This window comes from Taudactylus pleione, unplaced genomic scaffold (genome assembly GCF_031769625.1).
Source record: "Taudactylus pleione unplaced genomic scaffold, aTauple2 ptg000473l, whole genome shotgun sequence".
Lineage (NCBI taxonomy): Eukaryota > Metazoa > Chordata > Amphibia > Anura > Myobatrachidae > Taudactylus > Taudactylus pleione.
In genome coordinates this window covers 5,468,592-5,578,648 of record NW_028284875.1, presented here as the reverse complement: position 1 = coordinate 5,578,648, position 110,057 = coordinate 5,468,592, and the positions used below count along the sequence as shown (strand labels likewise).

Sequence of the window (110,057 nt, the reverse complement as noted above, 5' to 3'; positions counted from 1 at the left end):
TCTTATAAGTACCGCGCACTTACTGATTGTGCCACAGGAGTGCATGGTCAAAGTGCATTATTTTTAGTTGAGTGACTTTAGCATCGAGTTGACTAAGGAAATTAACTTGGTTTATTAATTTTAAATTAGTTACTTTTTAAATCCACTAAACTACTGCACCCAATACTAAAGTACCTAATAAAAGTAATATTCTAATCATAAGATAATCAATTATATGTGCATTTGTGTTATTGCCCAGTTTTATGTATCCACAGGTGTATATTGCAATGAATTCATGCCATTGTTGTACAGTTCAATATTATCAAAATTGTAAAATAATTCCTGTTTATTTATCTTAAATAATATTTGCTATAGATATATGTAACTTTAATGTTGCATAGGGAAAATATACACTATAATAACAAAAAATGCAGTATCTTTAAAAAAAAATAAGTTAAATCTCACATGTGCCCTATATTTAAAGGTAAACATTGTTTTTTTGGTCTGTAGCACCTAAATTGTCAGTAAAGTCAGTGTCCAAAGAAATATAAAAAGCAGAAAATTACCCTTTTGATGACATGGATGAAAGGACTTCAAGAAACCCATCAGCAATTGCAATAGAAATTGTTATTTTGTAGCCACTCTGATATTAAATTGCAATTAAAACTTAATAGGTATGTTTTGGTATATATGGATTTTCTGCAATACCATTAAGACAGTCACCTGAATTGAAAAAAAGCATAACTTCTAGAATGAGAATGAGCAACAAAGGAACATACATCCTAGATGGGACTTGAAGCCACTGTCCCAGGTGATAGTAAACTTTTCTGGAAACTATTCCACAATGTCATTAGAATAAATGTCTGCTTTTAGATACTGGGCCATAATTTTGCAAGCTGAACGGTACCAGATTGTTAAGCAGATTAAAGTTTCTGGTGGAGCCATTTCTGCAGTATGAAGCAAGAATAAAAGGAACATCTAAAACATTATTTTAATGAAATAAAGCCTATCACCCCAGATGGGACTTGAAACCACAAACCCTGGCTTAAGAGGCCAGTGCCGTATCCATTAGGCCACTGGGGCTTTGTAACATCTTTGAGTGAAACTGATTTTTTCATTAGTATAATCATTAATTGTTGCGATATAGGAAAGTCGTTTATTTGTGTTCTTTGCTTTACAAATCCCAGCATGAAATGTGATTGTACTATCCAGACCTAATAGTGTGGACCCTCATGTTACATTGCAGCAAAACAGATTGATGCAACTCTTTTACCAATAAAGAGGTAGTCTTTTGCATTCCATTTTGATGACTAACTAAAGTAATGTTTACAGTGCATATGAACCAAAGCAGCTGTGTGTACTGGTACTTAAAAACAGTCATGTTTGTGTTTTTTTTCTGCCTTCTTATCAGGATGTTCAGGAAGCAGATGATAATCATTAACTGATGACATTAGAAAAAAAACTACATTTGCTCCAGGTGAGGCTTGAATTCACAATCTCAGAATTGTTCAACAGATACTGTCTTATAAGTACCGCGCACAGACCGATTGCGCCACAGGAGCACATGGACAAAGTACTTTATTTTTAGTTGAGTGATTTTAGCATCGAGTTGACTAAGTAAATTAACTTGGTTTATTAATTTTAAATTAGTTACTTTTTAAGTCCACTAAACTACTGCACCCAATACTAAAGTACCTAATAAAAGTAATATTCTAATCATAAGGTAATCAATTATATTGTGCATTTGTGTTATTGCCCAATTTTATGTATCCATAGGTGTATATTGCAATGAATTCATGCCATTGTTGTACAGTTCAATATTATCCAAATTGTAAAATAATTCCTGTTTATTTATCTTAAATAATATTTGCTATAGATATATGTAACTTTAATGTTGCATATGGAAAATATACACTATAATATCAAAAAATGCAGTATCTTTAAATAAAAATAAGTTAAATCTCACTTGTGCTCTATATTTAAAGGTAAACATTGTTTTTTTGGTCTGAAGCACCTAAATTGTCAGTAAAGTCAGTGTCCAAAGAAATATAAAAGGCAGAAAATTACCCTTTTGATGACATGGATGAAAGGACTTCAAGAAACCCATCAGCAATTGCAATAGACATTGTTATTTTGTAGCCACTCTGATATTAAATTGCAATTAAAACTTAATAGGTATGTTTTGGTATATATGGATTTTCTGCAATACCATTAAGACAGTCACCTGCACTGAAAAAAAGCATAACTTCTAGAATGAGAATGAGCAACAAAGGAACATGCATCCTAGATGGGACTTGAAGCCACTGTCCCAGGTGATAGTAAACTTTTCAGAAAACTAATCCACAATGTCATTAGGATAAATGTCTGCTTTTAGATACTGGGCCATAATTTTGCAAGCTGAACAGTTCCGGATTGATAAGCAGATAAAAGTTTCTGGTGGAGCCATTTGTGCAGTATGAAGCAAGAATGAAAGGACATCTCCAAAATTATTTTAATGAAATAAAGCCTATCACCCCAGATGGGACTTGAACCCACAATCCCTGGCTTAGGAGGCCAGTGCCTTATCCATTAGGCCAGTGGGGCTTAGTAACATCTTTGAGTGAAACTGATTTTTTCATTAGTATAATCATTAATTGTTGCGATATAGGAAAGCCGTTTATTTGTGTTCTTTGCTTTACAAATCCCAGCATGAAATGTGATTGTACTATCCAGACCTAATAGTGTGGACCCTCATGTTACATTGCAGCAAAACAGATTGATGCAACTCTTTTACCAATAAAGAGGTAGTCTTTTGCATTCCATTTTGTTGACTAACTAAAGTAATGTTTACAGTGCATATGAACCAAAGCAGCTGTGTGTACTGGTACTTAAAAACAGTCATTTTTGTGTTTTTTTTCTGCCTTCATATCAGGATGTTCAGGAAGCAGATTATAATCATTAACTGATGACATTAGAAAAAAAATTACATTTGCTCCAGGTGAGGCTTGTACTCACAACCTCAGCATTGCTCAACAGATACTGCCTTATAAGTCCTGCGCACAGACTGATTGCGCCACAGGAGCACATGGTCAAAGTGCATTATTTTTAGTTGAGTGATTTTAGCATCGAGTTGACTAAGTAAATTAACTTGGTTTATTAATTTTAAATTAGTTACTTTTTAAGTCGACTAAACTACTGCACCCAATACTAAAGTACCTAATAAAAGTAATATTCTAATCATAAGGTAATCAATTATATTGTGCATTTGTGTTATTGCCCAGTTTTATGTATCCATAGGTGTATATTGCAATGAATTCATGCCATTGTTGTACAGTTCAATATTATCAAAATTGTAAAATAATTCCTGTTTATTTATCTTAAATAATATTTGCTATAGATATATGTAACTTTAATGTTGCATAGGGAAAATATACACTATAATACCAAAAAATGCAGTATCTTTAAATAAAAATAAGTTAAATCTCACTTGTGCTCTATATTTAAAGGTAAACATTGTTTTTTTGGTCTGAAGCACCTAAATTGTCAGTAAAGTCAGTGTCCAAAGAAATATAAAAGGCAGAAAATTACCCTTTTGATGACATGGATGAAAGGACTTCAAGAAACCCATCAGCAATTGCAATAGAAATTGTTATTTTGTAGCCACTCTGATATTAAATTGCAATTAAAACTTAATAGGTATGTTTTGGTATATATGGATTTTCTGCAATACCATTAAGACAGTCACCTGAATTGAAAAAAAGCATAACTTCTAGAATGAGAATGAGCAACAAAGGAACATACATCCTAGATGGGACTTGAAGCCACTGTCCCAGGTGATAGTAAACTTTTCTGGAAACTATTCCACAATGTCATTAGAATAAATGTCTGCTTTTAGATACTGGGCCATAATTTTGCAAGCTGAACGGTACCAGATTGTTAAGCAGATTAAAGTTTCTGGTGGAGCCATTTCTGCAGTATGAAGCAAGAATAAAAGGAACATCTAAAACATTATTTTAATGAAATAAAGCCTATCACCCCAGATGGGACTTGAAACCACAAACCCTGGCTTAAGAGGCCAGTGCCGTATCCATTAGGCCACTGGGGCTTTGTAACATCTTTGAGTGAAACTGATTTTTTCATTAGTATAATCATTAATTGTTGCGATATAGGAAAGTCGTTTATTTGTGTTCTTTGCTTTACAAATCCCAGCATGAAATGTGATTGTACTATCCAGACCTAATAGTGTGGACCCTCATGTTACATTGCAGCAAAACAGATTGATGCAACTCTTTTACCAATAAAGAGGTAGTCTTTTGCATTCCATTTTGATGACTAACTAAAGTAATGTTTACAGTGCATATGAACCAAAGCAGCTGTGTGTACTGGTACTTAAAAACAGTCATGTTTGTGTTTTTTTTCTGCCTTCTTATCAGGATGTTCAGGAAGCAGATGATAATCATTAACTGATGACATTAGAAAAAAAACTACATTTGCTCCAGGTGAGGCTTGAATTCACAATCTCAGAATTGTTCAACAGATACTGTCTTATAAGTACCGCGCACAGACCGATTGCGCCACAGGAGCACATGGACAAAGTACTTTATTTTTAGTTGAGTGATTTTAGCATCGAGTTGACTAAGTAAATTAACTTGGTTTATTAATTTTAAATTAGTTACTTTTTAAGTCCACTAAACTACTGCACCCAATACTAAAGTACCTAATAAAAGTAATATTCTAATCATAAGGTAATCAATTATATTGTGCATTTGTGTTATTGCCCAATTTTATGTATCCATAGGTGTATATTGCAATGAATTCATGCCATTGTTGTACAGTTCAATATTATCCAAATTGTAAAATAATTCCTGTTTATTTATCTTAAATAATATTTGCTATAGATATATGTAACTTTAATGTTGCATATGGAAAATATACACTATAATATCAAAAAATGCAGTATCTTTAAATAAAAATAAGTTAAATCTCACTTGTGCTCTATATTTAAAGGTAAACATTGTTTTTTTGGTCTGAAGCACCTAAATTGTCAGTAAAGTCAGTGTCCAAAGAAATATAAAAGGCAGAAAATTACCCTTTTGATGACATGGATGAAAGGACTTCAAGAAACCCATCAGCAATTGCAATAGACATTGTTATTTTGTAGCCACTCTGATATTAAATTGCAATTAAAACTTAATAGGTATGTTTTGGTATATATGGATTTTCTGCAATACCATTAAGACAGTCACCTGCACTGAAAAAAAGCATAACTTCTAGAATGAGAATGAGCAACAAAGGAACATGCATCCTAGATGGGACTTGAAGCCACTGTCCCAGGTGATAGTAAACTTTTCAGAAAACTAATCCACAATGTCATTAGGATAAATGTCTGCTTTTAGATACTGGGCCATAATTTTGCAAGCTGAACAGTTCCGGATTGATAAGCAGATAAAAGTTTCTGGTGGAGCCATTTGTGCAGTATGAAGCAAGAATGAAAGGACATCTCCAAAATTATTTTAATGAAATAAAGCCTATCACCCCAGATGGGACTTGAACCCACAATCCCTGGCTTAGGAGGCCAGTGCCTTATCCATTAGGCCAGTGGGGCTTAGTAACATCTTTGAGTGAAACTGATTTTTTCATTAGTATAATCATTAATTGTTGCGATATAGGAAAGCCGTTTATTTGTGTTCTTTGCTTTACAAATCCCAGCATGAAATGTGATTGTACTATCCAGACCTAATAGTGTGGACCCTCATGTTACATTGCAGCAAAACAGATTGATGCAACTCTTTTACCAATAAAGAGGTAGTCTTTTGCATTCCATTTTGTTGACTAACTAAAGTAATGTTTACAGTGCATATGAACCAAAGCAGCTGTGTGTACTGGTACTTAAAAACAGTCATTTTTGTGTTTTTTTTCTGCCTTCTTATCAGGATGTTCAGGAAGCAGATTATAATCATTAACTGATGACATTAGAAAAAAAACTACATTTGCTCCAGGTGAGGCTTGAATTCACAATCTCAGAATTGTTCAACAGATACTGTCTTATAAGTACCGCGCACAGACCGATTGCGCCACAGGAGCACATGGACAAAGTACTTTATTTTTAGTTGAGTGATTTTAGCATCGAGTTGACTAAGTAAATTAACTTGGTTTATTAATTTTAAATTAGTTACTTTTTAAGTCCACTAAACTACTGCACCCAATACTAAAGTACCTAATAAAAGTAATATTCTAATCATAAGGTAATCAATTATATTGTGCATTTGTGTTATTGCCCAATTTTATGTATCCATAGGTGTATATTGCAATGAATTCATGCCATTGTTGTACAGTTCAATATTATCCAAATTGTAAAATAATTCCTGTTTATTTATCTTAAATAATATTTGCTATAGATATATGTAACTTTAATGTTGCATATGGAAAATATACACTATAATATCAAAAAATGCAGCATCTTTAAATAAAAATAAGTTAAATCTCACTTGTGCTCTATATTTAAAGGTAAACATTGTTTTTTTGGTCTGAAGCACCTAAATTGTCAGTAAAGTCAGTGTCCAAAGAAATATAAAAGGCAGAAAATTACCCTTTTGATGACATGGATGAAAGGACTTCAAGAAACCCATCAGCAATTGCAATAGACATTGTTATTTTGTAGCCACTCTGATATTAAATTGCAATTAAAACTTAATAGGTATGTTTTGGTATATATGGATTTTCTGCAATACCATTAAGACAGTCACCTGCACTGAAAAAAAGCATAACTTCTAGAATGAGAATGAGCAACAAAGGAACATGCATCCTAGATGGGACTTGAAGCCACTGTCCCAGGTGATAGTAAACTTTTCAGAAAACTAATCCACAATGTCATTAGGATAAATGTCTGCTTTTAGATACTGGGCCATAATTTTGCAAGCTGAACAGTTCCGGATTGATAAGCTGATAAAAGTTTCTGGTGGAGCCATTTGTGCAGTATGAAGCAAGAATGAATGGAACATCTCCAAAATTATTTTAATGAAATAAAGCCTATCACCCCAGATGGGACTTGAACCCACAATCCATGGGGCTTAGGAGGCCAGTGCCTTATCCATTAGGCCAGTGGGGCTTAGTAACATCTTTGAGTGAAACTGATTTTTTCATTAGTATAATCATTAATTGTTGCGATATAGGAAAGCCGTTTATTTGTGTTCTTTGCTTTACAAATCCCAGCATGAAATGTGATTGTACTATCCAGACCTAATAGTGTGGACCCTCATGTTACATTGCAGCAAAACAGATTGATGCAACTCTTTTACCAATAAAGAGGTAGTCTTTTGCATTCCATTTTGTTGACTAACTAAAGTAATGTTTACAGTGCATATGAACCAAAGCAGCTGTGTGTACTGGTACTTAAAAACAGTCATTTTTGTGTTTTTTTTCTGCCTTCATATCAGGATGTTCAGGAAGCAGATTATAATCATTAACTGATGACATTAGAAAAAAAATTACATTTGCTCCAGGTGAGGCTTGTACTCACAACCTCAGCATTGCTCAACAGATACTGCCTTATAAGTCCTGCGCACAGACTGATTGCGCCACAGGAGCACATGGTCAAAGTGCATTATTTTTAGTTGAGTGATTTTAGCATCGAGTTGACTAAGTAAATTAACTTGGTTTATTAATTTTAAATTAGTTACTTTTTAAGTCGACTAAACTACTGCACCCAATACTAAAGTACCTAATAAAAGTAATATTCTAATCATAAGGTAATCAATTATATTGTGCATTTGTGTTATTGCCCAGTTTTATGTATCCATAGGTGTATATTGCAATGAATTCATGCCATTGTTGTACAGTTCAATATTATCAAAATTGTAAAATAATTCCTGTTTATTTATCTTAAATAATATTTGCTATAGATATATGTAACTTTAATGTTGCATAGGGAAAATATACACTATAATACCAAAAAATGCAGTATCTTTAAATAAAAATAAGTTAAATCTCACTTGTGCTCTATATTTAAAGGTAAACATTGTTTTTTTGGTCTGAAGCACCTAAATTGTCAGTAAAGTCAGTGTCCAAAGAAATATAAAAGGCAGAAAATTACCCTTTTGATGACATGGATGAAAGGACTTCAAGAAACCCATCAGCAATTGCAATAGAAATTGTTATTTTGTAGCCACTCTGATATTAAATTGCAATTAAAACTTAATAGGTATGTTTTGGTATATATGGATTTTCTGCAATACCATTAAGACAGGCACCTGAATTGAAAAAAAGCATAACTTCTAGAATGAGAATGAGCAACAAAGGAACATACATCCTAGATGGGACTTGAAGCCACTGTCCCAGGTGATAGTAAACTTTTCTGGAAACTATTCCACAATGTCATTAGAATAAATGTCTGCTTTTAGATACTGGGCCATAATTTTGCAAGCTGAACGGTACCAGATTGTTAAGCAGATTAAAGTTTCTGGTGGAGCCATTTCTGCAGTATGAAGCAAGAATAAAAGGAACATCTAAAACATTATTTTAATGAAATAAAGCCTATCACCCCAGATGGGACTTGAAACCACAAACCCTGGCTTAAGAGGCCAGTGCCGTATCCATTAGGCCACTGGGGCTTTGTAACATCTTTGAGTGAAACTGATTTTTTCATTAGTATAATCATTAATTGTTGCGATATAGGAAAGTCGTTTATTTGTGTTCTTTGCTTTACAAATCCCAGCATGAAATGTGATTGTACTATCCAGACCTAATAGTGTGGACCCTCATGTTACATTGCAGCAAAACAGATTGATGCAACTCTTTTACCAATAAAGAGGTAGTCTTTTGCATTCCATTTTGATGACTAACTAAAGTAATGTTTACAGTGCATATGAACCAAAGCAGCTGTGTGTACTGGTACTTAAAAACAGTCATGTTTGTGTTTTTTTTCTGCCTTCTTATCAGGATGTTCAGGAAGCAGATGATAATCATTAACTGATGACATTAGAAAAAAAACTACATTTGCTCCAGGTGAGGCTTGAATTCACAATCTCAGAATTGTTCAACAGATACTGTCTTATAAGTACCGCGCACAGACCGATTGCGCCACAGGAGCACATGGACAAAGTACTTTATTTTTAGTTGAGTGATTTTAGCATCGAGTTGACTAAGTAAATTAACTTGGTTTATTAATTTTAAATTAGTTACTTTTTAAGTCCACTAAACTACTGCACCCAATACTAAAGTACCTAATAAAAGTAATATTCTAATCATAAGGTAATCAATTATATTGTGCATTTGTGTTATTGCCCAATTTTATGTATCCATAGGTGTATATTGCAATGAATTCATGCCATTGTTGTACAGTTCAATATTATCCAAATTGTAAAATAATTCCTGTTTATTTATCTTAAATAATATTTGCTATAGATATATGTAACTTTAATGTTGCATATGGAAAATATACACTATAATATCAAAAAATGCAGTATCTTTAAATAAAAATAAGTTAAATCTCACTTGTGCTCTATATTTAAAGGTAAACATTGTTTTTTTGGTCTGAAGCACCTAAATTGTCAGTAAAGTCAGTGTCCAAAGAAATATAAAAGGCAGAAAATTACCCTTTTGATGACATGGATGAAAGGACTTCAAGAAACCCATCAGCAATTGCAATAGAAATTGTTATTTTGTAGCCACTCTGATATTAAATTGCAATTAAAACTTAATAGGTATGTTTTGGTATATATGGATTTTCTGCAATACCATTAAGACAGTCACCTGAATTGAAAAAAAGCATAACTTCTAGAATGAGAATGAGCAACAAAGGAACATACATCCTAGATGGGACTTGAAGCCACTGTCCCAGGTGATAGTAAACTTTTCTGGAAACTATTCCACAATGTCATTAGAATAAATGTCTGCTTTTAGATACTGGGCCATAATTTTGCAAGCTGAACGGTACCAGATTGTTAAGCAGATTAAAGTTTCTGGTGGAGCCATTTCTGCAGTATGAAGCAAGAAAAAAAGGAACATCTAAAACATTATTTTAATGAAATAAAGCCTATCACCCCAGATGGGACTTGAAAGCACAAACCCTGGCTTAGGAGGCCAGTGCCGTATCCATTAGGCCACTGGGGCTTTGTAACATCTTTGAGTGAAACTGATTTTTTCATTAGTATAATCATTAATTGTTGCGATATAGGAAAGTCATTTATTTGTGTTCTTTGCTTTACAAATCCCAGCATGAAATGTGATTTTACTATCCAGACCTAATAGTGTGGACCCTCATGTTACATTGCAGCAAAACAGATTGATGCAACTCTTTTACCAATAAAGAGGTAGTCTTTTGCATTCCATTTTGATGACTAACTAAAGTAATGTTTACAGTGCATATGAACCAAAGCAGCTGTGTGTACTGGTACTTAAAAACAGTCATGTTTGTGTTTTTTTTCTGCCTTCATATCAGGATGTTCAGGAAGCAGATGATAATCATTAACTGAAGACATTAGAAAAAAAATTACATTTGCTCCAGGTGAGGCTTGAATTCACAACCTCAGAATTGTTCAACAGATACTGTCTTATAAGTACCGCGCACAGACCGATTGCGCCACAGGAGCACATGGACAAAGTACTTTATTTTTAGTTGAGTGATTTTAGCATCGAGTTGACTAAGTAAATTAACTTGGTTTATTAATTTTAAATTAGTTACTTTTTAAGTCCACTAAACTACTGCACCCAATACTAAAGTACCTAATAAAAGTAATATTCTAATCATAAGGTAATCAATTATATTGTGCATTTGTGTTATTGCCCAGTTTTATGTATCCATAGGTGTATATTGCAATGAATTCATGCCATTGTTGTACAGTACAATATTATCAAAATTGTAAAATAATTCCTGTTTATTTATCTTAAATAATATTTGGTATAGATATATGTAACTTTAATGTTGCATAGGGAAAATATACACTATAATACCAAAAAATGCAGTATCTTTAAATAAAAATAAGTTAAATCTCACTTGTGCTCTATATTTAAAGGTAAACATTGTTTTTTTGGTCTGAAGCACCTAAATTGTCAGTAAAGTCAGTGTCCAAAGAAATATAAAAGGCAGAAAATTACCCTTTTGATGACATGGATGAAAGGACTTCAAGAAACCCATCAGCAATTGCAATAGAAATTGTTATTTTGTAGCCACTCTGATATTAAATTGCAATTAAAACTTAATAGGTATGTTTTGGTATATATGGATTTTCTGCAATACCATTAAGACAGTCACCTGAATTGAAAAAAAGCATAACTTCTAGAATGAGAATGAGCAACAAAGGAACATGCATCCTAGATGGGACTTGAAGCCACTGTCCCAGGTGATAGTAAACTTTTCAGAAAACTAATCCACAATGTCATTAGGATAAATGTCTGCTTTTAGATACTGGGCCATAATTTTGCAAGCTGAACAGTTCCAGATTGATAAGCAGATAAAAGTTTCTGGTGGAGCCATTTGTGCAGTATGAAGCAAGAATGAAAGGAACATCTCCAAAATTATTTTAATGAAATAAAGCCTATCACCCCAGATGGGACTTGAACCCACAATCCCTGGCTTAGGAAGCCAGGCCTTTATCCATTAGGCCACTGGGGCTTAGTAACATCTTTGAGTGAAACTGATTTTTTCATTAGTATAATCATTAATTGTTGCGATATAGGAAAGCCGTTTATTTGTGTTCTTTGCTTTACAAATCCCAGCATGAAATGTGATTGTACTTTCCAGCCCTAATAGTGTGGACCCTCATGTTACATTGCAGCAAAACAGATTGATGCAACTCTTTTACCAATAAAGAGGTAGTCTTTTGCATTCCATTTTGTTGACTAACTAAAGTAATTTTTACAGTGCATATGAACCAAAGCAGCTGTGTGTACTGGTACCTTAAAAACAGTCATGTTTGTGTTTTTTTTCTGCCTTCATATCAGGATGTTCAGGAAGCAAATGATAATCATTAACTGAAGACATTAGAAAAAAAATTACATTTGCTCCAGATGAGGCTTGAATTCACAACCTCAGGATTGCTCAACAGATACTGTCTTATAAGTCCTGCGCACAGACCGATTGCGCCACAGGAGCACATGTACAACGCGCTTTATTTTTAGTTGAGTGATTTTAGCATCGAGTTGACTAAGTAAATTAACTTGGTTTATTAATTTTAAATTAGTTACTTTTTAAATCCACTAAACTACTGCACCCAATACTAAAGTACCTAATAAAAGTAATATTCTAATCATAAGGTAATCAATTATATTGTGCATTTGTGTTATTGCCCAATTTTATGTATCCATAGGTGTATATTGCAATGAATTCATGCCATTGTTGTACAGTTCAATATTATCCAAATTGTAAAATAATTCCTGTTTATTTATCTTAAATAATATTTGCTATAGATATATGTAACTTTAATGTTGCATATGGAAAATATACACTATAATATCAAAAAATGCAGTATCTTTAAATAAAAATAAGTTAAATCTCACTTGTGCTCTATATTTAAAGGTAAACATTGTTTTTTTGGTCTGAAGCACCTAAATTGTCAGTAAAGTCAGTGTCCAAAGAAATATAAAAGGCAGAAAATTACCCTTTTGATGACATGGATGAAAGGACTTCAAGAAACCCATCAGCAATTGCAATAGACATTGTTATTTTGTAGCCACTCTGATATTAAATTGCAATTAAAACTTAATAGGTATGTTTTGGTATATATGGATTTTCTGCAATACCATTAAGACAGTCACCTGCACTGAAAAAAAGCATAACTTCTAGAATGAGAATGAGCAACAAAGGAACATGCATCCTAGATGGGACTTGAAACCACTGTCCCAGGTGATAGTAAACTTTTCAGAAAACTAATCCACAATGTCATTAGGATAAATGTCTGCTTTTAGATACTGGGCCATAATTTTGCAAGCTGAACAGTTCCGGATTGATAAGCAGATAAAAGTTTCTGGTGGAGCCATTTGTGCAGTATGAAGCAAGAATGAAAGGACATCTCCAAAATTATTTTAATGAAATAAAGCCTATCACCCCAGATGGGACTTGAACCCACAATCCCTGGCTTAGGAGGCCAGTGCCTTATCCATTAGGCCAGTGGGGCTTAGTAACATCTTTGAGTGAAACTGATTTTTTCATTAGTATAATCATTAATTGTTGCGATATAGGAAAGCCGTTTATTTGTGTTCTTTGCTTTACAAATCCCAGCATGAAATGTGATTGTACTATCCAGACCTAATAGTGTGGACCCTCATGTTACATTGCAGCAAAACAGATTGATGCAACTCTTTTACCAATAAAGAGGTAGTCTTTTGCATTCCATTTTGTTGACTAACTAAAGTAATGTTTACAGTGCATATGAACCAAAGCAGCTGTGTGTACTGGTACTTAAAAACAGTCATTTTTGTGTTTTTTTTCTGCCTTCATATCAGGATGTTCAGGAAGCAGATTATAATCATTAACTGATGACATTAGAAAAAAAATTACATTTGCTCCAGGTGAGGCTTGTACTCACAACCTCAGCATTGCTCAACAGATACTGCCTTATAAGTCCTGCGCACAGACTGATTGCGCCACAGGAGCACATGGTCAAAGTGCATTATTTTTAGTTGAGTGATTTTAGCATCGAGTTGACTAAGTAAATTAACTTGGTTTATTAATTTTAAATTAGTTACTTTTTAAGTCGACTAAACTACTGCACCCAATACTAAAGTACCTAATAAAAGTAATATTCTAATCATAAGGTAATCAATTATATTGTGCATTTGTGTTATTGCCCAGTTTTATGTATCCATAGGTGTATATTGCAATGAATTCATGCCATTGTTGTACAGTTCAATATTATCAAAATTGTAAAATAATTCCTGTTTATTTATCTTAAATAATATTTGCTATAGATATATGTAACTTTAATGTTGCATAGGGAAAATATACACTATAATACCAAAAAATGCAGTATCTTTAAATAAAAATAAGTTAAATCTCACTTGTGCTCTATATTTAAAGGTAAACATTGTTTTTTTGGTCTGAAGCACCTAAATTGTCAGTAAAGTCAGTGTCCAAAGAAATATAAAAGGCAGAAAATTACCCTTTTGATGACATGGATGAAAGGACTTCAAGAAACCCATCAGCAATTGCAATAGAAATTGTTATTTTGTAGCCACTCTGATATTAAATTGCAATTAAAACTTAATAGGTATGTTTTGGTATATATGGATTTTCTGCAATACCATTAAGACAGTCACCTGAATTGAAAAAAAGCATAACTTCTAGAATGAGAATGAGCAACAAAGGAACATACATCCTAGATGGGACTTGAAGCCACTGTCCCAGGTGATAGTAAACTTTTCTGGAAACTATTCCACAATGTCATTAGAATAAATGTCTGCATTTAGATACTGGGCCATAATTTTGCAAGCTGAACGGTACCAGATTGTTAAGCAGATTAAAGTTTCTGGTGGAGCCATTTCTGCAGTATGAAGCAAGAAAAAAAGGAACATCTAAAACATTATTTTAATGAAATAAAGCCTATCACCCCAGATGGGACTTGAAAGCACAAACCCTGGCTTAGGAGGCCAGTGCCGTATCCATTAGGCCACTGGGGCTTTGTAACATCTTTGAGTGAAACTGATTTTTTCATTAGTATAATCATTAATTGTTGCGATATAGGAAAGTCATTTATTTGTGTTCTTTGCTTTACAAATCCCAGCATGAAATGTGATTTTACTATCCAGACCTAATAGTGTGGACCCTCATGTTACATTGCAGCAAAACAGATTGATGCAACTCTTTTACCAATAAAGAGGTAGTCTTTTGCATTCCATTTTGATGACTAACTAAAGTAATGTTTACAGTGCATATGAACCAAAGCAGCTGTGTGTACTGGTACTTAAAAACAGTCATGTTTGTGTTTTTTTTCTGCCTTCATATCAGGATGTTCAGGAAGCAGATGATAATCATTAACTGAAGACATTAGAAAAAAAATTACATTTGCTCCAGGTGAGGCTTGAATTCACAACCTCAGAATTGTTCAACAGATACTGTCTTATAAGTACCGCGCACAGACCGATTGCGCCACAGGAGCACATGGACAAAGTACTTTATTTTTAGTTGAGTGATTTTAGCATCGAGTTGACTAAGTAAATTAACTTGGTTTATTAATTTTAAATTAGTTACTTTTTAAGTCCACTAAACTACTGCACCCAATACTAAAGTACCTAATAAAAGTAATATTCTAATCATAAGGTAATCAATTATATTGTGCATTTGTGTTATTGCCCAGTTTTATGTATCCATAGGTGTATATTGCAATGAATTCATGCCATTGTTGTACAGTACAATATTATCAAAATTGTAAAATAATTCCTGTTTATTTATCTTAAATAATATTTGGTATAGATATATGTAACTTTAATGTTGCATAGGGAAAATATACACTATAATACCAAAAAATGCAGTATCTTTAAATAAAAATAAGTTAAATCTCACTTGTGCTCTATATTTAAAGGTAAACATTGTTTTTTTGGTCTGAAGCACCTAAATTGTCAGTAAAGTCAGTGTCCAAAGAAATATAAAAGGCAGAAAATTACCCTTTTGATGACATGGATGAAAGGACTTCAAGAAACCCATCAGCAATTGCAATAGAAATTGTTATTTTGTAGCCACTCTGATATTAAATTGCAATTAAAACTTAATAGGTATGTTTTGGTATATATGGATTTTCTGCAATACCATTAAGACAGTCACCTGAATTGAAAAAAAGCATAACTTCTAGAATGAGAATGAGCAACAAAGGAACATGCATCCTAGATGGGACTTGAAGCCACTGTCCCAGGTGATAGTAAACTTTTCAGAAAACTAATCCACAATGTCATTAGGATAAATGTCTGCTTTTAGATACTGGGCCATAATTTTGCAAGCTGAACAGTTCCAGATTGATAAGCAGATAAAAGTTTCTGGTGGAGCCATTTGTGCAGTATGAAGCAAGAATGAAAGGAACATCTCCAAAATTATTTTAATGAAATAAAGCCTATCACCCCAGATGGGACTTGAACCCACAATCCCTGGCTTAGGAAGCCAGGCCTTTATCCATTAGGCCACTGGGGCTTAGTAACATCTTTGAGTGAAACTGATTTTTTCATTAGTATAATCATTAATTGTTGCGATATAGGAAAGCCGTTTATTTGTGTTCTTTGCTTTACAAATCCCAGCATGAAATGTGATTGTACTTTCCAGCCCTAATAGTGTGGACCCTCATGTTACATTGCAGCAAAACAGATTGATGCAACTCTTTTACCAATAAAGAGGTAGTCTTTTGCATTCCATTTTGTTGACTAACTAAAGTAATTTTTACAGTGCATATGAACCAAAGCAGCTGTGTGTACTGGTACCTTAAAAACAGTCATGTTTGTGTTTTTTTTCTGCCTTCATATCAGGATGTTCAGGAAGCAAATGATAATCATTAACTGAAGACATTAGAAAAAAAATTACATTTGCTCCAGATGAGGCTTGAATTCACAACCTCAGGATTGCTCAACAGATACTGTCTTATAAGTCCTGCGCACAGACCGATTGCGCCACAGGAGCACATGTACAACGCGCTTTATTTTTAGTTGAGTGATTTTAGCATCGAGTTGACTAAGTAAATTAACTTGGTTTATTAATTTTAAATTAGTTACTTTTTAAATCCACTAAACTACTGCACCCAATACTAAAGTACCTAATAAAAGTAATATTCTAATCATAAGGTAATCAATTATATTGTGCATTTGTGTTATTGCCCAGTTTTATGTATCCATAGGTGTATATTGCAATGAATTCATGCCATTGTTGTACAGTTCAATATTATCAAAATTGTAAAATAATTCCTGTTTATTTTTCTTAAATAATATTTGGTATAGATATATGTAACTTTAATGTTGCATAGGGAAAATATACACTATATTACCAAAAATGCAGTATCTTTAAATAAAAATAAGTTAAATCTCACTTGTGCTCTATATTTAAAGGTAAACATTGTTTTTTTGGTCTGTAGCACCTAAATTGTCAGTAAAGTCAGTGTCCAAAGAAATATAAAAAGCAGAAAATTACCCTTTTGATGACAAGGATGAAAGGACTTCAAGAAACCCATCAGCAATTGCAATAGACATTGTTATTTTGTAGCCACTCTGATATTAAATTGCAATTAAAACTTAATAGGTATGTTTTGGTATATATGGATTTTCTGCAATACCATTAAGACAGTCACCTGCACTGAAAAAAAGCATAACTTCTAGAATGAGAATGAGCAACAAAGGAACATGCATCCTAGATGGGACTTGAAGCCACTGTCCCAGGTGATAGTAAACTTTTAAGAAAACTAATCCACAATGTCATTAGGATAAATGTCTGCTTTTAGATACTGGGCCATAATTTTGCAAGCTGAACAGTTCCGGATTGATAAGCAGATAAAAGTTTCTGGTGGAGCCATTTGTGCAGTATGAAGCAAGAATGAAAGGACATCTCCAAAATTATTTTAATGAAATAAAGCCTATCACCCCAGATGGGACTTGAACCCACAATCCCTGGCTTAGGAGGCCAGTGCCTTATCCATTAGGCCAGTGGGGCTTAGTAACATCTTTGAGTGAAACTGATTTTTTCATTAGTATAATCATTAATTGTTGCGATATAGGAAAGCCGTTTATTTGTGTTCTTTGCTTTACAAATCCCAGCATGAAATGTGATTGTACTATCCAGACCTAATAGTGTGGACCCTCATGTTACATTGCAGCAAAACAGATTGATGCAACTCTTTTACCAATAAAGAGGTAGTCTTTTGCATTCCATTTTGTTGACTAACTAAAGTAATGTTTACAGTGCATATGAACCAAAGCAGCTGTGTGTACTGGTACTTAAAAACAGTCATTTTTGTGTTTTTTTTCTGCCTTCATATCAGGATGTTCAGGAAGCAGATTATAATCATTAACTGATGACATTAGAAAAAAAATTACATTTGCTCCAGGTGAGGCTTGTACTCACAACCTCAGCATTGCTCAACAGATACTGCCTTATAAGTCCTGCGCACAGACTGATTGCGCCACAGGAGCACATGGTCAAAGTGCATTATTTTTAGTTGAGTGATTTTAGCATCGAGTTGACTAAGTAAATTAACTTGGTTTATTAATTTTAAATTAGTTACTTTTTAAGTCCACTAAACTACTGCACCCAATACTAAAGTACCTAATAAAAGTAATATTCTAATCATAAGGTAATCAATTATATTGTGCATTTGTGTTATTGCCCAGTTTTATGTATCCATAGGTGTATATTGCAATGAATTCATGCCATTGTTGTACAGTTCAATATTATCAAAATTGTAAAATAATTCCTGTTTATTTATCTTAAATAATATTTGCTATAGATATATGTAACTTTAATGTTGCATAGGGAAAATATACACTATAATACCAAAAAATGCAGTATCTTTAAATAAAAATAAGTTAAATCTCACTTGTGCTCTATATTTAAAGGTAAACATTGTTTTTTTGGTCTGAAGCACCTAAATTGTCAGTAAAGTCAGTGTCCAAAGAAATATAAAAGGCAGAAAATTACCCTTTTGATGACATGGATGAAAGGACTTCAAGAAACCCATCAGCAATTGCAATAGAAATTGTTATTTTGTAGCCACTCTGATATTAAATTGCAATTAAAACTTAATAGGTATGTTTTGGTATATATGGATTTTCTGCAATACCATTAAGACAGTCACCTGAATTGAAAAAAAGCATAACTTCTAGAATGAGAATGAGCAACAAAGGAACATACATCCTAGATGGGACTTGAAGCCACTGTCCCAGGTGATAGTAAACTTTTCTGGAAACTATTCCACAATGTCATTAGAATAAATGTCTGCTTTTAGATACTGGGCCATAATTTTGCAAGCTGAACGGTACCAGATTGTTAAGCAGATTAAAGTTTCTGGTGGAGCCATTTCTGCAGTATGAAGCAAGAAAAAAAGGAACATCTAAAACATTATTTTAATGAAATAAAGCCTATCACCCCAGATGGGACTTGAAAGCACAAACCCTGGCTTAGGAGGCCAGTGCCGTATCCATTAGGCCACTGGGGCTTTGTAACATCTTTGAGTGAAACTGATTTTTTCATTAGTATAATCATTAATTGTTGCGATATAGGAAAGTCATTTATTTGTGTTCTTTGCTTTACAAATCCCAGCATGAAATGTGATTTTACTATCCAGACCTAATAGTGTGGACCCTCATGTTACATTGCAGCAAAACAGATTGATGCAACTCTTTTACCAATAAAGAGGTAGTCTTTTGCATTCCATTTTGATGACTAACTAAAGTAATGTTTACAGTGCATATGAACCAAAGCAGCTGTGTGTACTGGTACTTAAAAACAGTCATGTTTGTGTTTTTTTTCTGCCTTCATATCAGGATGTTCAGGAAGCAGATGATAATCATTAACTGAAGACATTAGAAAAAAAATTACATTTGCTCCAGGTGAGGCTTGAATTCACAACCTCAGAATTGTTCAACAGATACTGTCTTATAAGTACCGCGCACAGACCGATTGCGCCACAGGAGCACATGGACAAAGTACTTTATTTTTAGTTGAGTGATTTTAGCATCGAGTTGACTAAGTAAATTAACTTGGTTTATTAATTTTAAATTAGTTACTTTTTAAGTCCACTAAACTACTGCACCCAATACTAAAGTACCTAATAAAAGTAATATTCTAATCATAAGGTAATCAATTATATTGTGCATTTGTGTTATTGCCCAGTTTTATGTATCCATAGGTGTATATTGCAATGAATTCATGCCATTGTTGTACAGTACAATATTATCAAAATTGTAAAATAATTCCTGTTTATTTATCTTAAATAATATTTGGTATAGATATATGTAACTTTAATGTTGCATAGGGAAAATATACACTATAATACCAAAAAATGCAGTATTTTTAAATAAAAATAAGTTAAATCTCACTTGTGCTCTATATTTAAAGGTAAACATTGTTTTTTTGGTCTGAAGCACCTAAATTGTCAGTAAAGTCAGTGTCCAAAGAAATATAAAAGGCAGAAAATTACCCTTTTGATGACATGGATGAAAGGACTTCAAGAAACCCATCAGCAATTGCAATAGAAATTGTTATTTTGTAGCCACTCTGATATTAAATTGCAATTAAAACTTAATAGGTATGTTTTGGTATATATGGATTTTCTGCAATACCATTAAGACAGTCACCTGAATTGAAAAAAAGCATAACTTCTAGAATGAGAATGAGCAACAAAGGAACATGCATCCTAGATGGGACTTGAAGCCACTGTCCCAGGTGATAGTAAACTTTTCAGAAAACTAATCCACAATGTCATTAGGATAAATGTCTGCTTTTAGATACTGGGCCATAATTTTGCAAGCTGAACAGTTCCAGATTGATAAGCAGATAAAAGTTTCTGGTGGAGCCATTTGTGCAGTATGAAGCAAGAATGAAAGGAACATCTCCAAAATTATTTTAATGAAATAAAGCCTATCACCCCAGATGGGACTTGAACCCACAATCCCTGGCTTAGGAAGCCAGGCCTTTATCCATTAGGCCACTGGGGCTTAGTAACATCTTTGAGTGAAACTGATTTTTTCATTAGTATAATCATTAATTGTTGCGATATAGGAAAGCCGTTTATTTGTGTTCTTTGCTTTACAAATCCCAGCATGAAATGTGATTGTACTTTCCAGCCCTAATAGTGTGGACCCTCATGTTACATTGCAGCAAAACAGATTGATGCAACTCTTTTACCAATAAAGAGGTAGTCTTTTGCATTCCATTTTGTTGACTAACTAAAGTAATTTTTACAGTGCATATGAACCAAAGCAGCTGTGTGTACTGGTACCTTAAAAACAGTCATGTTTGTGTTTTTTTTCTGCCTTCATATCAGGATGTTCAGGAAGCAAATGATAATCATTAACTGAAGACATTAGAAAAAAAATTACATTTGCTCCAGATGAGGCTTGAATTCACAACCTCAGGATTGCTCAACAGATACTGTCTTATAAGTCCTGCGCACAGACCGATTGCGCCACAGGAGCACATGTACAACGCGCTTTATTTTTAGTTGAGTGATTTTAGCATCGAGTTGACTAAGTAAATTAACTTGGTTTATTAATTTTAAATTAGTTACTTTTTAAATCCACTAAACTACTGCACCCAATACTAAAGTACCTAATAAAAGTAATATTCTAATCATAAGGTAATCAATTATATTGTGCATTTGTGTTATTGCCCAGTTTTATGTATCCATAGGTGTATATTGCAATGAATTCATGCCATTGTTGTACAGTTCAATATTATCAAAATTGTAAAATAATTCCTGTTTATTTATCTTAAATAATATTTGGTATAGATATATGTAACTTTAATGTTGCATAGGGAAAATATACACTATATTACCAAAAATGCAGTATCTTTAAATAAAACTAAGTTAAATCTCACTTGTGCTCTATATTTAAAGGTAAACATTGTTTTTTTGGTCTGTAGCACCTAAATTGTCAGTAAAGTCAGTGTCCAAAGAAATATAAAAAGCAGAAAATTACCCTTTTGATGACAAGGATGAAAGGACTTCAAGAAACCCATCAGCAATTGCAATAGACATTGTTATTTTGCAGCCACTCTGATATTAAATTGCAATTAAAACTTAATAGGTATGTTTTGGTACATATGGATTTTCTGCAATACCATTAAGACAGTCACCTGCATTGAAAAAAAGCATAACTTCTAGAATGAGTATGAGCAACAAAGGAACATCCATCCTAGATGGGACTTGAAGCCACTGTCCCAGGTGATAGTAAACTTTTCAGGAAACTAATCCACAATGTCATTAGGATAAATGTCTGCTTTTAGATACTGGGCCATAATTTTGCAAGCTGAACAGTTCCAGATAGTTAAGCAGATTAAAGTTTCTGGTGGAGCCATTTGTGCAGTATGAAGCAAGAATGAAAGGAAATCTCCAAAATTATTTTAATGAAATAAAGCCTATCACCCCAGATGGGACTTGAACCCACAATCCCTGGCTTAGGAGGCCAGTGCCTTATCCATTAGGCCACTGGGGCTTTGTAACATCTTTCAGTGAAACTGATTTTTTCATTAGTATAATCATTAATTGTTGCGATATAGGAAAGCCGTTTATTTGTGTTCTTTGCTTTACAAATCCCAGCATGAAATGTGATTGTACTATCCAGACCTAATAGTGTGGACCCTCATGTTACATTGCAGCAAAACAGATTGATGCAACTCTTTTACCAATAAAGAGGTAGTCTTTTGCATTCCATTTTGTTGACTAACTAAAGTAATGTTTACAGTGCATATGAACCAAAGCTGCTGTGTGTACTGGTACTTAAAAACAGTCATTTTTGTGTTTATTTTTCTGCCTTCATATCAGGATGTTCAGGAAGCAGATGATAATCATTAACTGATGACATTAGAAAAAAAATTACATTTGCTCCAGGTGAGGCTTGTACTCACAACCTCAGCATTGCTCAACAGATACTGCCTTATAAGTCCTGCGCACAGACTGATTGCGCCACAGGAGCACATGGTCAAAGTGCATTATTTTTAGTTGAGTGATTTTAGCATCGAGTTGACTAAGTAAATTAACTTGGTTTATTAATTTTAAATTAGTTACTTTTTAAATCCACTAAACTACTGCACCCAATACTAAAGTACCTAATAAAAGTAATATTCTAATCATAAGGTAATCAATTATATTGTGCATTTGTGTTATTGCCCAGTTTTATGTATCCATAGGTGTATATTGCAATGAATTCATGCCATTGTTGTACAGTTCAATATTATCAAAATTGTAAAATAATTCCTGTTTATTTATCTTAAATAATATTTGCTATAGATATATGTAACTTTAATGTTGCATAGGGAAAATATACACTATAATACCAAAAAATGCAGTATCTTTAAATAAAAATAAGTTAAATCTCACTTGTGCTCTATATTTAAAGGTAAACATTGTTTTTTTGGTCTGAAGCACCTAAATTGTCAGTAAAGTCAGTGTCCAAAGAAATATAAAAGGCAGAAAATTACCCTTTTGATGACATGGATGAAAGGACTTCAAGAAACCCATCAGCAATTGCAATAGAAATTGTTATTTTGTAGCCACTCTGATATTAAATTGCAATTAAAACTTAATAGGTATGTTTTGGTATATATGGATTTTCTGCAATACCATTAAGACAGTCACCTGAATTGAAAAAAAGCATAACTTCTAGAATGAGAATGAGCAACAAAGGAACATGCATCCTAGATGGGACTTGAAGCCACTGTCCCAGGTGATAGTAAACTTTTCAGAAAACTAATCCACAATGTCATTAGGATAAATGTCTGCTTTTAGATACTGGGCCATAATTTTGCAAGCTGAACAGTTCCGGATTGATAAGCTGATAAAAGTTTCTGGTGGAGCCATTTGGGCAGTATGAAGCAAGAATGAATGGAACATCTCCAAAATTCCCAGATGGGACTTGAACCCACAATCCCTGGGGCTTAGGAGGCCAGTGCCTTATCCATTAGGCCACTGGGGCTTAGTAACATCTTTGAGTGAAACTGATTTTTTCATTAGTATAATCATTAATTGTTGCGATATAGTAAAGCCGTTTATTTGTGTTCTTTGCTTTACAAATCCCAGCATGAAATGTGATTGTACTATCCAGACCTAATAGTGTGGACCCTCATGTTACATTGCAGCAAAACAGATTGATGCAACTCTTTTACCAATAAAGAGGTAGTCTTTTGCATTCCATTTTGTTGACTAACTAAAGTAATGTTTACAGTGCATATGAACCAAAGCAGCTGTGTGTACTGGTACTTAAAAACAATCATGTTTGTGTTTTTTTTCTGCCTTCATATCAGGATTTTCAGGAAGCAGATGATAATCATTAACTGATGACATTAGAAAAAAATTACATTTGCTCCAGGTGAGGCTTGAACTCACAACCTCAGCATTGCTCAACAGATACTGTCTTATAAGTCCTGCGCACAGACCGATTGTGCCACAGGAGCACATGGTCAAAGCGCATTATTTTTAGTTGAGTGATTTTAGCATCGAGTTGACTAAGTAAATTAACTTGGTTTATTAATTTTAAATTAGTTACTTTTTAAATCCACTAAACTACTGAACCCAATACTAAAGTACCTAATAAAAGTAATATTCTAATCATAAGGTGATCAATTATATTGTGCATTTGTGTTATTGCCCAGTTTTATGTATCCATAGGTGTATATTGCAATGAATTCATGCCATTGTTGTACAGTACAATATTATCAAAATTGTAAAATAATTCCTGTTTATTTATCTTAAATAATATTTGGTATAGATATATGTAACTTTAATGTTGCATAGGGAAAATATACACTATAATACCAAAAAATGCAGTATCTTTAAATAAAAATAAGTTAAATCTCACTTGTGCTCTATATTTAAAGGTAAACATTGTTTTTTTGGTCTGAAGCACCTAAATTGTCAGTAAAGTCAGTGTCCAAAGAAATATAAAAGGCAGAAAATTACCCTTTTGATGACATGGATGAAAGGACTTCAAGAAACCCATCAGCAATTGCAATAGAAATTGTTATTTTGTAGCCACTCTGATATTAAATTGCAATTAAAACTTAATAGGTATGTTTTGGTATATATGGATTTTCTGCAATACCATTAAGACAGTCACCTGAATTGAAAAAAAGCATAACTTCTAGAATGAGAATGAGCAACAAAGGAACATGCATCCTAGATGGGACTTGAAGCCACTGTCCCAGGTGATAGTAAACTTTTCAGAAAACTAATCCACAATGTCATTAGGATAAATGTCTGCTTTTAGATACTGGGCCATAATTTTGCAAGCTGAACAGTTCCAGATTGATAAGCAGATAAAAGTTTCTGGTGGAGCCATTTGTGCAGTATGAAGCAAGAATGAAAGGAACATCTCCAAAATTATTTTAATGAAATAAAGCCTATCACCCCAGATGGGACTTGAACCCACAATCCCTGGCTTAGGAAGCCAGGCCTTTATCCATTAGGCCACTGGGGCTTAGTAACATCTTTGAGTGAAACTGATTTTTTCATTAGTATAATCATTAATTGTTGCGATATAGGAAAGCCGTTTATTTGTGTTCTTTGCTTTACAAATCCCAGCATGAAATGTGATTGTACTTTCCAGCCCTAATAGTGTGGACCCTCATGTTACATTGCAGCAAAACAGATTGATGCAACTCTTTTACCAATAAAGAGGTAGTCTTTTGCATTCCATTTTGTTGACTAACTAAAGTAATTTTTACAGTGCATATGAACCAAAGCAGCTGTGTGTACTGGTACCTTAAAAACAGTCATGTTTGTGTTTTTTTTCTGCCTTCATATCAGGATGTTCAGGAAGCAAATGATAATCATTAACTGAAGACATTAGAAAAAAAATTACATTTGCTCCAGATGAGGCTTGAATTCACAACCTCAGGATTGCTCAACAGATACTGTCTTATAAGTCCTGCGCACAGACCGATTGCGCCACAGGAGCACATGTACAACTCACTTTATTTTTAGTTGAGTGATTTTAGCATCGAGTTGACTAAGTAAATTAACTTGGTTTATTAATTTTAAATTAGTTACTTTTTAAATCCACTAAACTACTGCACCCAATACTAAAGTACCTAATAAAAGTAATATTCTAATCATAAGGTAATCAATTATATTGTGCATTTGTGTTATTGCCCAGTTTTATGTATCCATAGGTGTATATTGCAATGAATTCATGCCATTGTTGTACAGTTCAATATTATCAAAATTGTAAAATAATTCCTGTTTATTTATCTTAAATAATATTTGGTATAGATATATGTAACTTTAATGTTGCATAGGGAAAATATACACTATATTACCAAAAATGCAGTATCTTTAAATAAAAATAAGTTAAATCTCACTTGTGCTCTATATTTAAAGGTAAACATTGTTTTTTTGGTCTGTAGCACCTAAATTGTCAGTAAAGTCAGTGTCCAAAGAAATATAAAAAGCAGAAAATTACCCTTTTGATGACAAGGATGAAAGGACTTCAAGAAACCCATCAGCAATTGCAATAGACATTGTTATTTTGTAGCCACTCTGATATTAAATTGCAATTAAAACTTAATAGGTATGTTTTGGTACATATGGATTTTCTGTAATACCATTAAGACAGTCACCTGCATTGAAAAAAAGCATAACTTCTAGAATGAGTATGAGCAACAAAGGAACATGCATCCTAGATGGGACTTGAAGCCACTGTCCCAGGTGATAGTAAACTTTTCAGGAAACTAATCCACAATGTCATTAGGATAAATGTCTGCTTTTAGATACTGGGCCATAATTTTGCAAGCTGAACAGTTCCAGATAGTTAAGCAGATTAAAGTTTCTGGTGGAGCCATTTGTGCAGTATGAAGCAAGAATGAAAGGAACATCTCCAATATTATTTTAATGAAATAAAGCCTATCACCCCAGATGGGACTTGAACCCACAATCCATTAGGCCACTGGGGCTTAGTAACATCTTTGAGTGAAACTGATTTTTTCATTAGTATAATCATTAATTGTTGCGATATAGGAAAGCCGAATATTTGTGTTCTTTGCTTTACAAATCCCAGCATGAAATGTGAATGTACTATCCAGACCTAATAGTGTGGACCCTCATGTTACATTGCAGCAAAACAGATTGATGCAACTCTTTTACCAATAAAGAGGTAGTCTTTTGCATTCCATTTTGTTGACTAACTAAAGTAATGTTTACAGTGCATATGAACCAAAGCAGCTGTGTGTACTGGTACTTAAAAACAATCATGTTTGTGTTTTTTTTCTGCCTTCATATCAGGATTTTCAGGAAGCAGATGATAATCATTAACTGATGACATTAGAAAAAAATGACATTTGCTCCAGGTGAGGCTTGAACTCACAACCTCAGCATTGCTCAACAGATACTGTCTTATAAGTACCGCGCACAGACCGATTGCGCCACAGGAGCACATGGACAAAGCTCTTTATTTTTAGTTGAGTGATTTTAGCATCGAGTTGACTAAGTAAATTAACTTGGTTTATTAATTTTAAACTAGTTACTTTTTAAATCCACTAAACTACTGCACCCAATACTAAAGTACCTAATAAAAGTAATATTCTAATCATAAGGTAATCAATTATATTGTGCATTTGTGTTATTGCCCAGTTTTTATGTATCCATAGGTGTATATTGCAATGAATTCATGCCATTTTTGTACAGTACAATATTCTCAAAATTGTAAAATAATTCCTGTTTATTTATCTTAAATAATATTTGCTATAGATATATGTAACTTTAATGTTGCATAGGGAAAATATACACTATAATACCAAAAAATGCAGTATCTTTAAATAAAAATAAGTTAAATCTCAATTGTGCTCTATATTTAAAGGTAAACATTGTTTTTTTGGTCTGAAGCACCCAAATTGTCAGTAAAGTCAGTGTCCAAAGAAATATAAAAGGCAGAAAATTACCCTTTTGATGAGATGGATGAAAGGACTTCAAGAAACCCATCAGCAATTGCAATAGAAATTGTTATTTTGTAGCCACTCTGATATTAAATTGCAATTAAAACTTAATAGGTATGTTTTGGTACATATGGATTTTCTGCAATACCATTAAGACAGTCACCTGAATTGAAAAAAAGCATAACTTCTAGAATGAGAATGAGCAACAAAGGAACATGCATCCTAGATGGGACTTGAAGCCACTGTCCCAGGTGATAGTAAACTTTTCAGAAAACTAATCCACAATGTCATTAGGATAAATGTCTGCTTTTAGATACTGGGCCATAATTTTGCAAGCTGAACAGTTCCGGATTGATAAGCAGATAAAAGTTTCTGGTGGAACCATTTGTGCAGTATGAAGCAAGAATGAAAGGAACATCTCCAAAATTATTTTAATGAAATAAAGCCTATCACCCCAGATGAGACTTGAACCCACAATCCCTGGCTTAGGAGGCCAGTGCCTTATCCATTAGGCCACTGGGGCTTAGTAACATCTTTGAGTGAAACTGATTTTTTCATTAGTATAATCATTAATTGTTGCGATATAGGAAAGCCGTTTATTTGTGTTCTTTGCATTACAAATCCCAGCATGAAATGTGATTGTACTATCCAGACCTAATAGTGTGGACCCTCATGTTACATTGCAGCAAAACAGATTGATGCAACTCTTTTACCAAGAAAGATGTAGTCTTTTGCATTCAATTTTGTTGACTAACTAAAGTAATTTTTACAGTGCATATGAACCAAAGCAGCTGTGTGTACTGGTACTTACAAACAGTCATGTTTGTGTTTTTTTTCTGCCTTCATATCAGGATGTTTAGGAAGCAGATGATAATCATTAACTGATGACATTAGAAAAAAAATTACATTTGCTCCAGGTGAGCCTTGAATTCACAACCTCAGGATTTCTCAACAGATACTGTCTTATAAGTACCGCGCACATAATGATTGCGCCACAGGAGCACAAGGACAAACCGCTTTATTTTTAGTTGAGTGATTTTAGCATCGAGTTGACTAAGAAAATTAACTTGGTTTATTAATTTAAAATTAGTTACTTTTTAAATCCACTAAACTACTGCACCCAATACTAAAGTACCTAATAAAAGTAATATTCTAATCATAAGGTAATCAATTATATTGTGCATTTGTGTTATTGCCCAGTTTTATGTATCCATAGGTGTATATTGCAATGAATTCATGCCACTGTTGTACAGTACAATATTATCAAAATTGTAAAATAATTCCTGTTTATTTATCTTAAATAATATTTGGTATAGATATATGTAACTTTAATGTTGCATAGGGAAAATATACACTATAATACCAAAAAATGCAGTATCTTTAAATAAAAATAAGTTAAATCTCACTTGTGCTCTATATTTAAAGGTAAACATTGTTTTTTTGGTCTGAAGCACCTAAATTGTCAGTAAAGTCAGTGTCCAAAGAAATATAAAAGGCAGAAAATTACCCTTTTGATGAGATGGATGAAAGGACTTCAAGAAACCCATCAGCAATTGCAATAGAAATTGTTATTTTGTAGCCACTCTGATATTAAATTGCAATTAAAACTTAATAGGTATGTTTTGGTACATATGGATTTTCTGCAATACCATTAAGACAGTCACCTGAATTGAAAAAAAGCATAACTTCTAGAATGAGAATGAGCAACAAAGGAACATGCATCCTAGATGGGACTTGAAGCCACTGCCCCAGGTGATAGTAAACTTTTCAGAAAACTAATCCACAATGTCATTAGGATAAATGTCTGCTTTTAGATACTGGGCCATAATTTTGCAAGCTGAACAGTTCCGGATTGATAAGCAGATAAAAGTTTCTGGTGGAACCATTTGTGCAGTATGAAGCAAGAATGAAAGGAATATCTCCAAAATTATTTTAATGAAATAAAGCCTATCACCCCAGATGGGACTTGAACCCACAATCCCTGGCTTAGGAGACAAGTGCCTTATCCATTAGGCCACTGGGGCTTAGTAACATCTTTGAGTGAAACTGATTTTTTCATTAGTATAATCATTAATTGTTGCGATATAGGAAAGCCGTTTATTTGTGTTCTTTGCTTTACAAATCCCAGCATGAAACGTGATTGTACTATCCAGACCTAATAGTGTGGACCCTCATGTTACATTGCAGCAAAACAGATTGATGCAACTCTTTTACCAATAAAGAGGTAGTCTTTTGCATTCCATTTTGATGACTAACTAAAGTAATGTTTACAGTGCATATGAACCAAAGCAGCTGTGTGTACTGGTACTTAAAAACAGTCATGTTTGTGTTTTTTTTCTGCCTTCATATCAGGATGTTCAGGAAGCAGATGATAATCATTAACTGATGACATTAGAAAAAAAATTACATTTGCTCCAGGTGAGGCTTGAACTCACAACCTCAGCATTGCTCAACAGATACTGCCTTATAAGTCCTGCGCACAGACCGATTGCGCCACGGGAGCACATGGTCAAAGCGCATTATTTTTAGTTGAGTGATTTTAGCATCGAGTTGACTAAGTAAATTAACTTGGTTTATTAATTTTAAATTAGTTACTTTTTAAATCCACTAAACTACTGCACCCAATACTAAAGTACCTAATAAAAGTAATATTCTAATCATAAGGTAATCAATTATATTGTGCATTTGTGTTATTGCCCAGTTTTATGTATCCATAGGTGTATATTGCAATGAATTCATGCCATTGTTGTACAGTTCAATATTATCAAAATTGTAAAATAATTCCTGTTTATTTATCTTAAATAATATTTGCTATAGATATATGTAACTTTAATGTTGCATAGGGAAAATATACACTATATTACCAAAAATGCAGTATCTTTAAATAAAAATAAGTTAAATCTCACTTGTGCTCTATATTTAAAGGTAAACATTGTTTTTTTGGTCTGTAGCACCTAAATTGTCAGTAAAGTCAGTGTCCAAAGAAATATAAAAAGCAGAAAATTACCCTTTTGATGACAAGGATGAAAGGACTTCAAGAAACCCATCAGCAATTGCAATAGACATTGTTATTTTGTAGCCACTCTGATATTAAATTGCAATTAAAACTTAATAGGTATGTTTTGGTACATATGGATTTTCTGCAATACCATTAAGACAGTCACCTGCATTGAAAAAAAGCATAACTTCTAGAATGAGTATGAGCAACAAAGGAACATGCATCCTAGATGGGACTTGAAGCCACTGTCCCAGGTGATAGTAAACTTTTCAGGAAACTAATCCACAATGTCATTAGGATAAATGTCTGCTTTTAGATACTGGGCCATAATTTTGCAAGCTGAACAGTTCCAGATAGTTAAGCAGATTAAAGTTTCTGGTGGAGCCATTTGTGCAGTATGAAGCAAGAATGAAAGGAACATCTCCAATATTATTTTAATGAAATAAAGCCTATCACCCCAGATGGGACTTGAACCCACAATCCATTAGGCCACTGGGGCTTAGTAACATCTTTGAGTGAAACTGATTTTTTCATTAGTATAATCATTAATTGTTGCGATATAGGAAAGCCGTTTATTTGTGTTCTTTGCTTTACAAATCCCAGCATGAAATGTGATTGTACTTTCCAGCCCTAATAGTGTGGACCCTCATGTTACATTGCAGCAAAACAGATTGATGCAACTCTTTTACCAATAAAGAGGTAGTCTTTTGCATTCCATTTTGTTGACTAACTAAAGTAATTTTTACAGTGCATATGAACCAAAGCAGCTGTGTGTACTGGTACCTTAAAAACAGTCATGTTTGTGTTTTTTTTCTGCCTTCATATCAGGATGTTCAGGAAGCAAATGATAATCATTAACTGAAGACATTAGAAAAAAAATTACATTTGCTCCAGATGAGGCTTGAATTCACAACCTCAGGATTGCTCAACAGATACTGTCTTATAAGTCCTGCGCACAGACCGATTGCGCCACAGGAGCACATGTACAAAGCGCTTTATTTTTAGCTGAGTGATTTTAACATCGAGTTGACTAAGTAAATTAACTTGGTTTATTAATTTTAAATTAGTTACTTTTTAAATCCACTAAACTACTGCACCCAATACTAAAGTACCTAATAAAAGTAATATTCTAATCATAAGGTAATCAATTATATTGTGCATTTGTGTTATTGCCCAGTTTTATGTATCCATAGGTGTATATTGCAATGAATTCATGCCATTGTTGTACAGTTCAATATTATCAAAATTGTAAAATAATTCCTGTTTATTTATCTTAAATAATATTTGCTATAGATATATGTAACTTTAATGTTGCATAGGGAAAATATACACTATATTACCAAAAATGCAGTATCTTTAAATAAAAATAAGTTAAATCTCACTTGTGCTCTATATTTAAAGGTAAACATTGTTTTTTTGGTCTGTAGCACCTAAATTGTCAGTAAAGTCAGTGTCCAAAGAAATATAAAAAGCAGAAAATTACCCTTTTGATGACAAGGATGAAAGGACTTCAAGAAACCCATCAGCAATTGCAATAGACATTGTTATTTTGTAGCCACTCTGATATTAAATTGCAATTAAAACTTAATAGGTATGTTTTGGTACATATGGATTTTCTGCAATACCATTAAGACAGTCACCTGCATTGAAAAAAAGCATAACTTCTAGAATGAGTATGAGCAACAAAGGAACATGCATCCTAGATGGGACTTGAAGCCACTGTCCCAGGTGATAGTAAACTTTTCAGGAAACTAATCCACAATGTCATTAGGATAAATGTCTGCTTTTAGATACTGGGCCATAATTTTGCAAGCTGAACAGTTCCAGATTGTTAAGCAGATTAAAGTTTCTGGTGGAGCCATTTGTGCAGTATGAAGCAAGAATGAAAGGAACATCTCCAATATTATTTTAATGAAATAAAGCCTATCACCCCAGATGGGACTTGAACCCACAATCCATTAGGCCACTGGGACTTAGTAACATCTTTGAGTGAAACTGATTTTTTCATTAGTATAATCATTAATTGTTGCGATATAGGAAAGCCGTTTATTTGTGTTCTTTGCTTTACAAATCCCAGCATGAAATGTGATTGTACTATCCAGACCTAATAGTGTGGACCCTCATGTTACATTGCAGCAAAACAGATTGATGCAACTCTTTTACCAATAAAGAGGTAGTCTTTTGCATTCCATTTTGTTGACTAACTAAAGTAATGTTTACAGTGCATATGAACCAAAGCAGCTGTGTGTACTGGTACTTAAAAACAATCATGTTTGTGTTTTTTTTCTGCCTTCATATCAGGATTTTCAGGAAGCAGATGATAATCATTAACTGATGACATTAGAAAAAAATTACATTTGCTCCAGGTGAGGCTTGAACTCACAACCTCAGCATTGCTCAACAGATACTGTCTTATAAGTCCTGCGCACAGACCGATTGTGCCACAGGAGCACATGGTCAAAGCGCATTATTTTTAGTTGAGTGATTTTAGCATCGAGTTGACTAAGTAAATTAACTTGGTTTATTAATTTTAAATTAGTTACTTTTTAAATCCACTAAACTACTGCACCCAATACTAAAGTACCTAATAAAAGTAATATTCTAATCATAAGGTGATCAATTATATTGTGCATTTGTGTTATTGCCCAGTTTTATGTATCCATAGGTGTATATTGCAATGAATTCATGCCATTGTTGTACAGTTCAATATTATCAAAATTGTAAAATAATTCCTGTTTATTTATCTTAACTAATATTTGGTATAGATATATGTAACTTTAATGTTGCATAGGGAAAATATACACTATATTACCAAAAATGCAGTATCTTTAAATAAAAATAAGTTAAATCTCACTTGTGCTCTATATTTAAAGGTAAACATTGTTTTTTTGGTCTGAAGCACCTAAATTGTCAGTAAAGTCAGTGTCCAAAGAAATATAAAAAGCAGAAAATTACCCTTTTGATGACAAGGATGAAAGGACTTCAAGAATCCCATCAGCAATTCCAATAGACATTGTTATTTTGTAGCCACTCTGATATTAAATTGCAATTAAAACTTAATAGGTATGTTTTGGTACATATGGATTTTCTGCAATACCATTAAGACAGTCACCTGCATTGAAAAAAAGCATAACTTCTAGAATGAGTATGAGCAACAAAGGAACATGCATCCTAGATGGGACTTGAAGCCACTGTCCCAGGTGATAGTAAACTTTTCAGGAAACTAATCCACAATGTCATTAGGATAAATGTCTGCTTTTAGATACTGGGCCATAATTTTGCAAGCTGAACAGTTCCAGATAGTTAAGCAGATTAAAGTTTCTGGTGGAGCCATTTGTGCAGTATGAAGCAAGAATGAAAGGAACATCTCCAATATTATTTTAATGAAATAAAGCCTATCACCCCAGATGGGACTTGAACCCACAATCCATTAGGCCACTGGGGCTTAGTAACATCTTTGAGTGAAACTGATTTTTTCATTAGTATAATCATTAATTGTTGCGATATAGGAAAGCCGTTTATTTGTGTTCTTTGCTTTACAAATCCCAGCATGAAATGTGATTGTACTTTCCAGCCCTAATAGTGTGGACCCTCATGTTACATTGCAGCAAAACAGATTGATGCAACTCTTTTACCAATAAAGAGGTAGTCTTTTGCATTCCATTTTGTTGACTAACTAAAGTAATTTTTACAGTGCATATGAACCAAAGCAGCTGTGTGTACTGGTACCTTAAAAACAGTCATGTTTGTGTTTTTTTTCTGCCTTCATATCAGGATGTTCAGGAAGCAAATGATAATCATTAACTGAAGACATTAGAAAAAAAATTACATTTGCTCCAGATGAGGCTTGAATTCACAACCTCAGGATTGCTCAACAGATACTGTCTTATAAGTCCTGCGCACAGACCGATTGCGCCACAGGAGCACATGTACAAAGCGCTTTATTTTTAGCTGAGTGATTTTAACATCGAGTTGACTAAGTAAATTAACTTGGTTTATTAATTTTAAATTAGTTACTTTTTAAATCCACTAAACTACTGCACCCAATACTAAAGTACCTAATAAAAGTAATATTCTAATCATAAGGTAATCAATTATATTGTGCATTTGTGTTATTGCCCAGTTTTATGTATCCATAGGTGTATATTGCAATGAATTCATGCCATTGTTGTACAGTTCAATATTATCAAAATTGTAAAATAATTCCTGTTTATTTATCTTAAATAATATTTGCTATAGATATATGTAACTTTAATGTTGCATAGGGAAAATATACACTATATTACCAAAAATGCAGTATCTTTAAATAAAAATAAGTTAAATCTCACTTGTGCTCTATATTTAAAGGTAAACATTGTTTTTTTGGTCTGTAGCACCTAAATTGTCAGTAAAGTCAGTGTCCAAAGAAATATAAAAAGCAGAAAATTACCCTTTTGATGACAAGGATGAAAGGACTTCAAGAAACCCATCAGCAATTGCAATAGACATTGTTATTTTGTAGCCACTCTGATATTAAATTGCAATTAAAACTTAATAGGTATGTTTTGGTACATATGGATTTTCTGCAATACCATTAAGACAGTCACCTGCATTGAAAAAAAGCATAACTTCTAGAATGAGTATGAGCAACAAAGGAACATGCATCCTAGATGGGACTTGAAGCCACTGTCCCAGGTGATAGTAAACTTTTCAGGAAACTAATCCACAATGTCATTAGGATAAATGTCTGCTTTTAGATACTGGGCCATAATTTTGCAAGCTGAACAGTTCCAGATTGTTAAGCAGATTAAAGTTTCTGGTGGAGCCATTTGTGCAGTATGAAGCAAGAATGAAAGGAACATCTCCAATATTATTTTAATGAAATAAAGCCTATCACCCCAGATGGGACTTGAACCCACAATCCATTAGGCCACTGGGACTTAGTAACATCTTTGAGTGAAACTGATTTTTTCATTAGTATAATCATTAATTGTTGCGATATAGGAAAGCCGTTTATTTGTGTTCTTTGCTTTACAAATCCCAGCATGAAATGTGATTGTACTATCCAGACCTAATAGTGTGGACCCTCATGTTACATTGCAGCAAAACAGATTGATGCAACTCTTTTACCAATAAAGAGGTAGTCTTTTGCATTCCATTTTGTTGACTAACTAAAGTAATGTTTACAGTGCATATGAACCAAAGCAGCTGTGTGTACTGGTACTTAAAAACAATCATGTTTGTGTTTTTTTTCTGCCTTCATATCAGGATTTTCAGGAAGCAGATGATAATCATTAACTGATGACATTAGAAAAAAATTACATTTGCTCCAGGTGAGGCTTGAACTCACAACCTCAGCATTGCTCAACAGATACTGTCTTATAAGTCCTGCGCACAGACCGATTGTGCCACAGGAGCACATGGTCAAAGCGCATTATTTTTAGTTGAGTGATTTTAGCATCGAGTTGACTAAGTAAATTAACTTGGTTTATTAATTTTAAATTAGTTACTTTTTAAATCCACTAAACTACTGCACCCAATACTAAAGTACCTAATAAAAGTAATATTCTAATCATAAGGTGATCAATTATATTGTGCATTTGTGTTATTGCCCAGTTTTATGTATCCATAGGTGTATATTGCAATGAATTCATGCCATTGTTGTACAGTTCAATATTATCAAAATTGTAAAATAATTCCTGTTTATTTATCTTAACTAATATTTGGTATAGATATATGTAACTTTAATGTTGCATAGGGAAAATATACACTATATTACCAAAAATGCAGTATCTTTAAATAAAAATAAGTTAAATCTCACTTGTGCTCTATATTTAAAGGTAAACATTGTTTTTTTGGTCTGAAGCACCTAAATTGTCAGTAAAGTCAGTGTCCAAAGAAATATAAAAAGCAGAAAATTACCCTTTTGATGACAAGGATGAAAGGACTTCAAGAATCCCATCAGCAATTCCAATAGACATTGTTATTTTGTAGCCACTCTGATATTAAATTGCAATTAAAACTTAATAGGTATGTTTTGGTACATATGGATTTCTGCAATACCATAAAGACAGACACCTGAATTGAAAAAAAGCATAACTTCTAGAATGAGAATGAGCAACAAAGGAACATGCATCCTAGATGGGACTTGAAGCCACTGTCCCAGGTGATAGTAAACTTTTCAGAAAACTAATCGACAATGTCATTAGGATAAATGTCTGCTTTTAGATACTGGGCCATAATTTTGCAAGCTGAACAGTTCCGGATTGATAAGCAGATAAAAGTTTCTGGTGGAACCATTTGTGCAGTATGAAGCAAGAATGAAAGGAACATCTCCAAAATTATTTTAATGAAATAAAGCCTATCACCCCAGATGGGACTTGAACCCACAATCCCTGGCTTAGGAGGCCAGTGCCTTATCCATTAGGCCACTGGGGCTTAGTAACATCTTTGAGTGAAACTGATTTTTTCATTAGTATAATCATTAATTGTTGCGATATAGGAAAGCCGTTTATTTGTGTTCTTTGCTTTACAAATCCCAGCATGAAATGTGATTGTACTATCCAGACCTAATAGTGTGGACCCTCATGTTACATTGCAGCAAAACAGATTGATGCAACTCTTTTACCAATAAAGAGGTAGTCTTTTGCATTCCATTTTGATGGCTAACTAAAGTAATGTTTACAGTGCATATGAACCAAAGCAGCTGTGTGTACTGGTACTTAAAAACAGTCATGTTTGTGTTTTTTTTCTGCCTTCATATCAGGATGTTCAGGAAGCAGATGATAATCATTTACTGATGACATTAGAAAAAAAATTACATTTGCTCCAGGTGAGGCTTGAATTCACAACCTCAGGATTGCTCAACAGATACTGTCTTATAAGTACCGCGCACAGACCGATTGCGCCACAGGAGCACATTGTCAAACCACATTATTTTTAGTTGAGTGATTTTAGCATCGAGTTGACTAAGTAAATTAACTTGGTTTATTAATTTTAAACTAGTTACTTTTTAAATCCACTAAACTACTGCACCCAATACTAAAGTACCTAATAAAAGTAATATTCTAATCATAAGGTAATCAATTATATTGTGCATTTGTGTTATTGCCCAGTTTTTATGTATCCATAGGTGTATATTGCAATGAATTCATGCCATTTTTGTACAGTACAATATTATCAAAATTGTAAAATAATTCCTGTTTATTTATCTTAAATAATATTTGCTATAGATATATGTAACTTTAATGTTGCATAGGGAAAATATACACTATATTACCAAAAATGCAGTATCTTTAAATAAAAATAAGTTAAATCTCACTTGTGCTCTATATTTAAAGGTAAACATTGTTTTTTTGGTCTGTAGCACCTAAATTGTCAGTAAAGTCAGTGTCCAAAGAAATATAAAAAGCAGAAAATTACCCTTTTGATGACAAGGATGAAAGGACTTCAAGAAACCCATCAGCAATTGCAATAGACATTGTTATTTTGTAGCCACTCTGATATTAAATTGCAATTAAAACTTAATAGGTATGTTTTGGTACATATGGATTTTCTGCAATACCATTAAGACAGTCACCTGCATTGAAAAAAAGCATAACTTCTAGAATGAGTATGAGCAACAAAGGAACATGCATCCTAGATGGGACTTGAAGCCACTGTCCCAGGTGATAGTAAACTTTTCAGGAAACTAATCCACAATGTCATTAGGATAAATGTCTGCTTTTAGATACTGGGCCATAATTTTGCAAGCTGAACAGTTCCAGATAGTTAAGCAGATTAAAGTTTCTGGTGGAGCCATTTGTGCAGTATGAAGCAAGAATGAAAGGAACATCTCCAATATTATTTTAATGAAATAAAGCCTATCACCGCAGATGGGACTTGAACCCACAATCCATTAGGCCACTGGGGCTTAGTAACATCTTTGAGTGAAACTGATTTTTTCATTAGTATAATCATTAATTGTTGCGATATAGGAAAGCCGTTTATTTGTGTTCTTTGCTTTACAAATCCCAGCATGAAATGTGATTGTACTATCCAGACCTAATAGTGTGGACCCTCATGTTACATTGCAGCAAAACAGATTGATGCAACTCTTTTACCAAGAAAGATGTAGTCTTTTGCATTCAATTTTGTTGACTAACTAAAGTAATTTTTACAGTGCATATGAACCAAAGCAGCTGTGTGTACTGGTACTTAAAAACAGTCATGTTTGTGTTTTTTTTCTGCCTTCATATCAGGATGTTTAGGAAGCAGATGATAATCATTAACTGATGACATTAGAAAAAAAATTACATTTGCTCCAGGTGAGCCTTGAATTCACAACCTCAGGATTTCTCAACAGATACTGTCTTATAAGTACCGCGCACATACCGATTGCGCCACAGGAGCACAAGGACAAACCGCTTTATTTTTAGTTGAGTGATTTTAGCATCGAGTTGACTAAGAAAATTAACTTGGTTTATTAATTTAAAATTAGTTACTTTTTAAATCCACTAAACTACTGCACCCAATACTAAAGTACCTAATAAAAGTAATATTCTAATCATAAGGTAATCAATTATATTGTGCATTTGTGTTATTGCCCAGTTTTATGTATCCATAGGTGTATATTGCAATGAATTCATGCCACTGTTGTACAGTACAATATTATCAAAATTGTAAAATAATTCCTGTTTATTTATCTTAAATAATATTTGGTATAGATATATGTAACTTTAATGTTGCATAGGGAAAATATACACTATAATACCAAAAAATGCAGTATCTTTAAATAAAAATAAGTTAAATCTCACTTGTGCTCTATATTTAAAGGTAAACATTGTTTTTTTGGTCTGAATCACCTAAATTGTCAGTAAAGTCAGTGTCCAAAGAAATATAAAAGGCAGAAAATTACCCTTTTGATGAGATGGATGAAAGGACTTCAAGAAACCCATCAGCAATTGCAATAGAAATTGTTATTTTGTAGCCACTCTGATATTAAATTGCAATTAAAACTTAATAGGTATGTTTTGGTACATATGGATTTTCTGCAATACCATTAAGACAGTCACCTGAATTGAAAAAAAGCATAACTTCTAGAATGAGAATGAGCAACAAAGGAACATGCATCCTAGATGGGACTTGAAGCCACTGCCCCAGGTGATAGTAAACTTTTCAGAAAACTAATCCACAATGTCATTAGGATAAATGTCTGCTTTTAGATACTGGGCCATAATTTTGCAAGCTGAACAGTTCCGGATTGATAAGCAGATAAAAGTTTCTGGTGGAACCATTTGTGCAGTATGAAGCAAGAATGAAAGGAATATCTCCAAAATTATTTTAATGAAATAAAGCCTATCACCCCAGATGGGACTTGAACCCACAATCCCTGGCTTAGGAGACAAGTGCCTTATCCATTAGGCCACTGGGGCTTAGTAACATCTTTGAGTGAAACTGATTTTTTCATTAGTATAATCATTAATTGTTGCGATATAGGAAAGCCGTTTATTTGTGTTCTTTGCTTTACAAATCCCAGCATGAAATGTGATTGTACTATCCAGACCTAATAGTGTGGACCCTCATGTTACATTGCAGCAAAACAGATTGATGCAACTCTTTTACCAATAAAGAGGTAGTCTTTTGCATTCCATTTTGATGACTAACTAAAGTAATGTTTACAGTGCATATGAACCAAAGCAGCTGTGTGTACTGGTACTTAAAAACAGTCATGTTTGTGTTTTTTTTCTGCCTTCATATCAGGATGTTCAGGAAGCAGATGATAATCATTAACTGATGACATTAGAAAAAAAATTACATTTGCTCCAGGTGAGGCTTGAACTCACAACCTCAGCATTGCTCAACAGATACTGCCTTATAAGTCCTGCGCACAGACCGATTGCGCCACGGGAGCACATGGTCAAAGTGCATTATTTTTAGTTGAGTGATTTTAGCATCGAGTTGACTAAGTAAATTAACTTGGTTTATTAATTTTAAATTAGTTACTTTTTAAATCCACTAAACTACTGCACCCAATACTAAAGTACCTAATAAAAGTAATATTCTAATCATAAGGTAATCAATTATATTGTGCATTTGTGTTATTGCCCAGTTTTATGTATCCATAGGTGTATATTGCAATGAATTCATGCCATTGTTGTACAGTTCAATATTATCAAAATTGTAAAATAATTCCTGTTTATTTATCTTAAATAATATTTGCTATAGATATATGTAACTTTAATGTTGCATAGGGAAAATATACACTATAATACCAAAAAATGCAGTATCTTTAAATAAAAATAAGTTAAATCTCACTTGTGCTCTATATTTAAAGGTAAACATTGTTTTTTTGGTCTGAAGCACCTAAATTGTCAGTAAAGTCAGTGTCCAAAGAAATATAAAAGGCAGAAAATTACCCTTTTGATGACATGGATGAAAGGACTTCAAGAAACCCATCAGCAATTGCAATAGAAATTGTTATTTTGTAGCCACTCTGATATTAAATTGCAATTAAAACTTAATAGGTATGTTTTGGTATATATGGATTTTCTGCAATACCATTAAGACAGTCACCTGAATTGAAAAAAAGCATAACTTCTAGAATGAGAATGAGCAACAAAGGAACATGCATCCTAGATGGGACTTGAAGCCACTGTCCCAGGTGATAGTAAACTTTTCAGAAAACTAATCCACAATGTCATTAGGATAAATGTCTGCTTTTAGATACTGGGCCATAATTTTGCAAGCTGAACAGTTCCAGATTGATAAGCAGATAAAAGTTTCTGGTGGAGCCATTTGTGCAGTATGAAGCAAGAATGAAAGGAACATCTCCAAAATTATTTTAATGAAATAAAGCCTATCACCCCAGATGGGACTTGAACCCACAATCCCTGGCTTAGGAAGCCAGGCCCTTATCCATTAGGCCACTGGGGCTTAGTAACATCTTTGAGTGAAACTGATTTTTTCATTAGTATAATCATTAATTGTTGCGATATAGGAAAGCCGTTTATTTGTGTTCGTTGCTTTACAAATCCCAGCATGAAATGTGATTGTACTTTCCAGCCCTAATAGTGTGGACCCTCATGTTACATTGCAGCAAAACAGATTGATGCAACTCTTTTACCAATAAAGAGGTAGTCTTTTGCATTCCATTTTGATGACTAACTAAAGTAATGTTTACAGTGCATATGAACCAAAGCAGCTGTGTGTACTGGTACTTAAAAACAGTCATGTTTGTGTTTTTTTTCTGCCTTCATATCAGGATGTTCAGGAAGCAGATGATAATCATTAACTGATGACATTAGAAAAAAAATTACATTTGCTCCAGGTGAGGCTTGAACTCACAACCTCAGCATTGCTCAACAGATACTGCCTTATAAGTCCTGCGCACAGACCGATTGCGCCACGGGAGCACATGGTCAAAGTGCATTATTTTTAGTTGAGTGATTTTAGCATCGAGTTGACTAAGTAAATTAACTTGGTTTATTAATTTTAAATTAGTTACTTTTTAAATCCACTAAACTACTGCACCCAATACTAAAGTACCTAATAAAAGTAATATTCTAATCATAAGGTAATCAATTATATTGTGCATTTGTGTTATTGCCCAGTTTTATGTATCCATAGGTGTATATTGCAATGAATTCATGCCATTGTTGTACAGTTCAATATTATCAAAATTGTAAAATAATTCCTGTTTATTTATCTTAAATAATATTTGCTATAGATATATGTAACTTTAATGTTGCATAGGGAAAATATACACTATAATACCAAAAAATGCAGTATCTTTAAATAAAAATAAGTTAAATCTCACTTGTGCTCTATATTTAAAGGTAAACATTGTTTTTTTGGTCTGAAGCACCTAAATTGTCAGTAAAGTCAGTGTCCAAAGAAATATAAAAGGCAGAAAATTACCCTTTTGATGACATGGATGAAAGGACTTCAAGAAACCCATCAGCAATTGCAATAGAAATTGTTATTTTGTAGCCACTCTGATATTAAATTGCAATTAAAACTTAATAGGTATGTTTTGGTATATATGGATTTTCTGCAATACCATTAAGACAGTCACCTGAATTGAAAAAAAGCATAACTTCTAGAATGAGAATGAGCAACAAAGGAACATGCATCCTAGATGGGACTTGAAGCCACTGTCCCAGGTGATAGTAAACTTTTCAGAAAACTAATCCACAATGTCATTAGGATAAATGTCTGCTTTTAGATACTGGGCCATAATTTTGCAAGCTGAACAGTTCCAGATTGATAAGCAGATAAAAGTTTCTGGTGGAGCCATTTGTGCAGTATGAAGCAAGAATGAAAGGAACATCTCCAAAATTATTTTAATGAAATAAAGCCTATCACCCCAGATGGGACTTGAACCCACAATCCCTGGCTTAGGAAGCCAGGCCCTTATCCATTAGGCCACTGGGGCTTAGTAACATCTTTGAGTGAAACTGATTTTTTCATTAGTATAATCATTAATTGTTGCGATATAGGAAAGCCGTTTATTTGTGTTCGTTGCTTTACAAATCCCAGCATGAAATGTGATTGTACTTTCCAGCCCTAATAGTGTGGACCCTCATGTTACATTGCAGCAAAACAGATTGATGCAACTCTTTTACCAATAAAGAGGTAGTCTTTTGCATTCCATTTTGTTGACTAACTAAAGTAATTTTTACAGTGCATATGAACCAAAGCAGCTGTGTGTACTGGTACCTTAAAAACAGTCATGTTTGTGTTTTTTTTCTGCCTTCATATCAGGATGTTCAGGAAGCAAATGATAATCATTAACTGAAGACATTAGAAAAAAAATTACATTTGCTCCAGATGAGGCTTGAATTCACAACCTCAGGATTGCTCAACAGATACTGTCTTATAAGTCCTGCGCACAGACCGATTGCGCCACAGGAGCACATGTACAAAGCGCTTTATTTTTAGTTGAGTGATTTTAGCATCGAGTTTACTAAGTAAATTAACTTGGTTTATTAATTTTAAATTAGTTACTTTTTAAATCCACTAAACTACTGCACCCAATACTAAAGTACCTAATAAAAGTAATATTCTAATCATAAGGTAATCAATTATATTGTGCATTTGTGTTATTGCCCAGTTTTATGTATCCATAGGTGTATATTGCAATGAATTCATGCCATTGTTGTACAGTTCAATATTATCAAAATTGTAAAATAATTCCTGTTTATTTATCTTAAATAATATTTGCTATAGATATATGTAACTTTAATGTTGCATAGGGAAAATATACACTATATTACCAAAAATGCAGTATCTTTAAATAAAAATAAGTTAAATCTCACTTGTGCTCTATATTTAAAGGTAAACATTGTTTTTTTGGTCTGTAGCACCTAAATTGTCAGTAAAGTCAGTGTCCAAAGAAATATAAAAAGCAGAAAATTACCCTTTTGATGACATGGATGAAAGGACTTCAAGAAACCCATCAGCAATTGCAATAGACATTGTTATTTTGTAGCCACTCTGATATTAAATTGCAATTAAAACTTAATAGGTATGTTTTGGTACATATGGATTTTCTGCAATACCATTAAGACAGTCACCTGCATTGAAAAAAAGCATAACTTCTAGAATGAGTATGAGCAACAAAGGAACATCCATCCTAGATGGGACTTGAAGCCACTGTCCCAGGTGATAGTAAACTTTTCAGGAAACTAATCCACAATGTCATTAGGATAAATGTCTGCTTTTAGATACTGGGCCATAATTTTGCAAGCTGAACAGTTCCAGATAGTTAAGCAGATTAAAGTTTCTGGTGGAGCCATTTGTGCAGTATGAAGCAAGAATGAAAGGAACATCTCCAATATTATTTTAATGAAATAAAGCCTATCACCCCAGATGGGACTTGAACCCACAATCCATTAGGCCACTGGGGCTTAGTAACATCTTTGAGTGAAACTGATTTTTTCATTAGTATAATCATTAATTGTTGCGATATAGGAAAGCCGTTTATTTGTGTTCTTTGCTTTACAAATCCCAGCATGAAATGTGATTGTACTATCCAGACCTAATAGTGTGGACCCTCATGTTACATTGCAGCAAAACAGATTGATGCAACTCTTTTACCAATAAAGAGGTAGTCTTTTGCATTCCATTTTGTTGACTAACTAAAGTAATGTTTACAGTGCATATGAACCAAAGCAGCTGTGTGTACTGGTACTTAAAAACAATCATGTTTGTGTTTTTTTTCTGCCTTCATATCAGGATTTTCAGGAAGCAGATGATAATCATTAACTGATGACATTAGAAAAAAATTACATTTGCTCCAGGTGAGGCTTGAACTCACAACCTCAGCATTGCTCAACAGATACTGTCTTATAAGTCCTGCGCACAGACCGATTGTGCCACAGGAGCACATGGTCAAAGCGCATTATTTTTAGTTGAGTGATTTTAGCATCGAGTTGACTAAGTAAATTAACTTGGTTTATTAATTTTAAATTAGTTACTTTTTAAATCCACTAAACTACTGCACCCAATACTAAAGTACCTAATAAAAGTAATATTCTAATCATAAGGTGATCAATTATATTGTGCATTTGTGTTATTGCCCAGTTTTATGTATCCATAGGTGTATATTGCAATGAATTCATGCCATTGTTGTACAGTTCAATATTATCAAAATTGTAAAATAATTCCTGTTTATTTATCTTAACTAATATTTGGTATAGATATATGTAACTTTAATGTTGCATAGGGAAAATATACACTATATTACCAAAAATGCAGTATCTTTAAATAAAAATAAGTTAAATCTCACTTGTGCTCTATATTTAAAGGTAAACATTGTTTTTTTGGTCTGAAGCACCTAAATTGTCAGTAAAGTCAGTGTCCAAAGAAATATAAAAAGCAGAAAATTACCCTTTTGATGACAAGGATGAAAGGACTTCAAGAATCCCATCAGCAATTCCAATAGACATTGTTATTTTGTAGCCACTCTGATATTAAATTGCAATTAAAACTTAATAGGTATGTTTTGGTACATATGGATTTTCTGCAATACCATTAAGACAGACACCTGAATTGAAAAAAAGCATAACTTCTAGAATGAGAATGAGCAACAAAGGAACATGCATCCTAGATGGGACTTGAAGCCACTGTCCCAGGTGATAGTAAACTTTTCAGAAAACTAATCGACAATGTCATTAGGATAAATGTCTGCTTTTAGATACTGGGCCATAACTTGCAAGCTGAACAGTTCCGGATTGATAAGCAGATAAAAGTTTCTGGTGGAACCATTTGTGCAGTATGAAGCAAGAATGAAAGGAACATCTCCAAAATTATTTTAATGAAATAAAGCCTATCACCCCAGATGGGACTTGAACCCACAATCCCTGGCTTAGGAGGCCAGTGCCTTATCCATTAGGCCACTGGGGCTTAGTAACATCTTTGAGTGAAACTGATTTTTTCATTAGTATAATCATTAATTGTTGCGATATAGGAAAGCCGTTTATTTGTGTTCTTTGCTTTACAAATCCCAGCATGAAATGTGATTGTACTATCCAGACCTAATAGTGTGGACCCTCATGTTACATTGCAGCAAAACAGATTGATGCAACTCTTTTACCAATAAAGAGGTAGTCTTTTGCATTCCATTTTGATGGCTAACTAAAGTAATGTTTACAGTGCATATGAACCAAAGCAGCTGTGTGTACTGGTACTTAAAAACAGTCATGTTTGTGTTTTTTTTCTGCCTTCATATCAGGATGTTCAGGAAGCAGATGATAATCATTTACTGATGACATTAGAAAAAAAATTACATTTGCTCCAGGTGAGGCTTGAATTCACAACCTCAGGATTGCTCAACAGATACTGTCTTATAAATACCGCGCACAGACCGATTGCGCCACAGGAGCACATTGTCAAACCACATTATTTTTAGTTGAGTGATTTTAGCATCGAGTTGACTAAGTAAATTAACTTGGTTTATTAATTTTAAACTAGTTACTTTTTAAATCCACTAAACTACTGCACCCAATACTAAAGTACCTAATAAAAGTAATATTCTAATCATAAGGTAATCAATTATATTGTGCATTTGTGTTATTGCCCAGTTTTTATGTATCCATAGGTGTATATTGCAATGAATTCATGCCATTTTTGTACAGTACAATATTATCAAAATTGTAAAATAATTCCTGTTTATTTATCTTAAATAATATTTGCTATAGATATATGTAACTTTAATGTTGCATAGGGAAAATATACACTATAATACCAAAAAATGCAGTATCTTTAAATAAAAATAAGTTAAATCTCAATTGTGCTCTATATTTAAAGGTAAACATTGTTTTTTTGGTCTGAAGCACCCAAATTGTCAGTAAAGTCAGTGTCCAAAGAAATATAAAAGGCAGAAAATTACCCTTTTGATGACATGGATGAAAGGACTTCAAGAAACCCATCAGCAATTGCAATAGAAATTGTTATTTTGTAGCCACTCTGATATTAAATTGCAATTAAAACTTAATAGGTATGTTTTGGTACATATGGATTTTCTGCAATACCATTAAGACAGTCACCTGAATTGAAAAAAAGCATAACTTCTAGAATGAGAATGAGCAACAAAGGAACATGCATCCTAGATGGGACTTGAAGCCACTGTCCCAGGTGATAGTAAACTTTTCAGAAAACTAATCCACAATGTCATTAGGATAAATGTCTGCTTTTAGATACTGGGCCATAATTTTGCAAGCTGAACAGTTCCGGATTGATAAGCAGATAAAAGTTTCTGGTGGAACCATTTGTGCAGTATGAAGCAAGAATGAAAGGAACATCTCCAAAATTATTTTAATGAAATAAAGCCTATCACCCCAGATGGGACTTGAACCCACAATCCCTGGCTTAGGAGGCCAGTGCCTTATCCATTAGGCTTAGTAACATCTTTGAGTGAAACTGATTTTTTCATTAGTATAATCATTAATTGTTGCGATATAGGAAAGCCGTTTATTTGTGTTCTTTGCTTTACAAATCCCAGCATGAAATGTGATTGTACTATCCAGACCTAATAGTGTGGACCCTCATGTTACATTGCAGCAAAACAGATTGATGCAACTCTTTTACCAATAAAGAGGTAGTCTTTTGCATTCCATTTTGATGACTAACTAAAGTAATGTTTACAGTGCATATGAACCAAAGCAGCTGTGTGTACTGGTACTTAAAAACAGTCATGTTTGTGTTTTTTTTCTGCCTTCATATCAGGATGTTCAGGAAGCAGATGATAATCATTAACTGATGACATTAGAAAAAAATTACATTTGCTCCAGGTGAGGCTTGAACTCACAACCTCAGCATTGCTCAACAGATACTGCCTTATAAGTCCTGCGCACAGACCGATTGCGCCATGGGAGCACATGGTCAAAGCGCATTATTTTTAGTTGAGTGATTTTAGCATCGAGTTGACTAAGTAAATTAACTTGGTTTATTAATTTTAAATTAGTTACTTTTTAAATCCACTAAACTACTGCACCCAATACTAAAGTACCTAATAAAAGTAATATTCTAATCATAAGGTAATCAATTATATTGTGCATTTGTGTTATTGCCCAGTTTTATGTATCCATAGGTGTATATTGCAATGAATTCATGCCATTGTTGTACAGTTCAATATTATCAAAATTGTAAAATAATTCCTGTTTATTTATCTTAAATAATATTTGGTATAGATATATGTAACTTTAATGTTGCATAGGGAAAATATACACTATATTACCAAAAATGCAGTATCTTTAAATAAAAATAAGTTAAATCTCACTTGTGCTCTATATTTAAAGGTAAACATTGTTTTTTTGGTCGGTAGCACCTAAATTGTCATTAAAGTCAGTGTCCAAAGAAATATAAAAAGCAGAAAATTACCCTTTTGATGACAAGGATGAAAGGACTTCAAGAAACCCATCAGCAATTGCAATAGACATTGTTATTTTGTAGCCACTCTGATATTAAATTGCAATTAAAACTTAATAGGTATGTTTTGGTACATATGGATTTTCTGCAATACCATTAAGACAGTCACCTGCATTGATAAAAAGCATAACTTCTAGAATGAGTATGAGCAACAAAGGAACATGCATCCTAGATGGGACTTGAAGCCACTGTCCCAGGTGATAGTAAACTTTTCAGGAAACTAATCCACAATGTCATTAGGATAAATGTCTGCTTTTAGATACTGGGCCATAATTTTGCAAGCTGAACAGTTCCAGATAGTTAAGCAGATTAAAGTTTCTGGTGGAGCCATTTGTGCAGTATGAAGCAAGAATGAAAGGAACATCTCCAATATTATTTTAATGAAATAAAGCCTATCACCCCAGATGGGACTTGAACCCACAATCCATTAGGCCACTGGGGCTTAGTAACATCTTTGAGTGAAACTGATTTTTTCATTAGTATAATCATTAATTGTTGCGATATAGGAAAGCCGTTTATTTGTGTTCTTTGCTTTACAAATCCCAGCATGAAATGTGATTGTACTATCCAGACCTAATAGTGTGGACCCTCATGTTACATTGCAGCAAAACAGATTGATGCAACTCTTTTACCAAGAAAGATGTAGTCTTTTGCATTCAATTTTGTTGACTAACTAAAGTAATTTTTACAGTGCATATGAACCAAAGCAGCTGTGTGTACTGGTACTTAAAAACAGTCATGTTTGTGTTTTTTTTCTGCCTTCATATCAGGATGTTTAGGAAGCAGATGATAATCATTAACTGATGACATTAGAAAAAAAATTACATTTGCTCCAGGTGAGCCTTGAATTCACAACCTCAGGATTTCTCAACAGATACTGTCTTATAAGTACCGCGCACATACCGATTGCGCCACAGGAGCACAAGGACAAACCGCTTTATTTTTAGTTGAGTGATTTTAGCATCGAGTTGACTAAGAAAATTAACTTGGTTTATTAATTTAAAATTAGTTACTTTTTAAATCCACTAAACTACTGCACCCAATACTAAAGTACCTAATAAAAGTAATATTCTAATCATAAGGTAATCAATTATATTGTGCATTTGTGTTATTGCCCAGTTTTATGTATCCATAGGTGTATATTGCAATGAATTCATGCCACTGTTGTACTGTACAATATTATCAAAATTGTAAAATAATTCCTGTTTATTTATCTTAAATAATATTTGGTATAGATATATGTAACTTTAATGTTGCATAGGGAAAATATACACTATAATACCAAAAAATGCAGTATCTTTAAATAAAAATAAGTTAAATCTCACTTGTGCTCTATATTTAAAGGTAAACATTGTTTTTTTGGTCTGAAGCACCTAAATTGTCAGTAAAGTCAGTGTCCAAAGAAATATAAAAGGCAGAAAATTACCCTTTTGATGACATGGATGAAAGGACTTCAAGAAACCCATCAGCAATTGCAATAGAAATTGTTATTTTGTAGCCACTCTGATATTAAATTGCAATTAAAACTTAATAGGTATGTTTTGGTATATATGGATTTTCTGCAATACCATTAAGACAGTCACCTGAATTGAAAAAAAGCATAACTTCTAGAATGAGAATGAGCAACAAAGGAACATGCATCCTAGATGGGACTTGAAGCCACTGTCCCAGGTGATAGTAAACTTTTCAGAAAACTAATCCACAATGTCATTAGGATAAATGTCTGCTTTTAGATACTGGGCCATAATTTTGCAAGCTGAACAGTTCCAGATTGATAAGCAGATAAAAGTTTCTGGTGGAGCCATTTGTGCAGTATGAAGCAAGAATAAAAGGAACATCTCCAAAATTATTTTAATGAAATAAAGCCTATCACCCCAGATGGGACTTGAACCCACAATCCCTGGCTTAGGAAGCCAGGCCCTTATCCATTAGGCCACTGGGGCTTAGTAACATCTTTGAGTGAAACTGATTTTTTCATTAGTATAATCATTAATTGTTGCAATATAGGAAAGCCGTTTATTTGTGTTCTTTGCTTTACAAATCCCAGCATGAAATGTGATTGTACTTTCCAGCCCTAATAGTGTGGACCCTCATGTTACATTGCAGCAAAACAGATTGATGCAACTCTTTTACCAATAAACAGGTAGTCTTTTGCATTCCATTTTGTTGACTAACTAAAGTAATTTTTACAGTGCATATGAACCAAAGCAGCTGTGTGTACTGGTACCTTAAAAACAGTCATGTTTGTGTTTTTTTTCTGCCTTCATATCAGGATGTTCAGGAAGCAAATGATAATCATTAACTGAAGACATTAGAAAAAAAATTACATTTGCTCCAGATGAGGCTTGAATTCACAACCTCAGGATTGCTCAACAGATACTGTCTTATAAGTCCTGCGCACAGACCGATTGCGCCACAGGAGCACATGTACAAAGCGCTTTATTTTTAGTTGAGTGATTTTAGCATCGAGTTGACTAAGTAAATTAATTTGGTTTATTAATTTTAAATTAGTTACTTTTTAAATCCACTAAACTACTGCACCCAATACTAAAGTACCTAATAAAAGTAATATTCTAATCATAAGGTAATCAATTATATTGTGCATTTGTGTTATTGCCCAGTTTTATGTATCCATAGGTGTATATTGCAATGAATTCATGCCATTGTTGTACAGTTCAATATTATCAAAATTGTAAAATAATTCCTGTTTATTTATCTTAAATAATATTTGCTATAGATATATGTAACTTTAATGTTGCATAGGGAAAATATACACTATATTACCAAAAATGCAGTATCTTTAAATAAAAATAAGTTAAATCTCACTTGTGCTCTATATTTAAAGGTAAACATTGTTTTTTTGGTCTGTAGCACCTAAATTGTCAGTAAAGTCAGTGTCCAAAGAAATATAAAAAGCAGAAAATTACCCATTTGATGACAAGGATGAAAGGACTTCAAGAAACCCATCAGCAATTGCAATAGACATTGTTATTTTGTAGCCACTCTGATATTAAATTGCAATTAAAACTTAATAGGTATGTTTTGGTACATATGGATTTTCTGCAATACCATTAAGACAGTCACCTGCATTGAAAAAAAGCATAACTTCTAGAATGAGTATGAGCAACAAAGGAACATCCATCCTAGATGGGACTTGAAGCCACTGTCCCAGGTGATAGTAAACTTTTCAGGAAACTAATCCACAATGTCATTAGGATAAATGTCTGCTTTTAGATACTGGGCCATAATTTTGCAAGCTGAACAGTTCCAGATAGTTAAGCAGATTAAAGTTTCTGGTGGAGCCATTTGTGCAGTATGAAGCAAGAATGAAAGGAACATCTCCAATATTATTTTAATGAAATAAAGCCTATCACCCCAGATGGGACTTGAACCCACAATCCATTAGGCCACTGGGGCTTAGTAACATCTTTGAGTGAAACTGATTTTTTCATTAGTATAATCATTAATTGTTGCGATATAGGAAAGCCGTTTATTTGTGTTCTTTGCTTTACAAATCCCAGCATGAAATGTGATTGTACTATCCAGACCTAATAGTGTGGACCCTCATGTTACATTGCAGCAAAACAGATTGATGCAACTCTTTTACCAAGAAAGATGTAGTCTTTTGCATTCAATTTTGTTGACTAACTAAAGTAATTTTTACAGTGCATATGAACCAAAGCAGCTGTGTGTACTGGTACTTAAAAACAGTCATGTTTGTGTTTTTTTTCTGCCTTCATATCAGGATGTTCAGGAAGCAGATGATAATCATTAACTGATGACATTAGAAAAAAAATTACATTTGCTCCAGGTGAGGCTTGAATTCACAACCTCAGGATTTCTCAACAGATACTGTCTTATAAGTACCGCGCACATACCGATTGCACCACAGGAGCACATGGACTAAGCGCTTTATTTTTAGTTGAGTGATTTTAGCATCGAGTTGACTAAGAAAATTAACTTGGTTTATTAATTTAAAATTAGTTACTTTTTAAATCCACTAAACTACTGCACCCAATACTAAAGTACCTAATAAAAGTAATATTCTAATCATAAGGTAATCAATTATATTGTGCATTTGTGTTATTGCCCAGTTTTATGTATCCATAGGTGTATATTGCAATGAATTCATGCCACTGTTGTACAGTACAATATTATCAAAATTGTAAAATAATTCCTGTTTATTTATCTTAAATAATATTTGCTATAGATATATGTAACTTTAATGTTGCATAGGGAAAATATACACTATAATACCAAAAAATGCAGTATCTTTAAATAAAAATAAGTTAAATCTCACTTGTGCTCTATATTTAAAGGTAAACATTGTTTTTTTGGTCTGAAGCACCTAAATTGTAAGTAAAGTCAGTGTCCAAAGAAATATAAAAGGCAGAAAATTACACTTTTGATGACATGGATGAAAGGACTTCAAGAAACCCATCAGCAATTGCAATAGAAATTGTTATTTTGTAGCCACTCTGATATTAAATTGCAATTAAAACTTAATAGGTATGTTTTGGTATATATGGATTTTCTGCAATACCATTAAGACAGTCACCTGAATTGAAAAAAAGCATAACTTCTAGAATGAGAATGAGCAACAAAGGAACATGCATCCTAGATGGGACTTGAAGCCACTGTCCCAGGTGATAGTAAACTTTTCAGGAAACTAATCCACGATGTCATTAGGATAAATGTCTGCTTTTAGATACTGGGCCATAATTTTGCAAGCTGAACAGTTCCGGATTGATAAGCAGATAAAAGTTTCTGGTGGAGCCATTTGTGCAGTATGAAGCAAGAATGAAAGGAACATCTCCAAAATTATTTTAATGAAATAAAGCCTATCACCCCAGATGGGACTTGAACCCACAATCTTTGGGGCTTAGGAGGCCAGTGCCTTATCCATTAGGCCACTGGGGCTTAGTAACATCTTTGAGTGAAACTGATTTTTTCATTAGTATAATCATTAATTGTTGCGATATAGGAAAGCCGTTTATTTGTGTTCTTTGCTTTACAAATCCCAGCATGAAATGTGATTGTACTATCCAGACCTAATAGTGTGGACCCTCATGTTACATTGCAGCAAAACAGATTGATGCAACTCTTTTACCAAGAAAGAGGTAGTCTTTTGCATTCCATTTTGTTGACTAACTAAAGTAATGTTTACAGTGCATATGAACCAAAGCAGCTGTGTGTACTGGTACTTAAAAACAATCATGTTTGTGTTTTTTTTCTGCCTTCATATCAGGATTTTCAGGAAGCAGATGATAATCATTAACTGATGACATTAGAAAAAAATTACATTTGCTCCAGGTGAGGCTTGAACTCACAACCTCAGCATTGCTCAACAGATACTGTCTTATAAGTCCTGCGCACAGACCGATTGTGCCACAGGAGCACATGGTCAAAGCGCATTATTTTTAGTTGAGTGATTTTAGCATCGAGTTGACTAAGTAAATTAACTTGGTTTATTAATTTTAAATTAGTTACTTTTTAAATCCACTAAACTACTGCACCCAATACTAAAGTACCTAATAAAAGTAATATTCTAATCATAAGGTAATCAATTATATTGTGCATTTGTGTTATTGCCCAGTTTTATGTATCCATAGGTGTATATTGCAATGAATTCATGCCACTGTTTTACAGTACAATATTATCAAAATTGTAAAATAATTCCTGTTTATTTATCTTAAATAATATTTGGTATAGATATATGTAACTTTAATGTTGCATAGGGAAAATATACACTATAATACCAAAAAATGCAGTATCTTTAAATAAAAATAAGTAAAATCTCACTTGTGCTCTATATTTAAAGGTAAACATTGTTTTTTTGGTCTGAAGCACCTAAATTGTCAGTAAAGTCAGTGTCCAAAGAAATATAAAAGGCAGAAAATTACCCTTTTGATGACATGGATGAAAGGACTTCAAGAAACCCATCAGCAATTGCAATAGAAATTGTTATTTTGTAGCCACTCTGATATTAAATTGCAATTAAAACTTAATAGGTATGTTTTGATATATATGGATTTTCTGCAATACCATTAAGACAGTCACCTGAATTGAAAAAAAGCATAACTTCTAGAATGAGAATGAGCAACAAAGGAACATGCATCCTAGATGGGACTTGAAGCCACTGTCCCAGGTGATAGTAAACTTTTCAGGAAACTAATCCACAATGTCATTAGGATAAATGTCTGCTTTTAGATACTGGGCCATAATTTTGCAAGCTGAACAGTTCCGGATTGATAAGCAGATAAAAGTTTCTGGTGGAGCCATTTGTGCAGTATGAAGCAAGAATGAAAGGAACATCTCCAAAATTATTTTAATGAAATAAAGCCTTTCACCCAAGATGGGACTTGAACCCACAATCCCTGGCTTAGGAGGCTAGTGCCTTATCCATTAGGCCACTGGGGCTTAGTAACATCTGTGAGTGAAACTGATTTTTTCATTAGTATAATCATTAATTGTTGCGATATAGGAAAGCCGTTTATTTGTGTTCTTTGCTTTACAAATCCCAGCATGAAATGTGATTGTACTATCCAGACCTAATAGTGTGGACCCTCATGTTACATTGCAGCAAAACAGATTGATGCAACTCTTTTACCAATAAAGAGGTAGTCTTTTGCATTCCATTTTGTTGACTAACTAAAGTAATGTTTATAGTGCATATGAACCAAAGCAGCTGTGTGTACTGGTACTTAAAAACAGTCATGTTTGTGTTTTTTTTCTGCCTTCATATCAGGATGTTCAGGAAGCAGTTGATAATCATTAACTGATGACATTAGAAAAAAAATTACATTTGCTCCAGGTGAGGCTTGAACTCACAACCTCAGCATTGCTCAACAGATACTGCCTTATAAGTCCTGTGCACAGACCGATTGCGCCACGGGAGCACATGGTCAAAGCGCATTATTTTTAGTTGAGTGATTTTAGCATCGAGTTGACTAAGTAAATTAACTTGGTTTATTAATTTTAATTTAGTTACTTTTTAAATCCACTAAACTACTGCACCCAATACTAAAGTACCTAATAAAAGTAATATTCTAATCATAAGGTAATCAATTATATTGTGCATTTGTGTTATTGCCCAGTTTTATGTATCCATAGGTGTATATTGCAATGAATTCATGCCATTGTTGTACAGTTCAATATTATCAAAATTGTTAAATAATTCCTGTTTATTTATCTTAAATAATATTTGGTATAGATATATGTAACTTTAATGTTGCATAGGGAAAATATACACTATATTACCAAAAATGCAGTATCTTTAAATAAAAATAAGTTAAATCTCACTTGTGCTCTATATTTAAAGGTAAACATTGTTTTTTTGGTCTGTAGCACCTAAATTGTCAGTAAAGTCAGTGTCCAAAGAAATATAAAAAGCAGAAAATTACCCTTTTGATGACAAGGATGAAAGGACTTCAAGAAACCCATCAGCAATTGCAATAGACATTGTTATTTTGTAGCCACTCTGATATTAAATTGCAATTAAAACTTAATAGGTATGTTTTGGTACATATGGATTTTCTGCAATACCATTAAGACAGTCACCTGCATTGAAAAAAAGCATAACTTCTAGAATGAGTATGAGCAACAAAGGAACATCTATCCTAGATGGGACTTGAAGCCACTGTCCCAGGTGATAGTAAACTTTTCAGAAAACTAATCCACAATGTCATTAGGATAAATGTCTGCTTTTAGATACTGGGCCATAATTTTGCAAGCTGAACAGTTCCAGATTGATAAGCAGATAAAAGTTTCTGGTGGAGCCATTTGTGCAGTATGAAGCAAGAATGAAAGGAACATCTCCAAAATTATTTTAATGAAATAAAGCCTATCACCCCAGATGGGACTTGAACCCACAATCCCTGGCTTAGGAAGCCAGGCCCTTATCCATTAGGCCACTGGGGCTTAGTAACATCTTTGAGTGAAACTGATTTTTTCATTAGTATAATCATTAATTGTTGCGATATAGGAAAGCCGTTTATTTGTGTTCTTTGCTTTACAAATCCCAGCATGAAATGTGATTGTACTTTCCAGCCCTAATAGTGTGGACCCTCATGTTACATTGCAGCAAAACAGATTGATGCAACTCTTTTACCAATAAACAGGTAGTCTTTTGCATTCCATTTTGTTGACTAACTAAAGTAATTTTTACAGTGCATATGAACCAAAGCAGCTGTGTGTACTGGTACCTTAAAAACAGTCATGTTTGTGTTTTTTTTCTGCCTTCATATCAGGATGTTCAGGAAGCAAATGATAATCATTAACTGAAGACATTAGAAAAAAAATTACATTTGCTCCAGATGAGGCTTGAATTTACAACCTCAGGATTGCTCAACAGATACTGTCTTATAAGTCCTGCGCACAGACCGATTGCGCCACAGGAGCACATGTACAAAGCGCTTTATTTTTAGTTGAGTGATTTTAGCATCGAGTTGACTAAGTAAATTAACTTGGTTTATTAATTTTAAATTAGTTACTTTTTAAATCCACTAAACTACTGCACCCAATACTAAAGTACCTAATAAAAGTAATATTCTAATCATAAGGTAATCAATTATATTGTGCATTTGTGTTATTGCCCAGTTTTATGTATCCATAGGTGTATATTGCAATGAATTCATGCCATTGTTGTACAGTTCAATATTATCAAAATTGTAAAATAATTCCTGTTTATTTATCTTAAATAATATTTGCTATAGATATATGTAACTTTAATGTTGCATAGGGAAAATATACACTATATTACCAAAAATGCAGTATCTTTAAATAAAAATAAGTTAAATCTCACTTGTGCTCTATATTTAAAGGTAAACATTGTTTTTTTGGTCTGTAGCACCTAAATTGTCAGTAAAGTCAGTGTCCAAAGAAATATAAAAAGCAGAAAATTACCCTTTTGATGACAAGGATGAAAGGACTTCAAGAAACCCATCAGCAATTGCAATAGACATTGTTATTTTGTAGCCACTCTGATATTAAATTGCAATTAAAACTTAATAGGTATGTTTTGGTACATATGGATTTTCTGCAATACCATTAAGACAGTCACCTGCATTGAAAAAAAGCATAACTTCTAGAATGAGTATGAGCAACAAAGGAACATCCATCCTAGATGGGACTTGAAGCCACTGTCCCAGGTGATAGTAAACTTTTCAGGAAACTAATCCACAATGTCATTAGGATAAATGTCTGCTTTTAGATACTGGGCCATAATTTTGCAAGCTGAACAGTTCCAGATAGTTAAGCAGATTAAAGTTTCTGGTGGAGCCATTTGTGCAGTATGAAGCAAGAATGAAAGGAACATCTCCAATATTATTTTAATGAAATAAAGCCTATCACCCCAGATGGGACTTGAACCCACAATCCATTAGGCCACTGGGGCTTAGTAACATCTTTGAGTGAAACTGATTTTTTCATTAGTATAATCATTAATTGTTGCGATATAGGAAAGCCGTTTATTTGTGTTCTTTGCTTTACAAATCCCAGCATGAAATGTGATTGTACTATCCAGACCTAATAGTGTGGACCCTCATGTTACATTGCAGCAAAACAGATTGATGCAACTCTTTTACCAAGAAAGATGTAGTCTTTTGCATTCAATTTTGTTGACTAACTAAAGTAATTTTTACAGTGCATATGAACCAAAGCAGCTGTGTGTACTGGTACTTAAAAACAGTCATGTTTGTGTTTTTTTTCTGCCTTCATATCAGGATGTTCAGGAAGCAGATGATAATCATTAACTGATGACATTAGAAAAAAAATTACATTTGCTCCAGGTGAGGCTTGAATTCACAACCTCAGGATTTCTCAACAGATACTGTCTTATAAGTACCGCGCACATACCGATTGCGCCACAGGAGCACATGGACAAACCGCTTTATTTTTAGTTGAGTGATTTTAGCATCGAGTTGACTAAGAAAATTAACTTGGTTTATTAATTTAAAATTAGTTACTTTTTAAATCCACTAAACTACTGCACCCAATACTAAAGTACCTAATAAAAGTAATATTCTAATCATAAGGTAATCAATTATATTGTGCATTTGTGTTATTGCCCAGTTTTATGTATCCATAGGTGTATATTGCAATGAATTCATGCCACTGTTGTACAGTACAATATTATCAAAATTGTAAAATAATTCCTGTTTATTTATCTTAAATAATATTTGCTATAGATATATGTAACTTTAATGTTGCATAGGGAAAATATACACTATAATACCAAAAAATGCAGTATCTTTAAATAAAAATAAGTTAAATCTCACTTGTGCTCTATATTTAAAGGTAAACATTGCTTTTTTGGTCTGAAGCACCTAAATTGTAAGTAAAGTCAGTGTCCAAAGAAATATAAAAGGCAGAAAATTACACTTTTGATGACATGGATGAAAGGACTTCAAGAAACCCATCAGCAATTGCAATAGAAATTGTTATTTTGTAGCCACTCTGATATTAAATTGCAATTAAAACTTAATAGGTATGTTTTGGTATATATGGATTTTCTGCAATACCATTAAGACAGTCACCTGAATTGAAAAAAAGCATAACTTCTAGAATGAGAATGAGCAACAAAGGAACATGCATCCTAGATGGGACTTGAAGCCACTGTCCCAGGTGATAGTAAACTTTTCAGGAAACTAATCCACAATGTCATTAGGATAAATGTCTGCTTTTAGATACTGGGCCATAATTTTGCAAGCTGAACAGTTCCGGATTGATAAGCAGATAAAAGTTTCTGGTGGAGCCATTTGTGCAGTATGAAGCAAGAATGAAAGGAACATCTCCAAAATTATTTTAATGAAATAAAGCCTATCACCCCAGATGGGACTTGAACCCACAATCCATTAGGCCACTGGGGCTTAGTAACATCTTTGAGTGAAACTGATTTTTTCATTAGTATAATCATTAATTGTTGCGATATAGGAAAGCCGTTTATTTGTGTTCTTTGCTTTACAAATCCCAGCATGAAATGTGATTGTACTATCCAGACCTAATAGTGTGGACCCTCATGTTACATTGCAGCAAAACAGATTGATGCAACTCTTTTACCAAGAAAGATGTAGTCTTTTGCATTCAATTTTGTTGACTAACTAAAGTAATTTTTACAGTGCATATGAACCAAAGCAGCTGTTTGTACTGGTACTTAAAAACAGTCATGTTTGTGTTTTTTTTCTGCCTTCATATCAGGATGTTTAGGAAGCAGATGATAATCATTAACTGATGACATTAGAAAAAAAATTACATTTGCTCCAGGTGAGGCTTGAATTCACAACCTCAGGATTTCTCAACAGATACTGTCTTATAAGTACCGCGCACATACCGATTGCGCCACAGGAGCACATGGACAAACCGCTTTATTTTTAGTTGAGTGATTTTAGCATCGAGTTGTCTAAGAAAATTAACTTGGTTTATTAATTTAAAATTAGTTACTTTTTAAATCCACTAAACTACTGCACCCAATACTAAAGTACCTAATAAAAGTAATATTCTAATCATAAAGTATTCAATTATATTGTGCATTTGTGTTGTTGCCCAGTTTTATGTATCCATAGGTGTATATTGCAATGAATTCATGCCACTGTTTTACAGTACAATATTATCAAAATTGTAAAATAATTCCTGTTTATTTATCTTAAATAATATTTGGTATAGATATATGTAACTTTAATGTTGCATAGGGAAAATATACACTATAATACCAAAAAATGCAGTATCTTTAAATAAAAATAAGTTAAATCTCACTTGTGCTCTATATTTAAAGGTAAACATTGTTTTTTTGGTCTGAAGCACCTAAATTGTCAGTAAAGTCAGTGTCCAAAAAAATATAAAAGGCAGAAAATTACCCTTTTGATGACATGGATGAAAGGACTTCAAGAAACCCATCAGCAATTGCAATAGAAATTGTTATTTTGTAGCCACTCTGATATTAAATTGCAATTAAAACTTAATAGGTATGTTTTGGTATATATGGATTTTCTGCAATACCATTAAGACAGTCACCTGAATTGAAAAAAAGCATAACTTCTAGAATGAGAATGAGCAACAAAGGAACATGCATCCTAGATGGGACTTGAAGCCACTGTCCCAGGTGATAGTAAACTTTTCAGAAAACTAATCCACAATGTCATTAGGATAAATGTCTGCTTTTAGATACTGGGCCATAATTTTGCAAGCTGAACAGTTCCGGATTGATAAGCTGATAAAAGTTTCTGGTGGAGCCATTTGTGCAGTATGAAGCAAGAATGAATGGAACATCTCCAAAATTATTTTAATGAAATAAAGCCTATCACCCCAGATGGGACTTGAACCCACAATCCTTGGGGCTTAGGAGGCCAGTGCCTTATCCATTAGGCCACTGGGGCTTAGTAACATCTTTGAGTGAAACTGATTTTTTCATTAGTATAATCATTAATTGTTGCGATATAGGAAAGCCGTTTATTTGTGTTCTTTGCTTTACAAATCCCAGCATGAAATGTGATTGTACTATCCAGACCTAATAGTGTGGACCCTCATGTTACATTGCAGCAAAACAGATTGATGCAACTCTTTTACCAATAAAGAGGTAGTCTTTTGCATTCCATTTTGTTGACTAACTAAAGTAATGTTTACAGTGCATATGAACCAAAGCAGCTGTGTGTACTGGTACTTAAAAACAATCATGTTTGTGTTTTTTTTCTGCCTTCATATCAGGATTTTCAGGAAGCAGATGATAATCATTAACTGATGACATTAGAAAAAAATTACATTTGCTCCAGGTGAGGCTTGAACTCACAACCTCAGCATTGCTCAACAGATACTGTCTTATAAGACCTGCGCACAGACCGATTGTGCCACAGGAGCACATGGTCAAAGCGCATTATTTTTAGTTGAGTGATTATAGCATCGAGTTGACTAAGTAAATTAACTTGGTTTATTAATTTTAAATTAGTTACTTTTTAAATCCACTAAACTACTGCACCCAATACTAAAGTACCTAATAAAAGTAATATTCTAATCATAAGGTAATCAATTATATTGTGCATTTGTGTTATTGCCCAGTTTTATGTATCCATAGGTGTATATTGCAATGAATTCATGCCACTGTTTTACAGTACAATATTATCAAAATTGTAAAATAATTCCTGTTTATTTATCTTAAATAATATTTGGTATAGATATATGTAACTTTAATGTTGCATAGGGAAAATATACACTATAATACCAAAAAATGCAGTATCTTTAAATAAAAATAAGTAAAATCTCACTTGTGCTCTATATTTAAAGGTAAACATTGTTTTTTTGGTCTGAAGCACCTAAATTGTCAGTAAAGTCAGTGTCCAAAGAAATATAAAAGGCAGAAAATTACCCTTTTGATGACATGGATGAAAGGACTTCAAGAAACCCATCAGCAGTTGCAATAGAAATTGTTATTTTGTAGCCACTCTGATATTAAATTGCAATTAAAACTTAATAGGTATGTTTTGATATATATGGATTTTCTGCAATACCATTAAGACAGTCACCTGAATTGAAAAAAAGCATAACTTCTAGAATGAGAATGAGCAACAAAGGAACATGCATCCTAGATGGGACTTGAAGCCACTGTCCCAGGTGATAGTAAACTTTTCAGGAAACTAATCCACAATGTCATTAGGATAAATGTCTGCTTTTAGATACTGGGCCATTATTTTGCAAGCTGAACAGTTCCGGATTGATAAGCAGATAAAAGTTTCTGGTGGAGCCATTTGTGCAGTATGAAGCAAGAATGAAAGGAACATCTCCAAAATTATTTTAATGAAATAAAGCCTTTCACCCAAGATGGGACTTGAACCCACAATCCCTGGCTTAGGAGGCTAGTGCCTTATCCATTAGGCCACTGGGGCTTAGTAACATCTGTGAGTGAAACTGATTTTTTCATTAGTATAATCATTAATTGTTGCGATATAGGAAAGCCGTTTATTTGTGTTCTTTGCTTTACAAATCCCAGCATGAAATGTGATTGTACTATCCAGACCTAATAGTGTGGACCCTCATGTTACATTGCAGCAAAACAGATTGATGCAACTCTTTTACCAATAAAGAGGTAGTCTTTTGCATTCCATTTTGTTGACTAACTAAAGTAATGTTTACAGTGCATATGAACCAAAGCAGCTGTGTGTACTGGTACTTAAAAACAGTCATGTTTGTGTTTTTTTTCTGCCTTCATATCAGGATGTTCAGGAAGCAGATGATAATCATTAACTGATGACATTAGAAAAAAAATTACATTTGCTCCAGGTGAGGCTTGAACTCACAACCTCAGCATTGCTCAACAGATACTGCCTTATAAGTCCTGTGCACAGACCGATTGCGCCACGGGAGCACATGGTCAATGCGCATTATTTTTAGTTGAGTGATTTTAGCATCGAGTTGACTAAGTAAATTAACTTGGTTTATTAATTTTAAATTAGTTACTTTTTAAATCCACTAAACTACTGCACCCAATACTAAAGTACCTAATAAAAGTAATATTCTAATCATAAGGTAATCAATTATATTGTGCATTTGTGTTATTGCCCAGTTTTATGTATCCATAGGTGTATATTGCAATGAATTCATGCCATTGTTGTACAGTTCAATATTATCAAAATTGTTAAATAATTCCTGTTTATTTATCTTAAATAATATTTGGTATAGATATATGTAACTTTAATGTTGCATAGGGAAAATATACACTATATTACCAAAAATGCAGTATCTTTAAATAAAAATAAGTTAAATCTCACTTGTGCTCTATATTTAAAGGTAAACATTGTTTTTTTGGTCTGTAGCACCTAAATTGTCAGTAAAGTCAGTGTCCAAAGAAATATAAAAAGCAGAAAATTACCCTTTTGAAGACAAGGATGAAAGGACTTCAAGAAACCCATCAGCAATTGCAATAGACATTGTTATTTTGTAGCCACTCTGATATTAAATTGCAATTAAAACTTAATAGGTATGTTTTGGTACATATGGATTTTCTGTAATACCATTAAGACAGTCACCTGCATTGAAAAAAAGCATAACTTCTAGAATGAGTATGAGCAACAAAGGAACATGCATCCTAGATGGGACTTGAAGCCACTGTCCCAGGTGATAGTAAACTTTTCAGGAAACTAATCCACAATGTCATTAGGATAAATGTCTGCTTTTAGATACTGGGCCATAATTTTGCAAGCTGAACAGTTCCAGATAGTTAAGCAGATTAAAGTTTCTGGTGGAGCCATTTGTGCAGTATGAAGCAAGAATGAATGGAACATCTCCAAAATTATTTTAATGAAATAAAGCCTATCACCCCAGATGGGACTTGAACCCACAATCCCTGGGGCTTAGGAGGCCAGTGCCTTATCCATTAGGCCACTGGGGCTTAGTAAAATCTTTGAGTGAAACTGATTTTTTCATTAGTATAATCATTAATTGTTGCGATATAGGAAAGCCGTTTATTTGTGTTCTTTGCTTTACAAATCCCAGCATGAAATGTGATTGTACTATCCAGACCTAATAGTGTGGACCCTCATGTTACATTGCAGCAAAACAGATTGATGCAACTCTTTTACCAATAAAGAGGTAGTCTTTTGCATTCCATTTTGTTGACTAACTAAAGTAATGTTTACAGTGCATATGAACCAAAGCAGCTGTGTGTACTGGTACTTAAAAACAATCATGTTTGTGTTTTTTTTCTGCCTTCATATCAGGATTTTCAGGAAGCAGATGATAATCATTAACTGATGACATTAGAAAAAAATTACATTTGCTCCAGGTGAGGCTTGAACTCACAACCTCAGCATTGCTCAACAGATACTGTCTTATAAGTCCTGCGCACAGACCGATTGTGCCACAGGAGCACATGGTCAAAGCGCATTATTTTTAGTTGAGTGATTTTAGCATCGAGTTGACTAAGTAAATTAACTTGGTTTATTAATTTTAAATTAGTTACTTTTTAAATCCACTAAACTACTGCACCCAATACTAAAGTACCTAAGAAAAGTAATATTCTAATCATAAGGTGATCAATTATATTGTGCATTTGTGTTATTGCCCAGTTTTATGTATCCATAGGTGTATATTGCAATGAATTCATGCCATTGTTGTACAGTTCAATATTATCAAAATTGTAAAATAATTCCTGTTTATTTATCTTAACTAATATTTGGTATAGATATATGTAACTTTAATGTTGCATAGGGAAAATATACACTATATTACCAAAAATGCAGTATCTTTAAATAAAAATAAGTTAAATCTCACTTGTGCTCTATATTTAAAGGTAAACATTGTTTTTTTGGTCTGAAGCACCTAAATTGTCAGTAAAGTCAGTGTCCAAAGAAATATAAAAGGCAGAAAATTACCCTTTTGATGACATGGATGAAAGGACTTCAAGAAACCCATCAGCAATTGCAATAGACATTGTTATTTTGTAGCCACTCTGATATTAAATTGCAATTAAAACTTAATAGGTATGTTTTGGTACATATGGATTTTCTGCAATACCATTAAGACAGTCACCTGCATTGAAAAAAAGCATAACTTCTAGAATGAGTATGAGCAACAAAGGAACATGCATCCTAGATGGGACTTGAAGCCACTGTCCCAGGTGATAGTAAACTTTTCAGGAAACTAATCCACAATGTCATTAGGATAAATGTCTGCTTTTAGATACTGGGCCATAATTTTGCAAGCTGAACAGTTCCAGATAGTTAAGCAGATTAAAGTTTCTGGTGGAGCCATTTGTGCAGTATGAAGCAAGAATGAAAGGAACATCTCCAATATTATTTTAATGAAATAAAGCCTATCACCCCAGATGGGACTTGAACCCACAATCCATTAGGCCACTGGGGCTTAGTAACATCTTTGAGTGAAACTGATTTTTTCATTAGTATAATCATTAATTTTTGCGATATAGGAAAGCCATTTATTTGTGTTCTTTGCTTTACAAATCCCAGCATGAAATGTGATTGTACTATCCAGACCTAATAGTGTGGACCCTCATGTTACATTGCAGCAAAACAGATTGATGCAACTCTTTTACCAAGAAAGATGTAGTCTTTTGCATTCAATTTTGTTGACTAACTAAAGTAATTTTTACAGTGCATATGAACCAAAGCAGCTGTGTGTACTGGTACTTAAAAACAGTCATGTTTGTGTTTTTTTTCTGCCTTCATATCAGGATGTTTAGGAAGCAGATGATAATCATTAACTGATGACATTAGAAAAAAAAATTACATTTGCTCCAGGTGAGCCTTGAATTCACAACCTCAGGATTTCTCAACAGATACTGTCTTATAAGTACCGCGCACATACCGATTGCACCACAGGAGCACAAGGACAAACCGCTTTATTTTTAGTTGAGTGATTTTAGCATCGAGTTGACTAAGAAAATTAACTTGGTTTATTAATTTAAAATTAGTTACTTTTTAAATCCACTAAACTACTGCACCCAATACTAAAGTACCTAATAAAAGTAATATTCTAATCATAAGGTAATCAATTATATTGTGCATTTGTGTTATTGCCCAGTTTTATGTATCCATAGGTGTATATTGCAATGAATTCATGCCACTGTTGTACAGTACAATATTATCAAAATTGTAAAATAATTCCTGTTTATTTATCTTAAATAATATTTGCTATAGATATATGTAACTTTAATGTTGCATAGGGAAAATATACACTATAATACCAAAAAATGCAGTATCTTTAAATAAAAATAAGTTAAATCTCACTTGTGCTCTATATAACTTCTAGAATGAGAATGAGCAACAAAGGAACATGCATCCTAGATGGGACTTAAAGCCACTGTCCCAGGTGATAGTAAACTTTTCTGGAAACTATTCCACAATGTCATTAGAATAAATGTCTGCTTTTAGATACTGGGCCATAATTTTGCAAGCTGAACAGTACCGGATTGTTAAGCAGATAAAAGTTTCTGGTGGAGCCATTTCTGCAGTATGAAGCAAGAATAAAAGGAACATCTAAAACATTATTTTAATGAAATAAAGCCTATCACCCCAGATGGGACTTGAATCCACAAACCCTGGCTTAAGAGGCCAGTGCCTTATCCATTAGGCCACTGGGGCTATATAACATCTTTGAGTGAAACTGATTTTTTCATTAGTATAATCATTAATTGTTGCGATATAGGAAAGCCGTTTATTTGTGTTCTTTGCTTTTCAAATCCCAGCATGAAATGTGATTGTACTATCCATCCCTAATATTGTAGACCCTCAAGTTAGATTGCAGCAAAACAGATTGATGCAACTCTTTTACCAATAAAGAGGTAATCTTTTGCATTCCATTTTGTTGACTAACTAAAGTAATTTTTACAGTGCATATGAACCAAAGCAGATGTGTGTACTGGTACCTTAAAAACAGTCATGTTTGTGATTTTTTTCTGCCTTCATATCAGGATGTTCAGCTAGCAGATGATAATCATTAACTGATGACATTAGAAAAAAAATTACATTTGCTCCAGGTGAGGGTTGAACTCACAACCTCGGCATTGCTCAACAGATACTGTCTTATAAGTACCACGCGCTGACCGATTGCGCCACAGGAGAACATGGTCAAACTGTATTATTTTTAGTTGAGTGATTTTAGCATCGAGTTGACTAAGTAAATTAACTTGGTTTATTAATTTTAAATTAGTTACTTTTTAAATCCACTAAACTACTGCACCCAATACTAAAGTACCTAATAAAAGTAATATTCTAATCATAAGTTAATCAATTATATTGCGCATTTGTGTTATTGCCCAGTTTTATGTATCCTTAGGTGTATATTGCAATGAATTCATGCCATTGCTGTACAGTTCAATTTTATCAAAATTGTAAAATAATTCCTGTTTATAAATAATTCCTGTTTATTTATCTTAAATAATATTTGGTATAGATATATGTAACTTTAATGTTGCATAGGGAAAATATACACTATAATACCAAAAAATGCAGTATCTTTAAATAAAAATAAGTTAAATCTAACTTGTGCTCTATATTTAAAGGTAAACATTGTTTTTTTGGTCTGAAGCACCTAAATTGTCAGTAAAGTCAGTGTCCAAAGAAATATAAAAGGCAGAAAATTACCCTTTTGATGACATGGATGAAAGGACTTCAAGAAACCCATCAGCAATTGCAATAGAAATTGTTATTTTGTAGCCACTCTGATATTAAATTGCAATTAAAACTTAATAGGTATGTTTTGGTATATATGGATTTTCTGCGATACCATTAAGACAATCACCTGAATTGAAAAAAAGCATAACTTCTAGAATGAGAATGAGCAACAAAGGAACATGCATCCTAGATGGGACTTGAAGCCACTGTCCCAGGTGATAGTAAACTTTTCAGGAAACTAATCCACAATGTCATTAGGATAAATGTCTGCTTTTAGATACTGGGCCATAATTTTGCAAGCTGAACAGTTCCGGATTGATAAGCAGATAAAAGTTTCTGGTGGAGCCATTTGTGCAGTATGAAGCAAGAATAAAAGGAACATCTCCAAAATTATTTTAATGAAATAAAGACTATCACCCCAGATGGGACTTGAACCCACAAGCCCGGGCTTAGGAGGCTAGTGCTTTATCCATTAGGCCACTGGGGCTTAGTAACATCTTTGAGTGAAACTGATTTTTTCATTAGTATAATCATTAATTGTTGCGATATAGGAAAGCCATTTATTTGTGTTCTTTGCTTTACAAATCCCAGCATGAAATATGATTGTACTATCCAGCCCTAATAGTGTGGACCCTCATGTTACATTGCAGCAAAACAGATTGATGCAACTCTTTTACCAAGAAAGAGGTAGTCTTTTGCATTCCATTTTGTTGACTAACTAAAGTAATGTTTACAGTGCATATGAACCAAAGCAGCTGTGTGTACTGGTACCTTAAAAACAGTCATGTTTGAGTTTTTTTTTCTGCCTTCATATCAGGATGTTCAGGTAGCAGATGATAATCATTAACTGATGACATTAGAAAAAAAATTACATTTGCTCCAGGTGAGGCTTGAACTCACAACCTCGGCATTGCTCAACAGATACTGTCTTATAAGTACCGCACACAGACCGATTGCGCCACAGGAGCACATGGTCCAAGTGCTTTATTTTTAGTTGAGTGATTTTAGCATCGAGTTGACTAAGTAAATTAACTTGGTTTATTAATTTTAAATTAGTTACTTTTTAAATCCACTAAACTACTGCACCCAATACTAAAGTACCTAATAAAAGTAATATTGTAATCATAAGGTAATCAATTATATTGTGCATTTGTGTTATTGCCCAGTTTTATGTATCCATAGGTGTATATTGCAATGAATTCATGCCATTGTTGTACAGTTCAATATTATCAAAATTGTAAAATAATTCCTGTTTATTTATCTTAACTAATATTTGGTATAGATATATGTAACTTTAATGTTGCATAGGGAAAATATACACTATAATACCAAAAATGCAGTATCTTTAAATAAAAATAAGTTAAATCTCACTTGTGCTCTATATTTAAAGGTAAACATTGTTTTTTTGGTCTGAAGCACCTAAATTGTCAGTAAAGTCAGTGTCCAAAGAAATATAAAAAGCAGAAAATTACCCTTTTGATGACAAGGATGAAAGGACTTCAAGAAACCCATCAGCAATTCCAATAGACATTGTTATTTTGTAGCCACTCTGATATTAAATTGCAATTAAAACTTAATAGGTATGTTTTGGTACATATGGATTTTCTGCAATACCATTAAGACAGACACCTGCATTGAAAAAAAGCATAACTTCTAGAATGAGAATGAGCAACAAAGGAACATGCATCCTAGATGGGACTTGAAGCCACTGTCCCAGGTGATAGTAAACTTTTCAGGAAACTAATCCACAATGTCATTAGGATAAATGTCTGCTTTTAGATACTGGGCCATAATTTTGCAAGCTGAACAGTTCCAGATTGTTAAGCAGATTAAAGTTTCTGGTGGAGCCATTTGTGCAGTATGAAGCAAGAATGAAAGGAACATCTCCAATATTATTTTAATGAAATAAAGCCTATCACCCCAGATGGGACTTGAACCCACAATCCATTAGGCCACTGGGGCTTAGTAACATCTTTGAGTGAAACTGATTTTTTCATTAGTATAATCATTAATTGTTGCGATATAGGAAAGCCGTTTATTTGTGTTCTTTGCTTTACAAATCCCAGCATGAAATGTGATGGTACTATCCAGTCCTAATAGTGTGGACCCTCATGTTACATTGCAGCAAAACAGATTGATGCAACTCTTTTACCAAGAAAGATGTAGTCTTTTGCATTCCATTTTGTTGACTAACTAAAGTAATTTTTACAGTGCATATGAACCAAAGCAGCTGTGTGTACTGGTACTTAAAAACAGTCATGTTTGTGTTTTTTTTCTGCCTTCATATCAGGATGTTCAGGAAGCAGATGATAATCATTAACTGATGACATTAGAAAAAAAATTACATTTGCTCCAGGTGAGGCTTGAATTCACAACCTCAGGATTTCTCAACAGATACTGTCTTATAAGTCCTGCGCATATACCGATTGCGGCACAGGAGCACATGGACAAAGCGCTTTATTTTTAGTTGAGTGATTTTAGCATCGAGTTGACTAAGAAAATTAACTTGGTTTATTAATTTAAAATTAGTTACTTTTTAAATCCACTAAACTACTGCACCCAATACTAAAGTACCTAATAAAAGTAATATTCTAATCATAAGGTAATCAATTATATTGTGCATTTGTGTTATTGCCCAGTTTTATGTATCCATAGGTGTATATTGCAATGAATTCATGCCATTGTTGTACAGTTCAATATTATCAAAATTGTAAAATAATTCCTGTTTATTTATCTTAAATAATATTTGCTATAGATATATGTAACTTTAATGTTGCATAGGGAAAATATACACTATAATACCAAAAAATGCAGTATCTTTAAATAAAAATAAGTTAAATCTCACTTGTGCTCTATATTTAAAGGTAAACATTGTTTTTTTGGTCTGAAGCACCTAAATTGTCAGTAAAGTCAGTGTCCAAAGAAATATAAAAGGCAGAAAATTTCACTTTTGATGACATGGATGAAAGGACTTCAAGAAACCCATCAGCAATTGCAATAGAAATTGTTATTTTGTAGCCACTCTGATATTAAATTGCAATTAAAACTTAATAGGTATGTTTTGGTATATATGGATTTTCTGCAATACCATTAAGACAGTCACCTGAATTGAAAAAAAGCATAACTTCTAGAATGAGAATGAGCAACAAAGGAACATGCATCCTAGATGGGACTTGAAGCCACTGTCCCAGGTGATAGTAAACTTTTCAGGAAACTAATCCACAATGTCATTAGGATAAATGTCTGCTTTTAGATACTGGGCCATAATTTTGCAAGCTGAACAGTTCCGGATTGATAAGCAGATAAAAGTTTCTGGTGGAGCCATTTGTGCAGTATGAAGCAAGAATAAAAGGAACATCTCCAAAATTATTTTAATGAAATAAAGACTATCACCCCAGATGGGACTTGAACCCACAAGCCCGGGCTTAGGAGGCTAGTGCTTTATCCATTAGGCCACTGGGGCTTAGTAACATCTTTGAGTGAAACTGATTTTTTCATTAGTATAATCATTAATTGTTGCGATATAGGAAAGCCATTTATTTGTGTTCTTTGCTTTACAAATCCCAGCATGAAATATGATTGTACTATCCAGCCCTAATAGTGTGGACCCTCATGTTACATTGCAGCAAAACAGATTGATGCAACTCTTTTACCAAGAAAGAGGTAGTCTTTTGCATTCCATTTTGTTGACTAACTAAAGTAATGTTTACAGTGTATATGAACCAAAGCAGCTGTGTGTACTGGTACCTTAAAAACAGTCATGTTTGAGTTTTTTTTTCTGCCTTCATATCAGGATGTTCAGGTAGCAGATGATAATCATTAACTGATGACATTAGAAAAAAAATTACATTTGCTCCAGGTGAGGCTTGAACTCACAACCTCGGCATTGCTCAACAGATACTGTCTTATAAGTACCGCACACAGACCGATTGCGCCACAGGAGCACATGGTCCAAGTGCTTTATTTTTAGTTGAGTGATTTTAGCATCGAGTTGACTAAGTAAATTAACTTGGTTTATTAATTTTAAATTAGTTACTTTTTAAATCCACTAAACTACTGCACCCAATACTAAAGTACCTAATAAAAGTAATATTGTAATCATAAGGTAATCAATTATATTGTGCATTTGTGTTATTGCCCAGTTTTATGTATCCATAGGTGTATATTGCAATGAATTCATGCCATTGTTGTACAGTTCAATATAATCAAAATTGTAAAATAATTCCTGTTTATTTATCTTAACTAATATTTGGTATAGATATATGTAACTTTAATGTTGCATAGGGAAAATATACACTATAATACCAAAAATGCAGTATCTTTAAATAAAAATAAGTTAAATCTCACTTGTGCTCTATATTTAAAGGTAAACATTGTTTTTTTGGTCTGAAGCACCTAAATTGTCAGTAAAGTCAGTGTCCAAAGAAATATAAAAAGCAGAAAATTACCCTTTTGATGACAAGGATGAAAGGCTTAGGAGGCTAGTGCTTTATCCATTAGGCCACTGGGGCTTAGTAACATCTTTGAGTGAAACTGATTTTTTCATTAGTATAATCATTAATTGTTGCGATATAGGAAAGCCATTTATTTGTGTTCTTTGCTTTACAAATCCCAGCATGAAATATGATTGTACTATCCAGCCCTAATAGTGTGGACCCTCATGTTACATTGCAGCAAAACAGATTGATGCAACTCTTTTACCAAGAAAGAGGTAGTCTTTTGCATTCCATTTTGTTGACTAACTAAAGTAATGTTTACAGTGCATATGAACCAAAGCAGCTGTGTGTACTGGTACCTTAAAAACAGTCATGTTTGAGTTTTTTTTTCTGCCTTCATATCAGGATGTTCAGGTAGCAGATGATAATCATTAACTGATGACATTAGAAAAAAAATTACATTTGCTCCAGGTGAGGCTTGAACTCACAACCTCGGCATTGCTCAACAGATACTGTCTTATAAGTACCGCACACAGACCGATTGCGCCACAGGAGCACATGGTCCAAGTGCTTTATTTTTAGTTGAGTGATTTTAGCATCGAGTTGACTAAGTAAATTAACTTGGTTTATTAATTTTAAATTAGTTACTTTTTAAATCCACTAAACTACTGCACCCAATACTAAAGTACCTAATAAAAGTAATATTGTAATCATAAGGTAATCAATTATATTGTGCATTTGTGTTATTGCCCAGTTTTATGTATCCATAGGTGTATATTGCAATGAATTCATGCCATTGTTGTACAGTTCAATATTATCAAAATTGTAAAATAATTCCTGTTTATTTATCTTAACTAATATTTGGTATAGATATATGTAACTTTAATGTTGCATAGGGAAAATATACACTATAATACCAAAAATGCAGTATCTTTAAATAAAAATAAGTTAAATCTCACTTGTGCTCTATATTTAAAGGTAAACATTGTTTTTTTGGTCTGAAGCACCTAAATTGTCAGTAAAGTCAGTGTCCAAAGAAATATAAAAAGCAGAAAATTACCCTTTTGATGACAAGGATGAAAGGACTTCAAGAAACCCATCAGCAATTCCAATAGACATTGTTATTTTGTAGCCACTCTGATATTAAATTGCAATTAAAACTTAATAGGTATGTTTTGGTACATATGGATTTTCTGCAATACCATTAAGACAGACACCTGCATTGAAAAAAAGCATAACTTCTAGAATGAGTATGAGCAACAAAGGAACATGCATCCTAGATGGGACTTGAAGCCACTGTCCCAGGTGATAGTAAACTTTTCAGGAAACTAATCCACAATGTCATTAGGATAAATGTCTGCTTTTAGATACTGGGCCATAATTTTGCAAGCTGAACAGTTCCAGATTGTTAAGCAGATTAAAGTTTCTGGTGGAGCCATTTGTGCAGTATGAAGCAAGAATGAAAGGAACATCTCCAATATTATTTTAATGAAATAAAGCCTATCACCCCAGATGGGACTTGAACCCACAATCCATTAGGCCACTGGGGCTTAGTAACATCTTTGAGTGAAACTGATTTTTTCATTAGTATAATCATTAATTGTTGCGATATAGGAAAGCCGTTTATTTGTGTTCTTTGCTTTACAAATCCCAGCATGAAATGTGATGGTACTATCCAGTCCTAATAGTGTGGACCCTCATGTTACATTGCAGCAAAACAGATTGATGCAACTCTTTTACCAAGAAAGATGTAGTCTTTTGCATTCCATTTTGTTGACTAACTAAAGTAATTTTTACAGTGCATATGAACCAAAGCAGCTGTGTGTACTGGTACTTAAAAACAGTCATGTTTGTGTTTTTTTTCTGCCTTCATATCAGGATGTTCAGGAAGCAGATGATAATCATTAACTGATGACATTAGAAAAAAAATTACATTTGCTCCAGGTGAGGCTTGAATTCACAACCTCAGGATTTCTCAACAGATACTGTCTTATAAGTCCTGCGCATATACCGATTGCGGCACAGGAGCACATGGACAAAGCGCTTTATTTTTAGTTGAGTGATTTTAGCATTGAGTTGACTAAGAAAATTAACTTGGTTTATTAATTTAAAATTAGTTACTTTTTAAATCCACTAAACTACTGCACCCAATACTAAAGTACCTAATAAAAGTAATATTCTAATCATAAGGTAATCAATTATATTGTGCATTTGTGTTATTGCCCAGTTTTATGTATCCATAGGTGTATATTGCAATGAATTCATGCCATTGTTGTACAGTTCAATATTATCAAAATTGTAAAATAATTCCTGTTTATTTATCTTAAATAATATTTGCTATAGATATATGTAACTTTAATGTTGCATAGGGAAAATATACACTATAATACCAAAAAATGCAGTATCTTTAAATAAAAATAAGTTAAATCTCACTTGTGCTCTATATTTAAAGGTAAACATTGTTTTTTTGGTCTGAAGCACCTAAATTGTCAGTAAAGTCAGTGTCCAAAGAAATATAAAAGGCAGAAAATTTCACTTTTGATGACATGGATGAAAGGACTTCAAGAAACCCATCAGCAATTGCAATAGAAATTGTTATTTTGTAGCCACTCTGATATTAAATTGCAATTAAAACTTAATAGGTATGTTTTGGTATATATGGATTTTCTGCAATACCATTAAGACAGTCACCTGAATTGAAAAAAAGCATAACTTCTAGAATGAGAATGAGCAACAAAGGAACATGCATCCTAGATGGGACTTGAAGCCACTGTCCCAGGTGATAGTAAACTTTTCAGGAAACTAATCCACAATGTCATTAGGATAAATGTCTGCTTTTAGATACTGGGCCATAATTTTGCAAGCTGAACAGTTCCGGATTGATAAGCAGATAAAAGTTTCTGGTGGAGCCATTTGTGCAGTATGAAGCAAGAATAAAAGGAACATCTCCAAAATTATTTTAATGAAATAAAGACTATCACCCCAGATGGGACTTGAACCCACAAGCCCGGGCTTAGGAGGCTAGTGCTTTATCCATTAGGCCACTGGGGCTTAGTAACATCTTTGAGTGAAACTGATTTTTTCATTAGTATAATCATTAATTGTTGCGATATAGGAAAGCCATTTATTTGTGTTCTTTGCTTTACAAATCCCAGCATGAAATATGATTGTACTATCCAGCCCTAATAGTGTGGACCCTCATGTTACATTGCAGCAAAACAGATTGATGCAACTCTTTTACCAAGAAAGAGGTAGTCTTTTGCATTCCATTTTGTTGACTAACTAAAGTAATGTTTACAGTGCATATGAACCAAAGCAGCTGTGTGTACTGGTACCTTAAAAACAGTCATGTTTGAGTTTTTTTTTCTGCCTTCATATCAGGATGTTCAGGTAGCAGATGATAATCATTAACTGATGACATTAGAAAAAAAATTACATTTGCTCCAGGTGAGGCTTGAACTCACAACCTCGGCATTGCTCAACAGATACTGTCTTATAAGTACCGCACACAGACCGATTGCGCCACAGGAGCATATGGTCCAAGTGCTTTATTTTTAGTTGAGTGATTTTAGCATCGAGTTGACTAAGTAAATTAACTTGGTTTATTAATTTTAAATTAGTTACTTTTTAAATCCACTAAACTACTGCACCCAATACTAAAGTACCTAATAAAAGTAATATTGTAATCATAAGGTAATCAATTATATTGTGCATTTGTGTTATTGCCCAGTTTTATGTATCCATAGGTGTATATTGCAATGAATTCATGCCATTGTTGTACAGTTCAATATAATCAAAATTGTAAAATAATTCCTGTTTATTTATCTTAACTAATATTTGGTATAGATATATGTAACTTTAATGTTGCATAGGGAAAATATACACTATAATACCAAAAATGCAGTATCTTTAAATAAAAATAAGTTAAATCTCACTTGTGCTCTATATTTAAAGGTAAACATTGTTTTTTTGGTCTGAAGCACCTAAATTGTCAGTAAAGTCAGTGTCCAAAGAAATATAAAAAGCAGAAAATTACCCTTTTGATGACAAGGATGAAAGGACTTCAAGAAACCCATCAGCAATTCCAATAGACATTGTTATTTTGTAGCCACTCTGATATTAAATTGCAATTAAAACTTAATAGGTATGTTTTGGTACATATGGATTTTCTGCAATACCATTAAGACAGACACCTGCATTGAAAAAAAGCATAACTTCTAGAATGAGTATGAGCAACAAAGGAACATGCATCCTAGATGGGACTTGAAGCCACTGTCCCAGGTGATAGTAAACTTTTCAGGAAACTAATCCACAATGTCATTAGGATAAATGTCTGCTTTTAGATACTGGGCCATAATTTTGCAAGCTGAACAGTTCCAGATTGTTAAGCAGATTAAAGTTTCTGGTGGAGCCATTTGTGCAGTATGAAGCAAGAATGAAAGGAACATCTCCAATATTATTTTAATGAAATAAAGCCTATCACCCCAGATGGGACTTGAACCCACAATCCATTAGGCCACTGGGGCTTAGTAACATCTTTGAGTGAAACTGATTTTTTCATTAGTATAATCATTAATTGTTGCGATATAGGAAAGCCGTTTATTTGTGTTCTTTGCTTTACAAATCCCAGCATGAAATGTGATGGTACTATCCAGTCCTAATAGTGTGGACCCTCATGTTACATTGCAGCAAAACAGATTGATGCAACTCTTTTACCAAGAAAGATGTAGTCTTTTGCATTCCATTTTGTTGACTAACTAAAGTAATTTTTACAGTGCATATGAACCAAAGCAGCTGTGTGTACTGGTACTTAAAAACAGTCATGTTTGTGTTTTTTTTCTGCCTTCATATCAGGATGTTCAGGAAGCAGATGATAATCATTAACTGATGACATTAGAAAAAAAATTACATTTGCTCCAGGTGAGGCTTGAATTCACAACCTCAGGATTTCTCAACAGATACTGTCTTATAAGTCCTGCGCATATACCGATTGCGGCACAGGAGCACATGGACAAAGCACTTTATTTTTAGTTGAGTGATTTTAGCATCGAGTTGACTAAGAAAATTAACTTGGTTTATTAATTTAAAATTAGTTACTTTTTAAATCCACTAAACTACTGCACCCAATACTAAAGTACCTAATAAAAGTAATATTCTAATCATAAGGTAATCAATTATATTGTGCATTTGTGTTATTGCCCAGTTTTATGTATCCATAGGTGTATATTGCAATGAATTCATGCCATTGTTGTACAGTTCAATATTATCAAAATTGTAAAATAATTCCTGTTTATTTATCTTAAATAATATTTGGTATAGATATATGTAACTTTAATGTTGCATAGGGAAAATATACACTATAATACCAAAAAATGCAGTATCTTTAAATAAAAATAAGTAAAATCTCACTTGTGCTCTATATTTAAAGGTAAACATTGTTTTTTTGGTCTGAAGCACCTAAATTGTCAGTAAAGTCAGTGTCCAAAGAAATATAAAAGGCAGAAAATTACCCTTTTGATGACATGGATGAAAGGACTTCAAGAAACCCATCAGCAATTGCAATAGAAATTGTTATTTTGTAGCCACTCTGATATTAAATTGCAATTAAAACTTAATAGGTATGTTTTGATATATATGGATTTTCTGCAATACCATTAAGACAGTCACCTGAATTGAAAAAAAGCATAACTTCTAGAATGAGAATGAGCAACAAAGGAACATGCATCCTAGATGGGACTTGAAGCCACTGTCCCAGGTGATAGTAAACTTTTCAGGAAACTAATCCACAATGTCATTAGGATAAATTTCTGCTTTTAGATACTGGGCCATAATTTTGCAAGCTGAACAGTTCCGGATTGATAAGCAGATAAAAGTTTCTGGTGGAGCCATTTGTGCAGTATGAAGCAAGAATGAAAGGAACATCTCCAAAATTATTTTAATGAAATAAAGCCTTTCACCCAAGATGGGACTTGAACCCACAATCCCTGGCTTAGGAGGCTAGTGCCTTATCCATTAGGCCACTGGGGCTTAGTAACATCTGTGAGTGAAACTGATTTTTTCATTAGTATAATCATTAATTGTTGCGATATAGGAAAGCCGTTTATTTGTGTTCTTTGCTTTACAAATCCCAGCATGAAATGTGATTGTACTATCCAGACCTAATAGTGTGGACCCTCATGTTACATTGCAGCAAAACAGATTGATGCAACTCTTTTACCAATAAAGAGGTAGTCTTTTGCATTCCATTTTGTTGACTAACTAAAGTAATGTTTACAGTGCATATGAACCAAAGCAGCTGTGTGTACTGGTACTTAAAAACAGTCATGTTTGTGTTTTTTTTCTGCCTTCATATCAGGATGTTCAGGAAGCAGATGATAATCATTAACTGATGACATTAGAAAAAAAATTACATTTGCTCCAGGTGAGGCTTGAACTCACAACCTCAGCATTGCTCAACAGATACTGCCTTATAAGTCCTGTGCACAGACCGATTGCACCACGGGAGCACATGGTCAATGCGCATTATTTTTAGTTGAGTGATTTTAGCATCGAGTTGACTAAGTAAATTAACTTGGTTTATTAATTTTAAATTAGTTACTTTTTAAATCCACTAAACTACTGCACCCAATACTAAAGTACCTAATAAAAGTAATATTCTAATCATAAGGTAATCAATTATATTGTGCATTTGTGTTATTGCCCAGTTTTATGTATCCATAGGTGTATATTGCAATGAATTCATGCCATTGTTGTACAGTTCAATATTATCAAAATTGTTAAATAATTCCTGTTTATTTATCTTAAATAATATTTGGTATAGATATATGTAACTTTAATGTTGCATAGGGAAAATATACACTATATTACCAAAAATGCAGTATCTTTAAATAAAAATAAGTTAAATCTCACTTGTGCTCTATATTTAAAGGTAAACATTGTTTTTTAGGTCTGAAGCACCTAAATTGTCAGTAAAGTCAGTGTCCAAAGAAATATAAAAGGCAGAAAATTACCCTTTTGATGACATGGATGAAAGGACTTCAAGAAACCCATCAGCAATTGCAATAGAAATTGTTATTTTGTAGCCACTCTGATATTAAATTGCAATTAAAACTTAATAGGTATGTTTTGGTATATATGGATTTTCTGCAATACCATTAAGACAGTCACCTGAATTGAAAAAAAGCATAACTTCTTGAATGAGAATGAGCAACAAAGGAACATGCATCCTAGATGGGACTTGAAGCCACTGTCCCAGGTGATAGTAAACTTTTCAGAAAACTAATCCACAATGTCATTAGGATAAATGTCTGCTTTTAGATACTGGGCCATAATTTTGCAAGCTGAACAGTTCCGGATTGATAAGCAGATAAAAGTTTCTGGTGGAGCCATTTGTGCAGTATGAAGCAAGAATGAATGGAACATCTCCAAAATTATTTTAATGAAATAAAGCCTATCACCCCAGATGGGACTTGAACCCACAATCCCTGGGGCTTAGGAGGCCAGTGCCTTATCCATTAGGCCACTGGGGCTTAGTAAAATCTTTGAGTGAAACTGATTTTTTCATTAGTATAATCAATAATTGTTGCGATATAGGAAAGCCGTTTATTTGTGTTCTTTGCTTTACAAATCCCGGCATGAAATGTGATTGTACTATCCAGACCTAATAGTGTGGACCCTCATGTTACATTGCAGCAAAACAGATTGATGCAACTCTTTTACCAATAAAGAGGTAGTCTTTTGCATTCCATTTTGTTGACTAACTAAAGTAATGTTTACAGTGCATATGAACCAAAGCAGCTGTGTGTACTGGTACTTAAAAACAGTCATGTTTGTGTTTTTTTTCTGCCTTCATATCAGGATTTTCAGGAAGCAGATGATAATTATTAACTGATGACATTAGAAAAAAATTACATTTGCTCCAGGTGAGGCTTGAACTCAAAATCTCAGCATTGCTCAACAGATACTGTCTTATAAGTCCTGCGCACAGACCGATTGTGCCACAGGAGCACATGGTCAAAGCGCATTATTTTTAGTTCAGTGATTTTAGCATCGAGTTGACTAAGTAAATTAACTTGGTTTATTAATTTTAAATTAGTTACTTTTTAAATCCACTAAACTACTGCACCCAATACTAAAGTACCTAATAAAAGTAATATTGTAATCATAAGGTAATCAATTATATTGTGCATTTGTGTTATTGCCCAGTTTTATGTATCCATAGGTGTATATTGCAATGAATTCATGCCATTGTTGTACAGTTCAATATTATCAAAATTGTAAAATAATTCCTGTTTATTTATCTTAACTAATATTTGGTATAGATATATGTAACTTTAATGTTGCATAGGGAAAATATACACTATAATACCAAAAATGCAGTATCTTTAAATAAAAATAAGTTAAATCTCACTTGTGCTCTATATTTAAAGGTAAACATTGTTTTTTTGGTCTGAAGCACCTAAATTGTCAGTAAAGTCAGTGTCCAAAGAAATATAAAAAGCAGAAAATTACCCTTTTGATGACAAGGATGAAAGGACTTCAAGAAACCCATCAGCAATTCCAATAGACATTGTTATTTTGTAGCCACTCTGATATTAAATTGCAATTAAAACTTAATAGGTATGTTTTGGTACATATGGATTTTCTGCAATACCATTAAGACAGACACCTGCATTGAAAAAAAGCATAACTTCTAGAATGAGTATGAGCAACAAAGGAACATGCATCCTAGATGGGACTTGAAGCCACTGTCCCAGGTGATAGTAAACTTTTCAGGAAACTAATCCACAATGTCATTAGGATAAATGTCTGCTTTTAGATACTGGGCCATAATTTTGCAAGCTGAACAGTTCCAGATTGTTAAGCAGATTAAAGTTTCTGGTGGAGCCATTTGTGCAGTATGAAGCAAGAATGAAAGGAACATCTCCAATATTATTTTAATGAAATAAAGCCTATCACCCCAGATGGGACTTGAACCCACAATCCATTAGGCCACTGGGGCTTAGTAACATCTTTGAGTGAAACTGATTTTTTCATTAGTATAATCATTAATTGTTGCGATATAGGAAAGCTGTTTATTTGTGTTCTTTGCTTTACAAATCCCAGCATGAAATGTGATGGTACTATCCAGTCCTAATAGTGTGGACCCTCATGTTACATTGCAGCAAAACAGATTGATGCAACTCTTTTACCAAGAAAGATGTAGTCTTTTGCATTCCATTTTGTTGACTAACTAAAGTAATTTTTACAGTGCATATGAACCAAAGCAGCTGTGTGTACTGGTACTTAAAAACAGTCATGTTTGTGTTTTTTTTCTGCCTTCATATCAGGATGTTCAGGAAGCAGATGATAATCATTAACTGATGACATTAGAAAAAAAAATACATTTGCTCCAGGTGAGGCTTGAATTCACAACCTCAGGATTTCTCAACAGATACTGTCTTATAAGTCCTGCGCATATACCGATTGCGGCACAGGAGCACATGGACAAAGCGCTTTATTTTTAGTTGAGTGATTTTAGCATCGAGTTGACTAAGAAAATTAACTTGGTTTATTAATTTAAAATTAGTTACTTTTTAAATCCACTAAACTACTGCACCCAATACTAAAGTACCTAATAAAAGTAATATTCTAATCATAAGGTAATCAATTATATTGTGCATTTGTGTTATTGCCCAGTTTTATGTATCCATAGGTGTATATTGCAATGAATTCATGCCATTGTTGTACAGTTCAATATTATCAAAATTGTAAAATAATTCCTGTTTATTTATCTTAAATAATATTTGCAATAGATATATGTAACTTTAATGTTGCATAGGGAAAATATACACTATAATACCAAAAAATGCAGTATCTTTAAATAAAAATAAGTTAAATCTCACTTGTGCTCTATATTTAAAGGTAAACATTGTTTTTTTGGTCTGAAGCACCTAAATTGTCAGTAAAGTCAGTGTCCAAAGAAATATAAAAGGCAGAAAATTTCACTTTTGATGACATGGATGAAAGGACTTCAAGAAACCCATCAGCAATTGCAATAGAAATTGTTATTTTGTAGCCACTCTGATATTAAATTGCAATTAAAACTTAATAGGTATGTTTTGGTATATATGGATTTTCTGCAATACCATTAAGACAGTCACCTGAATTGAAAAAAAGCATAACTTCTAGAATGAGAATGAGCAACAAAGGAACATGCATCCTAGATGGGACTTGAAGCCACTGTCCCAGGTGATAGTAAACTTTTCAGAAAACTAATCGACAATGTCATTAGGATAAATGTCTGCTTTTAGATACTGGGCCATAATTTTGCAAGCTGAACAGTTCCGGATTGATAAGCAGATAAAAGTTTCTGGTGGAGCCATTTGTGCAGTATGAAGCAAGAATGAAAGGAACATCTCCAAAATTATTTTAATGAAATAAAGCCTATCACCCCAGATGGGACTTGAACCCACAATCCCTGGCTTAGGAGGCCAGTGCCCTATCCATTAGGCCACTGGGGCTTAGTAACATCTTTGAGTGAAACTGACTTTTTCATTAGTATAATCATTAATTGTTGCGATATAGGAAAGCCGTTTATTTGTGTTCTTTGCTTTACAAATCCCAGCATGAAATGTGATTGTACTATCCAGACCTAATAGTGTGGACCCTCATGTTACATTTCAGCAAAACAGATTGATGCAACTCTTTTACCAAGAAAGATGTAGTCTTTTGCATTCCATTTTGTTGACTAACTAAAGTAATTTTTACAGTGCATATGAACCAAAGCAGCTGTGTGTACTGGTACTTAAAACCAGTCATGTTTGTGTTTTTTTTCAGCCTTCATATCAGGATGTTCAGGAAGCAGATGATAATCATTAACTGATGACATTAGAAAAAAAATTGCATTTGCTCCAGGTGAGCCTTGAATTCACAACCTCAGGATTTCTCAACAGATACTGTCTTATAAGTACCGCGCACATACCGATTGCACCACAGGAGCACAAGGACAAACCGCTTTATTTTTAGTTGAGTGATTTTAGCATCGAGTTGACTAAGAAAATTAACTTGGTTTATTAATTTAAAATTAGTTACTTTTTAAATCCACTAAACTACTGCACCCAATACTAAAGTACCTAATAAAAGTAATATTCTAATCATAAGGTAATCAATTATATTGTGCATTTGTGTTATTGCCCAGTTTTATGTATCCATAGGTGTATATTGCAATGAATTCATGCCACTGTTGTACAGTACAATATTATCAAAATTGTAAAATAATTCCTGTTTATTTATCTTAAATAATATTTGGTATAGATATATGTAACTTTTATGTTGCATAGGGAAAATATACACTATAATACCAAAAAATGCAGTATCTTTAAATAAAAATAAGTTAAATCTCACTTGTGCTCTATATTTAAAGGTAAACATTGTTTTTTTGGTCTGAAGCACCTAAATTGTCAGTAAAGTCAGTGTCCAAAGAAATATAAAAGGCAGAAAATTACCCTTTTGATGACATGGATGAAAGGACTTCAAGAAACCCATCAGCAATTGCAATAGAAATTGTTATTTTGTAGCCACTCTGATATTAAATTGCAATTAAAACTTAATAGGTATGTTTTGGTATATATGGATTTTCTGCAATACCATTAAGACAGTCACCTGAATTGAAAAAAAGCATAACTTCTAGAATGAGAATGAGCAACAAAGGAACATGCATCCTAGATGGGACTTGAAGCCACTGTCCCAGGTGATAGTAAACTTTTCAGAAAACTAATCCACAATGTCATTAGGATAAATGTCTGCTTTTAGATACTGGGCCATAATTTTGCAAGCTGAACAGTTCTGGATTGATAAGCAGATAAAAGTTTCTGGTGGAGCCATTTGTGCAGTATGAAGCAAGAATGAAAGGAACATCTCCAAAATTATTTTAATGAAATAAAGCCTATCACCCCAAATGGGACTTGAACCCACAATCCCTGGCTTAGGAGGCCAGTGCCTTATCCATTAGGCCACTGAGGCTTAGTAACATCTTTGAGTGAAACTGAATTTTTCATTAGTATAATCATTAATTGTTGCGATATAGGAAAGCCGTTTATTTGTGTTCCTTGCTTTATAAATCCCAGCATGAAATGTGATTGTACTATCCAGACCTAATAGTGTGGACCCTCATGTTACATTGCAGCAAAACAGATTGATGCAACTCTTTTACCAATAAAGAGGTAGTCTTTTGCATTCCATTTTGTTGACTAACTAAAGTAATGTTTACAGTGCATATGAACCAAAGCAGCTGTGTGTACTGGTACCTTAAAAACAGTCATGTTTGAGGTTTTTTTTCTGCCTTCATATCAGGATGTTCAGGTAGCAGATGATAATCATTAACTGATGACATTAGAAAAAAAATTACATTTGCTCCAGGTGAGGCTTGAACTCACAACCTCAGCATTGCTCAACAGATACTGTCTTATAAGTACCGCACACAGACCGATTGGGCCACAGGAGTACATGGACAAAGCGCATTATTTTTAGTTGAGTGATTTTAGCATCGAGTTGACTAAGTAACTTAACTTGGTTTATTAATTTTAAATCAGTTACTTTTTAAATCCACTAAACTACTGCACCCAATACTAAAGTACCTAATAAAAGTAATATTCTAATTATAAGGTAATCAATTATATTGTGCATTTGTGTTATTGCCCAGTTTTATGTATCCATAGGTGTATATTGCAATGAATTCATGCCATTGTTGTACAGTACAATATTGTCAAAATTGTAAAATAATTCCTGTTTATTTATCTTAAATAATATTTGCTATAGATATATGTAATTTTAATGTTGCATAGGGAAAAAATACACTATAATACCAAAAAATGCAGTATCTTTAAATAAAAATAAGTTAAATCTCACTTGTGCTCTATATTTAAAGGTAAACATTGTTTTTTTGGTCTGAAGCACCTAAATTGTCAGTAAAGTCAGTGTCCAAAGAAATATAAAAAGCAGAAAATTACCCTTTTGATGACATGGATGAATTGACTTCAAGAAACCCATCAGCAATTGCAATAGAAATTGTTATTTTGTAGCCACTCTGATATTAAATTGCAATTAAAACTTAATAGGTATGTTTTGGTATATATGGATTTTCTGCAATACCATTAAGACAGTCACCTGAATTGAAAAAAAGCATAACTTCTAGAATGAGAATGAGCAACAAAGGAACATGCATCCTAGATGGGACTTGAAGCCACTGTCCCAGGTGATAGTAAACTTTTCAGGAAACTAATCCACAATGTCATTAGGATAAATGTCTGCTTTTAGATACTGGGCCATAATTTTGCAAGCTGAACAGTTCCGGATTGATAAGCAGATAAAAGTTTCTGGTGGAGCCATTTGTGCAGTATGAAGCAAGAATGAAAGGAACATCTCCAAAATTATTTTAAAGAAATAAAGCCTATCACCCCAGATGGGACTTGAACCCACAATCCCTGGCTTAGGAGGTCAGTGCCTTATCCATTAGGCCACTGGGGCTTAGTAACATCTTTGAGTGAAACTGATTTTTTCATTAGTATAATCATTAATTGTTGCAATATAGGAAAGCCATTTATTTGTGTTCTTTGCTTTACAAATCCCAGCATGAAATGTGATTGTACTATCCAGACCTAATAGTGTGGACCCTCATGTTACATTGCAGCAAAACAGATTGATGCATCTCTTTTACCAATAAAGAGGTAGTCTTTTGCATTCCATTTTGTTGACTAACTAAAGTAATTTTTACAGTGCATATGAACCAAAGCAGCTGTGTGTACTGGTACTTAAAAACAGTCATGTTTGTGTTTTTTTTCTGCCTTCATATCAGGATGTTCAGGAAGCAGATGATAATCATTAACTGATGAAATTAGAAAAAAAATTACATTTGCTTCAGGTGAGGCTTGAATTCACAACCTCAGAATTGCTCAACAGATACTGTCTTATAAGTACGGCGCACAGACCGATTGCGCCACAGGAGCACATGGACAAAGCACTTTATTTTTAGTTGAGGGATTTTAGCATCGAGTTGACTAAGTAAATTAACTTGGTTTATTAATTTTAAATTAGTTACTTTTTAAATCCACTAAACTACTGCACCCAATACTAAAGTACCTAATAAAAGTAATATTCTAATCATAAGGTAATCAATTATATTGTGCATTTGTGTTATTGCCCAGTTTTATGTATCCATAGGTGTATATTGCAATGAATTCATGCCATTATTGTACAGTACAATATTATCAAAATTGTAAAATAATTCCTGTTTATTTATCTTAAATAATATTTGCTATAGATATATGTAACTTTAATGTTGCATAGGGAAAATATACACTATAATACCAAAAAATGCAGTATCTTTAAATAAAAATAAGTTAAATCTCACTTGTGCTCTATATTTAAAGGTAAACATTGTTTTTTTGGTCTGAAGCACCTAAATTGTCAGTAAAGTCAGTGTCCAAAGAAATATAAAAGGCAGAAAATTACCCTTTTGATGACATGGATGAAAGGACTTCAAGAAACCCATCAGCAATTGCAATAGAAATTGTTATTTTGTAGCCACTCTGATATTAAATTGCAATTAAAACTTAATAGGTATGTTTTGGTATATATGGATTTTCTGCAATACCATTAAGACAGTCACCTGAATTGAAAAGAAGCATAACTTCTAGAATGAGAATGAGCAACAAAGGAACATGCATCCTAGATGGGACTTGAAGCCACTGTCCCAGGTGATAGTAAACTTTTCAGAAAACTAATCCACAATGTCATTAGGATAAATGTCTGCTTTTAGATACTGGGCCATAATTTTGCAAGCTGAACAGTTCTGGATTGATAAGCAGATAAAAGTTTCTGGTGGAGCCATTTGTGCAGTATGAAGCAAGAATGAAAGGAACATCTCCAAAATTATTTTAATGAAATAAAGCCTACCACCCCAGAAGGGACTTGAACCCACAATCCCTGGCTTAGGAGTCCAGTGCCTTATCCATTAGGCCACTGGGGCTTAGTAACATCTTTTCATTAGTATAATCATTAATTGTTGCGATATAGGAAAGCCGTTTATTTGTGTTCTTTGCTTTACAAATCCCAGCATGAAATGTGATTGTACTATCCAGACCTAATAGTGTGGACCCTCATGTTACATTGCAGCAAAACAGATTGATGCAACTCTTTTACCAATAAAGAGGAAGTCTTTTGCATTCCATTTTGTTGACTAACTAAAGTAATGTTTACAGTGCATATGAACCAAAGCAGCTGTGTGTACTGGTACCTTAAAAACAGTCATGTTTGAGTTTTTTTTTCTGCCTTCATATCAGGATGTTCAGGTAGCAGATGATAATCATTAACTGATGACATTAGAAAAAAAATTACATTTGCTCCAGGTGAGGCTTGAACTCGCAACGTCAGCATTGCTCAACAGATACTGTCTTATAAGTACCGCACACAGACCGATTGGGCCACAGGAGTAAATGGACAAAGCGCATTATTTTTAGTTGAGTGATTTTAGCATCGAGTTGACTAAGTAAATTAACTTGGTTTATTAATTTGAAATGAGTTACTTTTTAAATCCACTAAACTACTGCACCCAATACTAAAGTACCAAATAAAAGTAATATTCTAATTATAAGGTAATCAATTATACTGTGCATTTGTGTTATTGCCCAGTTTAATGTATCCATAGGTGTATATTGCAATGAATTCATGCCACTGTTGTACAGTACAATATTGTCAAAATTGTAAAATAATTCCTGTTTATTTATCTTAAATAATATTTGCTATAGATATATGTAACTTTAATGTTGCATAGGGAAAATATACACTATAATACCAAAAAATGCAGTATCTTTAAATAAAAATAAGTTAAATCTCACTTGTGCTCTATATTTAAAGGTAAACATTGTTTTTTTGGTCTGAAGCACCTAAATTGTCAGTAAAGTCAGTGTCCAAAGAAATATAAAAGGCAGAAAATTACCATTTTGATGACATGGATGAGAGGACTTCAAGAAACCCATCAACAATTGCAATAGAAATTGTTATTTTGTAGCCACTCTGATATTAAATTGCAATTAAAACTTAATAGGTATGTTTTGGTATATATGGATTTTCTGCAATACCATTAAGACAGTCACCTGAATTGAAAAAAAGCATAACTTCTAGAATGAGAATGAGCAACAAAGGAACATGCATCCTAGATGGGACTTGAAGCCACTGTCCCAGGTGATAGTAAACTTTTCAGAAAACTAATCCACAATGTCATTAGGATAAATGTCTGCTTTTAGATACTGGGCCATAATTTTGCAAGCTGAACAGTTCCGGATTGATAAGCAGATAAAAGTTTCTGGTGGAGCCATTTGTGCAGTATGAAGCAAGAATGAAAGGAATATCTCCAAAATTATTTTAATGAAATAAAGCCTACCACCCCAGATGGGACTTGAACCCACAATCCCTGGCTTAGGAGGCCAGTGCCTTATCCATTAGGCCACTGGGGCTTAGTAACATCTTTGAGTGAAACTGAATTTTTCATTAGTATAATCATTAATTGTTGCGATATAGGAAAGCCGTTTATTTGTGTTCTTTGCTTTACAAATCCCAGCATGAAATGTGATTGTACTATCCAGACCTAATAGTGTGGACCCTCATGTTACATTGCAGCAAAACAGATTGATGCATCTCTTTTACCAATAAAGAGGTAGTCTTTTGCATTCCATTTTGTTGACTAACTAAAGTAATGTTTACAGTGCATATGAACCAAAGCAGCTGTGTGTACTGGTACCTTAAAAACAGTCATGTTTGAGTTTTTTTTTCTGCCTTCATATCAGGATGTTCAGGTAGCAGATGATAATCATTAACTGATGACATTAGAAAAAAAATTACATTTGCTCCAGGTGAGGCTTGAACTCACAACCTCAGCATTGCTCAACAGATACTGTCTTATAAGTACCGCACACAGACCGATTGGGCCACAGGAGTAAATGGACAAAGCGCATTATTTTTAGTTGAGTGATTTTAGCATCGAGTTGACTAAGTAACTTAACTTGGTTTATTAATTTTAAATGAGTTACTTTTTAAATCCACTAAACTACTGCACCCAATACTAAAGTACCAAATAAAAGTAATATTCTAATTATAAGGTAATCAATTATATTGTGCATTTGTGTTATTGCCCAGATTTATGTATCCATATCCATTGCAATGAATTCATGCCACTGTTGTACAGTACAATATTATCAAAATTGTAAAATAATTCCTGTTTATTTATCTTAAATAATATTTGCTATAGATATATGTAACTTTAATGTTGCATAGGGAAAATATACACTATAATACCAAAAAATGCAGTATCTTTAAATAAAAATAAGTTAAATCTCACTTGTGCTCTATATTTAAAGGTAAACATTGTTTTTTTGGTCTGAAGCACCTAAATTGTCAGTAAAGTCAGTGTCCAAAGAAATATAAAAGGCAGAAAATTACCATTTTGATGACATGGATGAAAGGACTTCAAGAAACCCATCAGCAATTGCAATAGAAATTGTTATTTTGTAGCCACTCTGATATTAAATTGCAATTAAAACTTAATAGGTATGTTTTGGTATATATGGATTTTCTGCAATACCATTAAGACAGTCACCTGAATTGAAAAAAAGCATAACTTCTAGAATGAGAATGAGCAACAAAGGAACATGCATCCTAGATGGGACTTGAAGCCACTGTCCCAGGTGATAGTAAACTTTTCAGAAAACTAATCCACAGTGTCATTAGGATAAATGTCTGCTTTTAGATACTGGGCCATAATTTTGCAAGCTGAACAGTTCCGGATTGATAAGCAGATAAAAGTTTCTGGTGGAGCCATTTGTGCAGTATGAAGCAAGAATGAAAGGAACATCTCCAAAATTATTTTAAAGAAATAAAGCCTATCACCCCAGATGGGACTTGAACCCACAATCCCTGGCTTAGGAGGCCAGTGCCTTATCCATTAGGCCACTGGGGCTTAGTAACATCTTTGAGTGAAACTGATTTTTTCATTAGTATAATCATTAATTGTTGCAATATAGGAAAGCCATTTATTTGTGTTCTTTGCTTTACAAATCCCAGCATGAAATGTGATTGTACTATCCAGACCTAATAGTGTGGACCCTCATGTTACATTGCAGCAAAACAGATTGATGCATCTCTTTTACCAATAAAGAGGTAGTCTTTTGCATTCCATTTTGTTGACTAACTAAAGTAATTTTTACAGTGCATATGAACCAAAGCAGCTGTGTGTACTGGTACTTAAAAACAGTCATGTTTGTGTTTTTTTTCTGCCTTCATATCAGGATGTTCAGGAAGCAGATGATAATCATTAACTGATGAAATTAGAAAAAAAATTACATTTGCTTCAGGTGAGGCTTGAATTCACAACCTCAGAATTGCTCAACAGATACTGTCTTATAAGTACGGCGCACAGACCGATTGCGCCACAGGAGCACATGGACAAAGCACTTTATTTTTAGTTGAGGGATTTTAGCATCGAGTTGACTAAGTAAATTAACTTGGTTTATTAATTTTAAATTAGTTACTTTTTAAATCCACTAAACTACTGCACCCAATACTAAAGTACCTAATAAAAGTAATATTCTAATCATAAGGTAATCAATTATATTGTGCATTTGTGTTATTGCCCAGTTTTATGTATCCATAGGTGTATATTGCAATGAATTCATGCCATTATTGTACAGTACAATATTATCAAAATTGTAAAATAATTCCTGTTTATTTATCTTAAATAATATTTGCTATAGATATATGTAACTTTAATGTTGCATAGGGAAAATATACACTATAATACCAAAAAATGCAGTATCTTTAAATAAAAATAAGTTAAATCTCACTTGTGCTCTATATTTAAAGGTAAACATTGTTTTTTTGGTCTGAAGCACCTAAATTGTCAGTAAAGTCAGTGTCCAAAGAAATATAAAAGGCAGAAAATTACCCTTTTGATGACATGGATGAAAGGACTTCAAGAAACCCATCAGCAATTGCAATAGAAATTGTTATTTTGTAGCCACTCTGATATTAAATTGCAATTAAAACTTAATAGGTATGTTTTGGTATATATGGATTTTCTGCAATACCATTAAGACAGTCACCTGAATTGAAAAAAAGCATAACTTCTAGAATGAGAATGAGCAACAAAGGAACATGCATCCTAGATGGGACTTGAAGCCACTGTCCCAGGTGATAGTAAACTTTTCAGAAAACTAATCCACAATGTCATTAGGATAAATGTCTGCTTTTAGATACTGGGCCATAATTTTGCAAGCTGAACAGTTCTGGATTGATAAGCAGATAAAAGTTTCTGGTGGAGCCATTTGTGCAGTATGAAGCAAGAATGAAAGGAACATCTCCAAAATTATTTTAATGAAATAAAGCCTACCACCCCAGAAGGGACTTGAACCCACAATCCCTGGCTTAGGAGTCCAGTGCCTTATCCATTAGGCCACTGGGGCTTAGTAACATCTTTTCATTAGTATAATCATTAATTGTTGCGATATAGGAAAGCCGTTTATTTGTGTTCTTTGCTTTACAAATCCCAGCATGAAATGTGATTGTACTATCCAGACCTAATAGTGTGGACCCTCATGTTACATTGCAGCAAAACAGATTGATGCAACTCTTTTACCAATAAAGAGGAAGTCTTTTGCATTCCATTTTGTTGACTAACTAAAGTAATGTTTACAGTGCATATGAACCAAAGCAGCTGTGTGTACTGGTACCTTAAAAACAGTCATGTTTGAGTTTTTTTTTCTGCCTTCATATCAGGATGTTCAGGTAGCAGATGATAATCATTAACTGATGACATTAGAAAAAAAATTACATTTGCTCCAGGTGAGGCTTGAACTCGCAACGTCAGCATTGCTCAACAGATACTGTCTTATAAGTACCGCACACAGACCGATTGGGCCACAGGAGTAAATGGACAAAGCGCATTATTTTTAGTTGAGTGATTTTAGCATCGAGTTGACTAAGTAAATTAACTTGGTTTATTAATTTGAAATGAGTTACTTTTTAAATCCACTAAACTACTGCACCCAATACTAAAGTACCAAATAAAAGTAATATTCTAATTATAAGGTAATCAATTATACTGTGCATTTGTGTTATTGCCCAGTTTTATGTATCCATAGGTGTATATTGCAATGAATTCATGCCACTGTTGTACAGTACAATATTGTCAAAATTGTAAAATAATTCCTGTTTATTTATCTTAAATAATATTTGCTATAGATATATGTAACTTTAATGTTGCATAGGGAAAATATACACTATAATACCAAAAAATGCAGTATCTTTAAATAAAAATAAGTTAAATCTCACTTGTGCTCTATATTTAAAGGTAAACATTGTTTTTTTGGTCTGAAGCACCTAAATTGTCAGTAAAGTCAGTGTCCAAAGAAATATAAAAGGCAGAAAATTACCATTTTGATGACATGGATGAGAGGACTTCAAGAAACCCATCAACAATTGCAATAGAAATTGTTATTTTGTAGCCACTCTGATATTAAATTGCAATTAAAACTTAATAGGTATGTTTTGGTATATATGGATTTTCTGCAATACCATTAAGACAGTCACCTGAATTGAAAAAAAGCATAACTTCTAGAATGAGAATGAGCAACAAAGGAACATGCATCCTAGATGGGACTTGAAGCCACTGTCCCAGGTGATAGTAAACTTTTCAGAAAACTAATCCACAATGTCATTAGGATAAATGTCTGCTTTTAGATACTGGGCCATAATTTTGCAAGCTGAACAGTTCCGGATTGATAAGCAGATAAAAGTTTCTGGTGGAGCCATTTGTGCAGTATGAAGCAAGAATGAAAGGAATATCTCCAAAATTATTTTAATGAAATAAAGCCTACCACCCCAGATGGGACTTGAACCCACAATCCCTGGCTTAGGAGGCCAGTGCCTTATCCATTAGGCCACTGGGGCTTAGTAACATCTTTGAGTGAAACTGAATTTTTCATTAGTATAATCATTAATTGTTGCGATATAGGAAAGCCGTTTATTTGTGTTCTTTGCTTTACAAATCCCAGCATGAAATGTGATTGTACTATCCAGACCTAATAGTGTGGACCCTCATGTTACATTGCAGCAAAACAGATTGATGCATCTCTTTTACCAATAAAGAGGTAGTCTTTTGCATTCCATTTTGTTGACTAACTAAAGTAATGTTTACAGTGCATATGAACCAAAGCAGCTGTGTGTACTGGTACCTTAAAAACAGTCATGTTTGAGTTTTTTTTTCTGCCTTCATATCAGGATGTTCAGGTAGCAGATGATAATCATTAACTGATGACATTAGAAAAAAAATTACATTTGCTCCAGGTGAGGCTTCAACTCACAACCTCAGCATTGCTCAACAGATACTGTCTTATAAGTACCGCACACAGACCGATTGGGCCACAGGAGTAAATGGACAAAGCGCATTATTTTTAGTTGAGTGATTTTAGCATCGAGTTGACTAAGTAACTTAACTTGGTTTATTAATTTTAAATGAGTTACTTTTTAAATCCACTAAACTACTGCACCCAATACTAAAGTACCAAATAAAAGTAATATTCTAATTATAAGGTAATCAATTATATTGTGCATTTGTGTTATTGCCCAGATTTATGTATCCATATCCATTGCAATGAATTCATGCCACTGTTGTACAGTACAATATTATCAAAATTGTAAAATAATTCCTGTTTATTTATCTTAAATAATATTTGCTATAGATATATGTAACTTTAATGTTGCATAGGGAAAATATACACTATAATACCAAAAAATGCAGTATCTTTAAATAAAAATAAGTTAAATCTCACTTGTGCTCTATATTTAAAGGTAAACATTGTTTTTTTGGTCTGAAGCACCTAAATTGTCAGTAAAGTCAGTGTCCAAAGAAATATAAAAGGCAGAAAATTACCATTTTGATGACATGGATGAAAGGACTTCAAGAAACCCATCAGCAATTGCAATAGAAATTGTTATTTTGTAGCCACTCTGATATTAAATTGCAATTAAAACTTAATAGGTATGTTTTGGTATATATGGATTTTCTGCAATACCATTAAGACAGTCACCTGAATTGAAAAAAAGCATAACTTCTAGAATGAGAATGAGCAACAAAGGAACATGCATCCTAGATGGGACTTGAAGCCACTGTCCCAGGTGATAGTAAACTTTTCAGAAAACTAATCCACAGTGTCATTAGGATAAATGTCTGCTTTTAGATACTGGGCCATAATTTTGCAAGCTGAACAGTTCCGGATTGATAAGCAGATAAAAGTTTCTGGTGGAGCCATTTGTGCAGTATGAAGCAAGAATGAAAGGAACATCTCCAAAATTATTTTAAAGAAATAAAGCCTATCACCCCAGATGGGACTTGAACCCACAATCCCTGGCTTAGGAGGCCAGTGCCTTATCCATTAGGCCACTGGGGCTTAGTAACATCTTTGAGTGAAACTGATTTTTTCATTAGTATAATCATTAATTGTTGCAATATAGGAAAGCCATTTATTTGTGTTCTTTGCTTTACAAATCCCAGCATGAAATGTGATTGTACTATCCAGACCTAATAGTGTGGACCCTCATGTTACATTGCAGCAAAACAGATTGATGCATCTCTTTTACCAATAAAGAGGTAGTCTTTTGCATTCCATTTTGTTGACTAACTAAAGTAATTTTTACAGTGCATATGAACCAAAGCAGCTGTGTGTACTGGTACTTAAAAACAGTCATGTTTGTGTTTTTTTTCTGCCTTCATATCAGGATGTTCAGGAAGGAGATGATAATCATTAACTGATGAAATTAGAAAAAAAATTACATTTGCTTCAGGTGAGGCTTGAATTCACAACCTCAGGATTGCTCAACAGATACTGTCTTATAAGTACGGCGCACAGACCGATTGCGCCACAGGAGCACATGGACAAAGCACTTTATTTTTAGTTGAGGGATTTTAGCATCGAGTTGACTAAGTAAATTAACTTGGTTTATTAATTTTAAATTAGTTACTTTTTAAATCCACTAAACTACTGCACCCAATACTAAAGTACCTAATAAAAGTAATATTCTAATCATAAGGTAATCAATTATATTGTGCATTTGTGTTATTGCCCAGTTTTATGTATCCATAGGTGTATATTGCAATGAATTCATGCCATTATTGTACAGTACAATATTATCAAAATTGTAAAATAATTCCTGTTTATTTATCTTAAATAATATTTGCTATAGATATATGTAATTTTAATGTTGCATAGGGAAAATATACACTATAATACCAAAAAATGCAGTATCTTTAAATAAAAATAAGTTAAATCTCACTTGTGCTCTATATTTAAAGGTAAACATTGTTTTTTTGGTCTGAAGCACCTAAATTGTCAGTAAAGTCAGTGTCCAAAGAAATATAAAAGGCAGAAAATTACCCTTTTGATGACATGGATGAAAGGACTTCAAGAAACCCATCAGCAATTGCAATAGAAATTGTTATTTTGTAGCCACTCTGATATTAAATTGCAATTAAAACTTAATAGGTATGTTTTGGTATATATGGATTTTCTGCAATACCATTAAGACAGTCACCTGAATTGAAAAAAAGCATAACTTCTAGAATGAGAATGAGCAACAAAGGAACATGCATCCTAGATGGGACTTGAAGCCACTGTCCCAGGTGATAGTAAACTTTTCAGGAAACTAATCCACAATGTCATTAGGATAAATGTCTGCTTTTAGATACTGGGCCATAATTTTGCAAGCTGAACAGTTCAGGATTGATAAGCAGATAAAAGTTTCTGGTGGAGCCATTTGTGCAGTATGAAGCAAGAATGAAAGGAACATCTCCAAAATTATTTTAAAGAAATAAAGCCTATCACCCCAGATGGGACTTGAACCCAAAATCCCTGGCTTAGGAGGCCAGTGCCTTATCCATTAGGCCACTGGGGCTTAGTAACATCATTGAGTGAAACTGAATTTTTCATTAGTATAATCATTAATTGTTGCGATATAGGAAAGCCGTTTATTTGTGTTCTTTGTTTTACAAATCCCAGCACAGACCGATTGCGCCACATGAGCACATGGTCAAAGCGCATTATTTTTAGTTGAGTGATTTTAGCATCGAGTTGACTAAGTAAATTAACTTGGTTTATTCATTTTAAATTAGTTACTTTTTAAATCCACTAAACTACTGCACCCAATAATAAAGTACCTAATAAAAGTAATATTCTAATCATAAGGTAATCAATTATATTGTGCATTTGTGTTATTGCCCAGTTTTATGTATCCATAGGTGTATATTGCAATGAATTCATGCCATTGTTGTACAGTTCAATATTATCAAAATTGTAAAATAATTCCTGTTTATTTATCTTAAATAATATTTGCTATAGATATATGTAACTTTATTGTTGCATAGGGAAAATATACACTATAATACCAAAAAATGCAGTATCTTTAAATAAAAATAAGTTAAATCTCACTTGTGCTCTATATTTAAAGGTAAACATTGTTTTTTTGGTCTGAAGCACCTAAATTGTCAGTAAAGTCAGTGTCCAAAGAAATATAAAAAGCAGAAAATTACCCTTTTGATGACATGGATGAAAGGACTTCAAGAAACCCATCAGCAATTGCAATAGAAATTGTTATTTTGTAGCCACTCTGATATTAAATTGCAATTAAAACTTAATAGGTATGTTTTGGTATATATGGATTTTCTGCAATACCATTAAGACAGTCACCTGAATTGAAAAAAAGCATAACTTCTAGAATGAGAATGAGCAACAAAGGAACATGCATCCTAGATGGGACTTGAAGCCACTGTCCCAGGTGATAGTAAACTTTTCAGGAAACTAATCGTTTATTTGTGTTCTTTGCTTTACAAATACCAGCATAAAATGTGATTGTACTATCCAGACCTAATAGTGTGGACCCTCATGTTACATTGCAGCAAAACAGATTGATGCAACTCTTTTACCAATAAAGAGGTAGTCTTTTGCATTCCATTTTGTTGACTAACTAAAGTAATGTTTACACTGCATATGAACCAAAGCAGCTGTGTGTACTGGTACTTAAAAACAGTCATGTTTGTGTTTTTTTTCTGCCTTCATATCAGGATGTTCAGGAAGCAGATGATAATCATTAACTGATGACATTAGAAAAAAAATTACATTTGCTCCAGGTGAGGCTTGAACTCACAACCTCAGCATTGCTCAACAGATACTGTCTTTTAAGTTCTGCGCACAGACCGATTGCGCCACAGGAGCACATGGTCAAAGTGCATTATTTTTAGTTGAGTGATTTTAGCATCGAGTTGACTAAGTAAATTAACTTGGTTTATTCATTTTAAATTAGTTACTTTTTAAATCCACTAAACTACTGCACCCAATAATAAAGTACCTAAAAAAAGTAATATTCTAATCATAAGGTAATCAATTATATTGTGCATTTGTGTTATTGCCCAGTTTTATGTATCCATAGGTGTATATTGCAATGAATTCATGCCATTGTTGTACAGTTCAATATTATCAAAATTGTAAAATAATTCCTGTTTTTTTATCTTAAATAATATTTGCTATAGATATATGTAACTTTAATGTTGCATAGGGAAAATATACACTATAATACCAAAAAATGCAGTATCTTTAAATAAAAATAAGTTAAATCTCACTTGTGCTCTATATTTAAAGAAAAACATTGTTTTTTTGGTCTGAAGCACCTAAATTGTCAGTAAAGTCAGTGTCCAAAGAAATATAAAAGGCAGAAAATTACCCTTTTGATGACATGGATGAAAGGACTTCAAGAAACCCATCAGCAATTGCAATAGAAATTGTTATTTTGTAGCCACTCTGATATTAAATTGCAATTAAAACTTAATAGGTATGTTTTGGTATATATGGATTTTCTGCAATACCATTAAGACAGTCACCTGAATTGAAAAAAAGCATAACTTCTAGAATGAGAATGAGCAACAAAGGAACATGCATCCTAGATGGGACTTGAAGCCACTGTCCCAGGTGATAGTAAACTTTTCAGGAAACTAATCGTTTATTTGTGTTCTTTGCTTTACAAATACCAGCATAAAATGTGATTGTACTATCCAGACCTAATAGTGTGGACCCTCATGTTACATTGCAGCAAAACAGATTGATGCAACTCTTTTACCAATAAAGAGGTAGTCTTTTGCATTCCATTTTGTTGACTAACTAAAGTAATGTTTACACTGCATATGAACCAAAGCAGCTGTGTGTACTGGTACTTAAAAACAGTCATGTTTGTGTTTTTTTTCTGCCTTCATATCAGGATGTTCAGGAAGCCGATGATAATCATTAACTGATGACATTAGAAAAAAAATTACATTTGCTCCAGGTGAGGCTTGAACTCACAACCTCAGCATTGCTCAACAGATACTGTCTTTTAAGTTCTGCGCACAGACCGATTGCGCCACAGGAGCACATGGTCAAAGTGCATTATTTTTAGTTGAGTGATTTTAGCATTGAGTTGACTAAGTAAATTAACTTGGTTTATTCATTTTAAATTAGTTACTTTTTAAATCCACTAAACTACTGCACCCAATAATAAAGTACCTAAAAAAAGTAATTTTCTAATCATAAGGTAATCAATTATATTGTGCATTTGTGTTATTGCCCAGTTTTATGTATCCATAGGTGTATATTGCAATGAATTCATGCCATTGTTGTACAGTTCAATATTATCAAAATTGTAAAATAATTCCTGTTTATTTATCTTAAATAATATTTGCTATAGATATATGTAACTTTAATGTTGCATAGGGAAAATATACACTATAATACCAAAAAATGCAGTATCTTTAAATAAAAATAAGTTAAATCTCACTTGTGCTCTATATTTAAAGGTAAACATTGTTTTTTTGGTCTGAAGCACCTAAATTGTCAGTAAAGTCAGTGTCCAAAGAAATATAAAAAGCAGAAAATTACCCTTTTGATGACATGGATGAAAGGACTTCAAGAAACCCATCAGCAATTGCAATAGAAATTGTTATTTTGTAGCCACTCTGATATTAAATTGCAATTAAAACTTAATAGGTATGTTTTGGTATATATGGATTTTCTGCAATACCATTAAGACAGTCACCTGAATTGAAAAAAAGCATAACTTCTAGAATGAGAATGAGCAACAAAGGAACATGCATCCTAGATGGGACTTGAAGCCACTGTCCCAGGTGATAGTAAACTTTTCAGGAAACTAATCCACAATGTCATTAGGATAAATGTCTGCTTTTAGATACTGGGCCATAATTTTGCAAGCTGAACAGTACCGGATTGTTAAGCAGATAAAAGTTTATGATGGAGCCATTTGTGCAGTATGAAGCAAGAATGAAAGGAACATCTCCAAAATTATTTTAAAGAAATAAAGCCTATCACCCCAGATGGGACTTGAACCCACAATCCCTGGCTTAGGAGGCCAGTGCCTTATCCATTAGGCCACTGGGGCTTAGTAACATCTTTGAGTGAAACTGAATTTTTCATTAGTATAATCATTAATTGTTGCGATATAGGAAAGCCGTTTATTTGTGTTCTTTGCTTTACAAATCCCAGCATGAAATGTGATTGTACTATCCAGACCTAATAGTGTGGACCCTCATGTTACATTGTAGCAAAACAGATTGATGCAACTCTTTTACCAATAAAGAGGTAGTCTTTTGCATTCCATTTTGTTGACTAACTAAAGTAATGTTTACACTGCATATGAACCAAAGCAGCTGTGTGTACTGGTACTTAAAAACAGTCATGTTTGTGTTTTTTTTCTGCCTTCATATCAGGATGTTCAGGAAGCAGATGATAATCATTAACTGATGACATTAGAAAAAAAATTACATTTGCTCCAGGTGAGGCTTGAACTCACAACCTCAGCATTGCTCAACAGATACTGTCTTTTAAGTTCTGCGCACAGACCGATTGCACCACAGGAGCACATGGTCAAAGCGCATTATTTTTAGTTGAGTGATTTTAGCATCGAGTTGACTAAGTAAATTAACTTGGTTTATTCATTTTAAATTAGTTACTTTTTAAATCCACTAAACTACTGCACCCAATAATAAAGTACCTAATAAAAGTAATATTCTAATCATAAGGTAATCAATTATATTGTGCATTTGTGTTATTGCCCAGTTTTATGTATCCATAGGTGTATATTGCAATGAATTCATGCCACTGTTGTACAGTTCAATATTATCAAAATTGTAAAATAATTCCTGTTTATTTATCTTAAATAATATTTGCTATAGATATATGTAACTTTAATGTTGCATAGGGAAAATATACACTATAATACCAAAAAATGCAGTATCTTTAAATAAAAATAAGTTAAATCTCACTTGTGCTCTATATTTAAAGGTAAACATTGTTTTTTTGGTCTGAAGCACCTAAATTGTCAGTAAAGTCAGTGTCCAAAGAAATATAAAAAGCAGAAAATTACCCTTTTGATGACATGGATGAAAGGACTTCAAGAAACCCATCAGCAATTGCCATAGACATTGTTATTTTGTAGCCACTCTGATATTAAATTGCAATTAAAACTTAATAGGTATGTTTTGGTATATATGGATTTTCTGCAATACCATTAAGACAGTCACCTGAATTGAAAAAAAGCATAACTTCTAGAATGAGAATGAGCAACAAAGGAACATGCATCCTAGATGGGACTTGAAGCCACTGTCCCAGGTGATAGTAAACTTTTCAGGAAACTAATCGTTTATTTGTGTTCTTTGCTTTACAAATACCAGCATAAAATGTGATTGTACTATCCAGACCTAATAGTGTGGACCCTCATGTTACATTGCAGCAAAACAGATTGATGCAACTCTTTTACCAATAAAGAGGTAGTCTTTTGCATTCCATTTTGTTGACTAACTAAAGTAATGTTTACACTGCATATGAACCAAAGCAGCTGTGTGTACTGGTACTTAAAAACAGTCATGTTTGTGTTTTTTTTCTGCCTTCATATCAGGATGTTCAGGAAGCAGATGATAATCATTAACTGATGACATTAGAAAAAAAATTACATTTGCTCCAGGTGAGGCTTGAACTCACAACCTCAGCATTGCTCAACAGATACTGTCTTTTAAGTTCTGCGCACAGACCGATTGCGCCACAGGAGCACATGGTCAAAGTGCATTATTTTTAGTTGAGTGATTTTAGCATCGAGTTGACTAAGTAAATTAACTTGGTTTATTCATTTTAAATTAGTTACTTTTTAAATCCACTAAACTACTGCACCCAATAATAAAGTACCTAAAAAAAGTAATATTCTAATCATAAGGTAATCAATTATATTGTGCATTTGTGTTATTGCCCAGTTTTATGTATCCATAGGTGTATATTGCAATGAATTCATGCCATTGTTGTACAGTTCAATATTATCAAAATTGTAAAATAATTCCTGTTTTTTTATCTTAAATAATATTTGCTATAGATATATGTAACTTTAATGTTGCATAGGGAAAATATACACTATAATACCAAAAAATGCAGTATCTTTAAATAAAAATAAGTTAAATCTCACTTGTGCTCTATATTTAAAGGTAAACATTGTTTTTTTGGTCTGAAGCACCTAAATTGTCAGTAAAGTCAGTGTCCAAAGAAATATAAAAGGCAGAAAATTACCCTTTTGATGACATGGATGAAAGGACTTCAAGAAACCCATCAGCAATTGCAATAGAAATTGTTATTTTGTAGCCACTCTGATATTAAATTGCAATTAAAACTTAATAGGTATGTTTTGGTATATATGGATTTTCTGCAATACCATTAAGACAGTCACCTGAATTGAAAAAAAGCATAACTTCTAGAATGAGAATGAGCAACAAAGGAACATGCATCCTAGATGGGACTTGAAGCCACTGTCCCAGGTGATAGTAAACTTTTCAGGAAACTAATCGTTTATTTGTGTTCTTTGCTTTACAAATACCAGCATAAAATGTGATTGTACTATCCAGACCTAATAGTGTGGACCCTCATGTTACATTGCAGCAAAACAGATTGATGCAACTCTTTTACCAATAAAGAGGTAGTCTTTTGCATTCCATTTTGTTGACTAACTAAAGTAATGTTTACACTGCATATGAACCAAAGCAGCTGTGTGTACTGGTACTTAAAAACAGTCATGTTTGTGTTTTTTTTCTGCCTTCATATCAGGATGTTCAGGAAGCCGATGATAATCATTAACTGATGACATTAGAAAAAAAATTACATTTGCTCCAGGTGAGGCTTGAACTCACAACCTCAGCATTGCTCAACAGATACTGTCTTTTAAGTTCTGCGCACAGACCGATTGCGCCACAGGAGCACATGGTCAAAGTGCATTATTTTTAGTTGAGTGATTTTAGCATCGAGTTGACTAAGTAAATTAACTTGGTTTATTCATTTTAAATTAGTTACTTTTTAAATCCACTAAACTACTGCACCCAATAATAAAGTACCTAAAAAAAGTAATTTTCTAATCATAAGGTAATCAATTATATTGTGCATTTGTGTTATTGCCCAGTTTTATGTATCCATAGGTGTATATTGCAATGAATTCATGCCATTGTTGTACAGTTCAATATTATCAAAATTGTAAAATAATTCCTGTTTATTTATCTTAAATAATATTTGCTATAGATATATGTAACTTTAATGTTGCATAGGGAAAATATACACTATAATACCAAAAAATGCAGTATCTTTAAATAAAAATAAGTTAAATCTCACTTGTGCTCTATATTTAAAGGTAAACATTGTTTTTTTGGTCTGAAGCACCTAAATTGTCAGTAAAGTCAGTGTCCAAAGAAATATAAAAAGCAGAAAATTACCCTTTTGATGACATGGATGAAAGGACTTCAAGAAACCCATCAGCAATTGCAATAGAAATTGTTATTTTGTAGCCACTCTGATATTAAATTGCAATTAAAACTTAATAGGTATGTTTTGGTATATATGGATTTTCTGCAATACCATTAAGACAGTCACCTGAATTGAAAAAAAGCATAACTTCTAGAATGAGAATGAGCAACAAAGGAACATGCATCCTAGATGGGACTTGAAGCCACTGTCCCAGGTGATAGTAAACTTTTCAGGAAACTAATCCACAATGTCATTAGGATAAATGTCTGCTTTTAGATACTGGGCCATAATTTTGCAAGCTGAACAGTACCGGATTGTTAAGCAGATAAAAGTTTATGATGGAGCCATTTGTGCAGTATGAAGCAAGAATGAAAGGAACATCTCCAAAATTATTTTAAAGAAATAAAGCCTATCACCCCAGATGGGACTTGAACCCACAATCCCTGGCTTAGGAGGCCAGTGCCTTATCCATTAGGCCACTGGGGCTTAGTAACATCTTTGAGTGAAACTGAATTTTTCATTAGTATAATCATTAATTGTTGCGATATAGGAAAGCCGTTTATTTGTGTTCTTTGCTTTACAAATCCCAGCATGAAATGTGATTGTACTATCCAGACCTAATAGTGTGGACCCTCATGTTACATTGTAGCAAAACAGATTGATGCAACTCTTTTACCAATAAAGAGGTAGTCTTTTGCATTCCATTTTGTTGACTAACTAAAGTAATGTTTACACTGCATATGAACCAAAGCAGCTGTGTGTACTGGTACTTAAAAACAGTCATGTTTGTGTTTTTTTTCTGCCTTCATATCAGGATGTTCAGGAAGCAGATGATAATCATTAACTGATGACATTAGAAAAAAAATTACATTTGCTCCAGGTGAGGCTTGAACTCACAACCTCAGCATTGCTCAACAGATACTGTCTTTTAAGTTCTGCGCACAGACCGATTGCACCACAGGAGCACATGGTCAAAGCGCATTATTTTTAGTTGAGTGATTTTAGCATCGAGTTGACTAAGTAAATTAACTTGGTTTATTCATTTTAAATTAGTTACTTTTTAAATCCACTAAACTACTGCACCCAATAATAAAGTACCTAATAAAAGTAATATTCTAATCATAAGGTAATCAATTATATTGTGCATTTGTGTTATTGCCCAGTTTTATGTATCCATAGGTGTATATTGCAATGAATTCATGCCACTGTTGTACAGTTCAATATTATCAAAATTGTAAAATAATTCCTGTTTATTTATCTTAAATAATATTTGCTATAGATATATGTAACTTTAATGTTGCATAGGGAAAATATACACTATAATACCAAAAAATGCAGTATCTTTAAATAAAAATAAGTTAAATCTCACTTGTGCTCTATATTTAAAGGTAAACATTGTTTTTTTGGTCTGAAGCACCTAAATTGTCAGTAAAGTCAGTGTCCAAAGAAATATAAAAAGCAGAAAATTACCCTTTTGATGACATGGATGAAAGGACTTCAAGAAACCCATCAGCAATTGCCATAGACATTGTTATTTTGTAGCCACTCTGATATTAAATTGCAATTAAAACTTAATAGGTATGTTTTGGTATATATGGATTTTCTGCAATACCATTAAGACAGTCACCTGAATTGAAAAAAAGCATAACTTCTAGAATGAGAATGAGCAACAAAGGAACATGCATCCTAGATGGGACTTGAAGCCACTGTCCCAGGTGATAGTAAACTTTTCAGGAAACTAATCCACAATGTCATTAGGATAAATGTCTGCTTTTAGATACTGGGCCATAATTTTGCAAGCTGAACAGTTCAGGATTGATAAGCAGATAAAAGTTTCTGGTGGAGCCATTTGTGCAGTATGAAGCAAGAATGAAAGGAACATCTCCAAAATTATTTTAAAGAAATAAAGCCTATCACCCCAGATGGGACTTGAACCCACAATCCCTGGCTTAGGAGGCCAGTGCCTTATCCATTAGGCCACTGGGGCTTAGTAACATCTTTGAGTGAAACTGAATTTTTCATTAGTATAATCATTAATTGTTGCGATATAGGAAAGCCGTTTATTTGTGTTCTTTGCTTTACAAATCCCAGCATGAAATGTGATTGTACTATCCAGACCTAATAGTGTGGACCCTCATGTTACATTGTAGCAAAACAGATTGATGCAACTCTTTTACCAATAAAGAGGTAGTCTTTTGCATTCCATTTTGTTGACTAACTAAAGTAATGTTTACACTGCATATGAACCAAAGCAGCTGTGTGTACTGGTACTTAAAAACAGTCATGTTTGTGTTTTTTTTCTGCCTTCATATCAGGATGTTCAGGAAGCAGATGATAATCATTAACTGATGACATTAGAAAAAAAATTACATTTGCTCCAGGTGAGGCTTGAACTCACAACCTCAGCATTGCTCAACAGATACTGTCTTTTAAGTTCTGCGCACAGACCGATTGCGCCACAGGAGCACATGGTCAAAGTGCATTATTTTTAGTTGAGTGATTTTAGCATCGAGTTGACTAAGTAAATTAACTTGGTTTATTCATTTTAAATTAGTTACTTTTTAAATCCACTAAACTACTGCACCCAATAATAAAGTACCTAAAAAAAGTAATATTCTAATCATAAGGTAATCAATTATATTGTGCATTTGTGTTATTGCCCAGTTTTATGTATCCATAGGTGTATATTGCAATGAATTCATGCCATTGTTGTACAGTTCAATATTATCAAAATTGTAAAATAATTCCTGTTTTTTTATCTTAAATAATATTTGCTATAGATATATGTAACTTTAATGTTGCATAGGGAAAATATACACTATAATACCAAAAAATGCAGTATCTTTAAATAAAAATAAGTTAAATCTCACTTGTGCTCTATATTTAAAGGTAAACATTGTTTTTTTGGTCTGAAGCACCTAAATTGTCAGTAAAGTCAGTGTCCAAAGAAATATAAAAGGCAGAAAATTACCCTTTTGATGACAAGGATGAAAGGACTTCAAGAAACCCATCAGCAATTGCAATAGAAATTGTTATTTTGTAGCCACTCTGATATTAAATTGCAATTAAAACTTAATAGGTATGTTTTGGTATATATGGATTTTCTGCAATACCATTAAGACAGTCACCTGAATTGAAAAAAAGCATAACTTCTAGAATGAGAATGAGCAACAAAGGAACATGCATCCTAGATGGGACTTGAAGCCACTGTCCCAGGTGATAGTAAACTTTTCAGGAAACTAATCCACAATGTCATTAGGATAAATGTCTGCTTTTAGATACTGGGCCATAATTTTGCAAGCTGAACAGTTCAGGATTGATAAGCATATAAAAGTTTCTGGTGGAGCCATTTGTGCAGTATGAAGCAAGAATGAAAGGAACATCTCCAAAATTATTTTAAAGAAATAAAGCCTATCACCCCAGATGGGACTTGAACCCACAATCCCTGGCTTAGGAGGCCAGTGCTTTATCCATTAGGCCACTGGGGCTTAGTAACATCTTTGAGTGAAACTGAATTTTTCATTAGTATAATCATTAATTGTTGCGATATAGGAAAGCCGTTTATTTGTGTTCTTTGCTTTACAAATCCCAGCATGAAATGTGATTGTACTATCCAGACCTAATAGTGTGGACCCTCATGTTACATTGTAGCAAAACAGATTGATGCAACTCTTTTACCAATAAAGAGGTAGTCTTTTGCATTCCATTTTGTTGACTAACTAAAGTAATGTTTACACTGCATATGAACCAAAGCAGCTGTGTGTACTGGTACTTAAAAACAGTCATGTTTGTGTTTTTTTTCTGCCTTCATATCAGGATGTTCAGGAAGCAGATGATAATCATTAACTGATGACATTAGAAAAAAAATTACATTTGCTCCAGGTGAGGCTTGAACTCACAACCTCAGCATTGCTCAACAGATACTGTCTTTTAAGTTCTGCGCACAGACCGATTGCACCACAGGAGCACATGGTCAAAGCGCATTATTTTTAGTTGAGTGATTTTAGCATCGAGTTGACTAAGTAAATTAACTTGGTTTATTCATTTTAAATTAGTTACTTTTTAAATCCACTAAACTACTGCACCCAATAATAAAGTACCTAATAAAAGTAATATTCTAATCATAAGGTAATCAATTATATTGTGCATTTGTGTTATTGCCCAGTTTTATGTATCCATAGGTGTATATTGCAATGAATTCATGCCACTGTTGTACAGTTCAATATTATCAAAATTGTAAAATAATTCCTGTTTATTTATCTTAAATAATATTTGCTATAGATATATGTAACTTTAATGTTGCATAGGGAAAATATACACTATAATACCAAAAAATGCAGTATCTTTAAATAAAAATAAGTTAAATCTCACTTGTGCTCTATATTTAAAGGTAAACATTGTTTTTTTGGTCTGAAGCACCTAAATTGTCAGTAAAGTCAGTGTCCAAAGAAATATAAAAAGCAGAAAATTACCCTTTTGATGACATGGATGAAAGGACTTCAAGAAACCTATCAGCAATTGCAATAGAAATTGTTATTTTGTAGCCACTCTGATATTAAATTGCAATTAAAACTTAATAGGTATGTTTTGGTATATATGGATTTTCTGCAATACCATTAAGACAGTCACCTGAATTGAAAAAAAGCATAACTTCTAGAATGAGAATGAGCAACAAAGGAACATGCATCCTAGATGGGACTTGAAGCCACTGTCCCAGGTGATAGTAAACTTTTCAGGAAACTAATCGTTTATTTGTGTTCTTTGCTTTACAAATACCAGCATGAAATGTGATTGTACTATCCAGACCTAATAGTGTGGACCCTCATGTTACATTGCAGCAAAACAGATTGATGCAACTCTTTTACCAATAAAGAGGTAGTCTTTTGCATTCCATTTTGTTGACTAACTAAAGTAATGTTTACACTGCATATGAACCAAAGCAGCTGTGTGTACTGGTACTTAAAAACAGTCATGTTTGTGTTTTTTCTCTGCCTTCATATCAGGATGTTCAGAAAGCAGATGATAATCATTAACTGATGACATTAGAAAAAAAATTACATTTGCTCCAGGTGAGGCTTGAACTCACAACCTCAGCATTGCTCAACAGATACTGTCTTTTAAGTTCTGCGCACAGACCGATTGCACCACAGGAGCACATGGTCAAAGTGCTTTATTTTTAGTTGAGTGATTTTAGCATCGAGTTGACTAAGTAAATTAACTTGGTTTATTCATTTTAAATTAGTTACTTTTTAAATCCACTAAACTACTGCACCCAATAATAAAGTACCTAAAAAAAGTAATATTCTAATCATAAGGTAATCAATTATATTGTGCATTTGTGTTATTGCCCAGTTTTATGTATCCATAGGTGTATATTGCAATGAATTCATGCCATTGTTGTACAGTTCAATATTATCAAAATTGTAAAATAATTCCTGTTTATTTATCTTAAATAATATTTGCTATAGATATATGTAACTTTAATGTTGCATAGGGAAAATATACACTATAATACCAAAAAATGCAGTATCTTTAAATAAAAATAAGTTAAATCTCACTTGTGCTCTATATTTAAAGGTAAACATTGTTTTTTTGGTCTGAAGCACCTAAATTGTCAGTAAAGTCAGTGTCCAAAGAAATATAAAAAGCAGAAAATTACCCTTTTGATGACATGGATGAAAGGACTTCAAGAAACCCATCAGCAATTGCAATAGAAATTGTTATTTTGTAGCCACTCTGATATTAAATTGCAATTAAAACTTAATAGGTATGTTTTGGTATATATGGATTTTCTGCAATACCATTAAGACAGTCACCTGAATTGAAAAAAAGCATAACTTCTAGAATGAGAATGAGCAACAAAGGAACATGCATCCTAGATGGGACTTGAAGCCACTGTCCCAGGTGATAGTAAACTTTTCAGGAAACTAATCCACAATGTCATTAGGATAAATGTCTGCTTTTAGATACTGGGCCATAATTTTGCAAGCTGAACAGTTCAGGATTGATAAGCAGATAAAAGTTTCTGGTGGAGCCATTTGTGCAGTATGAAGCAAGAATGAAAGGAACATCTCCAAAATTATTTTAAAGAAATAAAGCAAATCACCCCAGATGGGACTTGAACCCACAATCCCTGGCTTAGGAGGCCAGTGCCTTATCCATTAGGCCACTGGGACTTAGTACCATCTTTGAGTGAAACTGAATTTTTCATTAGTATAATCATTAATTGTTGCGATATAGGAAAGCCGTTTATTTGTGTTCTTTGTTTTACAAATCCCAGCACAGACCGATTGCGCCACATGAGCACATGGTCAAAGCGCATTATTTTTAGTTGAGTGATTTTAGCATCGAGTTGACTAAGTAAATTAACTTGGTTTATTCATTTTAAATTAGTTACTTTTTAAATCCACTAAACTACTGCACCCAATAATAAAGTACCTAATAAAAGTAATATTCTAATCATAAGGTAATCAATTATATTGTGCATTTGTGTTATTGCCCAGTTTTATGTATCCATAGGTGTATATTGCAATGAATTCATGCCATTGTTGTACAGTTCAATATTATCAAAATTGTAAAATAATTCCTGTTTATTTATCTTAAATAATATTTGCTATAGATATATGTAACTTTATTGTTGCATAGGGAAAATATACACTATAATACCAAAAAATGCAGTATCTTTAAATAAAAATAAGTTAAATCTCACTTGTGCTCTATATTTAAAGGTAAACATTGTTTTTTTGGTCTGAAGCACCTAAATTGTCAGTAAAGTCAGTGTCCAAAGAAATATAAAAAGCAGAAAATTACCCTTTTGATGACATGGATGAAAGGACTTCAAGAAACCCATCAGCAATTGCAATAGAAATTGTTATTTTGTAGCCACTCTGATATTAAATTGCAATTAAAACTTAATAGGTATGTTTTGGTATATATGGATTTTCTGCAATACCATTAAGACAGTCACCTGAATTGAAAAAAAGCATAACTTCTAGAATGAGAATGAGCAACAAAGGAACATGCATCCTAGATGGGACTTGAAGCCACTGTCCCAGGTGATAGTAAACTTTTCAGGAAACTAATCGTTTATTTGTGTTCTTTGCTTTACAAATACCAGCATAAAATGTGATTGTACTATCCAGACCTAATAGTGTGGACCCTCATGTTACATTGCAGCAAAACAGATTGATGCAACTCTTTTACCAATAAAGAGGTAGTCTT

General features: G+C 33.3%; 29 non-coding genes across 29 annotated transcripts; all 29 read right to left on the bottom strand.

Moving 5' to 3' along the window:
- Nucleotides 1-2,489: 2,489 nt before the first annotated feature.
- TRNAR-CCU (transfer RNA arginine (anticodon CCU)) lies at nt 2,490-2,562 on the bottom strand. Its single transcript has one exon. It is a non-coding gene; the product is annotated as a tRNA-Arg (tRNA).
- Nucleotides 2,563-5,490: 2,928 nt separating this feature from the next.
- On the bottom strand, nt 5,491-5,563 carry TRNAR-CCU (transfer RNA arginine (anticodon CCU)). The gene has a single exon. It is a non-coding gene; the product is annotated as a tRNA-Arg (tRNA).
- A 7,434-nt stretch (nt 5,564-12,997) lies between these two features.
- On the bottom strand, nt 12,998-13,070 carry TRNAR-CCU (transfer RNA arginine (anticodon CCU)). Its single transcript has one exon. It is a non-coding gene; the product is annotated as a tRNA-Arg (tRNA).
- A 4,429-nt stretch (nt 13,071-17,499) lies between these two features.
- Nucleotides 17,500-17,572, bottom strand: TRNAR-CCU (transfer RNA arginine (anticodon CCU)). Its single transcript has one exon. It is a non-coding gene; the product is annotated as a tRNA-Arg (tRNA).
- A 4,429-nt stretch (nt 17,573-22,001) lies between these two features.
- On the bottom strand, nt 22,002-22,074 carry TRNAR-CCU (transfer RNA arginine (anticodon CCU)). The gene has a single exon. It is a non-coding gene; the product is annotated as a tRNA-Arg (tRNA).
- A 5,881-nt stretch (nt 22,075-27,955) lies between these two features.
- Nucleotides 27,956-28,028, bottom strand: TRNAR-CCU (transfer RNA arginine (anticodon CCU)). The gene has a single exon. It is a non-coding gene; the product is annotated as a tRNA-Arg (tRNA).
- An 8,819-nt stretch (nt 28,029-36,847) lies between these two features.
- On the bottom strand, nt 36,848-36,920 carry TRNAR-CCU (transfer RNA arginine (anticodon CCU)). The gene has a single exon. It is a non-coding gene; the product is annotated as a tRNA-Arg (tRNA).
- An 8,876-nt stretch (nt 36,921-45,796) lies between these two features.
- Nucleotides 45,797-45,869, bottom strand: TRNAR-CCU (transfer RNA arginine (anticodon CCU)). Its single transcript has one exon. It is a non-coding gene; the product is annotated as a tRNA-Arg (tRNA).
- A 17,821-nt stretch (nt 45,870-63,690) lies between these two features.
- On the bottom strand, nt 63,691-63,765 carry TRNAR-CCU (transfer RNA arginine (anticodon CCU)). The gene has a single exon. It is a non-coding gene; the product is annotated as a tRNA-Arg (tRNA).
- Nucleotides 63,766-66,402: 2,637 nt separating this feature from the next.
- Nucleotides 66,403-66,475, bottom strand: TRNAK-CUU (transfer RNA lysine (anticodon CUU)). Its single transcript has one exon. It is a non-coding gene; the product is annotated as a tRNA-Lys (tRNA).
- A 387-nt stretch (nt 66,476-66,862) lies between these two features.
- On the bottom strand, nt 66,863-66,955 carry TRNAI-UAU (transfer RNA isoleucine (anticodon UAU)). Its single transcript is given in 2 exon segments — nt 66,863-66,898; nt 66,918-66,955. It is a non-coding gene; the product is annotated as a tRNA-Ile (tRNA).
- A 1,427-nt stretch (nt 66,956-68,382) lies between these two features.
- On the bottom strand, nt 68,383-68,475 carry TRNAI-UAU (transfer RNA isoleucine (anticodon UAU)). Its single transcript is given in 2 exon segments — nt 68,383-68,418; nt 68,438-68,475. It is a non-coding gene; the product is annotated as a tRNA-Ile (tRNA).
- A 2,883-nt stretch (nt 68,476-71,358) lies between these two features.
- On the bottom strand, nt 71,359-71,451 carry TRNAI-UAU (transfer RNA isoleucine (anticodon UAU)). The gene is given in 2 exon segments: nt 71,359-71,394; nt 71,414-71,451. It is a non-coding gene; the product is annotated as a tRNA-Ile (tRNA).
- Nucleotides 71,452-72,406: 955 nt separating this feature from the next.
- TRNAI-UAU (transfer RNA isoleucine (anticodon UAU)) lies at nt 72,407-72,499 on the bottom strand. Its single transcript is given in 2 exon segments — nt 72,407-72,442; nt 72,462-72,499. It is a non-coding gene; the product is annotated as a tRNA-Ile (tRNA).
- A 2,883-nt stretch (nt 72,500-75,382) lies between these two features.
- TRNAI-UAU (transfer RNA isoleucine (anticodon UAU)) lies at nt 75,383-75,475 on the bottom strand. The gene is given in 2 exon segments: nt 75,383-75,418; nt 75,438-75,475. It is a non-coding gene; the product is annotated as a tRNA-Ile (tRNA).
- Nucleotides 75,476-79,397: 3,922 nt separating this feature from the next.
- On the bottom strand, nt 79,398-79,472 carry TRNAR-CCU (transfer RNA arginine (anticodon CCU)). Its single transcript has one exon. It is a non-coding gene; the product is annotated as a tRNA-Arg (tRNA).
- A 2,900-nt stretch (nt 79,473-82,372) lies between these two features.
- Nucleotides 82,373-82,445, bottom strand: TRNAR-CCU (transfer RNA arginine (anticodon CCU)). Its single transcript has one exon. It is a non-coding gene; the product is annotated as a tRNA-Arg (tRNA).
- A 1,428-nt stretch (nt 82,446-83,873) lies between these two features.
- On the bottom strand, nt 83,874-83,946 carry TRNAR-CCU (transfer RNA arginine (anticodon CCU)). The gene has a single exon. It is a non-coding gene; the product is annotated as a tRNA-Arg (tRNA).
- A 1,430-nt stretch (nt 83,947-85,376) lies between these two features.
- TRNAR-CCU (transfer RNA arginine (anticodon CCU)) lies at nt 85,377-85,449 on the bottom strand. Its single transcript has one exon. It is a non-coding gene; the product is annotated as a tRNA-Arg (tRNA).
- Nucleotides 85,450-88,363: 2,914 nt separating this feature from the next.
- On the bottom strand, nt 88,364-88,436 carry TRNAR-CCU (transfer RNA arginine (anticodon CCU)). Its single transcript has one exon. It is a non-coding gene; the product is annotated as a tRNA-Arg (tRNA).
- Nucleotides 88,437-89,862: 1,426 nt separating this feature from the next.
- Nucleotides 89,863-89,935, bottom strand: TRNAR-CCU (transfer RNA arginine (anticodon CCU)). Its single transcript has one exon. It is a non-coding gene; the product is annotated as a tRNA-Arg (tRNA).
- Nucleotides 89,936-92,849: 2,914 nt separating this feature from the next.
- Nucleotides 92,850-92,922, bottom strand: TRNAR-CCU (transfer RNA arginine (anticodon CCU)). Its single transcript has one exon. It is a non-coding gene; the product is annotated as a tRNA-Arg (tRNA).
- Nucleotides 92,923-94,348: 1,426 nt separating this feature from the next.
- TRNAR-CCU (transfer RNA arginine (anticodon CCU)) lies at nt 94,349-94,421 on the bottom strand. The gene has a single exon. It is a non-coding gene; the product is annotated as a tRNA-Arg (tRNA).
- A 1,428-nt stretch (nt 94,422-95,849) lies between these two features.
- On the bottom strand, nt 95,850-95,922 carry TRNAR-CCU (transfer RNA arginine (anticodon CCU)). The gene has a single exon. It is a non-coding gene; the product is annotated as a tRNA-Arg (tRNA).
- Nucleotides 95,923-99,374: 3,452 nt separating this feature from the next.
- TRNAR-CCU (transfer RNA arginine (anticodon CCU)) lies at nt 99,375-99,447 on the bottom strand. The gene has a single exon. It is a non-coding gene; the product is annotated as a tRNA-Arg (tRNA).
- Nucleotides 99,448-103,249: 3,802 nt separating this feature from the next.
- On the bottom strand, nt 103,250-103,322 carry TRNAR-CCU (transfer RNA arginine (anticodon CCU)). The gene has a single exon. It is a non-coding gene; the product is annotated as a tRNA-Arg (tRNA).
- Nucleotides 103,323-104,750: 1,428 nt separating this feature from the next.
- On the bottom strand, nt 104,751-104,823 carry TRNAR-CCU (transfer RNA arginine (anticodon CCU)). The gene has a single exon. It is a non-coding gene; the product is annotated as a tRNA-Arg (tRNA).
- Nucleotides 104,824-106,251: 1,428 nt separating this feature from the next.
- Nucleotides 106,252-106,324, bottom strand: TRNAR-CCU (transfer RNA arginine (anticodon CCU)). Its single transcript has one exon. It is a non-coding gene; the product is annotated as a tRNA-Arg (tRNA).
- A 2,615-nt stretch (nt 106,325-108,939) lies between these two features.
- On the bottom strand, nt 108,940-109,012 carry TRNAR-CCU (transfer RNA arginine (anticodon CCU)). Its single transcript has one exon. It is a non-coding gene; the product is annotated as a tRNA-Arg (tRNA).
- Nucleotides 109,013-110,057: the final 1,045 nt, after the last annotated feature.